Source organism: Carettochelys insculpta, chromosome 19, assembly GCF_033958435.1.
Source record: "Carettochelys insculpta isolate YL-2023 chromosome 19, ASM3395843v1, whole genome shotgun sequence".
NCBI lineage: Eukaryota > Metazoa > Chordata > Testudines > Carettochelyidae > Carettochelys > Carettochelys insculpta.
In genome coordinates, this window is record NC_134155.1 from 24,888,668 (window position 1) to 25,007,825 (window position 119,158).

General features: G+C 48.7%; 2 protein-coding genes and 2 long non-coding RNA genes across 6 annotated transcripts; 2 read left to right on the top strand and 2 right to left on the bottom strand.

Moving 5' to 3' along the window:
- Positions 1–1,528: 1,528 nt before the first annotated feature.
- On the bottom strand, positions 1,529–65,187 carry LOC142023011 (uncharacterized). 2 transcript variants are annotated; one of them, XR_012648098.1, is made up of 3 exons: positions 65,035–65,161; positions 59,497–59,602; positions 1,529–2,242 (listed from the first exon to the last, which is right to left on the bottom strand). It is a non-coding gene; the product is annotated as an uncharacterized LOC142023011 (long non-coding RNA). The 2 variants fall into 2 exon arrangements; XR_012648097.1 differs by having other exon boundaries at positions 1,532–2,242; positions 65,123–65,187.
- Positions 33,988–64,184, top strand: LOC142023009 (myeloperoxidase-like). Of its 2 annotated transcripts, none has more exons than XM_075013502.1 (12): positions 33,988–34,078; positions 37,382–37,475; positions 39,114–39,289; positions 40,303–40,426; positions 42,276–42,405; positions 44,774–44,977; positions 45,685–46,000; positions 47,392–47,552; positions 53,941–54,193; positions 56,826–56,996; positions 58,300–58,537; positions 63,889–64,184. In XM_075013502.1, the coding sequence occupies exons 1-12, from the start codon at positions 34,003–34,005 to the stop codon at positions 63,983–63,985; spliced, it is 2,040 nt and encodes a 679-aa protein (XP_074869603.1). In that variant the 5' UTR covers positions 33,988–34,002; the 3' UTR covers positions 63,986–64,184. The 2 variants fall into 2 exon arrangements, with proteins under 2 accessions (XP_074869603.1, XP_074869602.1); XM_075013501.1 differs by lacking the exon at positions 63,889–64,184 and adding an exon at positions 59,702–61,211.
- A 117-nt stretch (positions 65,188–65,304) lies between the features above and the next one.
- Positions 65,305–68,386, top strand: LOC142023236 (uncharacterized). Its single transcript, XR_012648174.1, has 2 exons — positions 65,305–65,602; positions 68,155–68,386. It is a non-coding gene; the product is annotated as an uncharacterized LOC142023236 (long non-coding RNA).
- A 56-nt stretch (positions 68,387–68,442) lies between these two features.
- On the bottom strand, positions 68,443–107,447 carry LOC142023322 (myeloperoxidase-like). Its single transcript, XM_075014136.1, has 14 exons — positions 107,372–107,447; positions 103,752–103,829; positions 102,306–102,399; positions 99,916–100,091; positions 99,125–99,248; positions 96,909–97,038; positions 94,779–94,985; positions 91,431–91,746; positions 90,521–90,681; positions 78,346–78,592; positions 77,384–77,554; positions 73,424–73,661; positions 69,370–69,581; positions 68,443–68,447 (listed from the first exon to the last, which is right to left on the bottom strand). The coding sequence occupies exons 1-14, from the start codon at positions 107,376–107,378 to the stop codon at positions 68,443–68,445; spliced, it is 2,166 nt and encodes a 721-aa protein (XP_074870237.1). The 5' UTR covers positions 107,379–107,447.
- Positions 107,448–119,158: the final 11,711 nt, after the last annotated feature.

Sequence of the window (119,158 nt, forward strand, 5' to 3'; positions counted from 1 at the left end):
AATGCTATGCAGGAGGCAGCTGACCACCTTTTATTCACAGAAGAGGAGCTGCCCCCAGGGGAGCAGGAAGCAGCCCCAGACCTTGCTGCCCTCCACCCCACCCTCTGCCCTGGCCGCACATGCTGCCAGCTGTGGAGCTACCCCACGAGCACCGACTGGTGGGAGCGGCTGGTGCTCGGAGTAGGACGACGACTGCTGGCTCCAGAACTTTCGGATGAGCCGGCAGACATTCCTGGAGCTCTGCCAGTGGCTCATCCCCGCACTAAGGCACCAGGACACCGCCATGCGGCGCGCCCTCAGCGTGGAGAAACGGGTCGGCATCGCTGTCTGGAAGCTGGCCACTCCAGACAGCTACCAATCCGCGGGGCAGCAGTTTGGCGTCGGCAAGGCCACCGTCGGGGCTGTCCTCATGGAGGTAAGAGGACCCGGGGAGGGGGGAGCCCTGGGGGGGAGGGGAGCCCTGGGGGGGGAGGGAGCCCTAGGGTGGAGTGGGGCCCTGGGGGCGGGAGGGAGCCCTGGGGATGGAGGGCAGCCCCGGGGGTGGAGGGCCAGGCACACCCCTCACTGGTGCTCTCCCATGTCCTTCCCCTGCAGGTCGTCCGTGCCATCAACGCCCTGCTCCTCCACAGGCTCATGCGGCTTGGGGACCCGGATGCTGCCATCGCGGGGTTTGCCAGCCTGGGCTTCCCAAATTGCTTTGGGGCTCTGGATGGGACCCATATCCCCATCCGTGCCCTGGAGCACAGCGGAGGACGCTTCCTGAACAGGAAGTGCTACCATTCGGTGGTCCTCCAGGCCTTGGTGGACAGCCGGGGCCGCTTCCTGGACATTTATGTTGGGTGGCCTGGCAGCACCCACGATACGCAGGTGTTCAGGAATTCGGGCCTGTGCCGCTGGCTGGAGGCGGGGACCTACATCCCCCAGCAGGAGATCCCTGTGGGGGACACCACCATGCCCCTCTGCGTCGTCTCAGATGCGGCGTACCCCCTCTGGCCCTGGCTCATGCACCCTTACACGGGCCATCTCTCAGCGAGCCAGGAGAGCTTCAACACACGCTTGAACCATGCACGCCAGGTGGTTGAGTGCACTTTTGGGCGCCTCAAAGGGCGCTGGAGGTGTCTCCTCACCCGCCTTGATGCAGGCCCCACCAACATCCCCCAGGATGTGGGCATGTGCAGCGCATTCCACAACCTGGTCGAGAGCAAGGGGGGGGCCTTCTTCCAGGGCTGGGCTGTGGAGGCTGGCAGGGCTGACGTGCAGCCACCCGCTGCCCCCAATCGTCAGGTGGACCCCAAGGGGATCCGGGTCCTGGAGGCCCTGCGGGCCCATTTCGACCAGGCTGTGGGGTGAACGCTCGCAGTCCCCCCCCACTGCACCACCCCATCCTCCACAACACTTCCTGCCCCCACGCCCACACCACAGAGCACCCAAGAGCACACCCCTGCCACTTTTCTGGCAAATAAAAATGGACCTGTTGTTTTTTGAAACCAAAAACCAGTGATTTCTCTTATTATTCATACTACAAATATATATATAGAGAGAGGAGCAGAACAAAAGGGGGGAACTATTTACATGGGGGAGCAGGTACCATATAACAGAACAGGGGTGTAACACAAACTATATACAAATACATATGATGGGGGATATGTACAAAGGGAGGGGAGGGCCACGTCCTGGGCCCCGCACCCCTCTACTGTCTGGCGCCCGGGGTTGGTGGGCGCGACCCTCGCCTCGGCCTGAGCCCTGGCCAAGACTGGCTGGGGGCCAGGCGAACCGGTAGATATGGCCAGCAGGTGTCAGCAGGCCCCAGGTCCCCATCGGTGGAAGGCCCCAGGGTGGCGGACGGTGGTGGGACGGCGGTCGGAGCAGCGGGTGGAGCGGCGGGCAGGGCATGCAGAGCGGCAAGCGGCGTGGCATGGGGGACCAGGTATTCTGCTATGAGCTTGACTGTGCACATGAAGGCCCCCCATGCCTCCTGGCACCAGGCCAGTGCTCACTCCTGGAGCTCCAGCCGCCACTCCTCCACCCGCAGGCGCTGCTCCGACACCTCCAGCTGACGCCGGAGGGTCACGAGCAGCTGGGGGTCCGTGGCCGTCCTCTGTTGGTGGTGGCTCCGCCGTCGGCCCTGTCCTGGGGGCTAGCCGGTGCTCCGCCGAGGGGCTGGCCTGCAGCGATGGCCCCGGTGGGCTCTCCGGGACCACGGAGACCTCGCTGGCGCTCTCCGGGCTCTCCGATGGTACAGCTGCGGAACACGGGGGGGGGGAAGAAGAGTGGAGACAGCCGTTAGCGTGGGCCCCGAGCCGTGGCCCTTGTCCCCCGACCCCTCTGCTGCTGGTTCCCCATCCCCGGGAGATGCTGCTGCTTCTGATGGGTGTCCCACCCCCTTCCCCCCCCGCGGGGGACCCTAGGTTCTGCTCCCCCCATCCCCAGGGATGGGGCATGGTGCTGTCCTGCTGGGGGGGCAGGGGCTGATGCACTCTTCTGAGGGACATGCCACTGCTGTCCTTGGGGCCATGGTCATCTGGGCATGTGGAGGGCCCTGGTCATGTTTGTTGTCCCCGCCCCTTAACCCCAGGGGTGTGCACCGGGGGGGTACATAACTGATGGTCCGCTCCCATGGTCAGGGGACACCCTCTGGGAGGATGCCCTGCTGGAGTTCCGGGATGGTATAGCGATGTGGAGCCCCCCCATCACTGGAGGAGGATCCCCCCTCCTCCTCCTCCGGCATCCCAGAGGTGGGCTCCTGGGGGGGCCCCTGCGGTGTGGGGCTTTCCTCTGGGGCAGACTCCGCCTCCGGGGCCTGCTGGGGCTCATCAGTCGAGGTGTCAAGAGTGGCTGGTGGGGAGGAGGTGTACTGGGGGCCCAGGATGGACCTGAGCTCCCTGTAAAAGGGGCAAGTGGTGGGGGCGGCCCCAGATAGGCTGGCCGCATCCCGGCCCCAGGCATAACCCTGCCGCAGCTCCTTGACCTTACTCCTGACGTGGTCAGGAGTGCGGGCAGGGTGACCCCGGGCAGCCAGGCCCTCGGCCAGCCGAGCGAACGCATCCGCGTTCCGCCTCTTGCTCCCCATTACCTGGAGCACCTCCTCCTCGCTCCAGAGCCCCAGCAGGTCCCAGATCTTGGCCTCCGTCCAGGAGGGGCCCCGCTGCCTTTTCCCAGGCTGGCTGCCAGGCTGGGAGCCCTGGCTCCCCTTGGCGGGGGGTGCCCTGGGGGCGCTTGGGGGGCTGGCGGGTGGCCATCGCAGCAGGGGTGGTGGATTGGGGCTGCAGGGAGGCGTGCAGGCAGGCTGCGTGTCAGTGCTGCCGCCTGCACGCGCTCTCAGCTTCCTGCACAGGAACGCAGGGGGCGGGGAGCTTTAAGGGGCCGCTGCACGCGGCGACGATAGAGCTCAGGGGCTGGAGAGAGTGTCTCTCAACCCTTCAGCTGATGGCCGCCATGGAGGACCCTGCTCTTTTGATGTTGCGGGATGCAGATTGGCTACACGTGCCCTACTTCGACGTTCAACGTCGAAGTAGGGCGCTATTCCCATCCCCTGATGGGGATAGTGACTTCGACGTCTCGCTGCCTTACGTCAATTTCAACTTCGAAATAGTGCTCGCCATGTGTAGACACGGCTCTAGACTCATAAATCAGAGGGTTGGAAAAGACCTGAGGAGGTCACCAAATCCAAACCTCGTGCTGAAAGCAGGGACTAATCCCAACTAAATCATCCCAGCCAGGGCTTTGTCAAGCCAGGGCATAAAAACCTCTAGGGATGGAGATTTCACCACCTCTCTGGGTAACACATTCCAGTGATTCACGACCCTCCTGGGGAAATAGTTTTCCCTAATATCCAACCTAGACTGCCCCCACTGCAACTTGAGACCATTGCTCCTCATTCTGCCACCCCTACTACTGAGAACAGCCTCTCTCCATCTTCTTTGGAATCCCCTTCTGGTAAATGAAGGCTGCTGTCAAAACCCCCCTGACTCTTCTCTAAATAAGCCCAAATCCCGCAGTCTCTTCTCATAAGTCAGGTGCTCCAGCCCCGAATCATTTTTGTTGCCCTCTGCTGGACTCTCTGGAATGTGTCCACATCCTTTCTGTCATGGGGGCCCAGAAGTGGACACAATAGTCCAGGTGTGGCCTCAATAGCGCTGCGTAAAGGGGAATAATCACTTCCTTAGACCTGCTGGCAATGCTCCTACTAATGCACCCCAATATGTCACTAGCCTTCTTGGCTACAAGAGCACAGTGTTGACTCATGTTCAGCTTCTCATCCACTATAATCCTCAGGTCCTTTTCTGTGGAAATGTTGCTTAGCCAGTCAGTTCCCAGCCTGTAACAATGCTTGGGAGTCTTCCATTCCATGTGCAGGACTCTGCATTTGCCCTTGTTGAACCTCATCAGATTTCTTTTGGCCCAGTCTTTCAATTTGTCTAGGTCTCCTGGAAACCTATCCCGGCACTCCAACATATCTACCTACCCCACTAGCTTAGTGGCAACTGTTAAGTTGCTGAGGGTGCAATTCGTCTCCTCATCCACATCGTTAATAAATACGAAGAACAAAACCTGACTCTGATTGACACCTGCTACAAATTAGACATAGAGATGTTGGTCACTATCCTTGAGCCTGACAATCTATGTATGTTTCCATCCATTTATCGAATCCATACTTCCTTAACTTGCTGTCAAGGTCACTGTGGGAGACTAACGCTTTACTGAAGTCAACGTATATCACATCCAGCGCCTTCCCCATATCCACAGAGCCAGTTACCTCATCAGAGAAAGCAATCAGGTTGGTCAGGCCTGCCTTGCCCTTGGTGAATCAATGCTGACAATTCCTGATCACTTTCCTTTCTTCCAAGTACTTCAGATGGATTTCTTGAGGTTCTCCTCCATGATTTTTCAGGGGACTGAGATACAGCTGACAGGACTGTAGTCCCCTGGATTCACCTTCCTGCCTTTCAAAGGATGGGCCCTGCATTTGCCTTTTTCCACTTGTCTGGGGCCTTCCACAATTGCCACACACTTTCAAAGATAATGGCCAATGGCTCTGCAATCTCATCAGCCAACACCCTCATCACCCTTCCATGCATTTGATCTGGCCCCATGGATTTGTGTACTTCTAGCTTTTCTAAAGAGTCCTTAACCTGTTCTTTCCCCACTGAGTACTGCCCACTTCCTCTCCAAACTGTGCAGCCCAGTGCAACGGCCTGGGAGCTGATCTTGTCTGTGAATACAGAGGCAAAAACATTTTGATTATTTCAGGTTTTCCCACCTCCTCTGTCACTAGGTTACCCCCCTCCTGAAGTAAGGGCTGTTGAAACACAAGACTTCTCTGTGTTTAGGCGGCTAACATTCAGCTTTATTGAATTCAATAAGGCAACAGATGAGCCAAACTGGACACTAGTAAAACCAGGTCCAGCAAGGCTGCTTGATGCAGCTAACTCTAGTATTGTATACCCTTCCACAAACAAAGCCCAGTGTCAGAGGCAATTAGTTAGAGAATCGTAAATCACTTCTCCAAGAGAAACCGTTATCAGCAAAGAGAAACAGGTACCGGGGAGCTGGAGCCTTAACTCCAAACAGCCCATTAACGCATTCCATAGAGCTCATCCTCCCTGCCATTCCCAAACAGGTCAAGGAAAGTACAGGCTCCTGTGTGCGTGCAGAAGTAAGGGATGTGAAATGGCGTCTTATACAAGATGGTTTCCACAGGGTCCCACACTTTCGTACTGCTAACATGCTTGTAGAAGCCTGTCTCGTTTTCTTTTGCCTCCCTTGGTGGCTGGGTCTACACGTGCCCCTTCCTTTCGAAAGGGGCATGTTAATGAGCAGGTTTGAAAGATGCTAATGAGGTGCTGCAATGAATATGCAGCACCTCATTAGCATAATGGCAGCCGCAGCGATTCGAAAGTGCAGCTTTTCAAATCACGCGCCGCCCATGGAGACAGGACCTTCCGAAAGGACCTCCCCAGTTTTCGAAAGCCCTTCTTCCTAGCTGTGATCGGAAGAAGGGCTTTCGAAAACTGGGGGGGTGGGGTCTTTTTGGAAGGTCTCGTCCCCACGGGCGGTGCGTGATTCAAAAAGCCGCACTTTCGAATCGCCGCGGCCGCCATTATGCTAATGAGGCACTGCATATTCATCGCAGCGCCTCATTAGCATCTTTCGAACCTGCTCATTAACATGCCCCTTTTGAAAGGAAGGGGCACGTGTAGACCCAGCCGGTATCTTTAATACCAAGTTCACTTTGTCTTTCCTGATTACACGCCTGCATTCTTGAGCAATGTATTTACACACTTCCCTAGTCACCTGTCCAAGTTTCCACTTCTTGTAAACTCCTTATCTGTGTTTAAGCTCAACAAAGATTTCACTGTGAGCCAAGCTCGTGCCTGCCATATTTGCTTTCCATACTGCACTGCAGGATGATGTGTTCCTGCGGTCTGCAGCAAGGTCATGTACTGAAAACATAACCTGCACTTTGATCGATCCTAATATTTGTCCTGCTTTACCAGCTGGGCCTAACCTATTGTCCTCACTCATTGTGTTACTTTTGGGTATTTCCTTCATTCCATCAAATCAATAGGGATATTTGATTAGTAGGTGGGGAGCGAAGGCCTAGCGTATCAGTTGAGATTAGCCTGACTCAGTTACACTCTGAGTGACAGTTTCTCCCTTTTCTGTTTACACAAACTTGCATAAAATAACAGTAGGAGGCCTGTTACAAACAGTGCTGACTATAAAGGTGACCTGTGAACCTGTATTCTTACTAGGTACTTGGTGGACAAAAGTAAAACCCTTCCCTGGTGTTTATACTTCATTTACTTTCTTGTGACTCAAAATTAAAATCTTACTGTCCTGATTCACAGAACAAAATGAGGTTTGCCAGACTGGGTCAGACCCATGGTTCATCTTGTCAAGTGTTGTGTCTCCGACACTGGCTGGCAGCAGTGGCTTTAAAGGAAAGAACAAGAAATCCAAAAGAGACTAGCCTGGTTGCAGGGGTGTTAGGGATCAGCCTATGTCCTGGAGCATAAAGGTTTAACCTGAGCTCCATTCCCTTTAATCACCATCCCATCACCAGCCTCCTCCAGGAGACGACTGGAGGATAGCAGAGAGAGCAATGAACAGCAGCACTGAAGCAAAGTAGCAGACATTCTATGTTTTTAAAGCCATCAGATCCCTGCTCTCAGAAGCCCTGTTGGGGAAGTGCCCTATTCCCCCCACCTTCGTATTACGGGTTCATAAATTCTATAGCCAGGATGGAGCTGGTGGACATCTAGGCTGTGTCTACACTTACTCAAACTTTCAAAATGGCCATGCTAATGGCCGAATTGAAGAATACTAATGAGGTGTTGAAATGCATATTCAGCACCTTATTAGCATGCCGCCAGCCACAGCACTTCCAAAGTGCTGCAGTTCGCTCACCCTCAGCTTGTCTACACAAGGGTACTTTTCAAAAGGACCCTGCCAATATCGAAATCCCCTTATTCCTATCCGCTGATTTTTGATGTCTGTTCTATGTCCATTCATTCTTTGTCGAAGAGTGTTTGCAGTCTGTCCTATATACATGGTGTGTGGGCATTGTTGGCACATGATGGCATATATGATGTTAGTTGAGGAACAGGAGAATGTGCCCATGACTCTGTAATTAACCTGGTTAGGTTCAGTGGTGGTATCTCTAGAATAGAGATGTGGACAAAGTTGGTGTAACCAACCAGGCTCGGGTTCCCCAGAAACGAGGCTGCACCCAGAAGGTGAGTGCTGTATTTGGTTTATTGAAAGCGCGTGACACCCGCAACAGGAGCCCTGGAGACGCCGCAGTCACCAGTGGGGGAAAACCTGACGCATCAGAGCTTCGCTCGGGGAGAGGCTCTGTAACAGGCCTCCTAACACTAGCTGATAAAGCTCAACTCATTAACATAAGATTGTCTATGCATTCCTTATCACTATCTCTTGTGGCCTACTGCCAGCGTAGCCTTGAAGTGTTGGCAACCGTGCTTTGTTTTGCAGGTGTTGTCAAAGGATTCCTCTGAGGGTTCACAGAGGGGTCGGACTGCTCTCATGAGACCGTTACAAAATCTTCTCGCACCCTACAGTTGGCAATGGGGCTTGTTGCAAGGAAAAGTTCCAGGATTAGTATGATTGTGGTATAGCCTGTGGTTGCTTGTGAGAATCCTCATAAGGTTGGGAGATTGTCTATAGGAAAGAACAGGCCTGTCACCTAGGGCCTTCTGGAGTGTGGCATCCTGATTTAGGATAGGCTGTAGGTCTTTAATGATGAGTTGCAGTGGTTTGAGCTGAGGGCTGTGGGTAACGACAACTAGTGTTCTGTTACTGGCTTTTTTGGGCCTATCTTGAAGTAGTTGGTTTCTGGGTATTCGTCTGGCTCTGTCCATTTGTTTGGTTTTTTTTTTTTTTTTTTTTTTACTTCTCCTGATGAGTAATTCTTTGACTGTTTGGCAGAGATATTGTAGTTTTAATCCCATGTGAAGCAGAGCAGATCAATTAGAAAAACATCCAATCTCATTTAAAATAATGATAGAGAATCAATCACAAACCTCCTTGAGTTTTCTAAGGGTTAATGACCCTCACCATTCAAACATGTGCACATTCATTCCTGTCCAAATTTGTTTGGCTTCAGTTTCTAGCCATTGGACCTGTGACAGGTGTGTTCACAGATGTCCCCTGGGGATGTTCCCCAGTGTACTGATCAGGCCACTGACACCCACCTTCTTGCTCTTTGGGGCTCCCCATCACCCTGTTCTGGTGGGCCAGAGTCTTTGGTCTCCCCCAGCCAAGGCACAGAGTGGGGTTACTGTCCCCCCTGCAGAGCAATGCAGATGCTGAACTATCTCAGCTCTGGGAGGACACAGATCTGGAGTTCAACATCCAGCAAACCAACCCCCCAAATGAGACCCAACACACAGGGAAGACTTATCAGGTCATCTCCCTATATCAATGAAAGACAGATCTGCACAGTGGTTGCCCCCACAATACCAATTATTTACACTGGGCCTGATAGCAAACAAAGTATTTTTATTAAGTACAAACAGTAGGATTTAAATGGTTGCAAGTGAAAATAGAAAATCCAGGTAAAAATGAGTCGGGTAGCACTAGAATGAACTAATAAATTTACTAGGGCATTAGGGTATAACCTTTTGTGCAACAAGCTTCATGAAACACCCTAATCAATTTTGTCTGTTTGTCTGGCCAGCCAAAGACAAAGAGCTGACAGCTTCCCATTGCTTAAATAGACTTTCCCCCTGGGCAGGAATCTGTCGTTTTACATTCCCCTCTCCCATGCAAAAACAAACTATTCAAAATGGCTTTACGTTCCAGGTGATATAGTCACATGTCTTTCTAACACCCACCACCTTCTAGACAAGGCTGTTCACAAGTCATTGCATTGATCATCCAGTCAATAGGGTTTGGGGCTCTCATCAGCACATTCAAAACTATAAACAGATTTACACTTCGTATTTCTAACTGCACATAGAAGAGTGATACATGCGCCAAGATAGGATATACAGATCTAGCAGATTGTAACATTGAAATTCATAGATCACATGAGGTATTTTGTCTAAAGCATATTCAGGTTATGCCTATTTGTATTAATAAGCCAATTTTCATCACAGGATTTAGTTAGAGCTTTTTGTATTACACTGATAACCCTGTCACCAAAATTCTGTTCCTCATTAGTACTTATAGATTGGGATCACATTATTTCTTAGCCTTGTCTTTATTAAACTGAACAGATTGTACTCCTGGGACCTATCATTCAAAGACTTGCTTTCCAGTCCCTTAATCATTCTCATGGTTCTTCTTTCAATCCTTTCCCATCTACCAACATCCAAACTTGTGTTTGGCTAGAGGTCATCAGCCAGAATGGCTTCTAGGCTTGATCTGACGCCATGAAGAATTTGCGGAATCCATAACAAAGTCCTAGCTGGGATGATTTAGTTGGGGTTGGTCCTGCTTTGGGCAGGCGTCTGGACTTGATGTCCTCCTGCGGTCACAGCTGTCATCGCAGCTGACACCTAGGATTCTGTGACTTCTCTTGGTAGTTTGTGAACCATAGTTCAAAATACTGCTATATGGGTATAAAAGCTCACCTTCCTAGATATGGTTTATTGGTATAAAAGTGCACCTTCCCATTCGTAAAGTGAAATAAGCTATAGTGGTAAAAGATACCTATAAAACTTTATAGCGATGTTTACTCAAAGGCTTTTATAGGAAGAGTTATGTTGCCAAAGGATCTCAGCCATGACTGATAATACTCTAAGTGCAGACCCGCCCTAAATCTCAAACCAGGCAGCATTATTTCAGACCTCAAACTATTTCTGTGGCTCTTTTCTGAACCCTTTTTCTTGATTGTTGTAAAAATGTGGACCCTCTAAGCGTACACAGTATTCCAGGATGTAGGTCAGTTGCCAGAGCAGGGTGTACAGAGTTACCCTAACTGTAAGTTCACCTGTAAAAAGGGAGTGAAAGTTCATTAATGGCCACAGTGATCCATCATCTAAAATTATTTAAGAAAAGCTGAAGAAAGGAGATAGTACGGCTGATTTAGTTTAAATAGAAAGGCCTTCCTGGTACCTACTGGGCTTGTTTACACTTGCCCCTAACTTAGAAGGGGGCATGGTCATCAGGACCACGGGAGATCACTAATGAAGTGCTTCAAAGTGCCCGTGGCTACACACATGCCAGCACTTGGAAGTTTGAAGCTTCGAAGTTGCTGCGGGGGGAAAATTAGCCTAATGAAGTGCTGAATATTCATTGCAGCACTTCATTAGTAATCTCCCATGGCCCTGCTTACCATGCCACCTTCGAAGCCGGGGGCAAGGGTAAACCCAGCCCTTAAGAATATTTAAGATTCTGAGGGTGAATTTTTGAGTTGCAGTGCATTTGCAAAATTTGACTCCATCAACCAAGGATTGAAAAGAGCCTGGGAATGGTTGGCCCATTACAAAAGCAGTGTCTCTGCTCTTGATGTTCACACCTCCACATTAGCATCTGACAATGGGCCCCATCCCCCCGATGAACTGATATGTCTTCTCCTCTCTTGATGTTCACAACTCCACATTAACTGCCGGTACCAGGCCGTTTCCACCCTGACTGAATAGACCTTGTCAGCTCTGGCCCTCCCCTGTACTGAGATCCCCTCTTTAAACCCTCCTCTGACCCCCTACCCCATGCATCTGATGAAGCAGGTCTTTGCCCATGAAAGTTTATGCTCCAAAATATCTGTTAGTCTATAAGGTGCCACAGAACTTCTTGTTGTTTTTGATGGGTAAACAGGAGGACCAGAAATCAATGTTCCAAAATAAGAAAGGTCTAGGGGAAAACAAAATACCAAAGAGATGGACAATTCCATCCAAAGTTCCTTTCTGGGGTCCTTGAAAAGAAAAAGCTTTTGGGAAAAATTAGCAGAATAAGGAGCTCTCAACATGCACTGCAGCGAGCCTTATCATCACAGCTGTCACCCCCACTGTCTCCTGGGATCCTAGACCTCTCTCATCCTACTCCCGAGAGAAATGTGTCCAGACTGGGCCAGAGAGAAGGACAGAAAAGACGTCACCACCTCCACCAGCTCTGGCTAAATCCCAAATGCCATTTGAGATATGAGACTTTGCCTCTACCCCTCTATGATCTATCACCACTATATCCTTTTCCTTCCTGTTTCCTTTTCCCTTCTGCTTAATAAGGTGTAATATTGCAAGGTTTCTGAGGTACCACTGAGAGGGTCAACTCAGGGTGAATTACTTAGAGACCAGGCTACTTATGGCCCAAGACTGGGGAATCTCCATTATAAAGCTCACCAAATACTAGCTAACAAGAAGGCATGGAAGTCATCCCCCCAGACACTCCAGCATTCTTGTGCCGCAACCAGTCCCCTCCTTACAGGGCTGAGAGGTTATGGAAACCAGTCTCACCAAATCCAAGCAGGTTCTTCCTATCCCAAAGGACCAGCCACATTCCCAGGTCAATGTGTACCTCAGATCTTATTCAAAACAGCACACTGATGCCAATCCTTTAGAATCTAAAACCTATGGCTGCATATGACTTATGAAGAAAGGTTGAGGGAATTGGGACTGTTCAGTCTGCAGAAGAGAAGACTGAGGGGGGACTTGATAACAGCCTTTAACTTACTGAAGGGAGGTTGCAAAGAGGCTGGAGAGAGGCTGTTCACAGTGGTCACGGATGGCAGAACACGGAACAATGGTCTTAAGTTGTGGTTGGAAAGGTCCAGGTTGAACATTAGGAAAAACTTTTTCACCAGGAGTGGGGTGAAGCATTGGAATGGTCTGTCCAGGGGAGTAGTGGATGCTCCACCCCTGGAGGTGTTTAAGTCTCGCCTTGACAAAGCCCTGGCGGGGCTGATCTCATCGGTTTGGTCCCGCTTAGAGCAGGGGGCTGGACTCGATGGCTTTTTTAGGTCTCTTCCAGCTCTATTGTTCTATGATTCTATGATTCTATGATATACACGAGCAAGTTCTTTCGAAAAAACTGAGCCTTGGCTGAAAGAACATGGGGTGCATTTACACACAAAATTCGCTCTTTTCATCTGAAATCAAAAGCACTTTTTCCAGCGGCCCTCTTCCTCTTCCAGATGAGGAAGAGCGCCTTTTTCTGAAAGATTCTTCAGAAATAAACATGCATAGATGCTCCACAGATCCTTCTTTCAAAAGAGGATTCCTCATACCACTGGATTTTCAATCCCTGGCTCATTCATAGTTTTACCTGATCATAGAATCACAGAATCATAGGGCTGGAAGGGACCTCAGGGGGTCATCAAGTCCAGCCCCCTGTTTCAAGCAGGATCAACCCCCACTAAATCATCCCAGCCGGGACCTTGTCAAGCCAGGACTTAAAAACCTTGAAGGATGGAGAATCCACCACCTCTCTAGGCAACACATTCCAGTGCTTCACCACCCGCCTGGTGAAGTAGTTTTTCCTAATATCTAACCTACACCTCTCCCTCTTCAACTTCTGACCATTACTCCTTGTTCTGCCATCTGACACCACTGAGAACAGTTTCTCACCCTCCTTTTTAGAGCTCCCTTTCAGGAAGTTGAAGGCTGCTATTAAATCACCTCTAAGTCTTCTCTTCTGTAAACTAAACAAGCCCAAATCCCTCAGCCTATCCTCAAAGGTCTTGTGCTCCAGACCCTTAATCATTTTTGTTGCCCTCCACTGAACCTGATCCAGCAAATCCTCATCCTTTTACACTGGGGGGCCCAAAACTGGACACAATATTCCAGATGTGGCCTCACCAGTGCCGAATAAAGAGGAATAACTACTTCTCTAGATCTGCTCGAAATGCTCCTCCTAATGCACACCAGTATGCCGTTAGCCTTCTTGGCTACAAGGGCACACTGTTAAATCATATCCAGCCTTTCTTCCACCATAACCCCTAGGTCCCTTTCTGTCATACTGCTGCTGAGCCAGTCAGTCCCCAGCCTATAACAATGCTTGGGATTCTTCCGCCCCAGGTGCAGGACTCTATACTTCTCCTTGTTGAACTGCATCAGATTTCTTTTGGCCCAGTCATCCAATTTATCCAGGTCACTCTGGATTCTCCCTCTACCCTCCAACGTATCTATCTCTTCCCCTTACCTTATCACAATGAAGTGTTTCAGCATTATCAGATTGAGACACAAACACAAAGAAGATTAGTTTCAATTTTTTTTCTGGAAATAGTATAGTAAAAAATCAACACATTTCCCTGAAGCATTTTAGTTCTGATGAAATTACATTTCAAGTGGAAAATAGTTTTGATCACATCTAATTATGTGATAATCATCCCCCCGAAGTCCTCATCCACATCCATAGCAGTTAGAGACTGATTTAAACCACGAAGCAAGAGATTTTAGTTCACAGCCAGCAGCGTTCCTAGCAGTAATTATTATCACTCATAATAATATTGATTAAAATCAGAAAAATGTTATAACTGGGAATGTTTTAAGAACACCTTACTCAATGCCCCAAAAGCCACAAACCTACAACCAAGATCAAAGACTGTACAGGTTTCATAGTAGAGATGGAGAGCTTCAGAACTGCAAGAATTTATTTCAGAATTTACTCCCTAGGGTATAGTCTCGGGCCCAATATCACAGTGCTCCAGACTAGAGCTGGAGACCTTCACCTTGTCTCTCTAGCTTCACCTGAACATGCTTAAGCAGATCTGAGGTACAGGAGCACAGACCAAGATTTCTTTTTATAGTTTCCTGGTGGGCTCGTGATAGCATCTTGACAGCATGTGTTCACTGTGGTTGTGAAGTAAAACTATCTATGTCCAAAACCCCACAGATGATGCACTGCATAGATTAGCATTAAGTTAGAGTTCATCTGAACAGTCACATCTCCTTTTGATCTCTGACTTAACAGAATACAGCAACAAACAGGGACCATTTAGGTACATTGTCAAACTCTAACATATAAATGCAAGCCCCCACCCCCCAGAACCCTTACGTACTGGTATGTCTCCCAAGTTGAATTTGGGTCAATTAGCTTGCTAGTTGTTTCACCCTTTTTGCCTTAATGTCACCCCAGCAGTCACATATCACAAGATTGCAACTGCAACCTTTTAAAACCCCAGCCCAGGGCAGACTTGTGATTAGAAGGTCCTCAGAGCTTCATATCAGCACGAGTAGCTTGTTTTATGAGGTGTAAAAGTCAGAATTGGTTACAAGATAAATAAAGCTCAAACATGCACTGGTATTACTTAAGCAACCATCTTAGCCACAAAGCAAACTGTCTGACCACATACTTTAGCAGAATCCTGATCAAACTTTTCAGTTCAGGACTCCTCTTTCAGGCTCCAGTGGTTGTTTCCTTTTGTCTTCTCAGAGACTAACAGAGTGGAAGCCCAAAGGGAGGTGTGTGTGTGTGGGGTGAGGTGGGGGGTTCCTGTGTGTTTGTCTCTCCTTTTTACAGTTTCAGTCACCTACTCAAAAAAAAAATCCAACTGAGATCTGGGAGACAGGGTTGTTCCCTGATCATTTTTTCACGTTTGGACATTCTTTCTTTCCTCCCACTACTGGATGATTCTGCTGACTGCTTACAAGCAAAGTGAGGCAAGACATTGTTTGTAACAGACCTGATTACCCACTTCTGCTGGGGTGAAGCTATCAGGTTTGGAACACACATTAATACCATCTCATGGGAGACTTCTATAACTTCACACTTAATGTTGTCCCATATTTTTATCAGGTCAGTACTGGCCAGATAATTATGAATTTTCAAATTATGTCTTACTAGGCAGATGTTGAACAGAGATTACTACAGCAGTGTGAAGGGTGTGATCGCTTGGTTGTATTCTGTCACGTATAGTAAAAGATGCATTAAGGTTCTCATACCATAGAAGCTCTAGGGCCATAGCTTGTGAAATGTATAAATGAATATCTCAAGATGACAAGTAATTATGTCTTGTGCGATTCAACAACAACCGCTATCACCTGCTGAAGTGCAATACAGACCAATGATGAGTTGTGTCACTTCCTTACTCTGCGCCAGTGCTTTGCTGATGGACTGCCCAACCTGGACATCTCACCAACAGCCAACCAGCATGCAGCTCACATTGTGAGTGCCTGTGTGTAGCTGCAGTCCTGGCCCAGCAGCTACATACCAGCCCCACTCTGCCTTCCTCCAGCCTCGGTTACTGCCTTCAGGGAGACCCCAACAGGGTCCCCATACCAGATTTTCCCCATAAATGTGTTCTGCACTCAGTCCTCACCTGAACATTCCAGATATCAGTGGTCCATTGGTCCTTCAAGGGGTCAGTGCAGAGGTGATATGGACTGGGAGATGCAGGGTCACCTCCCCTACAACCAAATTTCTCCAGGGAGGGTTCACACTTTCCAGCACTGTGAACACAGGAAGGAATGGAAGCTGCTTCCAAGCCACAGGAGGGAACGGGGAGAAGAGATACTGTGTCTATGCAAAGCTCATCCTGGCCTTCCCCATCCACCTGTGGCTGGAAGCAGCTACCATCCCTTCCTGACTGCACAGTGCTGAACGCCAGCTAACATCTGCAGGCTGCTGCTGGTCCCCCTGCTGCAGTGTGGGCAAGAAGGGGTTAGGCCTAAAAAAGCATTGTGCACCAGATCCTCAGGGTATCTGGTTGAAGGGACTTCAGGGATGTTGGTTCAGGGATGAGGTGGTTCAGCAGGGGAAGGCACCTTGGATATGGACCAGCCCTATGCTCTCTGGGACCAGGACGGAGCCCATGCTGAGAAGCCTGCTGGTTGAGCTGGAAATTGCTTCCCCTTCCTATTCCAGTGCTTATGGGAGAGACAGAGGGGCTCCCCTGTGCTAGGGTAGAGTCCATCTTTCTTTGCAGGACTCTGGGTGGCTTTGCTCAGCTTCTCCTGGTCAGAGCCCTGTGTGGGAGCCTCCATTATCTTTGATGACGCCTGCTTACAAACATTAGCTGGTCTCTTGTCTTTGAGAAACAAATTTACCCCTCTTCCATCTTGACTGTACACACATTTCAGTCCTAATTCCAGCTTATGTTCATAACTTTACATGTAACATGCTACACTCATTTTAAAACATAGGGAAAACATTTCAACCATGATATTATTGACCAGCAAGTTATTACTTTACAAATGGCCGCTCACGAGGTATATTTGTGCAAAGCTTATTTCACAAGTGCGCAAGGTACAAAAACAAAGTGCATTGGGTCACAATTTCAAGAACTCACCAACATAAATGCTAATAAAAGTAAGAGGAACAAACAAGAGCCAGCCACCCTGAAATCAGCAGGGTGGGGAGTACAGGTAAGGAGTAGGGTCTGAAAATCATTAGGTATAAGGTACAGGGAATGTCAGGGTAACCCACAATAAAGGCAGTATCTCACCCTGTGTGTCTCAGGAGGAGAAACCAAGAACAAAACCACGGCGATGAGGATGACACCTTGAGGTCCCAACTCAGAAACATAAGGGATGCCAGTGTTAGGACTAGATGTGCTGTGTCATCCCTTTCCCCCCCTATTTATCTTGCAATGGCTTTGATCTTGTTTAGCTCCAGTGTAAGATTCTTCAGGACGAAGGACTGAGCACCTGAGCTAACTCAGTTTGGGCACTGTTCCTCAAGTGCCCCTTGAGTCTCCAAAGTGAATGATATTCCTTCAGAGTGTTCTCACCCCACCAAACCTGAGACCGTCATCAGGCAAGAGGCCAGACTCCTAATCCTATCATCTCATCTGCAGCCCAAGGCCCCCATTTGGATTTACAATGTTCTTCAGACACCTGGGGAGGCCAATGGACTTGCTGAGCTGGGAGAAGGCTGGATCCATGCTCCTGGAAGGGGCAAGGCTGAGGGCAGATGGGGCAGGGCTGTGTCTCCATACGGGGAGCCAGGTGCTTCCAAGCCAGCTGGGATGTTGTGCTGAACCTGGCTGTGTCCTCCTGGAAGAGGCTTTGGCCCCACCATTTCCCAGCTCTGGCCCCAGCCCTGCCTCCACCTCCCCACGACCCCAGTTGGCTATTGGTGGGCCACATGGGAGCATTTGCCCCTTTTCTGCCCCTCCCACAAGGTCCCCAGGGAGCGGCTGATCAGCAGGGTCTGTGGGCTGCAGTCTGAGAGATGCTGATCTAGAGTGAAACCAAAGTTCTGTTAATCCAGCCACTGGTCTGCGATGGCCCAGATCACTTCCAGATTGTTTTTAAAATACAGGGAAAACACTAGCTACCTTTCAGCACCCTTGTGTAGTACATGTTTTTAATGTGAGATTAAATAATATGTCAGCAGCTCAACCACATCCCTCTTACACCTCCTGGGGATTTATTTCTTTTCAATTATTAATCGATTTAACCTTCTTTTCTGAAACCTGGGTTTCTTGTGGCTGCTCATTTTTAGTGGTATAATATAAGGAAGAGAGTAGGTCAGCAATAGATATTTCCCTAGTGTCCTCTCAGGTGAAAATTGAAGCGGAGAAAGCATTTAATCCCATTCCTAAAAAGTATTAAGGGGCTGGTCCTCCTCCCTTTGACTTCAATGGAAACTAGGTGCTGCACTGAACTACATTTGATTTATCTTTGTAGAATGGCTTCATTGTTCTTATTGCTCCTTTTACCGTTGGCTATCTACAGATTAAGCCGTAGTCCTCCCGTTTCTGAGATACTTAAAGAATTTCCTTTGGGTTGTTTTTAGCTTTCTGCTAATTGCTCTACAGAAGCCAGCTCACATTACCCAGTTTCCCTCTTACTCACTAACTGCCGTTTATTGACTCTATTGTATCTAGAGTCCAAGCAGTTTTTGTTTGGCTTAGGTAACCTCTTAAAACAAGCTTTCCATCAACTGCTCATTTTTTGCCTTCCTCATTTCTGTTTCACGTGTGTGTTTTATTGTTTCTTTAAAATGTCAGGCTGTTACTTCCTTCAATTTTTGACTTTACCTTTTGAGTCATTGCCTTATTTCAGTCAAATATCCCCTTGTAAAGTTAGGGAAACTATTTATGACAGGTCTTTTCATGTCACTAAGAGAAAAAAAGTTTGTTTACATTGACGAGCGCTAACACTGTATTTATATCATCACCTGACAGTGAGAACAGGCAGTCGCATGGCACTTCTGGAGTTGGCACTGCAAATTTTTTTGTGCCAGATATGCTTTCATGTGTCCCTTCATCCTTTGGCCATCATGTCAGATGACAGGCTCCTAAGCTGATGGCACTTGTTAAAAAATTAATTCATTATGTCTGTGTCTACACAGCGTGGTTTTCCCAGTAAGGCCAAGCTAATAAGCGGCCTCATAATTACAAATGGGTGCTCATTAGCATGGTCCCACGATTCATTAGCATAGCCACATGACAGCTTGGTCTTGGCAGAGTGGGGTGCTGGCAGGGAGGAGGCTGTGTGGACGTGCCCCATCCGGCAAAAAGCCCCTCTGTCACCAGCCCTTTATGCAATTTTGAGGCTGCTCATTAGCACGGGCCTGCTGGGAAAGCTGCACCATGTAGACCCAGCCCAAATGTGTAATCGAACTTCTTGGGAGAAAACGGTATATTTCCGGGTGCTTTACCCACATTCTGCCACCTATTTCATGTTAGACCATTCTCACACGATGGCCCCGCACATGGTGTCCACTTTAAGAACATTTTCACTGCAGATTTGACAAAACGCAAAGTAGGGACCAATGTTTGATTTCTAAAGCTAGCTACAGCACTTCACCCAGGGCTTAAGAATCTGAAGAGCCTTCCAACACCTGAGAGGAAGGAGAAGCGGGGCATGCTTTGAGGAGCCTTAAAAGAGCAGTGCTCCAATTTGGAAACTGCAGACCATCCTAAAAGAAAATCAGCCTTTTGCTGGTGGCATTGGGCTCAGATGATAAAACAGAATATGTGTCGGTCCACCCTGCTTTGGACCCCTATTGAGCATAACACGCTATTGGCATGGATGCAGGTCCTCTGGAATGGGACATGAAGCATGAGGGCACACGTGAATCTTCACTGCATCTGGCACATAAATATTTTCCAGTGCTGGCCACGAGAATGCCTGTTCTCACTTTCAGGCGGCAGTGTAAAGGAGAAGCGGAGGCCCTGGAGTAACACTTTGGAGGGAAAACAAAGCAGCAGAGATGTATTGCTTTACAAACTCACAAAATGATTTATTTGGTGATGAGCTTTTGTGGGAAAGACCCACTTCTTCAGACCAATTTCATTTCCAATACAGGCTGACATTTTTAAGTACAGAGGACCAAACAGAAGAAAGAAATTGCAATAAAAACTGACAGATCAAATAGGATAGAAGAAAGGGGAGACAGGTTGGGGGATGTTAATTGTCCTGTCTCAGATAATTAGGAGTATCAAAGGAAGGGAAGCAGGCCTTGCAATGCCATGAGGTAGTTGACGTCTCTGTTCATACCACACATTAATGTGTCGAATATGAATATGTACTCTAACTCAGAAATCTCTCGCTCTAGTCTGTTGTTAAATTCTTGATGTTGCAGGACACTAATTCTCAGGTTTTTAACAGAATGGCCCACTTCATTAAAGTGTTCACTGACCTGCTTATGTGTATTGAGTTTCTTGATGTCTGCTCTGTGTCCATTTATTCTTTGGCAAAGGTTTTGCCCAGTCTGTCCAATGTATGTAGTGTCAGGGCATTGTTGGCACATAATAGCATATATAATGTTGTTGGAGGTGCATGAGAATGTGCCTTTGATGTTGTACTTAACATGGCTAGGTCCAGTGATGGCATCCCCAGAATAAATATATGGATGAAGTTGGCAGCGGGGTTTGTTGCAAGGAAAAGTTCCGGGATTCGTATTACTGTGGTATAGCCTGATTGCTGGTGAGAATCTTTCTCAGGTTAGGAGGTTGTCTATAGGAAAGGACAGGCCTTTCACCTAGAGCCTTCTGGAGTGTAGCGTCCTGATCCAGAATAGGTTGTAGGTTTTTAATGATGCATTGCAGGGGTTTGAGTTGGGGGCTATAGCTGACGACAAATGGTGTTCTGTTGTTGATCTGCTGGGGCCTCTCTTGGAGTATCTGGTTTCTGGGTATTCATCTGGCCCTGTCAATTTGTTTTTTTCCTTTCCCGGTGGGTAAATTCAGTTTTATAAATGCTTGGTAGAGGTCTTGTAGTTCTCGGTCTCTGTCAGTAGGATCAGAGCAGATACAATTGCTTCTAAGAGCTTGGCTGTAACTGATGGATCGTGTGGTGTGAGCTGGATGGAAGCTGGAGGCACGTAGGTAAGTGTAGCAGTCAGTGGGTTTCTGGTAGAGGGTGGTGTCAATGTGGCCATCAGTGATTTGTACTGTGGTATCCAGGAAATGTATTTCTCATGTGGAATAGTTAAGGCAGAGACTGATGGTAGGATGCAGGTTATTAAAACCACTGCAGAATTCTTCCAGAGTCTCTTTACCATGGGTCCAAATGATAAAGATGTCACCGATGTAGCGTAAGTAGAGGAGGGGCAACAGGGGATGAAAGCTAACAAATCATTGTTCGAAGCTGGCCATAAAAACATTAGCATACTGTGGGGCCATGCGGGTGCCCGTAGCAGACCCACTAACCTGGAGGTGTAAATTGTCCCCAAATTGGAAATAATTGTGGCTGAGAACAAAGTTACATAGGTCAGCCACCAGATTTGCTGTGGAAACATCAGGGATGGTATTCCTGATAGCTTGTAGTCCATCCTCATTTGGAATATTGGTGTAGAATGCCTCTACATCCATGGTGGCAATGATGGAATTGTCAGGAATGTTTCCAACGTTTTGTAATTTCCTCAGGAAGTCAGTGGTATCTCGGAGATAGTGGGAGTGTTGATGGCGTAGGGTTTGAGGAAGGCGTCTACATAGCTGAACACTTCAGTAGTAAGGGTGCCAATACCTGAAATGACAGGGCACCCTGGGTTTCCAGGTTAGTGAATTTTAGACAGTAAATAGAATAATCCAGGTCGGGTCTCATATGGTGTGTCTGAGTGAATTTGGCCTCAAGTAAAGGCAGGGAGTTCTTTAAGTAGATGGTGTAGTTTCTTTTGGAATTCCAAAGTGGGATCTGAAGAAAGAGGTCTGTGAAATGTAGTGTTGGATAGTTGTCTAGCTGCCTCCTGTTCATAGTCTTGACTTATTCATGATGACTACAGCACCCCCTTTGTCAGCCGGCTTGATTATAATGTCCGAGTTATTTTTGAGACTCTGGACAGCACAGCGTTCAGCACAGTTGAGACTGTATTTCATTTGATGTTTGTGTATAATTTCAGTCTGTGCATGGTTCTGGAAGCATTGTATATAGAAATCTAGACTCACTACATCTGTCAGGGAGTCCACATAGAATTCTTCTTCTTTTGGTGTTGCTGGGGGGATCTAGAGAGTCAGACTGATGCTCACTGGTGTGTTGGAAGTATTCTCTTAGACAGAGAGTGAATCAATACAAGGCAAACTGCTTGGGGATAGGACTATTTACAGTCCAAGACTGGAGGTCTCCCACTACAGGACACCAAACCAGTAAGAAAGAGCACTTTTGTTCACCACACTGGCTAACAAGAAGTCATATAAGCAGTTCCCCTCAACACATTCTCTTGTGTCATCACCCATAACTGTCTTTGTACAGATGAGAGGTTATGGAAACCAATCTCATCAAATAAAAAGGTTCTTCTGATCCCAAAGGACCGGTCACATTCCCAGGTCAATATATAACCAAGATCTAAACAAAATCATGCTGACGGCCTTTCCTTTAGAAGCTAAAATCTAAAGGTTTATTCATAAAAAGACAGAAAGGGCGAGCTTTAAGATTGTTAAAGGAATCAGATACACACACCAAGTGTAGAGTTCTTGGTGCAGGCTTGTAGCAGCAATGGGATAAACTGCTGGCTTAACTCAAGTCTCTGAAGTACGCCCACTGTTAAGATGGGTCGTTCAGTCCTTTGTTTAGAGCTTCAGGTTGTAGCAAAGATCCTCCAAAGGGAAGAAGCAGAGTTGAAGACAATATGGAGGCACTCCCAGGGCCTTATATGTCCTCAGTCGTGTAGAAGAACTCCCATTGTTGTTGCTGTGGAAAACTACAGCTACGAGATGAAGTTTGGAGTCACATGACCTATGTCCATGCATGACTCAGTTCTTTGCAGGGGGATGCATTGCCCACATTCCAGATTGAAGGTTTGAAGGAAAGTCCATTTAGTGCAGCTGGTGCCTCCCATGCTTTACTGTCCATCAAATGGGTTTGAATGAACCTGACATGCTGGCTGGCTATTTTGCAGTTGTTACTTCAGGAGCTGACATGTGAGACACTGGTACACAGCTAATGTTCATAGCTTCAAGTACAAAGACAATACAGGCATGCAAATGGGATAGTCATAAGCCACGGATAAGAACTTTTCAAACAACATCTCACTTGGCACAATTTGCACTGTAGTTGGAAACATAGAACAGTGGCTGCGGCCATGAGCTGAATGGCCACTTTTAAATCAGATGGTGTCACAACAGCATTGAGACCTGTCCTCAGGATGGTAGATTGAGGAAGCCATCTGTGGAGTGATCTCGGGGGGTTATGCCGAATAATACAAAATAAGGCGCCATGGGCCAACAGTACCTAGCAGAAGGGAAACTGATTCTTAACCGAAGCAGACTGATCTCACTAAGCCTCTTTAGGCACAGCTGTCTCGGAGAAGGTAACTCTGATCTCAAACCTGCGCTCTTTCCCTCCAGGGTACATGTTGTAGTTCTTGTGCCTATGCACGATGGTCGGTGCGAGAAGACAGAGTGGGGCTAGAACTCACAAGCCAGCCTCACTTAAGTCCATTCATATGTGAAGGTCTCTCTCTTACTGCTGAAGATTTACCTCCTGGTGAAAGTCGTACAGCGATCGGCAAGTGATGTCGGATGCAGATGGAGGATACGACTGGAAGCATTTAGTCACAAACTTCCACAGAGGCAGCCCAGGTGTGATGGTTGTCTGTCTGACCTGGAACAACAGCAGCTCCCATATCCTGCCTAGTGACAAGCAGCCCTATTTAGGGACAGCGCTGCTTTCTTCAAAACATACAACACCCACAGTTGGCAGGTATTGTGTGACATCTGTAAGTGGCTCTGTCGATCAAGAATTGATTTAGTTGCTTACCAACGATGTCATAGAAGATGAGATTTGTCGACCGAAGGCTCAGTCCAAGAAGAAGAAGATATAAAGATTGGGTAAATTGAAAAAAAACGTTTACAGTGTAAATATTTGTAATAAAATAAATATAAAGTGAGTACTGTATACTTTGTATTCTTCATTGTAAGTTAAATGACTATATTGCAAAATGTAGAATTAATTCTATTATTGTCTATGGTGTGATTAGTTGTGCAATTAATCACAATTAATTTTTTATGACTTGATAGCCCTACTTATAACTATGGACAATCACACTGTCTATTGTCTCTGAGGAGGGAAGAGAGGCAGGCCTGTTTAGGCGGTCTGTCTTTTGGGGAATAACACAGCTGTTACTGGGAACTGTTCCGCCTGGAAATACCCCAGTCAGAAAGGAGAGAGATGTGGATATTGGCCTACCAGACGTCACAGTTGAGGAGCCTGGAGCATACACTGGACTGTAGAAGGGGAGATGCAGGTGTAGGTTCCCTGAACAATGGCACTCATCACAACTTCGGAGATAGGAGAGTCCAACACAGGGGATAATGTTATCATTGAGGCTGTTAAAAGGAATGGCCAGATGACACACAACATCCAACCCTCCATAATTTGCCAATGGCTTTTCCCCAGGTCCTGCAGGAGTAAGAAGACGCTGTTTATGGCTCAAGGCCACAAGGTCTGCGGACCTCAGAATGGTTCGGTTAGAGAATTGTGGGTCTCAATTTATAAAGGGGACATGATATCCTTGAAATGTCGGGTTCTCATATACTGCTCTTCCATTGGCTCACCAGACGCTTTTGAACCATTTTGGATGTCTGACTAAAAATGGCGCAGTAGACGTTTGGGTGGGTGGGAGGGAGGGAAGGGGGCTGACTAACTACCCACTGCATGTAGTTTTATTTCAAGTTACCCAAGCACATCTACTGCACAGAATCCAAAGGCCCCAGCTCACTTCTGCCTTCAGTGAACCAGCAGTAGAAAATGAGCACAACGTAACTGTGCCCAAAAGCCAAAGGGAAATAAGGTACAAAAAAAAAATCATTGTCATATGTAAATATAGAAAAGGGGATTTCAGTGCAATAGGGAAGCTCTACAGAAAAACCCTAATGGCAAAAGTAAAGGAAGAAACACCCCTTGATAATCTCTTGAACCTTGCTACTTCCTCATCTCGTCCTGCTTTCCTTTTGGCTCAGTGGGTTGCATGAGGCAGCTCCCTTTTTCTTACGCAGCCAAATCTAAGACAGAGAGAAATTCTTTGGGGGCTGCAAATCCGGCCCCAGCCCAGCCAGTTAACAAGAACACACACCACAGCAGTCAATACGTAAGACAGAAATGCAAAGGGCTAAGATGGGGTTTGTACAGTAAGTTGAAGGTAGAAATGCAACAGAAAAAGCCTGTCGCAAAAGCAGGCAGGCCATGAACGAGTCAGTGGACCTGCTGGCTCACGAGGGCATTAAAGAGAGCAGTTAACATAAAAAAAGACCTGGCTGGAAAACTGTGTTAATTCTGTCATCAACCCCAAATAATTCCTCGAGTGTATTTTTAGAAAACCATCCAGTCGTGCTTTAAAAAGTGTCAGTGATGGAGAATCCACAGTGACCCTTGTTAAGCTGTTAACCTGGCAGCTAATTAATCTCATCTTTACGAATCGGTGCCTTACATTCAGTCTGAATTTCTGTAGTGTCAGCTCCAAGCAAGTCCATTATGATGTGTCATTCTCTGACGATCAAAAAGGCCACGAGCAATGATTTGCTCCCTGGTTGCACACAGCCATGCCGCAACTGCCCTATTCCCGCTGCCACCCAGGTCCCACTCTGCCCACCAGAAACAGCAGCAGCTCCTCTCAGCACCAGGACCCACAGTGACAGCAGGGAGGACAATGGCTGGCAGAGAAAGCTCCTGCAGGAAGGTAGCACTGTCCACACCTAAGCCTGGGTCTGCCAGTCAAACCCATCCCTAGCGTCACTTGGTGCTGGGGACCTGCAGAGAGGGGTAAGGAGTTCAGCAGTACAGACGCAGGGCATGACGCGCCCATCTTTGTCCAGGCTGGCAGGGGGTTGTGACACAGCAGGGCTGAGGGAAGAGGAGTCTATACCACTGGTGCAGGGGTTCCCATCCGTAGGCTCCTGCTCAGTCGGGGCTGTGATGGCAACTCTCTCTTGTCCAAAGGACCCAGCGGGTGGGTAGCAGGTCTGGGCCAGGGGCAGAGAGGGAGGGCAGCAGGGCAGCATATGTTCCAGCACACCCATTGACTTGGGAGCCTGCATCTGTCCCAGGGTCCACATGAGCTCTTAATATCTAGCTCCAACCTTGCCAGGGTCCTGGGGCTAAAGCCAGAGGACCTGAGACAAGATGGCAGCCGTTTGCTCACACAGACTCTGCCTGTGGAAGAGTGACTGGAAGAGCAATGATGGCCAGCAGTTCCCTGTTTTCAGTGGGTCTGCCGCCAGGCTGTCACTGGCAAGGTTGCTTCATCTCTGGGCAGGGACCTGTGAGGAGGGGGGGAACAAGGTGCACAGGAGGGAGGTTGAAAGAGAAGGTTGCTGGACATGGGGAGAGAGGGAGGGACAGCAGATGGTGACAGGAGAGGGCCTGTCTTGTGGTCAGTACAGGCAGCACCTCAGCCCACAGTGCCGCTGAGGTGCTGCTGAGGTGTGCTGCGGTCTGACGTTGTGCTGCTCCGTCTGGCTGGCGGTGGGCAAGCGGCTGGTAGAAGTGAAGTCCTACGTGGTGGACCTGGTACGTGCAGCGTTCCAATACGTGCCCATGAGAGAGGCTTGGAACTGGTGGCTGCAGCTTTCAGAAGGGAGAGGCACATTTGCTGCTGGAGAACTGGGCTGGTCCCAGAGGGGAGGCTGGAACCCGCCTGCCTGACAGGGCTGCTGGGTGGCGACACTAAAGCATTTTGCCAGCTGCTTCCAGTGCAGACTGCTGGGCAAACACAGGACTGCCAGTAAGCATGGCAAGCCCAGAGAGTGAGGGGGAGCTCTGGCACAGTTATTGGTGGGTACTGAGAAAGTTGTTTGTAGGGGCTTTCCCTGTGTCCCCATCTGTGGGGTAGAGCTTGAATGACGCAAAACCATGAGAGCAGCCAGTTTTAAGTTGGGGCTTGTGAGTCAGAATTCTACAGTGGTCATCACATTCAGTCACCAATGTCATAAGTAGTTAAACCAACATGATATGAAGCTTCCCCTGCACACAGTGCTGGTGTGTCTACGAATGACCCAATAAGTAATGCCATAGCTGGGAGCTGGTCTAGCCCTGAACCAGAAAAGGGTAAAAAAGTGTCTGGAATCCCTGTTACAAGAGGAGTCGAAACCTTTCACAAAGCGTATCAGGACACAGGGCAGACTGAGCATTGAAAAATGCACATAAAGCTGCCTGACTCTCAGCAGTAGAGAAAGTAAAAGGTGGTTTACAAGACCACCTAAATGAAAGTGGGTCATTAGGTCCAGTTCTTCCTACTCTTCACCAGTTGTCTGTGTGTGCCAGAAGAATGGCAGTTTATGGCTCTGTATTGACTACCAAATGAAGAATAAACCAAAGACAGGGCCAAATTGCCAATCCCATCCTCCTAGACACCTTGAGTGGGAATTCCTGGTTCTTAGTTCTAGACCTGGGAAAGCCTTCCATAAAGGGTTCATAAGCAAAGATTTGAGGAGCACGTCGAGCTGTAGCAGGAAGGACCTATCTCATAGCTAGGACGTTCCTTCCAGCTAACATCATGTTATCCTCTCTCCATGAGATTTCCTGTTCACAGCTGGGGACCCCAGGCAATAGGGAGAGACAGGTAGTAGTAGTGGGGGATATTGTGTTTAGAAATATAGATAGTTGGGAACGACTCGGAGAACCCCATGGTGAATTGTCATTGGGTGCAAAGGTTGTGGACCTCTTCAGACAGACTTATGAGCCATGCTGGGGAGGACTAAGTAGAAGTGACAGCTGTAAGCACAATGACATAGGAAGTATTTCTATTCTTTATATGAGCCGGAAGAAACACAAAATCACCACTAATAAAGCCTGCAAATGACACCGCATTTGGGAGACTGGCAAATAATGGCAATGCTGGGGAAAGATAATGGATACAGTGATCTGGATCATCCAGGAGAGGGTGTAGATCCTTCTGAGGTGCTGGAGAGGCTTTAGCTGAGGAGCTGTAGGTGATGGCCAGTGGTATTTTGTTATATTCCTTGTCGGGCCTGTCCTGTAGTAGGCAACTTCTGGGTACTCATCTGGCTCTGTCAATCTGTTTCTTCACTTCCCTCGGTGGGAATGCTTGAGAGAGATCCTGTAGGTTTTTGTCCCTGTCTGAGGCATTGGAGCAAATACGGCTGGCACGCAGTAACAGACTTGAAAGTTGCCATGCTTCAGAGAAAAAAAAATCCATCAAAACCAAATTTCAGCATGGAACTGCCGAGCTAGAATTCACATGCAACTCGACTCTGCTAACCTGGGCCTGAACAGAGACCGGGAGTGGGTAGCTCACTGCAAAAAGTAATCTCTCTTTTGATACTCGCTTCTTGTCAGCTGTTGGGAGGAGGCAATGTCTACCCCGACTGAACTGACCTCCTTAGCACTGGCCCTATGCATAGCAGTGTAACACACCCACCTTTGCATGTGTATATATGCCTGCCAAACTGAAGTTTCCATTTCCTGCCTCTGTCAAAGTGAGTTCCAGCCCAGGAGAGCTTATGCCCAAATAAATGTGCTAGTCTTTAAGGCACCACAGGCCTCCTCGTTCAATATGATGTGATTGCCAAAGGAGCTAAAGTGATTCTGTAATGCAGGAGTGGAGCCATCTTGAGGAGAAGCAGAAGAGGGGTCTTTTCTAACAACTGTATTTGACACTGGTGGAATCCTGCATCCAGTCCTGGTGCCCATAAAATGGTGTCGATAAAATGGAGAGCGAGCAGAGGAGACCCATAAGAATGGAGAAAATATTAGAAAATGTGTATGAAGGTGAAAGACTCAGATTTCAGTCTGTGTAGCTTGGCACTGAGAAGGTTAATAGAATCATAAGGTTGGAAGATACCTCAGGAGGTCATCGAGTCAAACCCCGTGCTGAAAGCAGGATCAATCCCAACTAAATATTCCCAGCCATGACTTTGTTAAACTGGGTAATAAAGACCTCTAGGGAAGGAAATTCTACCACTTCCCTAGGTAACCCATTCCACAGCTTCACCACTCTCTTAATGAGATCGTTTTTCCTAATATCCAACTTAGATCTTCCCTACTACAACTTGAGACCCTTGCTTCTTGTTCTGTCATCTGTCACCACTGAGAACAGCTTCTCTCCACCCTCTTTGGAACCCCACTTCAGGTAGTTAAAGGCTGGTACCAAATCCCACCTCACTCTCCCCTTCTGTAGGCTAAATAAGCCCAAGTCCCTCAGCCTCTTCTGATAGGTCATGTGTTCCAGCCCCCTGATCATTTTTGTCACCATCCGCTGGACTCTCACCAATGCATCCACATCCTTTCTGTAATGGGGCCCCCAGACCTGGACACAGTACTCCACATGTGGCCTCACCAGTGCCACACAGAGGGGACTAATCACTTTCCTAGATCTGCTGGCAGTGCTCCTACTAATGAACCCCAATATGCTGTTGGCCTTGGCTACAAGGGCACACTGTTGGCTCATATGCAGCTTCTCATCCACTGTAATCCCCAGGTCCTTTTCTGCTGAACTGTTGCTTAGCCAATTGTTGCCCAGCCTGTAGCAGTGCTGGGGATCCCTCCATCTAAGTGCAGGACTCTGCACTTGTCCCTGTTGAATATCATGAGGTTTCTTTTGGCCCAATCCTCCAATTTGTCTAGCTCACTCTGAACCCTTTCCCTACATTCTGACATATCTACCTTAGTGGTGCTGTTTCAACCTGCTCCAGGATCTGCTTCTCTCCCCACTTCAATCTTTATTGAAAGAACAGAGTTAAAAACAGTAGAGGAGTTCAAGTACCTTGGCACTGTGAGAGCCAATGATGGCTCCCTTGACAAAGACATCAATGCCAGCATCTGCCAGGCCAGCCGGGCACTAGGATGTCTGAGAGCGCAAGTGTTGAATCAGCACAATATCCAACAGTCCACTAAACTGAAAGTGTACAAGGCTGTAGCCCTGACCAGTCTCCTGTATGGCTGTGAAACCTGGACCTTGTACAGAAAACATATAAAACTGCTGGAGTGCTTCCACACACGCAGCCTGAGGTCAATACTGCACATTCGATGGCAGGACAGAGTTATGAACCTGGAAGTCCTGGACAGAGCAGGAACCACAAGCATCGAAGCCATGATCCGGAAAGCCCAGCTTCGCCGGACAGGGCACATCATACGAATGGAGGAGTCGAGAATCCCTAAGCAACTCCTCTATGGTGAACTCTCCCAGGGCAAAAGGAATCAAGGTGGGCCTCGCAAGAGATATAAAGACTGCATGAAGGCCAACATTGCTCATGCTGGTTTAAAACCAGATCAGCTAGAGTAGCATGCTAAAGACTGAACAGGCTGGCGTGCTCTCATATGACATGTGTATGACTACATTGAAGAGCAGCGATGCGTATGCCTCATTGATGCTCGTGAAAGGAAGAAAGCAACAGCAGCAGCCGCACCAACAGAGCCAGGACAATTCCCGTGCCCCCACTGTGAATGCCCATGCCCTTCAAAGCTTGGGCTCCTCAGCCACATGCGAGTCCACAGCCAATGAGCCTGTGCAAGCTCAAGACGTCATCGTCGGACACACCAGACTACCTACATTCCCCTTCACAGTTATTCACAGGTGTAGGAGATGCTAGGTAGCCACATAAACGCCCAGTTAAAGCCAAAGTGGAATTGTGGCCCAGAAATTCTCAGTTTTTAGTTCTAGTTTCCCCACACATATTGAGAGTGCATTGATTGAGAGAGTGAAAAACACATTAACTGATCATTAGACTCTATCACCTATCAGTTCTCTGGAAGTTAAAGAACTGCACAGTGAAATGTGGCCCTCTTCCATTGCTTTATTGATACAGAATAAGGAAAACAAACTGTTGAGCACTCTGAAGAAATGTGTATTTCTCAACTCATTCTAGGAAAGGAGTAAATATTTCCTCTTGGCCCCACCTGTCCCTTGAGGTGTTTCCTCTTCACAAAGCCCAAATCAAACTTGGAGAGTGCCCGCCCTGACATCAATGTAGCTGCTATAAAAGACCAAGGGCTGACCCACCCTCACCAGCAGAGCAGAGATGGCAGGTGAGCCGCATTCCTTTCTACTCTCATGTTTATTGATTTGGCAATAAAATAGTTTGAATGTTTCTGAGGGAGGGCATGAAATGTGGCCTGTGGTAAGGAAAAGTCAGAAGGGACAGGCATGGACCTATAGGATCTCTGGCCTTGCTTCTTTCCTTTTGGGTGAGAAAAAAGGATAAGAAATGGGGGGTGGCCGGGTGAGGGAGAGTTTCTTTCCCCATCCCTTTCAGGAGGAAATTCTGGAGTTAAGGCCAAGGAGGAAAGTTATTTGAGAAGAAAGTGCAAGACTTTTTCCATTATACAAACTTTCCTCTGCTGTTTCCCAACCCCTCAGCATTATGGGGCCTCATAAATTTTTTTACTTAGAGATAGATTTCAGCCCTGAAACAGGAGGTTCAATAACTCTTCTAAAATGCACGTTAGTATTAACTATTCTAACTGTGCATGTTCTTCTAGCCATTCAAACCTCCAGTCCCTTTCTGAATCTCACTAAATTATTGCCATCAGTGACATACTGCAGCAGTGAGTTCCCCAGTCAAATTACACCCTACGGCTGCGTCTACACGCGCCACTTCTTCTGGAAGCAGCCTGGTAATGAGCTGTCTGGAAGATGCTAATGAGGCGCAGGTGTAAATTTCCTGCACCTCATTAGCATATGGGCACATGATTCCAAAATACACATGAAGATGTGCAGCCTGGGGGGGTGTCCCAGAAGGAGGGTTTTGGAGAAGAAGCGGCTTCCGGAAGGAGGGATTCCTTCCGGAAGTTCCCCGGGGCCACACATCTGCACATGTATTTTGAAGTCTGGAAGAGCTTCTTTCGGACTCCAAATCATGTGCCCATTGCTAAAGAGATGCGGGAATTTACATCCGCACCTCATTAGCATCTTCTGGATGGCTCATTACCACAGCCTATGTGAAAAAGCATTTCTTCTTACACCAGTTTGCAATTTTCCACTTTTTAATTTCCTCACGTGGCCTTTTTTTCTTGTATTGTTGAATCAGGCAGAATAGAGGCGCCTGATGGGCCTTCTCTAGGGAACTCTTCATTATACACTAACAGATTTACCTGGCGTTGCTTGAGTTCTTAACTTAATTAAGGGTTTTTTTAAATAAAAGGGAAATGTACATGGTTTATTTAAATGGTTGCATTTTTCAAAAACACAGTGTTATTTTTATGAAGTTATTCTTATCTGGATTTCTTTAAAAAAAGAATTGTTAAAATTTGGCCATTTAATTATTTTTAGTATTTTTGAAAGGGGAATTCTCGTAAGTGTTTGTTGCTTCACTGCTATAAACTCTTATCATTTGCTTTGCTTAACAAAAAAGGGCTATATTCAATTTGCTTTCCAATAGCACTTTCTTCTCATTTTCAAACCTTGTGTTGATTTAACTGTGTCAAAACAGAACACTACTCCAAATTTCTCTGTTTTATCTCTTTTCTGTAAGGTTTATTGGGAAGCAATCTGCATTCAGGTTCATCCTATTTTTCTGGCTAATCTTCGTTCAGTCTCTTTCAACATTCACCAGTTACGTCAGTTTTGACGCCTGTACAGCTATGTCTACACTTATGGAAAGGAGACAGAATCACCAAATCATATAGGCCGTGTCTACACTTACAAAAAACTTTAAAATGGCCGTGCTAATGGTCAAATAGAAGAATGCTAATGAGGCGCTGAATATTCATTTCATATTCATTTCAGTGCCTCATTAGCATGCTGCTGGCCACGGTTCGCTTGCCCACAGCTCATCTACACAGAGGTCCTTTTCGAAAGGACCCTGCCAACATCAAAATGCCAACAGCTGATAGGAACAAGGGGATTTCGATGTTGATAGGGTCCTTTCGAGAAGGATCCCCATGTAGACGAGCCACGGGCGAGCAAACCACGGCACTTTTGAAGTGCCGAGGCTGGCAGCATGCTAATGAGGCGCTGAATATTCATTTCAGCACCTTATTAGTATTCTTCTACTTGGCCATTAGCACGGCCATGTTGAAGCTTTTTGTAAGTGTAGACACGGCCTATATGATTTGGTGATTCTGTCTCTTTTCTGTTTTGTTTTATGAGAAGCAATCTCATTTCTAGCACATCTCATTTTTCTTGCTCAAACATACAAATATATTGTAGACGATGGAATTAGTAGTGTCGACTATATTTGCATTTGCCCAACATGTTCCATTGCAAGAATCAGTTTTAGTTACTTGCTAAACTTTCACTTTTTGGCTGAAATATTCCTTCAAGAGTGTTTGTCAATTTCAGAAAAAGGATGGTGTATCCATTTCTCATTATGAAATTAGAGAAAAATAAATTCAGACACATTTAAAAAATTCTTCTCCTTATTGAACCGCATCAGATTTCTTTTGGCCCAGTCCTCCAATTTATCCAGGTCCCTCTGGATTCTCTCTCTACCCTCCAATGAACCTACCTCTCCCCCTAGTTTTGTGTCATCCGCAAACTTGCTGAAGGTGCAATCCAGTCCCTCATCCAGGTCATTACCAAAGCATCCTGGACAGCTCTCCTTGACCCACTCCAGCCCAGCTCTCCTTACTCAGCAGCCTGGACAGCTCTCCTTGACCCACTCCAGACCAGTGCCTTCTGTTGAAAAACCCCCTCCAGGCTCAACCCCCAGGTGGAGAACTTCTCCCACCTCACCTCCTCCAGGTTCAGACCCCTCCCTCCTGTCCTGTCCTGACCCCCCCGAGCAGACATGCCCTTTTCCCACCTGCCCTCCTCAGATGCACACTCTCCGTGACCACTTCAGGCTCAGAACCCCTCCCTGCTCAGACCTCCCCCACCTGATGCCCAGCTCTAAAAACTTCCTTCCTCCCGATCTTCCCAGGCCCCAGAGCACTGACCTCTTGTCCCTCCAAGTGACCCCAGGCTCCCAAGTCAGAAATCCCCTGCCCAGGTCAGAAACCCAGGATTGCCAGCCTCAAGCAAGCAAAACCCTGGTGACACCTCCCCAGAGGACCTTAGCAAGCTTCCCTGTGCAAACGAAGAGAAAGAACAACATAAACAGTTACTGCCAACGGGATCGGCAAGCAAACCCCCTCGCCCCATCAATCTTTGTCAGACCCGCAAACGTTACCAGCAGCAAATCCATGCGGCCTTCCCGCACAAAGACACAAGCATGCAGCACACAGAGCTGTGGAAGCTGATCTCTTTCAGTGGGTGGGTGATATCTGTGGGCCCATAAGTCTAATACCCCAGATGTCTTTGTGTTTCTCTCCAGGGATGAAGCCAGTGATCCCCCTCTTTGGATTCGTGGTGACCCTGAGTCTATGCCAGGCCTCTGGATCTTCCGTAAATGGTACGGTCTCCTTTCTTATCCGGCTGATATTCTGCGTTGAGGGTGTAATGCTTTGGGGTTGTCTCCAAACTCCAGCACCCAGCCATCTATACAGGTGCCTCTCTGCCCCACCCAGTATAAGACACATGCCTTGGAAGTGTATAATTGCTATGAATAGCTGAAGACTCCAGAGTTGCTACTGCAGCAGAGGCAGTACTGCTCCTCTGGCCCAGTCCTGCGGTTTGGGACGTGCTTGCCCTTGCTGGGGTTCAGGCTTTGTTCCCTTGGCTCAAAGGGCAGCGAGTAGGAGGCCCCTGGTCTGATTGGGCTGAGTAACCAGCTGTTCCCAGTCTCCAGCTAAGCCCTGAGTTTACTGGGGCAGGGAGCCCCAAACGTACCATGTGGGAGCCCCTCACCTCCCCTGCTGTCTCTGATACCATTGGTACTCACCTTTGCTACTTTCTCCTCCTCTGCTCTAATCTCCTCACTTCCCTGGTTTGAGCACTGGCCTGCTAACCCCAGGGTTGTGAGTTCAGTCCCTGAGGAGGCCAGTTAGGATTCACAGATGGAATCATGGGGCTTGAAGGGACCTCAGGAGGTCATCTGGTCCAGCCCCCTGCTTCAAGCAGGATCAACCCCCACTAAGTCATCCCAGTCAGGACCCTGTCTGGGGCAAACAGATTTAAAAAAAAAATCTGTCAGGGACGGTGCTTGGTGCTGCCAAGAGGGCAGGGGACCAGACTCAATGACTTCCTGAGGTCCCTTCCAGCTCTATGAGAGCTTACACCACCCCACCCTAACACTGGAGGAAGCCTTTTTAAAGGCCTATGGGAGCCTCAGGTGGGCTCAGCTAGCCCTAACTGATTTATAGCAGCTCCTTGCTCACTGCTCCCGCTCTGCCTGTGATACCACCTGATTAGCCAGGGCCATTGCTGCTTTATAGAGATACTTCTTTCCCCTTGTAAGATATCCCTCTGACCTGACCCTGCCAGCTCCTCATTATCCCCTTTTACAGATCAGAACACTGAGGCACACAGAGGCTAGATGCCTGGCTCCGGGATACAAAGCAAGTCACATACAGCAGAGCCAACAACAGATCCCAGGTCGCCTAATGCGGCCTGCTAATGTCTGAACTCTGGGCCATGCTGACTCAGTCGCACCCCTTGTAGTAAAGCAAAATTGACTGGCAGTATAATCAAAAAAGGCTCCTCTTCTTACATGGGTTGTGTTGCATCTACGTGATATCTCTCTCTCTCTCTCTCACACACACACACACGCACACACACCCCTCTCCAAGCAAAAAAAGTTGGCATTTGGTTGGGCACATTTTGGCATAAATGGTGCAGCTTGTTTTCTGACAATAAATAAATTCCTCATTCCTGACTTATTCTCTTGCAAAACTTCAGTTCTTCATTTAGGGAGGCACTAGAGCTCTTTAAGGATACGGATGCCAAAAAAAAAAAAAAAGTTGGCAAAACTATCTCTTGCTCCCCTAAGCATCATACAAACAGCTGAACTATTTCGCTTACCCTGGCCAGAAATATTCAGCCTGAAGCAGAAGGAGTTCCTGGAGGGTGTCAGCCCTGAAAGATTAAAGACTGGCCAAATTACAACAATGAAAGAAAAGGAAGTTATAAGGAGACGTCCTGGGCAGCTTCAGTAATGTTACCCACAAATGCCCCCTATGATTAGATCTCAGATCTAAAGATTTATGTGCATTTGTGTTTATTCAATGAAAAAATAATTCCCAGGCTTTTCTGCTAGTATGGAAAGCTCTTTAGAAATGGCTGTGACTAAATATCATGCAGTTTTGATTTAAATTACTTTGACATATGAAATGTAATGAATTCAAGTCACAAGTTACATCTTCCTCCAATAAGCCAGCAAGTAATAAGAATCACAGTATAACCAAGGGCAAATAAGGTGCAAAAACCGTCAGACTAAGTAGAGAAAAGGAGATTTCAGTACAATAAGGAAGCTCTTCAGAAAAGCCCTAACCCCTAGTGTAAAGGAAGTACCACACTTAGATTTGGCTACCCAGAAAACAGGTGGCTATCTCATGCAAACTGCTGAGCAAAAAGGGAACCAGGAAGAGAAAAGCAAATGGCAAAGTTCAGGAGATCATCTGCGCCAGAGAGAAATTCTTTGGGATTTGGAAACCCAACCCCAGCCCAGGTGACTAACAAGATCATACACAACAGCAGTCAATACGTAAGAGAGAAACGAGGAGGGCCGTTATAGGGTCAGTTTAGTATAACTAGAAGAAATTTTCTAGCAGAAACAGGGAGCCCACTAAAGATGACCAACTTGTCCCCCAACAAATTGAGTAAACTCATATTATAGAAAGGCTAGAGACTTAAAATATAGAAACTGTACTGAGTAAACACACCCACAGCTGAGTTCCCTTGAATTTTTTTGCAGCCAAGGCAGAATAAATTTTGTTCTGTGCACCAAGGCATCTGCAGATGTGCAGCACCCACAGAAACACAGGCTGCTGGCTGTGGGCACTAGGATATAGTGATCATACTATAATTAAATTAACACCATGAGATCTAATTCCAGAAAGGGGGACTTCACACAAATTAGGAGGTCTGTTAAGCAGAAATTAAAAGGTCAAGTGCTAAGACTGAAACCCCCTGTAAGCTGCATGGAAACATTTTAAAGACGCCATGCAAAAGGCTCAACTTGAATGTATACCTCAAATTTAAAAAAAAAATAGCAAGAGAAGCAAAAAAATTCAATCTTAGCTTAACAACGGAGTTAAAGGAAGCAGTGAGATCTAATAAAGTGTTATTTAAAAAATGGAAGTCAAATCTTAATGAGGAAAATGGGAAGCTAAACTCTGGCAAATGAAGAGTAAAAATATAAATAAGAAGGCCAAAAAGAATTGGAAGAACAGTGAGCTAAAAACTCACAAATTAATCATTCTGGCCGTTTCTACACAGGATGCTAAAACAGGGAGCAAAAGTTGCTAATGAGGTGCAGATGCAAACTCCCCATGCCTCATTAGCATAACATCACGTGATTTGGAGTCTGGAAGACCTTTCTTCCGGACTCCAAAACACTTAGTGGCCCCTGAGTTTAACTTGGCTTTGCATCTCCCTTTCTTTAGTGCTTTGAACCTTTTTCATACTAAGGACTTGTGAGACTCAACTTTCATATTCTCAGTCAAAACTCAGTCTTGGCTTTAAGCACATAAAGGTTAATCCAGCAAGTTCACAGCATGAAGGAAGAACAGATGTGCTCCCTTCCCTTTGGGACTGTGAAGGGAGCTGATGGGAAGGCATTGTCTTCATGTCCTGCTCTTTCCTCTCTTTGGACTAGGCATCGTGAAGACACTACCAGAGCCATTCTTTCTGAGCAGCATTAATGAAGCCAAGCGGCTGGTGGATGCTGCATACAAGCATGAACGGGAGAGGTGAGTTCACCCTGTGTTATTCGTTCCTAGGGCGATGAGAGCTCCCTGCATGTGGGGGGAGGGTCAGTTCCTGCAAGCCCCGGGGAGCTGGGAAGGAAGCAGCAGCCCCCAGCGCTCCCTGGGAAAGCAGCAGCCTCTGGCGATCCCTGGGAGCCCCGGGGAAGATGCAGATGCCCACGTTGCCCGCCCCCCACACCCCGCTTTCCCAAGGCCGGAGGTGGGTGGGTGCAAATACAGGACAATGAGTCCCTGTTAAAAAAAAGAAAAAGTTGGGATGCCCTTTTGGCATCCAAATACGGGACCATCCTGCCCAGTACGGGACGGACGGTCACCCCAGCCGTTTCAGGGGTACAGTTTTACCCAAACACATGGGAAAATGATCCTATTGTTTGGGGAGTTTTTCTTCTGTACAAATATGTATTAATTTTTGTCCCTAGTATGGCTCTGTAGTGTAGGGGGATTTTCTACTGGTGCTGCTGAGCAGATCAATCCAGGGCAAACTGTTTAGAGACAGGGCTGCTTACAGCCCAAGCCTGTGGATCCTCCACTGTGAGGTGCACGAAACCCGTCACACGCTGCATTTGGTTTCACAATGCTGCCTAGCAAGAAGCCATATATTCAATTCCCTTCAGATGCTCCAGTTCTCCTGTGCCACCACCATTACCACTCCATGTACAGCCGAGAGGTTATGAAAACTAAGTCACAGAACTGAAACAGTTTTTCTGATCCCAAAGTACCAGCCGTATTTCCAGGTTCATTTATAACTCAGACCTTACCCAAAGGAGCACACTGTGAGCCAACCTTTTAGCATCTAACTTTTAAAGGTAGAAAGAAAGAAAGTTAAGGAATCAAATCCACTCACTGATTGCAGAGCTCCTGGTGCAGGCTTGTAGCAGAGATGGAATAATCTGCTGGCTTAAATCAAGTCTCTGGTATGTGTCCGCTCTTGGGAGGGGTCATCAGTCCCTTTTTCAAACTCACCCTCCAGAGGTGAAAATCTGGGTTGAAGACAAACTGGAGGACCCTCCAGGGCCCTTCTTGTGTATCCAGCCACGTGAAGGGAATCTCATTGTTTTCACTGCGTAAAAGTACGTTCCAAGATGGAGATTCTCACATGAGCAAGTCCTTATAGGCAGCAGCCAAGGATCCCATGCTGGTCTAACGTGCTCTGCTTTAGTTTCTTCCCTAGCTGCCTAAATTTGGCTGCCAGGACCTCTGTCCTACCCTTCCCAATGCCCTTGGTACCAAAATGTGCCACAACCCGCAGCTCCACATTCAAGGCTAACTAGAGGTCTCATAGAACCACCACCTTCACACCCAGCAGACAATCCACTGGACTATCACAAACCCAACCCTGTAACTCCATAAAAGTTATCAGGACTGTGTATAAGAAGAGGCATAACACAAAGGTGAATTGTTTACAGCAAATGGCTAATATTTGCCAAGAAGGGCTCTGGGCTGGGACAGTGTGTCCCTGGCAGCAATGGCCTGGGAATCCTGAATGTGGGAAAGGCCAAAGTCAAGCTCTGCTCCTTGATTTGAGGCCTGGACTTCCTCCCCTCACACCAATGGGGGTCTCATTTAGAGGGCTGGGCTGTGAACACTAGGGCACTGCTTCAGGATTTCCTTTGTTTCCAGAGCAAAGGAAACATTGCCAAAAAAGAACGCCAGCCCCTCTGATTTCCTGAAACATTTAAAGGAGCCAGTGGCAGGAACCAGGTCTGCAATCCGAGCTGCTGACTACATGGAAACCACCCTGCGTCTCCTGAATAAGAAGTTGCTTCGGTTGGTGAAAGGGCAGTTCAATCTCACAGGTACCGGAAATGGCAAATCAGCAGGAAACCTGTCAAGGGCAGCAGAGCCTATTAGTGGTTCTGCTCCATGTCATTATCCCCAGGGTCCAAACTACTGAGGAGCCAGGGTTGGCATGAAACCCCCTATGGATGACACGTGGTCAGTGCTGGCACCATCACAGCTCCTGGGAATGGAACCCAGCTTTTAGCTCATCTAGTCACCTTCCCATCAGGCTAGTCCCAGCTGGACATGTGCTAACTCATTGTCCAGTCCAATAGTAAGTGTCCCAGATGTTCCAGCCCGGACCATTTCCACTGGCACCTTAGGCAGGATGTTCGTCCTGACCCAGGGATGAATTTGCTGCTCCTCTCTAAAGTTTTTTCTGTCTCATTGCAGTTTGGGGATGATACTTGCCAGGGTGGTCTGGGACACTGAAATCTGTAGGGAGTTTTACTCAGGGACTAACAGCCTGGGTTGGCCTCTTGCTTCTCAACTCTCCTTAGAGTTTCTTTCTTCTTGCTAAGTTAGCGATACCTCCCTGCCTCCCCTTCCCCTCTAGACCCACCACTCCTTTGATTCTCCTTTTGCTTCACCCCCCACCTTAGACCCCTCAACCTATCCTCAAATTATGTCACCATAGTCATGGAAAACACCATACCTTTTACACCCCCCCCACCCCGCAAAGGAACTTCATCTCATCAGTATTTGAATCCAGTAGGTATACTAAAGGCAGTGATTTTGCCATGAGCACTTTTGAATCACTCCCAATACCTGCCCACTTCAGATGTGCCAAAGCTGTTGGGAGACAAAGGCTGCAAACAAAATGTTTAATAGCAATGCTGAGTGTGTTCCTGCACAAGGAGCTGGCTTTTATTGTGCAGGAAGCTTGTGCATTCTATCGGTGTGAACCAGAGAGTTTTTCAGTGAGAGGCTGTAGATCTTTTCTGCTGTGGGAGTCATGAAATGGAACTATTGGGGTCTGCTCCAGAAATTGTGACAAAAATGGCTTTGTTTGGGTTGGCTTCTCTTGCAGACATTCTAACCAAGAAGCAGAAGGAAATTATTTCCAAGGCGACTGGTTGCGAGTATCAGGTTCGTTCCATTAGGTGCCCAAAGAATAGCATTTACCGGACCATTACAGGAGTATGCAACAACAGGTAAAGCACTGATTTTTTCATGTGTAATCCAGTCTCTCCAGCTTACGTAATGTCCAGTATGGAGACCTTAAAGTTATCAGTCTAATACCATTCCACCAAGCTGAAGAAAATGTCTGATGCGTTATTTGTACTGTGGTAGGACTGAGAGCCCAGGTGTGATGCTGTACAGACATGAAACAAAGAGATGTTAATCTGGGGAGTGTAGCAGGCGTTCCTTGGGTGCCTATTATTCACACTGTGGACAAGTTGTCTCTCTGAGCCGTGAGGCTGGGCTTCCAGGCAAGCCTCCATTCATCACCCCCTGGAGTCTTCCAGCATCTCTCAGGAGGCCGGATGATGAGGGGAGGATAGGGGGACTTGGGCCCTTCCTCTCCACCAAATCCTAGTGGAATACTCAGGGGAGAGAGGTGATGGGTGGCTCAGTCCCTTCTGATGGCCATTCCAGCTCAGCCTCCCCTGGGCCTCTTCTGACCTTCATTGTTTCCCTTCTGTTTGGAGCATGGCCCCAGCCTCCTGGGTATCATGTTGGTGATTCAGGGCTCCAGCTGAGGGTGGGCAGGGATGCATACTAGCTCCCCTTGGAATGCCATTGTCCCCTCTGAGTCAGGGGAAAGGTGACCCCAGCCAGTCTCAGTCCTTCCTCTGCAGATTGCTCTGTCTCAGTGGCCAAAGCTCGTCTGTCCTCTTACAATCTGGGCCTCCTCCGCACACTGCTCTGCCAGACTGCCAGAGCTTCCTTGTAGGCATAGGGAGCATCCTGCCCCGATGCTGCTCCCCAGTTCCCTTCCTGTGGCACGAGGTCTCTGAGCCCCATTGCGAGGAGGCTGGGGACTTCTTTATGTCAAATACCTGTGATGGAGTGGGTGGAGTGCATGTGAGACTCAGGCTGGGTGTGTGTGACAAGCAGAGCAGCTCCCAGCGGCTAAGGATGACCCCCTGGGGCTGTAACCTAAGCTGGCAGGTAACACCTCTGCCCTGAACACAGAGCAGAGAGGAGCCAAGCTGGGTTTGAATCAGAGGTGGCAGTTAGAAGCTGGGGGGAGAGGGAGCTGGAAGGCAGCCAGCCTGGCAAGGGAGGAAGCTACATCACAGAGGGGCACCCCTCAGGCTCCTCTCCCCAGGATGGGTTGGAATGACTGTCTCTGCCGGCTGTACTGACACCTCTGTGCTGAGCTGGGCCTCTTGTTGCCTAATAAACTCCCTGTTCTACCTGCTGAGTGAGTCACTCCTGCCTGTGGACAGGGCGCAGTGCTTGGGGACCTCTGAACCCCATCAAAATATGTAAATAGCTTAGATTAAAATTCTGAATTAAAAATGTGAGTACAAGAATAACATAATGGGTCCATCTTTTTACTCCAGTATTAACCACAGCCAAGTCAAGCTTAACAGTACATCTACACTACCCGGTAGATCGACCTAGTCAGGGTCAATCTTCTGGGGTTTGATTTTCCTGGCCTAGTAGGGACACATGGAGTTCAACTACCTGAGGTTGACCGTCGAGCCCGTACTCCTCAATATCATGAGGAGTAAGGGAGGTCAATGGGAGAGTTTCTCCCATCGACCGCCCTCAGTGAGGACAGGCAGGTGAGTCAATTGTAGATAAGTCGATTCCAGCAACACAGTTGCCGTAGCTGGAATTACGTTATCACCGATCAACTTTAAGGCATAGCGAAGACCTGCCCTGAGAGACTTTGCGTCTCTGCCTCGGAGGGTTGCCTGCTCAGAATGGAGCTGTTGCCTCTGAGCCTGGAAACTTCCTTTTTAGTGTTCTAGCAATTTGCCTTGGGTTCCAGGGTGAAAGAGAAACTCTGCAATAGTTCGGTTTCTTGTTTTCTTCCCAATGTTCCAGGAAGCATTCTTATTTTGGAACCTCCAATCGGGGATATGCCAGATGGCTCCCAGCAGAGTACGAGGATGGAGTGTCTCTTCCCAAAGGATTAACTGAAGGCAAACTTTACAATGGATTTCCACTCCCGCTGGTACGAGACTCTGAGACCATTTGATTCCTTGTCCAATTGACAGCTCCCATATTTCAAACTCTCCGTTACTGCAGGGAGATAAAGCAGGTGATTGTTCCCTGAGCAGAGGGCCAGGCCAGGCTGCAGCACCATTTAAGTCTGTTTTGAGGGCGCATATGTCTTGCACTGACCCAAGCGTTGCTCTGAGCATTCCACTCACCTTCCTGCACCAGGAAGTGCTATAGGAGCAGGGAATACACTCTCCCCCCATGGCATTTCTCCTGCCCTCCTGCAGAGAGAAAAAAGCTCACTGGAGCAACACTCTGAAATTTGCACTTTCCCATCAGCCTCCCTTACTCCTTGCGACAATGAGTACCAGGGCTGACTGTAAAGCCCTCATGGGTTGACCTAGCATGTCCCCATTAGGTGCACTAAGTCGAACCCTGGGAGATTGACCCTGAAGGAGTCGATCTTCTGGAAAGTATAGATGTACCCTGGGAGATCCTGGGTTCTGACCTTTCAGACCACCTGGCTGGGGTGACATCACACAGGATTTTGAAGCTGTCCATCAAATCACTCACCGGTGAGATGGATTTCACACCCAGTCTAGAAGTGAGTCCATATAGAGCTTGTCTTGCTCCCCAGGAGATGTTGGTCCAATAAAACTTACTTCTTTGCCCCCCAGTCCCTTGCATAGCCTGGTCCTGGCATGGCTACAACAACACTGCACACACATGGAGGGTAACAGCTTACTACTGCTCTTAGCTACTGGAGTGACCCCTTTAGCTGAAGAATAAGAGGTCTGTGTCCAACCCCCACTGCTAACCTAAGCTCCTGGGTTACTGCAGTTGCATATGATGAGACTGGACTGTTTCTTTAGGTTCTTTAAATTCCGGGAAATTCTACATTGAAAACATTGTTAAAAGAAGTTTGCAAAGTTGAGCCCTCCAAAGTGATGGATTGCCAGGATCACGGGGGCACCGGGTTCCTCTAGGGCTTGGGGTGACTAAACCCATGTTCTACCCTAGGCCTTGCCTTAGGCCCTGCCCCCATGTGACCCCTCTCCCCAAGCCCCCCCCTTGCTTCACCTCTGCTTGCCACCATTCCACCCCATCCCACCTCTGCCCACCCATTCCCCCTCCATTCTCCCAGCGTGCCTCATTCCCACTCCCCTCCCTCCTGCTGCGCTTCCTGCATGCCATAAAACAGCTGATCACAGCAGGCAGGAGATGCTGGTAGGAAGGGGGAGGAGTTGATTGAGGCCCTGGTGGGCGGTGGGTGTTTAGAACATAGGAACAGCCACACTGAGTCAGACCAAAGGTCTGTCTAGCCCAGTGTCCTGTCTTCTGACAATGGGCCCATACCCTAGAGGCGAATGAACAGAACGGGTAGTCTTTGAGTGATCCTTCCCCGTCAGCCATTCCCAGCGTCTGACAAGCAGCGGTAGGGACCCCAGCCCTGTCCAGCCTGGTTAATAGTCAATGAAGGGCCCATCCATCGTGAGTTTATCCAGTCGTTTTTTGAAACCCCTGTTACATTCTTGACCTTCACAGCATCCACTGGTAGAGTTCCACAGGCCGACTCTGCGCTGTGTGGACGTCTTCCTTTCGTTTGTTTTATGCGCCTGCTAATTTTTTTCCTGTGGGCTCTCTGGACCTGAAGCACCCATGGAGTCGGTGCCAATGGCAAGAGCGAGCCCATAGCTCCCAGTCCGTGTGGGCAGTCAGGTTATACTCCCTCTCAGAGCTCTGCCCCTCAGTGCGGTGGAGAAGTCGAGAGGAAAGGCCCCCAGGACCACAGTGGTGGAACAGCTTCCCTTCCTGACAGAGGGGAGAGATTTGGTCACAGAGGGTGTCCTTCATGTGCAGATGTGGGGGCTGATGACCTCAATCTCCCATCAACACACTTGACTGAACACACACGGGGAGCAGATGGGTTGAGTTCCATTTTAAGTCATTGTTTTGAGTAAAACCACACTAGCACTTTCCCCACCCCCCCATCATTACTATCAGGTGTTGTGCTGAGGCCCGGTAAAGCCAGGACCCTGCTGTGCTAAGCACGGTGCAGACAGAACAGATGGCCCCTGCCTCAAAAATCTGCCAATCTAAACATAAGACAAAACAAGTGGACACAAACCGACAGACAGGACAGCACAGAGCAACAACATGGGGCAGTGTGACAGACAGGGTCTCAGCTCACCTGTACCTACACAGTACCTAGTTTTTGTAGGCATGATGGGACAGAAGGGCATTAAGAAGGGTTTGGAGAGTGCTGTGTCTGACACTTCCCCAAGTGCGTAGCAGGCTAACCCTAAAGTTACAACCCAAGCCCAGAGCTGAACTTGTCCATGGCGTCTCGTTCATAAATGCTTTCGTCTGATTCTGTGCAGGTGCGAGAAGTGTCTAATGAAATAATTCACACAGCCAATGAGAACATCACCCAAGACGAGGCACGCTCGCTCTTCTTCATGCACTGGGGCCAGTGGGTCGACCACGATTTGGACTTGGCTCCAATCACGACTACAACAGTCAGCAACACAGAGGTTCATTGTGAGACCAGTTGCACCTTTGAGCTGCCTTGCTTCCCAATTAAGGTACCGCTACAACCCAGACTCTCCTCCTCCATTGCAGGAGCAGCCCCTGGGCTCTACACCTGCAACTAGTGTTGAAGGTTAGACCAAGGAAGACTTTATAGTGAAAGAACAGGGAGCCCAAGGTTGTGAAGTCGTTAAAGAGCCATGGGGACAGGGGTACAAAACAGTAGGACTAGATGATGAATTTAGCAAGATCCAAAGAGCAACGGGATAGTCATATGCATAACAAAGCCATCCAGACTGAGAATGGCTAAGACTAAAACTCTTTTTGTTACCATTACAAAAATCCTACTTCCGGTTTTAACCCAATCTCTTAGTATTAGGAATTAGGATGAGACCTTCATGGCCACAAGCTTCTCTCATGACTGTCTACTACGGAGTTTATGGCACATTCCTTTGAATTGTTTGGTACTAGACACTGTTGGAAACTGGCAGATTGGCCCAGACCCCAGGTCTAGTCCAAGGCCCTGTCTCTGAACACCTCTGTGGCTCTTTTAACACATAAGACTAGATAATGCATCTGGACCATTCAGTCTAAGGCCAGGGAGCGTTGTGATCATCTCGTCTGGCCTCCCGTAAAAAGCAGGCCAGAGATCTTCCCTAGAATAATTCCCTTTGAACTGGGGAATATCTTTTTTTTAACAAATCCAATCTTTATCCAAACACAACAGCGTAAATTGGGAGTAATTCTCTCTTGTTTTCTACAGATTCCTCCCAATGACCCGCGAATTAAGGACCCCAATATTTGCATGCCGTTCGTCCGTACAGCTCCAGTGTGCAATACCCAAACATCCACACGAGAGCAGATCAATGCAATCACCTCTTTCCTGGATGCCAGCATGGTGTATGGCAGTGAAGAACCTCTAGCAAGGAGTCTTAGGAATCAGACCAACCAGCTGGGCTTGATGGCACTGAACCAGAATTTTACTGATGCTGGCTTGGGATTACTGCCCTTTGAGAACAAGTCCCAAAGCCTGTGTTTATTCACAAACAAGGCCATGAACATCCCCTGCTTTAAAGGAGGTAAGTTGTGTGTCTGGAGCTGCATTCCCTCCCTTGAGCAGAATGAATTTTCCTCTGTGCACCAATGCGGAGGTGATGTGCAGCACGGAGGTGATGTGAGACACATCGCCTTCCTATTGGTGCATGTTACAAAATCCACGTGGCGGGAGTGGGGCCAAGAGATTCTGAGTGTGGGAGGGGCTCGGTTGGAGTGCAGGAGCATGAGGGCTCTGGCAGGGGTGTGGACGCCAGGGTGGAGCTGGTGTTAAAGGGCTCAGGGGCAAGGATGTCAGGAGACCTGCTTGGCTTAGCAAAGAAATCTTGGGTGAGCTTCAACATCAAAAGGAAACTTAGAAGAAGTGGAAACTTGGACAGATGACTCGGGAGAATGAAAATATTGCTCACGCACACAGGGGTGTAGTCAGGAAGGCTGAAGCACAACTGGATTTGCAGCTAGCAAAGGATGTGAAGGAGACGAAGAAGGGATTGAGGTGTGGCTGTGGCTGGGATGCAGGCTCTGAGATGGGGATGAGAGCTTTGGGATGCAGGAGGGGCTCTGGACTGGGAGATGGGGTTCAGGAGGGGGTTGAGCTTTGGGGTGGGGCCCCAGATGAGGGCTTTAGGGTATAAGGAGGTGCATGTGGCTTAGAGTGCTCAAGATGAGGCAGGGGTTGGGGCTCATGCTTACCTGGGCAGCTCCCTGCTGGGGATGGTGAGAAGGATCTCCCTTCCCACAGGCACAACAGCTCTATTGTGGAGTCAGCAGGAAGGGGTCACCCTCCCCCACCATTCCCAGCAACTCCTGCCCTCTCCCATTCTGCTCCTGTGCTCTCTTCCAGTCCCCATTCCTGTCCGCTTCAGCGCCTCGCACCCCAGCATACCTCTGCTCTTCCCTTTGCTTTAGAGTGGCCTGGCTCCTCCCCTCCCCATGCTCCAGGTGCCACTGGGGTGGCACCAAGAGTATAAGAAAAGCAGACTCTTTGATCTCAGCTCTGGTGCACAGCAGCCCAAAGAATTAATTACAGGACAAACCTTGCTTGGCACCAGAAGCCCTGGGCAGAAGTGCGCTGCCTGGCTCTGGGAACGTTCAGGTGCGGTTCACTCACCATGAGCTGGGATTTTTTGGGCTGGCCAAATTTGGCTGTTTTAATGGAAATGGCAAAACAACATCCACTGCACCACGGCCAGTCCTCTGCCAAATATCCAGTACCTGCTCCACAGCACGGCGGTGTTAGGGATCCCCACCAAGACGGCTGTAAGGCTATTTTAACACAGACAAAATAATATAATTCCCCAGCCCTGCTTCTGGAGTTGCTAGCAGCCCACAATACAAAGACGGAGTCTAATATGACAAATTTAACACAGTTCCTCTGGCGAATAATATATATTTATGCTGTGTTTTTCTTTACAAGGTGATGCACGCGTGACGGAAAATCTGGGCCTCACAGCTCTACACACGCTCTTTCTGCGGGAGCACAACCGCTTGGCTACAGAGCTGAAGAAATTAAACCCACAATGGGACGGAGAGAAGCTCTACCAGGAAGCCCGGAAAATCATTGGCGCTTTGACTCAGGTACTAGCTGCAAGGTTATTACTCCGTCCTTCACTTGTTGATTAAAATATCTCTTGCTGACATTTCGAAATTATTTTTTTCCCTCCAGAATTGCCTGGGCAGGTTCCTAAACACCAAACCCACCCAGTCGTAGAACCTCCAGCTGGGACTGATTCAGGCACCCTCTCCACTGCAAGTCCGCTCTGCTCTGTCATTCACAACTCAATTTTAGTGACTTACTGTTGGGGTGTGTCTACACTTGCATTCCTCTTTCGAAAGAGATATGCAAATGAGGTAAACTGAAAATGCAAATAAGATGTACATTTACATATTTGGTGCCTCATTTGCATATTTTAATTTCAAAAGAGCTTCTTTCGAAAGAAGAAAGCCAGTGTAGACGCTGTTCTTTCGAAAGTAAACCCATCTTCGAAAGAATCCTTCTTCCCTTTATTTAATGGGAAGAAGGATTCTTTCGAAGATGGGGTTTACTTTTGAAAGAGCAGCATCTACACTGGCTTTCTTCTTTCGAAAGAAGCTCTTTCGAAATTAGAATATGCAAATTAGGTGATTCATATGCAAATGGTGCCTTATTTGCATTTTCACTTTGCCTCATTTGCATTCCTCTTTCAAAAGATGTATGTAAATGAGGTATAAATTTGCATATTTGACACCTATTTGCAATTTCAAAAGAGCTTCTTTTGAAAGAAGAAAGCCGTTGTAGATGCTGCTCTGTCGAAAATAAACCCATCTTTGAAAGAATCCTTCTTCCCTTTATTTAGTGGGAAGAAGGATTCTTTCGAAGATGGGGTTTACTTTCAAAAGAGCAGCATCTACACTGGCTGTCTTCTTTTGAAAGAAGCTCTTTTGAAACTCGAATATTCAAATAAGGCGTTGAATATGCAAATTTATACCCAATTTGCATTTTCTATTCACCTAATTTGCATACCTTTTTTGAAAGAGGAATGCAAGTGTAGACACACCCTTAGGCTACGTCTACACTAGCCAAAAACTTCGAAATGGCCATGGAAATGGCCATTTCAAAGTTTACCAATGAAGTGCTGAAATACATATTCAGCGCCTCATTAGCATGCGGGCAGCTGCAGCACTTCAAAATTGATGCGGCTCGCCACCGCGCGGCTCATCCAGATGGGACTCCTTTTCAAAAGGACCCCGCCTACTTCAAAGTCCCCTTATTCCCATCTCCTCATGGGAATAAGGGGAGTTCGAAGTAGCCGGGGTCCTTTAGAAAAGGAGCCCCATCTGGACGAGCCGCGCGGTGGTGAGCCGCATTAATTTCGAAGTGCCGCAGCCGCCCGCATGCTCATGAGGCACTGAATATGTATTTCATTGCTTCCTTAGTAAACTTCGAAATGGCCATTTGCACGGCCATTTTGAAGTTTTTGGCTAGTGTAGACACAGCCTTAGTGTTGTGCAAATAGAAATATCTCCCGTGGCAAACCCTGTAAGCCAGGCAGTCTCTTTGGGGACCAATGCATTCAGTCTAGAAATAGTTTCTGCATGACTGTGATTCGGCTCCCTGGGGGTAGTTACCACAGTTCTTCATGAATTAAAAACAGCAAGGGATGATTAATGTCACTTAGAATCACAGAATGCTAGGGCTGGAGAAGACCTCAGGAGGTCATCTAGTCCAGACCCCTGCCCAAAGGCAGACCAACACCAACCAAATCATCCCAGCTAGGGCTCTGTCAAGCTGAGACTTAAAAACCTCTAGAGACAGAGATTCTACCATCTCTCTAGGTAACACATTCCAGTGCTTCACCTCCCTCCTAGTGAAATAGATTTTCATAATATCCAACGTGGACCTTCCCCACTGTAACTTGAGATCAGATACAATAACTTGCTCAGACAATTTGCACTTATGGTTGAAAATGAGTTTCCAGAGACAGGCTGTAGAAAGGTTAGGTTTAAACAAACTCAAGTTCCTCATTTTGATCCGACAACCAGACAGGACTTTTGGTTTTGAGGGGACCCAAATGCTGGCAGAAGGACGGGAAGACAAGTTTCCAGATCACAGGCTCTGGTTCTCCTGAGGGATTTCAATCACCCAGCCAGCTCCTGGGAGAGCAATACGGCAGCACACAGACAATCCAGGAAGTTGTTGGAGAGTGATGGGGACAAAGTCCTGGTGCAAGTGCTGGAGGAATCAACAGGGGTCATGCTCCTCTTGGCCTGCTGCTCACAAACCGAGAAGAAATAGAAGTAGGTGGCAACCTGGGCAACAGTGCCCATGAGATGGACAAATTCATGAGAGAGCAGGGAACACAGCAGAGTACAGACCCCAGACTTCAGAGAAGCAGACTTTGATTGCTCATTGGACTGATGGTCAGGATGCCCTGCGAGGCTTTTACGAATGGGAAAGAAATTCAAGAGATCTGGCTGTATTTACAGAAGCTTTACTGGGGAACCAGGAACAACCCATTCCACTGTACAGAAGGAAGAGCAAATATGTCAGGAGACCTGCTTGGTTTAGCAGAGAAACCTTGGGTGAGCTTCAACATAAAAAAGAAACTTAGAAGAAGTAGAAACTTGGACAGATGACTTGGGAGAATGAAAATATTGTTCAAGCACACAAGGGTGTAATCAGGAAGTCTAAAGCAGAACTGGACTTGCAGCTAGCAAAGGATGGGCAAGAGAACAAGAAGGGTTTATGCAGGTATGTTAGCAGTGACAAGGTCAGGGAAAGTGTGGGACACTTGCTAACTGGGGAAGACAACCTAGTGACAGATGATATGGAAAAAGAAGCAGTACGTGATGCTTTTTAGCTTCGGTCTTTGTAGACAAGTCCCGGCCTTTGCAGACAAGTTTTACGTCCCGGCTTGACAAGGTCCTGGCTGGGATGACTTACTTGGGGTTGATCCTGCTTGAAGCAGGGCGGTGGACTAGATGACCTCCTGAGGTCCCTTCCAGCCCTATGATTCTGTGATTCTACGAGACAAGGCCACTTCTCAGACTGCTGCCCTGGGCAGCACAGAACGGGTCGTAGCTAGGCAGCCCTCCGTGAGGAAAGAAAAGGTTCAGGATCATTTGGAAAACCTGGAAATGGACAAGTTGGTAGGGCCTCCAGGGGATGCAGAGAGTTGGCTGATACGCTTGCAGAGCCAACCTGGAACCTGAAATTTTGTGGCAATCGGGGAGGTCCCAGCTGATTGAGAAAAAGGCAACTGCAATGCCCATCTTTAGAAAGAAAGAGAAAAAAGTGAATCCAGGGATCTACAGACTTGTCATCCTCACCTTAGTCCCTGGAAAAATCATGGAGCAGGTCCTCAGAGAATCCATTTTGAAACACTTGAAGAAGAGTAAGATGACCAAGAAGAGTCAACATGAATTACCAAGGGCAAGTCATGTCTGACCATCCTAATTGCCCTTTATGATGAGATAATTGTTTCTGTGGCTATAGGGAATGTGGTGGACATGATATACATTGACTTTAGCAAAGTTTTGGATATGGTCACCCACAACATTCTTACCAACAAGTTAAAAGAAGTCTGGCTTGGATGAATGGACTATAAAGTGGAAAGAAAGCTGCCTACATCCTCAGGTTCAGCAGGTAGTGAGCAATGACTCAATGTCCATTCAGCAGTCGTTATCAAGTGGAGTACCCAGGGATCGGTCCTGAGGCTGGCTTTGTTCAACATCTTCATTGATAATCTGGATGCGGGGATGGATTGCACCCTCAGCAACTTCACCAATGACACTAAGCTGGGGGAGAGGTAGATATGCTGGCAGGCAGGGACGCAGGCCAGAATGACCTAGACAAATGGGAAGATTGGGCCAAACGTAATCTGAAGGAGGTTTAGCAGACAAGTACAGTGTCCTAAACCTGGGATAGCAGACTCCTATGCACTGCTATAGGCTGAGGACCTATTGGTCAAGGGGCAATTCCGCAGAAAAGGAGAAGATGAATATGAGTCAACATTGTGCCCTTATAGCTAAGAACTGTATTGGGGTGAATTAGTAGGAGCATTGCTGGCAGATCGAGGGAAGTGATTATTCTCCCCTTTTCAGCTGAGGTGTGACCACATCTGCAGTATAGTAAAACCTCGAGTTACATGGGAGTTGCATTCCAGCAACCCCCGCCCATAACTCATATTTTTGTGCAAGTTGAAGAGAGACGGGAACCAGGCTGCAGCCTGATGCCTGACTCCCCTGGGCTTGCAAGAACCAGGAAACAGCCTGGTTCCACTCTCCCTGAGGCTTGCAGGACGAGGAAACTGACCAGCTCATGACTGCCAGCACAAGGGAGATAGGAATCAGGCTGCCACTTGGTTTCCCATTTCCCCTGGGTTTGTGGGACTGGCAAAACTGACCAGGTCATGGCTGGTCAGCCTGCCAGTCCCACAAGTGGTGGGGAGATGGGAACCAAGCAGCAGCCTAGTTCCTGGCTCCCCTGCACTGGCAGGACCCAGGAAGCTGACCAGCCATGAGCTGGTCAATTTCCTGGGTCCCACAAGCAGTGAGGAGATGGAACCAAGTGGCAGCCTCATCTGGGACTGCTGCTGGGGGCTGGACTGGGAGTCCAGCCACTTCCCAGTCGCGGGTTGGTGGCGTCTCCCTGCCCCCTGGCCAGAAACCCTGTTCCTGGCCCTGCTGGCTTGCAGCTGCAGGACTGCAGGTCTCCCCACCCCTCAGCCAGGGACCCCACAGCTGGGTCTGCCAGCTTCCAGCCATGGGTCTGCGGGTCTTCCCGACCCCCGCAGACAGGGACCTCATGGCTGGCTCCCCTGAAAATGTGATAGTCAGAAAAGGAGATTTAAAGAGCTCATTTTTAGCCCAGGATTCTGACATGGCCATTGTATGGAGGCATCATAACTGCCAGCACAGCACCAACAAAATGCTGGCAATGCATCAGCATATACCTGCTGAAAAGACCCGTGAAATGCCTTCTCCAGAAGTCTGAGTTATGGCGTGACTTGATCACAGTCTATCTACAAGGGAATTACATGTGTAATAGTGTAGCAGCAATAGATCCAGACTAACACGGCTACCCCTCTGATGTGTAATAGTGGGCTCTTCATCGTAGCAGAGAAAGATGTGATGGACCAATGGCTGGAAGTTGGAGCTGGACAAATTGAGACTGGAGATAAGGCATTAAATGTTAATGGTGAGAGGAATCTGTCACTGGAACACCTCACCAATGGTCCTGGAGTCTTCAACACTGGCAATTTTAAAATCCAGATGTTTTCCTCAAATATCTGCTCCAGGAATTACTTTTGGAGAAATTCTATGGCCTGTGGTACAGAGAAGGTCAAACTAAATTATCACAATGCTCCCTTCTGCCCTGAGAATCTATGAACTTCCCCTCAAACCCAGCTCCTCTTGCCCTGTGCAGAACCCAGCAAGGTGATGATTTACGATCATTGTGGCACTGGAGAAGTTGTTCTCTGCACAGCCATTGGTGCCCAGGAGCTGGAAGATGTCCAATCCACCTTCAGAGAAGCCATGAAAATTCTGAAATCCACCACATTGTGCTTGTGCTAACTACTGTGAATTAACAACAGAGTTATCTGCATATCTCAGAAAGCATTGTCTGCCCCTGAAGGACTCTGACACTGCGCATCTGAGCAGCATGCCTCATCTAGAGGCACCCTCACATCTGTCTTCTAAGGCTCCTGCATCAAACTCTCAGATCGAAGAAGCTGCGAGATCTGCAGGAAATGTGCCTGGAACCACTATATCTGAGGCTTTCCCCTCAGTATCTCAGATCCACAGTCCCCTCCTCTTCACAATCAGCTGTCCACATCACCTAGCTCCTGTGCTTTCCTGGTCTCTCTTTTCATCAGCTCTCATTTCCCTATCACCGAACTGCTCACACACGGCCAAAAGCCATCTTTTGTCCTGTGGCTCTCCTGGCTTCAGGGATGCAGGGTTACCCTCCCTGGCCACTTATGGCCCTTTTGAGCCGTGAAGCACTTGGCCACTGTGGATTCAAAACACGTTCCATTTTCTTCAGAAATAAATTGCAGAATGCAGTGCAACACCATTTGCTTCTTTTAGGTTCAAGGATTTGGCTGGAAAAGGGTGACCTGGGAGCCAGGAGAAGAGAAGAGGGAGACAGTGGGGATGGGGCAGGACCTGGACAGAGTAGGGTGAAGTCTGGAGAAGAGCAGGGATGAAGTATGGGCAGGGCCAAAGGCAGAAGAGTCGGGCTAGGGAGCTAGCTTTGTTTAGCAGCAGCTTCACCCACCACACATGCCATTGCTAACATGGATTTTGTGCCTCGTATATTTAAAATTTCCTTCCTGCTGCCTTTAACCTTCCTGGTGGTTCCATTGACGTCTCGCATTTCAACACAGAATTTTTGACCAATCCTGTTAGACGGGGACCCTTGTTTTTTTTCCTTTGGAAAGAGCGTACATGAGCTACAGACTTGGTCTGTCTTCCCTTCCAGGTGTACATATACAGAGACTACTTGCCACTTCTGCTTGGAGATGAAACCAAGAAGCAAATCCCATGCTACACGGGTTATGATGAATCTGTGGACCCCACTGTAGCAAATGTGTTCTCCTTGGCCTTTCGGTTTGGTCATGGCTCAATCCAGCCTTTTGTGACGCGGCTGGATGAATGTTTCCAACCTTTGGGTCCACATTCCAAGGTCCCCCTTCACCTCACATTTAGTGCTTCCTGGAGGATTATCATGGAAGGTAAGCAAGCTTTGCAAAGCCTCCCCTGCAGGCCTGCTTTACCAGCAAGGCAGAGATTCAGCAATGTACTTAAGCAGATGAGTTCACTGGGAGGGCTTAAGCACATGCTACCAGTTAAGTGCATGCTTAAGTACATTCCTGAATCAGAACCTAAGGCTCGTTACATCCCATCCTTTGTTTCTGTGCATCAGGATGTTTTCAGCTCATAAATCGTTTCCTCAAGTCCGGCAAATAAGCAGCAATTTTCACAAAACCGTAATTACCTGGGCAAGTTGATAGAACCGTAGGAGCAGAAGAACCAGAAGAGGTCATCTAGTCGAGACCCTTGCGCGTATGGAAGGACTAAACATTATCTATTGCACATCATTAGTGTAGGTTGGTATTAGGGCTCTCCACCGATCACAGTTGACTCAAGAGATTAATACAAAACAAACTAACTAGATTTAAGATTTCACAATTAATTGCAGTTTTAATCACACCATTAACAACAATAGAATGCCTGTTTAAATTTGTAATATGTATTTGTGATGTTTTTCTACATTTCAAAGCCATTGATTTCAGTTAGAAGACCATGTGTACAGTGCTTACCCTCTTTTACTAATTTTAATATTTCCACTGTAAAGAGGATAAAAGAAACAGTAGACCAGAGCAAAGATCCATTGAGCCCAGAATCCTGTCTTCTGACAGCGGCCAGTGCCAGGTGCCCCACAGGGAATGTCCAGAATCACCAAGTGATCCAGGCACTGTCACCTGTTACCAGTTTCTGGCAAACAGGCTAGCGACACCCTCCCTGCCCACTACCCATTGACTGACCGATCCTCCATGAGCTTATTCTAGCTCTTTTTTTTTAACGCTATTAGGCTATGTCTACACGTGCACGCGACATCGAAGTAGCTTATTTCGATATAGCGACATCAAAATAGGCTATTTCGATGAATAACGTCTACACGTCCTCCAGGGCTGGCAACGTCGACGTTCAACTTCGACGCTGGGCAGCACCACATCGAAATAGGCGCTGCGAGGGAACGTCTACACGCCAAAGTAGCACACATCAAAATAAGGGTGCCAGGAACAGCTGCAGACAGGGTCACAGGGTGGACTCAACAGCAAGCCGCTCCCTTAAAGGGCCCCTCCCAGACACAGTTGCACTAAACAACACAAGATCCACAGAGCCGACAACTGGTTGCAGACCCTGTGCATGCAGCATGGATCCCCAGCTGCCGCAGCAGCAGCCAGAAGCCCTAGGCTAAGGGCTGCTGCACACGGTGACCATAGAGCCCCGCAGGGGCTGGAGAGAGAGCGTCTCTCAACCCCTCAGCTGATGGCCACCATGGCGGACCCCGCTATTTTGATGTTGCGGGATGCAGATCGTCTACACGTGCCCTACTTCGACGTTGAATGTCGAAGTAGGGCGCTATTCCCATCCCCTCATGGGGTTAGCGGCTTCGACGTCTCGCCGCCTAACGTCGATTTCAACTTCAAAATAGCGCTCGCCACGTGTAGCCGTGACGGGTACTATTTCGAAGTTAGTGCCGCTACTTCGAAGTAGCGTGCACATGTAGACATGGCTTTAAAGTCCTGGCCTTCACAACATACTCTGGCAAGGAGTTCCACAGGTTGACTGTGCATTGTGTGAATAAATACTTAATTTTGTTTGTTTTAATCCTACCTATTAATTTTCTTTGGTAACCCCTAGTTATTGAGTTATGGGAACAAGTAACCAGCACTTCCTTAGCCAGTTTCTCTACACCAGTCATGATTTTACAAAATTCAATCAAATCCCCCACCTCCCCTTAGTCCCCTCTTTTCCCAGCTGAAATGTCCCAGTCTCCTTACGGAACCCATTCCATAATACACCTAATTACTTTTGCTGCCCTTTTCTGAACTTTTTTCTAATTTTTTTTTCTTTTTTGAGATGGGACAATATGATATTTTCCATCTTATTCACTATCCCTTTCTTAATGATTCCCAACATCCTCTTTGCTTTTTTGACCGCCTCTGCACATTGAGTGGACATTTTCAGAGAACTATCCAGAATGTCTGCAATGACTTTTTGCTGATAAGTTGTCAAAACAGGACTTTCCACAGAAAAATCCCCATTTTCAGCTATGTTTTGATTTCTTGTGGAAATCCCGAGCCCCCAAACGTTTCAGGTGCAACCCAGATATTTCTCACTTTTTGCCACTGTAGGCCCCAAAATTTTGATTTTCAAGTTTTTGCTGCACACCTGAAAACTTTTGAAGATAAATGTCATTCACATTTTTCCCAGGAAGAAAACATGCATTGCCTGGCCAGTTCTACCTCCAGGGCCTTATCTTGTTCCTGTGAGGTAAAAATGCAAAGCGCCACTTTGTCTGCAGGAAAAGCCTTCCTGGTTCTTTCTATGAAGTTTGTCTGCTGAAACTTCTTAACTTCCTTTAAGGAGCTCATGCTCTTACTGGACAACAGGCCTCTATATCTGCAGATATCCTTTTCAATGACTCTGGGTCCTCAGAGGGAAAGCGGGGCATACGTCAGCTAGGAAGAAACTTCCCAACCATCAGAGAGTGAAGGATCTCAAGTGAACTTTGAGGAGCAAAGTGAACATTGGGGCCAACCTTCTGTTTCTTTCTGGACTTGCCCTTTATTGCAGGAGGCATTGACCCGCTTCTCCGTGGTATGCTGGTTGATCATGCAAAACTAATGAAACAGAACCAGATGGTGGTTGAGGAGGTCCAGGACCGGCTTTTTGAACAGATAGAAATAATTGGATTGGACCTAGCAGCCTTGAACCTACAACGGGGAAGAGATCATGGCCTTCCAGGTAAATAAGCATTAGAGTGCACCCCAGAGGCAGGAATTGTGTGCTGTGCACTTTGCACTCACTCCCATGATGTGCGAGGCTTTTCCAGACAAGCCAGGAAGGACAGCCCCAGCCCTGAGGAGTGAGGGATGGCCAGACAGATGGCTGTCAGGGAGGAAGAACAACTCTGTACTGATTATCAGCATTCCCCAAAAGGCTTTTAAAGGGGACTTACATAAGACTAGTTTGCGACCTTTCGTACAAGTCTGGGGAGTCGATACATGGGAAGGAGGGAAGTTGGGGAGGAGGTTGGAAGTGGTTGGTTGTTAGAGAGTGTGACAAACTGGCAGATGGGTGAAGGAGCCAAGCACAGTAGAAGTGATGGGGAATGAAGCAACACTTGTAAAGGAAAGAACCAGGGAGAGGCAGAACTAGAGAGAGACCCGCAGGAGGTGGTCAGAGGTTTAAATCTGATCAGAGCTGCTCAGAGCCAGGAGAGAGACATGAGGAGATGGAAGGAAAAGGAAGTCTGGAGTTTGGAAATGGCTGGATGGGCAGCCAGGGAGGGGGTGGAGTGAGAACAGTTTCCTTGGCTCAGGCCTGAGGGGGGGGCTAAGGCTGTCAAGTGTGGCAGAAAAGGGGAAAGTTTGGGTGGGAAGAGGAGGAGAGGTGTCTGGGTTCGGCTGTATTCAGGGTAAGATGGCGACAGGGCACCTGAAGGGATAAGTCAGAAAGCCTGGCCAAGAGATGGGATTGGATGGTAGGAGATACGTGAGGCATGGCAAGAGCTGAGTGAGCCATCAGCAGAGAGATGAGCTGTGTCCTGTGATATGGTCTGGAGAATGAAGGGAAGGAAGCAAACAGCCAAGGGCAGAATCCTGGGACCTCTCAAGTGGGGCAAGAGCAGCCCCATCAAACAGGGCACTGAACTTGAAGTCAGAGGGACAGGAGAGGACAGCATCCCAGCTCCCAACAAGGGGCAGATGTCCAGAAGAATTTCTGCTGTAATGGCCGCAAAACGCTGACGGAGATTTGTCATGGTCAATAAATGGTTGAACACAAGACCCCCATACCTGCTGCAGACAGGGGAGCTAACGTGACCCTGAGGGGCACAGACAGGGGAATCTGGAGAAGGGTTATTTTATGTCTGTATCTGGCACAGATGTGGCTGGGACGTGACACATCAATAGTTGCTAAAATGTTTTTTAAATCCTGGACAGGACAAACATTACCAGCCGGCCGTAGCTGCACATGGAGAATGGAGACACGCTAGCCCACATGGGAGGGAGATGGTGGTATTGACTGCTCTGCTCTGGTTCTGCAGGTTACAATGCCTGGAGGCGGTTCTGTGGGCTCTCGCAGCCTCGCAACTTAGCCGAACTCTCCACAGTGCTGAGAAATCCTAAGCTGGCCAAGAAGTTCATAGACCTGTACGGGACACCAGACAACATCGACATCTGGATCGGGGCACTTGCCGAACCTTTTGTGCCCAATGGCAGAGTGGGGCCTCTCTTGGCATGCATCATTGGGACTCAGTTCAGAAAACTGCGAGACGGGGACAGGTAGGTTGATTGGGAAGTGAAGTTTATTCACTAGTGGCCAGGTGGTGCCATGTGCTGTTCCATTCGCTCTCCAGTCAGTTTGTTGGGTGTGCCAAACTCCACAGCTCTGTCCTTATGAAAGAGGCAACCCTTTGGGAAGGGCAGTTAATTAACCCCTATTTGGCCAGGCAGCACCACTCAGTGTTGCATGGATGGTCTTTAGGGGGCTTGAAGAAAGGTGAAACACCCTTTTACATCTCTTTTAAAGGTGGTAATTCCTGATGTCATTACGGTGAGTGTACGCATCCAGCCAGCTTCAAACCAATACGACAAATGCAAATGTTCTGTCAATTTTAATGTTTCATCTATTGCTACTTTTAAACATTCCTTAGAAATGTGGGTTTAATGTGTCTGGGGAACCAGGTGTGCATCAGCCTACCTTGGGCAGCTCCGGGTCAGCAGTGCAGCGTGGCTCAGGCAGGCTACCTGCCTGCACAGGGCCCGAGAAGCTACCAGCAGGTCTGGGGCTTAGCCAGGGGGTGGGCGTGAGGAGGATCAGAGCACAGCTCACACCCACAGGCACCATGCCCCAGCTCCCATTGGCCAGTTCTCGGCCAATGGAAGGGCAGAACTCATGCTCATGATGGGAAGGAGCGTATGGAGCCCTGTGGCCTCCCCTACATTCAAGAACTGGATCTATTGGCTGTTTCCTGGCTGCAGCGCAATGCCAGAACAGGTGGGGACAACCTGCCTTAGCCCTGCAGCCCCGTCAGTGGTGCTGACATCACATTCAATGAGACATTCCTGTTGAAAACTAGACACCCAAGTCACCTGCACTGCGCTCGGGCTGTTCCACGGACCAGGTAGGGTTGTCCAATGAGTGGAAAAGACAAAAAATGTGGGGAAGCAGAAAAACCACCCACCAACGCGAAAGGGGTTAAAGAGAGCCGTTGGGCCCAGGTAGCCTCGCCCTATTATACCTGCAGAGAATCTTGATAGTTTTTCTCTTTGCTGCTGGCTACGAGTCCCACATTTCACACACCATCACTGTTCTTTCCTTTTCACAGGCAGGGTCACTTTTCCCACCTATGGAGAGAAAGCGAAATCAGCAGCCCTGGGACTAAATTCATGCCCACGACAGATCAGCATGGGCTGTAACACTGTTGCTTTTCTGTTTCTTTGTAGGTTCTGGTGGGAGGCCCCCGGGGTGTTCACCCCACAACAGCGCCATGCCCTGAGCATGAGCTCGCTTTCACGGCTGCTCTGCGATAACACGCGCATTCAAAAGGTTCCCAGGGACTTGTTCAAGGTCAACCGTTACCCCGAAGACTTTGTGAGCTGCACATTAATTGACAGTCTTGACTTGTCACCTTGGAGACAACAGTGACTAGAGGGTGGGAAGTACTGAACGGACCCCTGTGCCCAAAGGAACACAATGGGCCCACATTGAGACTTCTCTCCAGCAACCCCTGATCTGTCCTCCCCAGACCAACCCCAAACCATCTCACTCTTCCAGCCACCCTGCCTTGACCAGAGCCTTCTCCCCAGTGCCCTGCCTTCATCTTCCCACCTCTCCCGGAGATTCCAGCTTGCTCACTGGGCAAGTCTACAGATAACACGAGGGCATCTGAGCTCTGCTTAGTGGAGCTGTGTTAACCAACACGCTGTCAGTTACTGCAAAATTGGTTTTACCACCATGTTAACATGACTATTCCAGGGCCATGTTCTGCCATGCTCTGATTTTCTGGTGCCTCTCTTGTCCTTCAGACTCTGTCACTGCCTGGCCCTAGTACCACTGACCCTGCCTTTGCCCACCCTGCTCTCAGATGATTGGAGTGATCCAGCTGCTCTGAAGTGTGGGGATATCCATTTGCTCCACTGGGAGTTGGACTGGGAACCCTAGATCCTTAGCTTTGGGTGGCTGTGGATCATATTCTTACAGCTTTGTATAGATCTCTGCTCTCAGTTGTCTTCTGGTAAAGCTCTGTCAGTTCCCATGCTGGCCCTGGCCCTGGGGCCACTGCTGGATTGCTCCCTGCAGTATTTGTCTAGTGTCATATCTAGTCGCCCAAGAGGCAGGGTGCCCACAGCGTCCCTGAGTACACACTTCCACTGCCTCCCAGATCTCCCGGCTTGAATATGTCTGATATCCCGTCCAGCATTCCAGCCAGATGTTAGAAGTGCTGGTGCCCATGTAGGGTTCAGGCCTGTATTTTTCCATTTTGGTTGCCCACCGGATTGTTTTGATACACAGATAGTCTTACTAAAATGTGTAAACAAAGAACACGTCTATTGCTTCCGCCAAGCCAGATGGGCTTGCTAGCACAATGGGAACAGAGAAGAGCAGTTGAAGTCTTAAGTGTAGCGCATGCTTTAGGAGTGCCTCAACCCCTACGTCAAAGCAAGGACAAGCAACAATTGAGAGGGACAAGGGAGGATAGCAGGGAAGGCATAAAGCACGACACACCCAAAGAAGAGCCTGTCCCTGACTGTAAAACCACCTCACTCCTTACCCTCCCCTACGTACAAAAAAAGTGGGGCAAAACTCCCTAAATTCTAAGGGGTGGGACTGTGGATGTGCATTGCAGGTGTAATTATGACTGCTGTGGACGGGACACAAGGAAGGAAGGTGCAGCAGAGATATGGCACACGTGCTTGCTAGAAACGAATGCCAATAAACCTCGCATCGCCTGTACTTCAGACTCCTGATCTTCTCTTTTCTGTCACATGACATGAACCGGGGGTGGGGCGGGGGGGAAGGAATGAAGGGAAAGTCCGCTCACGCCACCCACTGACAGGCATTCAACCCTACAGGATCTGACCAAGCTCCCATGAATCACAGAGGAAACCATGGCACTATTTCCTACCATGTGTCTCCAGAGATGCTGGCCTGTAAAGCCCCCAGAGGTTCCCATGTCTCCTGGCTGTCCACAAGCAGCCACGTCTGTCCAGACCCTGGTGGGCTTAGTTTCAGTGGTCTTGCACCCTAGCTGGTCCCAGGTTGGACCTGTGGCATGCATCCTCCCTCCTCAGCACTCAAACCAGGCTGCTCCTTTTCATAACAGTACTCCAGTGGGAGCATGCCCAGCAGGGGCGAGGGCCATGGCATCCTCTGCCTGCAGTGTGGGGTTAATCCCTCATGGTCATGTGGGAGAAGTGCCCCAGTCACAGAAACTGGGAAGAAGGTGTGTTTCTGGGTGATATACAGGAGAGCACAGCTGGGTATCAGACTCTTCAGCCCTCACAGTCTCACTTGGTGTCCCAGGTGCCTCATGTGGCATTGAAAGGGCTGCAGAAACGAACTGAGCCTCGCTGGATTGCCTGTGGCAGAAGAGCTATTAATGCTGGTCTTCAGCTTAACCTCGTCCTTAATTTCAACCCACTGCTCCTAACTACCCCATTCGTAGATTTCGAAGGACAGATGCGACCACTCTCACCCTCCCTCCGACCTCCTGCATAGCGCAAACCAGCCTCAGCCCTGCCCTGAGACCAATCAACTGACTGAGCTAGTGCATAACTTCCAGAATGAGACACCCAAATTTGGTGTAATGACTCCACCTTTCCTAGGGCTCAAGGGCAGAAGTGATCCTTGGTCAGCTTGTCTGATCCTCCTCTAGCGCAGGACACTAAATCACACTCAGTAACGCCTATGCTGAGCCTAATCACTTGGGCTGAACTAAAACATTTCAGTCCGCAAGAGCTGTGAGATGTAGCCGGCACCCAGGAGAAAGCCAGGGGCCTGTGACATGGAGCCTCCATCCCAACCTTTCGTAATCTGCCCCAGTAGGTGAGCACTGTTACCATTACAGCTTATCGCCAGTTTGAATTGTTCTAGCTTCTGCCACCCACGGGGCAGTGCCGTCCTTTGTCTAGCACAGATTTCAATGTATTTGTCACTGTAGTGGGGCAGTGGCAGCCCCACTCCCCAATGTGTGGCTGGCTGGCAGATCTGAAATCCCTACCCTATGGGGCTGGTAGCAGCCCTCAGAGTCTGGAACTTGCGGGATGGGGTGGAAGCCCCAGAATCCTAATCCTGTGGGGCTAGACAACAGCCTCAGAACCCCAAATGGCCTGGACCTTCATTCTGTGGGGCTAGGCAGCAGCCTCAGAGTTCACAGGGACAGGCAACAGCCCCAGACACTCCACCCTGCAGAATGGTAGAAGCCCTAAATCCCTGCCACATGGCTGCCCCACCAACCCACAATCACACTGAGCTGGGCAGTTGCATCACTGATGCTGGACCACAGCTACACTGGGCTGGCTGTGTGCTCCAGAGCTAGCGGAACTGGTTAGCTGCCTTAGATCCGGCAGACCCCTAACCATTGCAGAGTCTCTGCCATGCAGGGTCAGGTGTCAACCCTGGAACTTGTCCAGAAAGGTGGCAGGTCTGGACCAACCCACCCTGCCAGGAGTTGCAGGACCCCTGACTCCAGCTGTGTGGCTGTCCCAGATCCCTGGAGCTCACAGAACAGACCTCAGGCTGGTCAGTAGGGACGGACCCTGAAGCCTGTGGCCTGACAGCCTTCAGCACATAGCTTGGCCACATATTGAGAACAGCTGGTCTCATAGATTAAGGGGGCCCATAATATCAGATCAAAAAGAAGCTGGATGACACATTTCTGTCATATAGTGTCAGTGACATACCTAATTCCAACAGTAACTAGGCAGACATGAAACTACACCTGCTAAAGATACGTGTCTAAATCTGCAGGACCAGATAATTGGCACCCAAGAGTTCCAAAAGAATTGGCCATGATCTGCCTCAGACACTGATCTTAATTTTTAACAAATATTAAAAAAATGAGAAAGTCCAGAGGGTTGGAAAAAAGCCAATATTCTAAAATGGTGAATGGGATGACCCGGATAATTACAGCTGCTGGGTCAACACCAAAACTGCTTAAACTCAGCAGCAAAACACTCAGGTTACGTCTACACTAGAAGCAACTGACAGAAGTTATTGTCGATAGGCAGATCTTGACAGAACCTCTTTCAACAGACTGCATGTACATACAACTTCTCTTTCAACATAGAGCTGCCAGACTGCACTGTCCTCTGGTGCCAGAAAACAGAATGGCAGCTCTGCAAAAAGGGCTGTGGAGCAACCAGAAGCCTATACAGCACGTCTGTTGACAGCACTCTGTCGAGGGGCTGTTATGCCTCAAATTTTTGAGGGATAATACCGTCGAGGTAAATGCTGAGTTCTGTTGACAGAATGCTTTAAGTGTGTAGATGTTCCCTGAGTTATCTTGAGACAAAACTCTCTAGTGTAGACCTGGCCTCAACGTTTCAAGAAATATTTCATATCCAGGACAATAACAGCCACCCAGGACCCTCTCTGCTTAATTAACACCTTGTCCGTTTCACAACCACAGATTACACAAGTGTCTCCTACTGATGGAAGTGGGGGTTTCCCTGGAGGGCTGTGCTCAGGATACTGCTGACAAGGATTCTTCACCACTTTCAATCTAATCCACTACTGACATATTCTCAAGTTGGAATCGGTGGCCTCACTCCTGTCATTTTGCCTCTATTTCTGTAGATTTTCTTCCATTTGCAAAAACGCCCAACCCTGTAACTAGCTTGGCCAGTGGCCATTGTTTAGAGAATTAGAATTTGCTTACAAAAGCCAGATTAAATTGAAGTACAAATTACTCATTGTAAAATGCCTACTGGCACCTATAATACAGATAGCTGATTCTCGTTTGGATTTCCCTGAATGGTGACTGGGCAAGTTGTACACATTTAAGATATTAGCTCAGTAAATCCTGATTTATGCAAAACTGAATTCAGGTACCATTACCTCCCATTTCTAATTATTGCCAGGATATTGGAGCAATGCACTGTTAGAACCTTATTAATCAAATGTCACTCTGGCAGCCTAGATACACCTCTAGCATGCTCACTGGGAAAGGGATGGCCACTATTCCTGTCTGAGTCCAGGACATCCCCCTCCAGCCGCTCTGCTCAAAGCGCCAGCCCTCCATTTGTCTCAACCAAAACTCGGTATGCTTCATCAGGCTGCAAAAAGCTCAGTCCCAGGCGTCTGGGAAGCCAAAGGCAACAGAAAAGACCTGGCAGATCCCCTGTCTGAGGGGGCCTAGGGAATCTAGCTCCCCGGCTAGGGAAAGGGGGCTGTGGTTAGAGCACCGGTTAGGCAGGCTGGGGGTGTCCTTCCCCTGGGACAAGCGGCGTGCCGCAGCCGCAGCCTGGAGCCTCTCGTCCTACAGGCTGGATTCAGCCACTGTTTCCGCGGGCAGCCCCAGCGTAACGCCCCTGGAAGAAGTCCTGGAAGGAGAACACGCCTCCTCCGCAGGGCAGGCAGCGCAGCGGCGGGGGGCATGAGCGCGGCCCACGCTCCCCGGCCGCGGCCTCTCGCGTCCTCAGAGCCCCGAGGGCTTTGCAGGCGGCCCGGGGAGAGAGCCAGCGGCTGCGCCTGGCCCGGTGCGCGGCGCCCGCGGCAGGAGCCCCCTGGCGGCGGCGAAGGCCAGCAGGGAGCTGCGGGAGGACGTTTCACGTGCCTCGCAGCCCCGCACCCATCGCAGCCCAAGGCCGAGTCGCGGGGCGGGGCGGGCGCCGCGGGACTCCTCTCGGCCCAGCCAACGGTACCATTGTTATCCTGCGCTCCCTCTACCGCCGCTGGCCGACATCATCACCAGGCGCCTCCTCCCCCTGCCTCGGCATTGCCCTGTGATGTCATCAGCAGGCGCCTCTGCCCCTCCGCCTGTCCCGACATTGCCCTGTGATGTCATCAGCGGGCGCCTCTGCCCCTCCGCCTGTACCGGCATTGCCCTGTGATGTCATCAGCGGGCGCCTCTGCCCCTCCGCCTGTCCCGTCATTGCCCTATGATATCATCAGCGGGCGCCTCCTTCCCCTCCACCTTCCTCAGGTCTCCGAGCTGCTGCGACTCGTCACAGCGCACTAGAGCTGGAAGGGACCCCGAGAGGCCGTGGAGCGCAGCCCCTCGCCCTCCCGCCAGGACCCAGCCCCTGACAGGAGTCTCTCTCACCTGCTTTTAAATAGCGCCAGCCATGGAGATTCCACAACCTCCCCAGGCAATTTACTCCAGTGCTTGGCCGCCCTGACAGGTAGGAAAACCCGCTGTCATGTCCCCTCGGTGCCTTCTCCTTTCTAAGCTAGACAAGCCCAGTTGCTGCAGGCGTCCCTCACAGCGCGTGTTCCGAGACCTTTAATCATCCTTGTTGCTCTTCTCTGCACAGTTTCCAGTTTCTTCACATCTCTCTTGATAGGTGGTGCCCGGCACTGGACGCAGTACTCCCGAGGAAGCCTAGTGAGCACAGAGGAAAGCAGGAGAGTGGCGTCTCGTGTCGTGCTCACAACACTCTTGTTAATACGCCATGCCCCGGTGTGAGCTGTTCCCAGAGTTAATTCCTCTCTGTAACAGGGTCAGCCTGCTCTCGGGTGTCCCTCTGCAGCTGAGGGCACCCCGTGCAGTTCTGACCACTGTCTTCTCAGTCCCACGGGTGGGATCTGACGCACCCTGCCCAGGTTTCCATCAGCTTTATCAAGTTTGTGGCCGGTGTCCAGCCACTGGGCCTGGGCTTTGCCCAGGTCAAAGCACAGCACTTGCTCAGGCTGTCCAAATATTGCTGGGCTCCCAGGCAGCATAGACATTTGGGTCAAGCTCCTATAGGGAACTGCCTGGTTCTAGCCCAGCAGCTTCTTTTATATTGGTCTGCCTGGCCCTGATTGAATGCTACTGACATAGCTGCTCCTCCAACCTTGTATTTGCTCCCCCTCTAAGGCCCCAGCTTGCACATCAAACCTCAGCACTCCTATTTCATTATCTTACAGGAAACCAGCACACCTAAAGCAGATCACAGCAGCTTGTCATCCAGATCTGTTCCTGTCCTGTGCCAGTCCCCTTCACCCATAATCTCTGGGGCCACATCCCTCAAAGAAGGGAGTGTGAGGGAAGGGGTGCAGTCAGGGAGAGGGCAATGTGTGGGTGGGAAGGGGTGGGGTGAGAGTGGAGAAGGAGACAGGAGCACATGGCTGACCCAAGATGCCATTTTTTACATACAATCTGTAAAAACCCAGTTCCATATAGAGGCCATTTACAAAGTGGAACTGGATGGAGGTGTGACATTTCATGGCCTGTTGCACAGGACAGTGCTTTGGGTAGATGCCTGGCATGTCCCAGCTCCCTCAAAACAGTAACAGTCACAGATGTGTCACTTAGGATGCACAGAGACAAGTTTTGTCACATATGCTACGTTATTCAAGCACCATTTACACAGTGGAAGTGGGGTGGAGGTGTGACATATATCAGCAAGGTGCCTCAGAAGGAAGCTTCAGGTCAGCAAGTAGTACATTCCAGTTACTTCTGCACAGTCAAATGGTCACAGAGACATGGCACTTGGGGTGACCCAAGTCTTATTTTGCCATGTAGAACCAGTCAAAACCCCGTTCCCTCTTCAGACTCCCTGTGCAAAATGGAAGCTGGGGCGTTGCATGTGATGGGGTTCAGGGGTCCCTCTGCACTTCACCCCGTCCGCTGGCAGGAGTGACTCTCACTCAGCAGGTACAACAGAAGGTTTATTAGGCAACAGGTGCCCAGTTTCTCACAGAAGCGACAGTACAGCAGTCAGAGACAGTCCTTTCAACCCATCCTGGGGAGAGGACCCCGAGGGGTGCCCCTCTGGGGTGTAGCTTTCCCCCTTCTCAGGCTGGCTGCCTTCCAGCTCCTCTTTCCCTAGCCTCTAACTGCCGCCCCCCCCAATTCAAAAACCCAGCTGGGCTCCTCCCTCCTCTTTGTTCAGGGCAGAGGTGTTACCTGCCAGTTGTAGCCCCAGGGTCATCCTTGCCTCTCACATCCAGCCTGACTCACACATGCACTCCCCGCACTCCATCACATTGCATCTCACAAGATAGCTCTCAAGACCATAACATCAGGTCAAGAGTGGCATTTCCCAGCTGGGACTTGTCGTGGTGTGTGACAGAAGCTGCATTTTCTCTAACCCCAGGTCCACTCAAGCACCATTTAAATTTGGCTGGGGATTGGTGGGGGTGGGAGGAGGGAAGGGACAGCTGGTGCTAACACCAATAGCATGGACTTGTTCTTTGGTAACTACTATTGCATTTTCTGGTCTCCACAAAGATTGGGAGTTAATGAGTCCTGATTCACCATTCCAGGAAAAACAAAAAGAGAAGCATTTAATTATAAAGAAACTAAACAATAATAATTAAGTGTCATATTGCTGACAATCGTTAGTCTCATTCAAACTGGACAATTAGCAAACTTGTTCCTCATAAAAGAAGAAAATCTAGTGATTTGTTGTAATGTCAGAAAGCAAAACAGATTCTTAGCAAATAAGAGGGATGTTAAAAGTTCATTTTAGAGAAATTCTAGTGCATCAGTCAGGCTGTCTTTGTCCTACAACATCGTCTCCTAAGAGGGCCACCTATAATTATGTAAAATCATACAGGAAGAATTGGCTCTGCAGATGAAGTTGATAGAAGACCAATCTGTGTGATTCTCATAAGAGGGCAGCTTCTGGATTCATAGTGAATTGTTCCAGTGTCATTTTGCAAACACATTTTTTGTGCCATTCTCTGATTTGTAAAGTCAAATTTAGAACATTTCGTATCTTGCACTGGAATGTCTTTTTTCTTTCAGTTGCAGGTTGCATCTCACTAAAAAGGACTTGTGCAGAGCACAGCCAAGCTAGCCAATAGCAGTTATGCTGTATATTCCTGGCAGCAAAAGCATAAGACTGAATGAAGAATCCTTGCATGCAGCATCCTGAATCCAGCCCTCCTGGGGACCTTCAGCTTCCATCATGGGGAGTCACCTGATGCTTCTTCTGTGGCATGAAATGGGAAAGGTGTTAATAAAGCATTGAAGCCCCTGAGAGACTGAGATTGGTCCACATGCAGGAGATATTGTGTGTTTTATCACTATGGGTTAATCTGGAACAGGGCAAATGGAGGTGTATGGGACAAATGGGAGAGAAGCAATACATCTGCCAGTCAATGCCTTCAGGCTCCGAGGGTGGTGCTCACTTTGCCCAATTGCCTCCAGTTACCCTCCTTAGCAAAACAGGATGTCCTTCTGCATAGGCCCAGGAGCCAATGGATACACAAACAAATATCTAGAAGAGTGACTTTTTATTCCCAGACATCTACCAATGAGGGCTCTTGATACGTTGTATACATTGTTGGCATTTTAACCAATAGAACCAGAGCATGCAAATTTATTGGCCAGAAAGGGTGGGTGACAACTGTATGTAACAGTAGTTCCACTTGAACTGAAGACCCGGCTTAGGCTGTAATCGTAAGAATCTGATAAGCCATCAGTAATTAGTTGATTTCTAATTTTTTCCAATGTAGCTGGAATATGAAATGCCAGAGCTGTGGCTGTGTTGAACATTAGTTGGCTAGTAAGGTGGCTTTGCCCTTGGCCACCGATGCAGATGAACTGCATGCCCAAGAGCTTACTCGACACACAATAGACCCAGGTTTCAAACCTGGATGCCTAAATGTAGGCATCTAAACCTGTTGGAGGTAGCCACATACCAGTTTTTGGACCACAGCCAGATTGGCACTGCTATTTAGGCACCTAAGTATGGAGCAGGGCACTCAGTAGGATTTTCAAAAGCACATCAGCGAGAGGCCTGACTTGCATTGATTTTCCAGGGAGCTAAAGTATCTCAATCTGATTAGGGACTTTTGAAAATCCTACTAGGCCCCTGTTTGTATCTTTAGGCACCTAAAGACCTTTGAAAATCTGCCCTGGAAGTATGTATGTAAGCCCCTAAACATGCACCTTTAAAAATGGCATTCCCCATGTTAGAGAAGACACAAAGTGAAAGCCAGCCAATTCCCTCTGTACCTTGCTCATCAGATGGTGATCTCCAAGCCCAGAGGTCCAGCTTCTGTATCTGATTGCAGTTCACAAAGTCTCGGGGGTATCTATTGGCATGGAAAATGGTCCTAGGAACCTTAGTGATGTGGGTGTTATCACAGATGATACGTTGCAAGGTGATCCGTCTCAGGGCACGTCGCTGCTGTGGGGTGAAAACCCCATCGCTCTCCCACCAGAACCTGCCCAAAACAGGAAAACAGCAGCAACAAGCTTAATCTTCAGGGGTTCCATAGACTCAGTACCATTGGCATGTCATTGCCAACAAAACACATCTTTCTCTTAGCGAGCTTTGTCATGAATGGGGCTTGAATTCTAGTGGCTAGTTCTGAATGAGGATCCCCGTTTTCTACCAGCAAGATGATTGCAATAGCTTGGCCATTCACTGAGAAAACAGCCACAACAGGACTCACCAGGCACTGGGTCAACTCTGGAGCTCGTGCTCTCTTCTCTGTAGCAGAAGAGCAGCATGAGTTCAACCACTAGAACAGGATTCAGTATTGTCTCCATAGTGCAGTAATAGGGGGCTTGCAAGAGCAGAGGGTGGTCCTGAGCCAGGCAGAAGGTAAGGATGCCATTTCACTTTCCAAAAGGAGACATGGTCCATAATTTCTCTTGCAGTAGAACAGGTTCTCTGGTCCTACACTCATCACAGCTTTTGTTAAGTGCACAATGCGGTCTGGGCCTTCCTGCAAGCTAACTAGCCAGATTCATGGCCCATCTTACCTCCCCTTTGGGCCATGTCTACACTAGCCCAAAACCTCGAAATGGCTATGCAAATGGCCATTTCAAAGTTTACTAATGAAGCGCTGAAATACATATTCAGCGCCTCATTAGCATGCGGGCGGCCGCAGCACTTCGAAATTGGCGCGGCTTGTCCCAACGGGGCTCCTTTTCGAAAGGACCCTGCCTACTTCAAAGTTCCCTTATTCCCATCTGCTCATAGGAATAAGGGGACTTCGAAGTAGGTGGGGTCCTTTCGAAAAGGAGCCCCGTCTGGACGAGCCGCACGGTTGCAAGGCGCATCAATTTCGAAGTGCCGCGGCCGCCCGCATGCTAATGAGGTGCTGAATATGTATTTCAGTGCTTCATTAGTAAACTTCGAAATGGCCATTTGCATGGCCATTTTAAAGTTTGGGGCTAGTGTAGACACGGCCTTGGGGTGCTAGAGGCACCAAGAGGACAAAACCTAGAGAGGTAGTTACCTAGAGGTGGTGGAATCCCCATCCCTAGAGGTTTTTAAGTCCCGGCTTGACACAGTCTTGGCAGGGATGATTTAGTTAGGGTTGGACCTGCTTTAGGCAGGGGGCTGGACTCGATGACATCCTGAGGTCCCTTCCAGCCCTTTGATTCTATGATTCTATGAAAACACAATCTTAAAGCAGAAATGGAGGAGTTCCATGGCCTCCTTTTCCTTCCCATATTGTTAAACAGGTAAGGGGACCCTGTAGGAAAACACAAGTGGTTGAGAATCCTAGTTCTAGTAAAAGGGAAACCTCAGTGTCATAGGCTGCCTTGTACCACCGCTCCCTGCATGGGCAGTGGGTATTCTGGGGAAGTGGGGTGCATGTTTAGGATAGAACCAGAGCACAACGTGTGCTGTGATGATTTTAGCTGGCAGAGCAGCTCTTTGAGGTAAATTATCTATCGGTGCAAGCTGAAGAGGCCCAGAGTCTGCTGTAACGTGTGCAGGGGTGCAGTTGGTCCTCAATGGCTGCAAGGGTTAGAGTGAAAGGGAAAGTTGGTGAAAAGCCACTTCTAGCGTCCCCCACGGGTTCTGCGCATGTTTCTGTGTGAGCCAGGGGGCCTGGAGCCAGTACCTAACCCACTTCTGGGAAAACAAACCAGCAGCCATGTAGCACTTTAAAGACTAACAAAATAACTTATTAGGTGATGAGTTTTTGTGGAACAGACCCACTTCTTCAGACCTGTCCCACGAAAGGTCATCACCTAATAGAGCATTTTGTTAGTCTTTGAAGTGCTACATGACTGCTGGTTTGTTTTGTTAGAATACAGACTAACACAGCTCCCACTCCGCTACTATTCTACTTCCGGGGTGCAAGCTGGACAGTTTGGAGCATGAACACATCTAATGCTCCCTTTGTGGTTTATCTGTCTGAACTAGCGCACAAGTCTAGGAATGTGAAAATGAAGGTGCTCGTGTGGTCCTACATGGGAAAGGGAGCTGCCAAAGTGCTCCTGTTAAAGGAACTTTGTTTTCCCCTCAAAGTGCTGAGACTCATTGCATTGTTCTCAGGTGATCAGCTAGTTGTCCAAACTGCAGAGGCATATAAGAGCCTGTATTTTCTCCTCCCCTACTAAGTAGCTTTCTTTCTTCCCTCCCCTTCTTTCTTCCAAGACTCTCTCTCATTCTCTTGGCTTCGCATTCATTCCTGAAAATAACCATATAGCATTCATCCACATCTGCCTTGTGTGAGGAGAAAGAATCCAACCAGCTGATGAGAACATGAACCAGGGTACAAGCAGCAGGTGTCATGATTGATTTGCCATCCAGAGCATCCAATCATAACTAAACAGCAGCCCACTGTCCCACAGACATGAACAAAAGCCATATTTCACTCATCTTTTCTACCCTGTCCCTCATCTATCTTGTGTCCATCTGTCAGATAGCACAAGGCTAACTGTGTCCTTCCCACATCAGCACGGACAGTAAAGTTCATCCTTACCTTTTCAGCAAAGGAAGATGATTAATGAAAAAGGAGACTGATACTTTGACTCTAAGACAATGTCTACACAGGAGCGTGATTTTGAAATAAGCTATTCCAGAAGAGATTTTCTGGCTTTCGAAATAGCGCATCTATATAAAAAATGCGTAACAAAATAGCACTAGCTATTTTGAAAGACAGCATCCAGACACAATTGAGCGAGCCTATTTTGGATTAGAACCATTGGATGCACTATAGTTTATTTCAAAATAGTCCCTATTCCTTGGCTACACAGCCCCATTCTGAAATATCTGTTTCAGAATAGGCGTTATTCCTCATACAATGAGGTTTACCAAACTTGAAATAAGCTGTCTGCAATTGCATTGTGTAGACATTCAAAAAGTTATTTCAGAATAGCAGCCTCAAAAGAGATAGACTTTTATATTGTCTGCGTTTGTTTTGCATAATCACTCAACCACAGAAACAACAAGAAGTCCTGTGGCATCTTACAGACTAACAGATGTATTGGAGCATAAGCTTTCATGGGCGAAGACCCATTTTGTCAGATGCATTTGATGAACTGGGTCTTTGCCCACGAGAGCTTATGAGTCACTATAGGGGCTCGTTTGCATACTTGGCTTAATCTAATTCTTGACCTTCCCCCCACCTCCTACCCCTCTACTCTCTGACTTGCTCACCTTGATCATTTTTTTTCTGATTTGTCCTCCTTGATTACTGTTTTTGGTTCTCTGTGCCTTAAATATTGAGTCTGTTCTCATATGGCTATAGTCTGAAGAAGCGGGTCTGTCCCACGAAAGCTCATCACCTAATAAATTATTTTGTTAGTCTTTAAAGTGCTATTTGACTGCTTTTTTGTGCCAATACATCTGTTAGCCTATTAGGTGCCCATCATCATTTTTGCAGGTACAGACTAACCCAGCTACCCCTCTGAGGCTTGTCAGTCAGCCACAGTTTCAATAAAAAGCTTGTTTTAATTCCTTGTTCTTTTTCTTGAGGGTGTGTGTGTGTGTGTGTGCATCAGAGAGAGAGATCAATCAGAAAACTTTCAACATGAAAGAACCACCTTGGGTGCTTGCCAAGTAACCAAGGCTTCTGTAACAAATAATCCTGGACCTGTGAATCACTGCTGAATGTTGGCCATTGACTGAAGTTATAAACACTTTTAAGTCTTTACTGTTTGAGATCAGCTGCCATACAAAAGATCCCAAAAGTGCAGGTACCCAGAATGCTTTTTACATGCTGGCCCAATCGCATGTGTACTTTACCAGGAATGAAAGAAAACTATGGTGATGGACAAACCATATTCACTGGGATTCTTGTCTTTGATGATCTCTTACCTGTCCCCATCTCGTAATTTCCTGAACTGAGATCCAAGGATACAGGCCATGGTGGGCCCAACTCTGCCACTGGGTACAAATGGCTCTGCGAGTGCCCCAATCCAGATGTCGATATTGTCTGCTGTCCCATACAGATCTAAGAACTGCTTGGCCAAGTCAGCATTTTTCAGCACATTAGTGAGTTCAGATAAGGTGCGAGGCTGCGAGAACCCACAGAACCGCCTCCAGGAGTTATACCCTGCAGAACCAGAGCAGAGCAGTCAATACTATTGTTTTCCTTCCATCTGTGCAGCAAGTTGTTCCTCTTTCCTTGGGTGACCCAGTCACGTTTGTTTCTTGTTTCTAGTGTATTTGAAGACTTTTCTAAATCTCTCCCCTTATTGTCTCTAGTTTTCAGTCTTTTATATCAACTGTTTGCCACTTTAGTTCCCATTTTACCTTGCCTAGCAATGTCTGTATGGTTCAGGAAGGATGTCTCTTCTTTAGATAATGCTGTTTTAGCCCTAACACTTTCTTATCCAGACACTTTTACTCTTTGTTTTATGTCTGAGGCACATGAATAATTGTCTCTCTTTACGGAAATTTCTTTTACCTGCAGGATCTCTTTACAGTTTAAGATTCTACTATATTTTTCTACCTGTCCTTAACCAAAACAATCTTTGGATGTATAACCAAGGAATGTTGAATAATTGGGTAGGGTTCAGAGAAGAACTACAGGAATCATTTGAAGTCTGGAAAGTACAATTTACATGAAGAGCTTTCATGAGATTCTTTGATCCTGGTCTATATTTGCCTATTTAGAGAAGGCACCTGGCTTTTGTGTAAACATTTCTTCTAGCTGATAAAAGCAGGACACGATCCAGTGGTTGGAAGCTGAGTTTAGATAAATGCAAATCAGAAATAAGTGGCAGCCTTTTACCAGTGATCTTAGTGAACCATTGTAGCAGATTAGCAAGGGAATGAATTAGCCAATGATAATTGAGATTGGGTGTGTTTCTCCATGAGCTGTTCTAGTTCAGACACCCAGTACTGGACCCAATAGTGTTACCTTATACAGTGTGGAAGACTTATTCTCTCTGCTGCAGGAACAACAGGCTGATGTTATATGGTCTGTGATGTGCTGGTCAGATTAGCTCCTGGAGATTCATTCTGGCCTGAAAACTGAATTTATCAGGATTCCTCACAGTTCTGAAGTCTGCCTATTAAAGTTTCCCACCACAATGCTACGCTAGTTACAGTATTGGCCTAGTTGGGCAGTGATCTCTGGTAGCCAAGGAAGTTCCTTTCCGTTCCATTTTAATTTGGTTACATTTGATCCTGTCTATTACTCCAGACTGAGGGTTTGTCTACAGTGAAAATGCTGCAGCTGCCTCGCTGCAGTGCTTCAGTGCAGATGCTACCTACAACAACAGGAGAGCTCTCCCATCAGCATACATACTCCACTTCCTTACAAGATGGTACTACACAGGGGTTAGGTCAATTTTACTGCATCACTCAGGGGTAAGGACTATTCATTCTGCTGAGTGGCATAGTAAGACTGACCTAATTTCCTCATGTGGGCCAGGCTTTAATTGAGAATTTCTTCTTCTGCAAGAACTAAACAGGCTGATATAAAAAGGTATCATTTTGATACCAAATTGCTTCTCCAGACAACTCCCAGATTCAGCGTGTAAGGCCAGAAGGGACTATTAGATCACCTACTCTAATCTCCTGTGTAACAAAGGCCAGGAGTTTGAGCTTGCCCAGGGTTGTGTCTGAATAAAGCATCTCTTCTTGAAAGGCTCCAGTCATGCTCTGAAGACTTCAAGAGGTGAAAATCAACCACTTTCCTTGGCAGCTTGTTCCAAAAGCTAACATAAGAACGGCCATGCTGGGTCAGACCAAAGGTCCATCTAGCCCAGTGTCCTGTCTTCCCACAGGAGCTAATGCCAGGTGCACCAGAGGGCATGAACAGAGCAAGTAATTGAGTGATCCGCCTCCTGTCATCCCTTTCCAGCCTCTGACAAACAAGGGCGAGCGACACCATTCCTGCCCATCCTGGCTAATAGCCGCTGATGGACCTAACCTCCAGGAATGAATCTAGTCCTTTTTTGAAATCTGTTGCAGTCCTGGTCTTCACAACATCCTCTGACAAGGAGTTCCACAGGCCAACCATGCACTGCATGAAGAAAAACTTCCTTTTGTTTGTTATAAATCTGCTACCCATTAATTTCATTTGGTGACACCTTGTTCTTATGTTATCGGAACAAATAAATAACTTTTCCTTACTTTTCCCTCGCCAGTCGTGATTTCATAACCTCTGTTATATCCCCCCTTAGTCTCCTCTTTTCTATGCTGAAAAGTCCCAGTCTCTTCATATGACAACTATTCCAAACCCCTAATCAATGTTGTTGCCTTTTTCTGAACCTTTTCCAATGCCAAGGTAGCTTTTTTGAGCTAGATCACCACATATTATAAACCTGTGACTTATGTCCGATTTGATCTTGTCTGGCCATTTGCTCTTGTTCTGCCTTTTTCCAGTACATTAGAGCCTGTTAGCACTCAGTATTGTCTCCCCCTGAAGGTACATACATAGTGCAACATGGTCAGCTCTATCTCATCTTTCCAATCTGCTCATCGGGTTGAGCTTTTTAAGTCTCACGAGCTGTGTCTACACTAGCCCAACTCTTCGAAATGGCCACGCAAATGGCCATTTTGAAGATTACTAATGAGGCGCTGAAATGCATATTCAGCACCTTAATAGCATGCCACTGGCCACGGCTCTTCGAAATTGCCGCATTTCACAGCTGTGCGGCTCATCCAAATGGGGCTATTCCTATTGGCAGATAGGAATAAGGGGATTTTGAAGTTGGTGGGGTCCTTTCAAAAAGGAGCCCCATCTGGACGAGCCGGGCGCCAGTGAAAAGTGGTGATTTCGAAGAGTCGCAGCTGGCGGCATGCTAATGAGGCACTGAATATTCATTTGAACACCTCATTAGAAATCTTCAAAATGGCCATTTGCATGGCTATTTCGAAGACTTGGGCTAGTGTAGACATAACCATGGTGAGGCATTTTCTCCAGCCCTCAAATCATTTTTGTGGCACTTCTCTCTTACCATCTAGTATTCCAGTATTAGTCCCACCAATGCTTATACTACCCAGAGGTAAAAATCATCCCCTCACTCCCACTCCTCATAGCCTAGTGAATGGGAGGGGAGTTAAAGGCTTCCACTATCACCCTTTTTTATCTTCTATTTCCTTCTGGGCTCCTCCACTTCTGGACCCTTAGCTGTGAGATGTTATGATTGGTCCTGAGGACACTGACCTGCTCACATCAGGGGCACATCTACCCCACTGTAAGGAGGCACACACAGGACATTTGAGAAGATAAATTTTACTGCCAAGAGTGACCTGTGAATCAAAAAGGCAGCCTGGTTCAGGAGCTGGGCACAGGGATGGAATGGAGCACCTCTTGAATTCCAGTTCTGGCTTCGTAATGACTCTTGCAGACAAGTCATTAGCTTCCATGCCAGTTTTGTTGTTTACTAATTGAAGATAGTATGATAGTTATGCCACACAGAGAAGAGGTCATCAGTGACTTTTTGCAGCAATCTGTGCAACTTGGCCTCTAATTCCAGTCAGCTCCTAGCTCACCCTGGCCTTTAGCTCAGTTGCCAACTTTCCTACCTACTGGTATGGTGGAACAGTAAAGCAGACAGGACTCAGATAAGATCCCTGAGGGATCCCAGCCTGAACTGGGCAAACCTTCATCTCAGGTTTCTTTTTCTTTTTTTGTCTGAGGGTGTGGGGTGCGGTAAAGTTGGCTACATTTCTCTATGTTCTATTACGGGACGGTCTGGTGTTTTGCTAGAATTTCTAGACTATACTGTGGTTTGCAATCATTCCTGCGGAATTTGGCAGTTTGGTTTTTCCATTTCTTCTGGAGTTTGTTTCTGAGCTGGAGCCAGCCGGGACCCTCACCTGGGAGACCTTTATCTCTGCCACGCTGCATGTTAAGTGCCGGTAAGTCCAGCCCAATCCTCATGACCTGCTCAAACAGCCGCTCCCGGAGCTCATCCACAACCATTTGCTTCTGTGTCATCAATTTGGCCTCATTAGCCATCAAGCCACGGAGAACAGGGTCGATGCCACCTGCAGTAATTAAACAGCTACTGGTAAACAGCCTTCCACAGACAACCCCATTAGGGATGGACACTGCATTTGAAGCAATGGGGCTGAACTGGACTGTCCATACAACTAATGGTACAGTAAAAGAATTGGGAACCAAAGATTTGAATTTCCTAATATATGGGGAAAGATGCCTTCAGAAAAGCAGGCTGGTTCAGCAGTTAAAGTGCTGACCTGGGACCCAGGAGACCTGGGTTGAATTTATTGACTTCCTAGGAGGCCTTGGGCAAGTCACTCAGCCCCAGTCCAAAAGAAGATGCGCAGCCAATGTAAAGATTCACTTCTCAGTGCCTGGAAAATCAGGGGACCCACAAAGCCTGAGGCAGACACCAGCCTGAGGCAGACACCAGCCTGAAGGGACAGGGAGACACACCTGCGGAGAGGCTTCAGTGAACCTATGGGCCGCACATGGACTCAGGTGCCCTTCATTCCAGTCTTTTTCTTTTTTTTCCCTCCTTTCAGTTCTAGGAAAGTTTTCTCTTCAGTGATTTTATTAGCACTTACGAGCACTGAACCAGCTGCCACGAGCTCCCCAAGAGGCCAGTTTTCACAATGACCACACACTGGAACTATGCTGGGATGGCAAGATGCTCTGGCCACTTGTGCCTGGCAAGATTCACTGGCTGGTTGTGAGACAATGACCCTTATTCTGAGGTAGCCTGTTGTCAAGTCTGGCCATAACAGAGACCCGAAGGGGCTGACCAGAACAGGTGGGGCAGGGGGTGGTGCGGGTAGGACTGCAGAAAGGGTTTTACCTTGTGTCACAATTTTCCACATAGCGAAGAACTCTTTGCTGAGGGGGCTTGGAGGCCCTACAGGCTGGTAGCGATCATCCAAGCGGAACACAAAGGGCTGAATCGACGCGTGAGCAAAGCGGAAAGAGATGGTGAAGATGTTGGATATTCGGGGATCCACAGAGTCATTGTACTTCAAGTAGCGAGGAAGCGCTGTGTACGTATTGCTTCCAAGCAGGAGGGGCAAATAGTCTCTGAAGGTTATTATCTGGTGGGGGAAGCGAGGAGACAGTGAGCCACATCCAGGTCCTGGGAGTGAGGGGAGGGCTATGCTCCTCTCCCAAGAGTCATTGGATGCAGCTGTTTCAAAACTGCCTATCTGGGAACCTATGATAAAAGGGCAAATGCTTGCACAGCATGGGAGGGGAAAGTGTGCACAAGACATGGGCTCCTTGACAATCGTCTCTCTGCTGAGGTGGCCAGACACTCCTTTCACCCAAACACGCTTTAGTCCCAAGTACCAGATTGTAACTTTCTTCTTAGCTATGTGGCACTGGCTCATGATCCATCTACACCGGCTCAGGGATAAGCCAAACTTGGGTGTCAGCACAGAAGTCTCCTGCCTATGGCTGCAGCTTTCCCAGCCATGTAATGATTTCAGAGTCTCAACTTTCCCTACGCATAACCAATTTTATACCCCTCATGTTAGCTGAGAAAAGAATTAAATCCTGCTTCTGGCATAACTGCTGCGCCAGCATGTGCCTGAGTTTGCAGACAGCCTTCAGAAGGCTGAGGACATCAGACCTCATCTCTGCTCTCCGTACTGGCTTACCGTAGAATTTCAGTCAGTTCGAGGCTCGGTCCTAAAGTACCTAAAAGAATATTGGAAGCTCACAGATGAAGCTTGTGTTCAACAACTCTGCTGCCCTGGCCTGACGGGACTCTCAGCTATCAGAGTCAAAAGTCTCCATGGGTTAGCTGTATTAGTCTGTAACTTCACAAATAGAAAGCAGTCCTGTGGCACTTTAGAGACGAACAAAATTATTAGGTCATGAGCTCCCATGAATAAAGCCCACCTCATGAAGCTGTACCCACAGAAGCACACAGAAGCTCACAACCTAATAAATGTGTTCATCTCTAAAGTGCCACAGGACTGGTTGAATCTGAGTAAAGAGCATCTGTGTAGGAGACACATTTTTTCTGGGCTTTAGCCTGGGACAGTGCAATGAAATCTCCCAAGACCTAAGGACCATCCCCAGTCTCCTCGCCTTCCACTCCACATACAAGGCACATTGTGTTGACCTTGCCGGTCCAAGGAGGCTGGTCGTTCATAAAGACGTAGTACCAGATGCTGAATATCAAGCGAGTCCATTTTGTAGAAAGATAAGAAGACACGCAGGAGGCCAACGTGGCTTCACAAGGAGCTTTGTAGCTATCAAAAAACACACAGGCAATGAAAAGAGCAGCATGGCACCAAAAATGTACACAAGGGAATAGCACAAGTGTGTTGGGAGAGAATCACAGAATCACAGGGCTGGAAGGGACCTCAGGAGGTCACCTCGTCCAGCCCCCTGCTTCAAGCAGGATCAACCCCAACTAAGTCATCCCAGCCAGGACCTTGTCACGCCAGGACTTAAACACCTCTAGCAATGGAGAATCCACCACCTCTTTAGGCAATGCATTCCAGTGCTTCACCACCCTCCTGGTGAAGTATTTTTTCCTAATATCCAACCTACACCTCTCCCTCTTTAACTTCAGACCATTGCTCTTTGTTCTGCCATCTGTCACCACTGAGAAGAGTTTCTCACAATCCTCTTTAGTGCTCCCCTTCAGGAAGTTGAAGGCTGCTATTAAATCACCCTTAAATCTTCTCTTCTGAAAACTAAACAAGTCCAAATCCCTCAGACTCTTCTCATAGGTCATGTGCTCCAGCCCCTTAATCTGGAAAGCCAAGGCAAGGAATGAGTTACAGTTCATGACAGTGGTCTTTAAAGACTCAAAAGTCTGCCAGAAGGAAGAGGGTCACAAAAGGCAGGACAAGGGGCAATGGGACAAACCACAGCACAGCAGATTAATATTAAATCTCAGGAACAACTTCCTAACTGTAAGAGCAATAGGGCAGTGAGACAGATGCTGAGGGAGGCTATATAGCCATCAGCCTCAAATTGTTTAGACACAACCTCTCCTGCTTCTTGGCAGTTGGTGAAATTAGGTAACCCTTGCCAGCCCTTCTTATTCTGTGGTTCTATTACTCTGTGATTTACTCACATCAATGCATAGCAACAAATATATTTATGAAAAGAATAAACTGCCTACAAACCAATAAACTCCACTGCACCTACGTCTCTCTCTAGGAGGAGGCTGAGAGAACAACATGTAACAGAAGCGTAGTTGGGAGTTTGACAGAGGGAGGCCTACGATGGTTAGGAAGACCCGCAACACCTGTGTCACCACTACTGCCGTCTCCTCCATCTGTGCCTGTAGCCAGACAGACTGCCTGACCATGGATGCCTCTACCCAGATCCTGGTGTGGCTTTGCAGGGACTGTAGCGTGCAATTCCCACTCACTGATATCCAGGCTGGGGAGACCATCGAATGTGAAAGGTGCCTGCTGGTGGAATCTCTCAGGCAGCAGGTGGGAGAGCTACAGGAGGAGGTGGCCAGGCTGAGGAGTATCTGACTCCATGAGCAGTTCCTGGATAGCATTCATGTGGAGACAGCTGAGGTAACTGTCCCAGTACACAGGACAGCTGATAAACCACTGGTGGAGGAGGAGATAGATCAGGGTGGACACTGGCAGCTTGTTACTTCTGGCAGCCAGCAGTGTTCCACCCCTGCTCAGAACCCTCCCACTGTGGTACTGGGAAACAGTTATGCTGTACTTGATACAGGAGACAAAGAATCAGCCCATACAGCAGAGGAGAAGCCTCGTACTCCACAAGGCTGGGAAGTCTGCTGCCACCACTGCAAGGAGGAAACGTAGAGTAGTGGTGGTCGGGGACTCTCTTCTGATGGGGACGGATGCGCCCATCTGTCGCCCTGACATTTCATCTCGGGAGGTATGCTGCCTGCCTGGGGCTCGTATCCGAGACGTTACGGGGGCGTTGTCGAGGGTTATCGGGCCTTCTGACTACTATCCCATGCTTCTCATCCATGTGGGCACTAATGATACTGTGAGGTATGATGCTGAGCAGGTCAAGAGTGACTTCAGGGCTCTGGGGGCATGGGTGAAGGAGTTTGGGGTGCAGGTGGTATTCTCCTCAATCCTGCCTGTCAGTGGTAGGGGCCCAGGCAGAGACAGGTGCATCCTAGAGGTGAATGCTTGGCTTCAAAGATGGTGTCGCCAGGAAGACTTTGGCTTCATTGACCACGGGATGCTATTCCAGGAAGGACAGCTGGGCAGAGATGATGTTCACCTTTCGAGGAGGGGAAAGACCGTATTTGGACACAGACTGGCTAACCTAGTGAGGAGGGCTTTAAACTAGGTTCGACAGGGACAGGGGAGCAAAGCCCACAGGTAAGTGGAGAACATGGAAACCTGGGTGATGGGTCAGAAATGGGAGGCAGCCTGGGCAACAATGTCAGAGTAAAAAGAGGGTCAGGGCAAAACAGGGAGGCAAGATCAAATCAATATCTTAGATGCCTGTATACAAATGCAGGAAGTCTGGGTAATAAGCAGGAAGAACTGGAAGTGCTAATAAATAAATATGACTATGACATCGTTGGCATCACAGAAACTTGGTGGGATAATACACATGATTGGAATGTTGGTATTGAAGGGTGCAGCCTGCTTAGGAAGGACAGACAGGGAAAAAAGGGGGGAGGTGTTGCCTTATATATTAAAAATGTACACACTTGGACTGAGGTGGAGATGGACGTAGGAGATGGACGTGTTGAGAGTCTCTGGGTTAGACTAAGAGGGGTAAAAAACAAGGGTGATGTCCTGATAGGTGTCTACTACAGGCCGCCTAGCCAGGTGGAAGAGGTGGATGAGGCTTTTTTTAAACAACTAGCAAAGTCAAGCAGGGCTCCAGATTTGGTGGTGATGGGGGACTTCAGCTATCCAGATATATGTTGGGAAACTAATACAGCGGGGCACAGACTATCCAGCAAGTTCTTGGATTGTATTGGAGACAATTTTTTATGCCAAAAGGTTGAAAAACCTACCGGGGGGAAGCTGTTTTAGATTTGATTTTAACAAATAGGGAGGAATTGGTAGAGAACTTGAAGGTGGAAGGCAGCTTGGGTGCAAGTGATCATGAAATCATAGAGTTCACAATCCTAAGGAAGGGTAGAACAGAAAACAGCAAAATAGAGATAATGGATTTCAGGAGGGCAGATTTTGGTAAACTCAGAGAGCTGGTAGGTAAGGTCCCATGGGAAGAAAAACTGAGGGGAAAAACGGCTGAGGAGAGTTGGCAGTTTTTCAAAGGGACATTATTAAGGGCCCAAAAGCAAGCTATCCCGCTGTGTAGGAAAGATAGAAAATATGGAAAAAGACCGCCTTGGCTTAACCAGGAGATCTTGCATGATCTCAAAAAAAAAAAATGAATTGTATAAAAAATGGAAACAAGGAAAAATTACAAAGGATGAATACAGGCAAACAACACAAGAATTCAGGAGAAAGATTAGAAAGGCTAAGGCAAAAACTAGCTACAGTCATAAAGGGAAACAAGAAGGCTTTTTACAAATATATTAGAAACAAGAGGAAGACCACGGACAGGGTAGGGCCGTTGCTCGGTGAGGAGGGAGAAACAGTAATTGGGAACTTGGAAATGGCAGAGATGCTTAATGACTTCTTTGTTTTGGTCTTCACTGAGAAGTCTGATGAAGGAATGTCCAACATAGTGAATGCTAGTGGGAAAGGGGTAGGGGTAGGGTTAGAAATTGAAATAAAAAAAGAACAAGTTAAAAATCACTTAGGAAAATTAGATGTCTGCAAGTCACTAGGGCCTGATGAAATGCACCCTAGCATACTCAAGGAGCTGATAGAGGAGGTATCTGAGCCTTTATCTACCATCTTTGGAAAATCATGGGAGACCAGAGAGATCCCAGAAGACTGGAAAAGGGCAAATATAGTGCCCATCTATAAAAAGGGGAATAAGAATAACCCAGGAAACTACAGGCCAGTCAGCTTAACTTCAGTGCCAGGAAAGATAATGGAACAGGTAATTAAAGAAATCATCTGCAAGCACTTGGAAGGTGGTAAGGTAATAGGAAACAGCCAGCATGGGTTTGTAAAGAATAAATCTTGTCAAACTAATCTGATAGCTTTCTTTGATAGGATAACGAGACTTGTGGATAGGGGAGAAGCGGTAGATGTGGTCTACCTAGACTTTAGTAGAGCATTTGATACGGTCTCTCATGATATTCTTATCAAAAAACTAGGCAAATACAATTTAGATGAGGCTACTATAAGGTGGGTGCATAACTGGCTGGATAACCGTACCCAGAGAGTAGTCCTTAATGGTTCTCAATCCTGCTGAAAAAATATAAAAAGTGGGGTTCCGCAGGGGTCTGTGTTAGGACCGGTTCTGTTCAATGGCTTCATCAATGATTTAGATATTGGCATAGAAAGTACGCTTATCAAGTTTGCAGATGATACCAAGTTGGGAGGGGTTGCAACTGCTTTGGAGGATAGGGTCATAATTCAAAATGATCTGGATAAATTGGAGAAATGGTCTGAGGTAAACAGGATGAAGTTTAATAAGGACAAATGCAAAGTGCTCCACTTGGGAAGGAACAATCAGTTTCACACATACAGAATGGGGAGAGACTGTCTAGGAACGACTACAGCAGAAAGGGATCTAGGGATTATAGTGGACCACAAGCTAAATATGAGTCAACAGTGTGATGCTGTTGCAAAAAAAGCAAACATGATTCTAGGATGCATTAACAGGTGTGTTGTGAACAAGACACGAGAAGTCATTCTTTCGCTCTACTCTGTGCTGGTTAGGCCTCAGCTGGAGTATTGTGTCCAGTTCTGGGCACTGCAGTTCAAAAAAGATGTGGAGAAACTAGAGAGGGTCCAGAAAAGAGCAACAAGAATGATTAAAGGTCTAGAGAATGTGACCTATTAAAAAAGGTTGAAAGAACGGGGCTTTTTTAGTTTGGAAAAGAGAAGATTGAGGGGAGACATGATAGCGGTTTTCAGGTGTCTAAAAGGGAGTCATAAGGAGGAAGGAGAAAACCTGTTCTTCTTGGCCTCTGAGGATAGAACAAGAGGCAACGGGCTTAAACTGCAGCAAGGGAGGTTTAGGTTGGACATTAGGAAAAAGTTCCTAACTGTCAGGGCGGTCAAACAGTGGAATAAATTGCCAAGGGAGGTTGTGGAATCTCCATTGCTGGAGATATTTAAGAACAGGTTAGATAGATGTCTATCAGGGATGGTTTAGATAGTACTTGGTCCTGTCATTGGGGCAGGAGGGAGTTGAGATGTTCTGATGATTAAGCACAAGGGTAAGAGCTATCTGTGATGGGGTTCTGGGGTCCCCCAAGCTCTGCACCCTGTCCGCAGGCAGGAGAGTCTCTCACTCAGCAGGAAAACAGCAGGTTTATTAGCCGACAGGACACAGCATTGTACAGAGGAGTCAGTACAGCAGGCAGAGACAGCCAGTCCAATCCATGTTGGGGAGAGGAGGTCCTGAGGGGCCCCCAGAGCTGGGGCCTTGCCCCCTCCTTTGTCTCTCTCTCTCTCCCAGCCCAGACTAACTGCTTCCAACTCCCAGTTCCAATTCAAACCCCTCAGGCTCCACCTCCTCCTCTGTCTGCAGTACAAAGGTGTTACCTGGTCGTCAGGGTTACCCTCAGCAGGAGCCCCACACCCTCTGTGAGCCACACACACACACACACAGGTATCCCCCAATCCATCACACTATCCATACTAGAACAAACAGCAGGAAGAAGCAGCCTGGCCCCCAACTCACCACTGGACTAGATCTGCTCTGCTCTTGGATGGGGAATGACTGATGAAAGGCTCTGATGTCCCACTGACCTCCCTCTTGCTGGGGCTCAGATGCCTCTGAGCTCTGCCCCTCCCCTCTAGCCTTTGGGCTCCACACGCCCGGCGTTGGTGTCTCCCAAACACCATCAACTTGTGGCTCCAAAGGGAAATGCTGCTCCCAGCAGCCTGTGAAGGTCTGTGACATCCCTTCCCCCTTTTAGAACATAAGAACGGACACACTGGGGGAAACCAAAGGTCCATCGAGCCCAGTGTCCTGTCTTCTGACAGTGGCCAGTGCCAGGTGCCCCAGAGGCAGTGAACAGAACAGGGAATCATGGGCTGATCCCTCTCCTGTCATCCACTTCCAGCCTCTGCGCAAAGAAAAACTTCCTTTTGTTAGCTTTAAACCTGCTGCCCATTAATTTCATTTGGTGACCCCTAGTTCTTTCTTACCTACTATAACCAGTGCAAAAGAGCTAATAATGCTGACACTTAAATGATCACCATTATTAACCATTGGCACTCATGACTCCAAAGAATGGGGCAGGCTGCACATCTCAGAGCTATTCTTTCAGGCTGTCTGGAGATTCAGGCAGGTGTCACACTCATTTCACATTTTCAACATTTTCTCTACAACTCTAAAGGATGCAGAAAGAGTTGACCAAAAGTTGGAATTTCCACCTTGTGGGAAATTCCAATAGCCCAACATTTACGTCTGACCCCAATCAGAATGAAAAGTTGAAATTTCAATAATGTTTGCAAAGCCCAATATTCTTAATCATTTTGTTTAGAAATGCCAAAATCATAAACTCATAGAAATGCCAAGTTGGAAGTGACCTGGAATGTTCATCTGGTCCAATGCCTATGCTGGGGCAGGACCAAATAAGTCGTGACCATTCCTGACAGCTGTTTGAGCTGTTCTTAAAAACCTCAAGTGATGGAATCCTCTCCCCTGGAAGCCCAGTTGAGAGCCTAATTACTCTGAGAGTTACAAAGTTTTTCTTAAATCCTAAAGTTCCCTTGCTGCAAAGTAAGCCCATTACTTCTTGACCTACTTTCAGTTGGACAATTGGCCATTGTCCTTATAATTGCCCTTATCATATTTGAAAACTCCTGTCAAGTCCCCACCCCACTTGGTCTTTTTTGACTCCAAATTAACATGCTCCATTTATGTTTTCATAGGTCAGGTTTTTCGAAGCAGTTGGTAATTTTTGTAATTCTCTGGAACAGTTCTCACTTATTCCCACCTTTCCTAGAATGTGGCACACAGAACTGGACACAGTGTGGCTAGTGAGGCCTCAAAAGCTCTGAGTAAAGCAGAACAAATGCCTCAGATGTCTTACACTGACACTCCTATCAATGCTCTCCAGAACAATATTAGCCTCTTTCACAGCTGCATCACATTGTTGACTCACATTCAATTTGTGATCAACTGCAGTCCCAAAATCCTGTTCAGCACTGCTACCACTAGCCAGTTATTTCCCATTTTCTCATAGAAGCATAGGGTTGGAAGAGACCTTAAGAGGTCACTGAGTCCAACCCTTATGCTGAAAGCAGGGACCAATCCCAACTAAAGCATCCCAGCCAGGACTTTGGCAAGCCAGGACATAAAAACCTTCGGGGATGGAGATTTCACCGCTTCTCTGGGTAACGCATTCCAGCACTTCACTACCCTCCTGGTGAAAACAGTTCTTCCTAATAGGCAACCTAGACCTCCCTCTCTAACTTGAGACCATTGCTCTTTGTTCTGCCATCCACCACTACTGAGAACAGCCTCTCTCCATCCTCTTCAGAACCCCCAGTTCAGGAAGTTGAAGGCTGTTATCAAATCGCCCCTCACTCTTCTCTTCTGCAAAATAAATAAGGCCAAATCCCTCAGCCTCTCCTCACAGGCCATGTGCTCCAGACCCCTAATCATTTTGGTTGCCCTCCACTGAACCCAACACTGCTCCAATGCATCGACATCCTATTTATACTGGGAGGCCCAGAACTGGATGCAATAGTCCAGATATGGCCTCCCCAGTGCCAGACAAGATGTGCATTTGGTTTGCTTCTTCCTAAGCGTAATAATTTGCACTTGTCTTTTCTGAAATTTCATCTTGTTAAATTCAGACCAATTCTCTAATTTGTCAAGATTATTCTAATTTTGGATGCTGTTCTCCTGGGTGCTTGATGTCCCTCCCAGCTTCTGGTCATTGTCAAATTTTAAAAGCATACTTTCCACTGTATTATTTAAATCATTAAAGGAAAATAACAAATAGTATCAGACACAGGACAGACCTCTGTGAGGCACCACTCCAGTGTATGGTCCCAGTTTGAACAACACACTACAGTAGTTACTCCTTGAGTACTGGCTTTCATCAAGTTCTGCACCCACCTTATACGAACTGAATCTAGGCTCTGTTCCTCTAGCGTACTTACAAGAATGGTGTGTGCCAAAAAAATTAGTAAACTCAAATGCTAAAGCTGCAATTTCCATTGGAAAATCATTGCAGCTGAAAAGTCCCAACTAGCTATTGTTGAGGCCCCTTTGTTAATATTAAAGAATCTGTACAAGTGGAGCATGTGAAAAGTTCTGGTTCCCCAACCCAGTATTCCCTGGCCTGGTACAGCTTGGCAGACAGTGGAGCAGGCTTGATGTGTTGCTGGTGCTCTTGCTGCTTTTATAGTTACCTCCATCCTCACAGTCAAAGTCAGGTCCCAAACAGCTGCATTGGGCAGCACAGTACAAGGAGGAGATGAGCAAACCTCAGTGGTGAAAGAACAGGTTAAGGACTATTTAGAAAAGCTGGACATGCACAAGACCATGGGTCTCAGTCGAATGAGAGTTGGCTGATGCGATTACAGACCCGCTGCCCATTATCTTTGAAAACTCACAGCAACCAGGTAAGGTCCTGGGTGACTGGAGAAAGACAAATGTAGTGCATGTGTTTTAAAAAGGAAAGGAGGACCCAGAGAACTACCGATCAGTCAGCCTCACCTCAGTCCCTGGAGAAATCATGGGGGAGGTCCTCATGGAATCGATTGGGAAAGAGTCGGAAGAGAAGAAGGTGATCCGGAACAATCATCATGGATTCACCACGGGCAAGTCATGCCCAACCAACCTAACTGCGCACTACAATGTGATAATTGGTTCTACGAAAGTGTTGGATGTGATATACCTTGACTTCAGCAAAGCTATTTTATACTGTCTCCTGCAGTATTCTTGCCAGCAACATAAACAAGTAAGGTCTGGATGAATGGACCATAAGGTGGATAGAAAGCTGGCTAGATTGCTGGGTGAACAAGTCCAATGTCTAGCTGGCAGCCAGTATCAAGTGCAGGGCTAAGGCATTGGTCCTGGTGCCAGTTTTGTTGAATATCTTCATTAATTATCGGGATGATGGTATGGACTGCACCTCCAGCAAATCTGTGGATGACACTAAGCTAGGGGAACAGGTAGATACTTTGCCTGGTAGGGATAGGATCCATCATGACCTAGACAAATTGGAAGAGTGGGCCAAAATAAACTGATGAGGTTCAACGAGGACAATTACACTAAGGACAGAAGAATCCCACATGCTTCTATAGGCAGGGCACCAATTGACTAAGCAGCAGTTCTGCAGAAAAGAACCTGTGGATTTCAGTAGATGAGAAGCTGGAGGTCCGTCAACAGTATGCCCTCATCACCAAGAAGGCTAATGGCATGCTGAGTGCATTAGCAGGAGCATGGCCAGCAGATTGAGGGAAGTGATTATTTCCCTTCTCTTCAGCACTGGTGAGGCCACAGCTGGATTACTGCATCCCGTTTTGGGTTCCCACTACAGAAAGGCCAAGGACAAATTGGGGAAAGTCCAGCAGAGGGCAATGAAAATGATTCAGGGGCTGGAGAACATGACCTGTGAGGAGAGGCTGAGGGATTTGGGCTTATTTAGTTTGCAAAAGAGAAGAGTGAGGGGCGATTTGATAGCAGCCTTCAGCTTCCTGAAGTGGAGCTCTGAAGAGGATGGAGAGAAACTGTTCTCAGTGGTGTCAGATGGCAGAACAAGGGGTAATGGTCTGAAGCTGAAAAGGGAGAGGTGTAGGTTAGATATTAGGAAAAACTACTTCACCAGGAGGGTGGTGAAGCACTGGAATGCATTGACTAGAGAGGTGGTGGGATCTCCATCCCTCAAGGTTTTTAAGTCCTGGCTTGACAAGGTCCTGGCTGGATGATTCAGTTGGGGTTGGTCCTCCTTTGAGCAGGGGGTTGGAAGAGAAGACTCTTGAAGTCTCTTCCAGCCCTGTGACTCAATGCAGAGGAGAGGAATGTGCTGTGCCCTGCTAAGGGCTGTTGCAGCCTTTTCTTCCCCATTACAACACGGACCCTGGGAGTAACTGTGATCCCTTATGTGCACCCCAGGGTGAACGACAACTGAGCAGCCCCTGCCTCTGGGCACAGTTTCACAGCAATGTCCAATACCTGTCCAGGCTTTGGCAATTTAGCCCTATAGCATTCACACAGTGTTGCTCAGGGATATTTTAATTCCTTGATTTCTTTGTCTCCACATTCCTCAGTCTGGTCTCAGCAGGATGTCTGACAAGACAGACAAGACTCCCCTTCTCCTCACAGTGAAAAGAGATTTTCCCCAGCCACATATCTCAGCAGTGGCCTTTGCACTCTTACTTACAGACAGGGAGTCGTGGTGAAGCTGGCACCAGGCAGCCGATTGCTCAGCCACAAAGGAACATTTTTCAAAAGTTCTAAGGAGCTGGTGAGAAGGTGCTAAGGGGAACACCCCTCTCAGCATCCCTCCGCTACCACCTGCATGTGACATCTGCCAACCCCAAGACTTTGAACCAGCTGCACAGGGCCATTTCACCCACCACAGAAATGCAGACAGCACTGGCATGAAACATGCAGCTACTTCATAGCTATTACATTCAGGAGCTGGGATGACAGGTGTAATTACCCAGTTGGAGTTTAGCTGAGCCCAGCACCTACTCCCCTCTCAACTGTGTCATGGGCAAACCATGGGTCGGAGGAGGCCCCAGCTTGGTTTCAGACGGCACCTCCAGTAGCACCCATCCGCAGTCTCAGGCTGCATGTTGGTGCAGAACTGACTCAGAAGGAAAAGCCCCAACCTCCTGACCCCTTTCGCCTCCTCCCGTAAGAACACAGATTTCCCTCAGTGGTGCCATTTTCCAGTATGGCTGAGACCTCACCCCGCTTCACTTGTGAGATCACAGCCCCAGGCTGCATGGCAGCAGGCAGTCCACCATGATGGCTTGTACCTGGACCATAGCACCTATGATCTTCCGGGCCTCCTGGTAGAGCCTCTCTCCATTCCAACGGGGGTTTAATCGCCTCAGCTGTGTGGCCAAGCGATTGTGCTCCCGCAGAAAGAGCGTGTGCAAAGCTGTTAGCTCTGGCATCTCGTTGGCTCGACTGTCACCTGTGGGAATCAAAATCCTTCGTGTCATTCTCCCAGCCTGGTTCCTCTGTAACCACTTGTCCTTCCCTTCATTCCCCTACTGCTCCCTGCTAGGAATTCATCAGCAAATCTTTCACCCAGGCCACCACTAACCACAAAAGGTAGCAAACCACAGACATTCATTCAGAATACATCATAAATCTCTAGGCCAAGTTCAGTAAGCACAGAATAGGCTGAACTCTGGAGAGCTAGTGAAACCCACTGGCTTAGCAGGAGGAAGCGGCCTAGTGCTGCTCACAGTTTTTTGCTAACTGACACCCACTGGGGCTCTCTGCTCTCTTAACCCCGTCTTCAGGAGCCACTACTGGCACAACCCACTCCAAGCCCCTGCTCCCGAAGGGTTGTAGAGCATCTGCTCGCCTTTCTTGAGCACTTGTGAGAACCGCTTTGCAGTCCTCATCCTAGTGCTAGTTTGGGCTTATCATTTGGGAGGTTCAATATCAAAGAACTAGGCAGAAAAAGAGAGAGATTACTCCTTCTCACTTCTGGAGAGTACCTCACCTCTAGAGAGGTTGCTCCTTCTCACCTCTAGAGCCTTATCTATTGCAGTCTGATCTGCTCATTGTAGATTTCTGCTCTGCCCCATTTCCCATTGATTTAATTGTCTGGACATTTTTTTTTTCAAAACTCAATAAACAAAATAGAACAGAGACTCATCACTCTGGGACTCATGATCAGAGCCTTTGAGGTGCTGCAGACACATGACTTACCTGCAATAAAACATCGGATTTGAGCTGTTTTGTTGGTGAGAAGACAGGGATCTTTTTCCATGTTACCAAATGGCAGGAGTGCCAATCCCCCATCAGTACATTGCTGGTTAACAGCCATCAAGCCCAGCTGGCTGCTCTGATTCCTTAGCCTTCTAGCCAAAGGCTCTTCGCTGCCATACACCATGCTGCCATCGAGGAAGGCTGTGAGGGCGTTGATCTGGTTTCGAATAGCTCTGCCTTGGGTGCACGCAGGGGCGGAGCGGGTGAATGGGATGCAGTCAGTTTGGTTTTTAATTCGGGGGTCATTGGGTGGAATCTGCAGCAAGAGATGAGTAGGATTAATTACCAGATGTCACTAGCTACTTACTGCTGGTGTCTCCTCAGCACAGTCTTTCCTGGCAATAGTGCCCCACACAGGTGTGCGGAAGCCAGCTGCCTTCCAAGTGCAGCATTTTCTGCATTGCCACATACTGGTACAACCACAGTTCCTGGTTAGATTGAAGCTGTGGCTGCACAGAGAAAGCTTTGCTAGCCCAGTCTCATCGTGGCAAAGGCCTGGGTGACTGTGGCAGAGAGAGAAATGGTCACAATCGTACGGACAGGTAGAAAACATCTTTCTGGTCACTGCTCCTGTGTGATCATCCAACAGCCAAAGAGGGAGTGCAGTGACGGCCTCCATCAAGGATCATTCCCACCCTCCATCAAGGGCCTGGGGCTGATCTGTCCTTTTCCTAACAGTTCCAAACGTTATAGGTGTGTCTACATTTGCATTCCTCTTTCGAAAGAGGTAAGCAAATCGAAAATGCAAATGAGGTGTAAATTTGCATATTCAACACCTCATTTGCATGTTCTAATTTCAAGAGAGCTTCTTTCGAAAGAAGAAAGCTCATGTAGATGCTGGTCTTTCGAAAGTAAACCCATCTTTGAAAGAATCCTTCTTCCCTTTATTTAATGGGAAGCAGGATTCTTTTGAAGATGGGGTTCAATTTCAAAAGAGCAGCGCTTACACTGGCTTTCTTCTTTTCAAAGAAGCTCCTTCGAAATTAGAATATGCAAATGTGGCGTTGAATATGCAAATTTATACCTCATTTGCATTTTAATTTGCATACATCTTTCAAAAGAGGAGTGCAAGAGTAGACACACCCTGGGGGCATCTACACTAGCCAGTTACTTCGAAGTAGCTGGCACAACGTCGAAATAGTACGCGTCGCATCTACACGCGCCGTGAGCTATTTCGATGTTGAAATTGATGTTAGGCAGTGAGATGTCGAAATCGCTATTCGTGTCTGAAGATGGGAATAGCGCCCTACTTCGATGTTCAACGTCAAAGTAGGGCGTGTGTAGACGATCCACGTCCCGCTATGTCGAAATAGCGGGGTCCTCCATGGCGGCCATCAGCTGAGGGGTTGAGCGACGCTCTGTCCAGCCCCTGCGGGGCTCTATGGTTGCCGCGTGCAGCAGCCCTTAGCCCAGGGCTTCTGGCTGCTGCCACTGCTGCTGCAGGTGGGGGGTCCATGCTGCGTGCAGGGGGTCTGCAACTGGTTGTCGGCTCTGTGGATCTCGTGCTGTGCAGGGCAAGTGTGTCTAGGAGGGGCCCTTTAGGGGAGTGGCTTGGAGCTTTGCTGGCCCCTTATTTAGACGGGGAGTGCTTGTGTGTGTGGATGCTCCGTATTTCCTTCCAGGGCAGCTCCTTTCAATGTTCCCCGTTGCTACTTCGATGTTGAACGTCAAAGGCACCAGCCCTGGAGGACGTGTAGATGATACATGTCGAAGTAGCCTATTTTGATGTCCTTACTTCGAAATAGGCTACTTTGATGTAGTGTGCTAGTGTAGATGTAGCCCCTATGTTAGATTTTTTGCCTGCTGCTGCATATTGAATGGATGTTCTCAGAGAACCATCCACAACAACTCCAAGATCTCTTTCTTGACTGATAACAGAAAATGTGGATCCCATCATTTTGTATGGCATTGTGTTTTTCCAGTGTGCATTATTTTGCATTTATCAACATGGAATTTCATCTGTTATTTTGTGAGACCCCTTGTCACTCTTTAGAGTCTATTTTGGACTTAACTATCTTGAGTAATCTTGTGTAGTCTGCAAATTTTGCAACCTCTCTTTTCACCCCTTTTTCCAGATCACGTATGGAATGTGTTGAACAGCACCGGTCCCCCTACAAACCCCTGGAGACCACCTCAATTCACTTCTTTCCATTCTGAAAATGGGCCATTTATTCCTTCTTCTTCTTAGCCTACTGCCAGCTCATACATCTAGGACCAAAGCGTGTACTGCATAATTACTGAGTTCTGGAAATAAATGACTGTGGAAAGTTATGAGGGCTCATCATGGAAACCAGCAGCACATGAGCTCCGGGTCCAATGTTGTGGCTGTGAAGGCTAATGTGACATATCTGAACAAGACATGATCATTTGGAGAGGTGATGTTACGGATTCGCACAGCATTACTGAACACAGCCTCCAGTGCTGGCACCCTCGCCTGACAATAAGAAATCGACAGATTGGACTGATGTGGCTTCTAGGAAGCCTGCCTCACAGAAAGGCTACCTCTATGCATGCCTCCTCCCGTCGGAGGTGCCATGGTAATGAGGCAATTCGAAGCAGGCTAATGAGGTGCTAATGTGCATATTCAGGCCCTCATTAGCATAATGGCAGCCACATGAATTTCGAAGTGCAGAGTTCAAATTGCAGCTTGACAGTGTAGATGGGGGGCACCTTCAAAATAAGTGCCCCACTTCGACATTCCCTTATTCTGAGCTAGTTTTATGGGAATAAAGGAATGTCAATCTGCAATTCAAAGTTTGCACTTTGAAATTTGTGCAGCTGCCATTATGCTAATGAGGCACTGAATATGCACAGTAGCTCTTCATTAGCCTGCTTCAAATTGCCTCATTACCATGGCATCTCTGATGGGAGGTGGCATGTGCAGACATTAGACAGGAGAAGTGAAGGTTAAGAGGTGACCTGCTCAGAGTCTATAAGAAGCCACATGAGAAGATTTCTGAGAGCAGGGGCCCTTTAATCTAGCAGACGAAGCAGAATGAGATCCAGTAGCTGGAAGGTGAAGTTCTCTCACCTGTGTTACATGAGAGGTCAGACTAGAGGATCATAATGATCCCGTATGGCCTTAAAACCTCAAGATCAAAAGCCCCATCCTCCTCTTGGTCATACCCCAACATGGCCTTTGGGAGGAAGACTCAAGTGGAGATAACTGCCCATGGAAAAAGACCAGAAGAGGCTCTGACAAACCCAGTCCCTGGGGATAATCGATCAAGGGGAAGGTAAGTTGCCCCCTCACTCTTCAGTTTCCTCCAGGAGAAACTCTGACGGTACCTTGATGGGGAAGCAAGGCTCCTCTTTGGCACAGCTGGTCAGACAGTCCACTCCGCTCCTGAAGGTCACCATTGCTGGAGTCTCAGGGCCAAAGTCCATGTCATGATCAATAAACTGCCCCCACTGCATGAACATGAGTGACCTCTGCTGATCTAAGACCAACTGCTCAGTGGGAAAGCGAACAATTTTGTTTGATACTGCTCGGACCTGGAGGGATTAAAGCAGAATGTGTGATTGATGTGATGGGCCAGGAGCAGTTGCGCTGTATACAAGACTGGAGAGCAGAGGCTCTCGTCTCAGTGCCACTACTAGAAATCTAAGTGAGACAGCAGCTGCTCTAAGTTCCTTTTTAAAAATACAAACGTTAAAATGGTGAATTCTTTGCTTACTTTTCATGCAGGCACCATTCTGCACCACCTTAGCAGAGGGCTCTAACTTTTCATTTGCTATCTCTATTCAAGTGCATTCAGCTCTGAAATTACATTCCAATACCCCACATACAGTCTTCTTTCACTCCTGCAGCTCAAAGAGTTTCCCTAGGGTTTAATTTCTTATGAAAAAGGTGCCAGGCTTCAAGCAATTGTTTTACTTTCATATCTGAAATGGCAAGCCCAGAACTTCCTGAAGGGGGAGTCTCTAAAGAGGATGGAGAGGGGCTGTTCTCACTAGTGACGGATGGCAGAACAAGGAGCGAGAGGTGTAGATTGGGTATTAGGAAAAACTATTTTCCCGGGAGGGAGGTGAAGCACTGGAATGTGTTACCTAGAGATGTGGTGGATTCTCCATCCCTAGAGGTTTTTAAGTGCCAGCTTGACATAGTCCTGGCTGGGATGATTTAATTGGGGTTGATCCTGCTTGAAGCAGGGGGCTGGACTCGATGACCTCCTGAGATCCCTTCCAGCCATAGGAGTCTATGATTCTAAAACATGAAACTGGCAGTAAAATCAATAGAGTTTTTAAAATAGTAAATCTGAGGTCTTTTTCTTTGCCATCCAGCATTTGGGCTCTTAGGGTTCAGGTTTCTTAGTTCTTCCTGCCATCACACAAGCTAGAAAGCCTTTTTTTAAAAGATGAAAGTAGAGATGCTCATGTAATTACATGGCTTCCAGAGCTGGGAATACAGGGAAAAGGACCAGGATGATGACTCACCTGGTAAAATTGCGTGAGCTGGCAATAATGAGTTAAGTGAATCTAGGGCAAGCAACGGAGGCATCACTGAGTGCTGGCAGTTACTTCTCCAGCTAGAAGTACAGACCTACTGACCTACTGTGTCTTTCAGTTTTCACTTTAGTTGTTATGTGCCCTGGCTAGAGGTGACACAGGGGCTACTGATAATGGAGAACATGTGTCATGGGGCCTCTGAGCTACACGGCCTCTAGGAAATGTGGTAGAACCCTGGTCACCCACTCTGGGTCCTATACTCCCGGGTGGCCTTTTAGCATTCCTGAGAGGCTCACAGTAACCCTCACACTGACTCTTGTCTTTGAGAGGTGAAGGACTCTGCTTACCAGCCACTCTTATCACAAGCAAGACTCTTGCCTGAGACAAAACCCCTCCAGCACTTCTTCCTCCCTTCCTTAGTCCTGCCAGCTCATTTTAGACAGCTCCCTTAGGGCATGGGAAGGGCGAGCCCAGGCCCACGCTTACCCACTACTCTGGGCTCTGGCCCAGGCACCCAGAATAGAGGCAGCTGATGGAGCTTCTCCTTTGCCCCAGGTGCCATAGCCTTTCCCCTGGTTCACTTTCCCACCTGCTCCCTCCATCACCTTCACTCAGGTACTCAGCTGGGCTTTCCCCTTTCTCAAAACCTCTGGGCTCTCAGCACTTCCTCCACTCCTGGTCCCCTCCTCTTCTCCTTCCCTACTTCCATTACATGGGGGAACCCTTTTAAGATGAGTTTCCTGGCCTTAACTGGCTGCAGGTGTCTAATTAGCCTGCTGCTGCAAACCAGCTCTTAATGAGTCTCATGGGCCTTACATGCGGGAAACAGGAACCCATTCACCCAGCTTCCTGTGTATCGGCCAACATTAGGCTCCTGTAACCCACCACCTTGGATCTGCCACACAAAACTTTGAGTTCCCTTCCCATTAATTGAAATAAAGTGTTCTAAATTATTTGAAAAATCCTTACCAATGGATAAGAAAATCCAGAGTGAAGGAATCCGTCTGTCCAGCCATGAGGGAGTGAGACACCATCCTCATACTCTGCAGGCAGCCATCGGACGTAGGGTCTGTTTGCAGACCCTAACGAAGGGTTTCCCCTGAGAGATGGAATGAAAGAATCTGTATTTACTCTCTTGCAAATTATACCATCATCGTCATCATCATCATTATAGAATCTAGGAGCCCTGGTCCTGGGCCAGAACGTTGTGCTAGGCCTTGTACAGACAGAACAAAAAAGTCCCTGCCCTACAAAGATAAGAACCTACCTAAGAATGGCCATGCTGGGTAAGAAGAAAGATCCACCTAGCCCAGCGTCCTGTCTGCCAACAGAGGCCAATTCCAGATGCTCCAGAGGGAGCAAACGGAGCAGGCAACCATCAAGTGATCCCTCTCCCGTCACCCATTTCCAGTCTACGCAAACAGAGGTGAGGGACACTCTTCCTACCCATCCTGGCTAACAGGCATTGCGGATTTATCTAGTTGGTTTTTGAACCCTGATAAAGTCTTGGCTTTGCACAACATCCTCTGGAAAGGAGTTCCACAGGCCAATCATGTGCTGTGTGAAGAAAAACTTATTTCTGTTAGCTTTGAACCTCCAACCTATTAATTTCATTTGGTGACCCCAAGTTCTTATGTTATGGGAACAAGTAAATAACTTTTCTTTAGAACCCAAGATTAAGACAAGAGGCAGCCAGTGGACACCAACGGGCACAAGGAAACAGTGCTGATCAGCATGAGAAGCAGTGGCCTCTGCATGCTGGCTGCCTAATCACCACTGACATTTTTGTAGGAACCATTGCCGAGGGGAATATTTTGGAAACATTGAAAGGAGGAAATTAAAGGGTGTTGTCAATACTTTTGGGGTGCTCCTGCCTTGGGTGAGGGCTAGCGTGGGACACAGCACAACGAGGCTTGTTTGAGAAGATAGTGAGCGGCCAACAAAGGGCACGGTTGATGGCCGATGTTGTGTAAACCATTGGGAACAACCATTGCACGTTTCAGTAACATCCTGACACACAGCATGCACGAGGACAGACTAGAACAAGAGTTGAAATCTAACTTCTGCTTCAGCCTGGGTGTGACTTTCACCCTGGAGGTTTCCTAGAATCCAGCTTGATTGTCAGGACTGAGCCAGCCAGCCAGGAACAAGTGAGGAGGAAATACATGCTACTGAGCCAGCAGTCTAAAATGAGCTGAATTAAGAAGAATATGCAGACTCCAAATGCATGATGAGGCTCACCACTCCTGGTCAAGATCTCCACCTGTTTACCCTGTGGGATTTCAAACTAACAGGCCTGACTAGTGATTTAGGAACAGAAGAGCGCACAGATGGCTCTACTGGATCAGAGCAAAGATCCATCCAGTCCAGTATTCCTCTTCAGACAGCAGCTAGTTCAAGGAGCTTCAGAGGGAATGAACAGAACAGCAAAGCATCCATCCTCTGTCACCCATACTCAGCTTCTGGCAAACAGGCTAAGAACACCACCCCTACCCATCCTGTCCTCCATGACCTTATCTAGTTCTTTTTATAGCTTGGCTATCACAAAGTCCTCTGGCAAATGGTTCCATGTGGCAGCAGGGTGAGGAAAGACTTCCTTTTGTTTGTTTTAAACCTGCTGCCTATTAATCTCTAGATCTTGTATTGTGAGAAGGAGTAAATAACACTTCATTATCTACTTTCTCCACACCCTCAGCCATGATTTTATAGACCTCTGTCATATCCCCCCTTATTTATCTCTTTTACATGCTGAAAAGTCTCAGTCTTGTAAATCTCTTCACATATGGAATCTGTTCCATGGCTCTAATAATTGTATTGCCCTTTTCTGAACCTTCTCCAATGCTAATATACCTTTTTCTGAGATGTGGGGACCAGATCTGTATGCACAACAAGATTCGAGTGCACTGTAGATTTGTATGAAGGGAAGATGATGCTTCCAGTCTTACTTTCTATCCATTTCTTAAAGCTTTCCAATGTTCTGTTAACATTTTTGCTGTTGCTGCACAGCGAGTGGATGTTTTCAGAGGACTATCACAATGGCCTTAAGGTCTCCTTCTTGAGTAGTAACAGCCAGTTTAGATGTCATTGTTTTATATGTGTAGATGGGGTTAAATAGGAGCATCTAGATTGGAAAATATTACTGTATAGGGAGGACCTGCCATCCTCTCCTTGAGGGCTAACATCACCTGTTGTTGCATTCACCCGTAATCATTCGGTAAGGGTATTTGTCGTCACATCGTATATTCGTATTTTGTTGGGCACATCCAGTAGCCTGGGAAATCAGTTCCAGCTGAGCCGGGGTCAGCACGTCTGCAAGGCAAAGGAAAGGAAGTACAGAGGATTGGTGTGCTGGGTACTGGTGCCCCACAAATGAGGTGAAGCAAAGAGTGTTTGGAGGCCTGTCAAATCACTTCCTCCACTCACTGCTGCCCTCCCCGGGAAATGCACAAAGGGGCCGGGATGCAGCCTCCTCTGCTTATGGATGGTCTGTCTGGACTCACAGTAAAACAGAGCATGAAGGAGCTGGCCATGTTCCCACACACAGCCCTTTGGGCTTTCAAGCCTAACCTCTCTAGAATGGGAGGAGATGCCAGTGAAGGGGAGGAAGGTGAGAGTCCCCTTCCCATCACATCTCACAGCTGGGCAGTGCTTACCCTTCATCCAGATTCCACAGGAAAGTGTAGGGAGCTCATCTTGCCCTTCCATACCGAGGAGCCGAAGCAGCTGAGTCCTCAGCCAAACTCTTGAATGACAACCCCTCCCACGGCTTCTAGTCTCACCAGGAGTATTCATCAGGCTGCCATGTTCCATGGCCTGCCACTGCCTGCCATAGGGCATTGCATGTACTGTGAAGCTCCCTCATGAGGCGTACCTAATGAAGAGCCCAACCCTTCAGGACTGAAGACAGCTGAGGCCCAAGTCACGGGGCAGGGAAGGGGCTTGAGGAGAGGAAGCAGAACTGGCTTCTGCCTTGTACCTGTGACATTAAACTTCCTCTTCATAGCTGGCAGCAGCTTCTCCTTCAGCAGGTTCAGAGTGGTCTCCATGTAATCAGCAGCTCGGACTGCAGCCCTGGTTCCTGCCACTGGCTGCTTGATATATCCCAGGATATCTGCAGGGGTGAAGGCTTCGTTCCTGAGTTTCTCCTTAAAACTGAAAGAAAAGAGGTCCTATTGTAGCTCTGCAGCAGTGTGGCAGGGTCAGGCTGGAGGGCTCACTTGGAAGGGGAGAGAGACAACACCCAACAAGCTAATCAGCAGACGGCTACTTCAGGGCAGCGAGGAGCAGCAGAGCTGTGGAAGCAGCCAAGGAGGGGCTGCTAGGAATCAGTCAGGGCCAGCTGAGCTGGGGAAGAGGACGTTGGAGCGAGTTGAGGAGACAACAACAGATAAGGTGAGTGAGAGAGTTGGAGAGGTGAGGAGAAGAGTTCCAGCATTGCCAGGGACACCAGGGAAGGTGTAGAGTTCCCACAGGGAGTGTTTGGATGCCCCTCCCTGCAGGTGACCACCAGGGTCAGCTGGAGGCTGAGGCCGATGATTTACCCAAGCTAGGCAGACCAGGGAGCCCTCACCCCTGCCCTCTTCAGCCAAGGGACAGAACTGCAGCTAGGGCGCATGGGGCCCAAACCTCAGTACTCAGCTTACCTGAGGGACTGTGAGCAGAACAGGGGGCTTGGGCCAAGGGCCTGACCCTGCCACAAGCAGAAACAACCCAACAAGTTGCATGGGGACCCTGTCGCCTTCCGCCCCTGGCAGCTTATTCCAGTCAGTCTCTGTTATCCTGTGTGTGGCGTAGGGCTAAGAAACACATGCAAAAAGGCCAGAGCACAGCAGCAGGATGTAACGTGGCCTGCGTCATACAGCTGGGTTCTCCGGAATCTCAGCTGTCATTTACAAAACCCATTAAGCACCTATCAGTCAGGGCTGCCGGGCAGCACCTTCCCAAGGCAACTCAAGTGCAGCCAGGTCCCTGATGCCTGCCTAAGCGTGCACTGAACCTGTGACCATGGTTCCAAGAGGCCATCGCCTCTGTTCCTCTCTCTTGAGAGATCCAACGCCAGCGATAACTGGTGAATTTTCTATTTCTTCCTCAGGCTTACACTATGCCCGTCCTGTCTGAGTTCAGAACAGCTTTCTGGAGAACTTAGCAGGAAACTGGAGAATTACGAGTTACCATTGACGAAAAATTGGATCTTTTAAGAAATTTACCATCTAAGACCATTACGTCTTTGTCCCAAAACAGCTTAATAATGGAACAACACAGAATTCCCAAATAGCCACATAGTTTGTATCTTGTCCATAGTGTATACGTGAAGAAGTGTGACTAATTAAACTAAACAATTCGTGATTGGTGAATGCAATCGTTCTGGGTACTGATGGTCCAGATAAGGCCAGTGCAATGTCTCAGGTAAGTCTAAAAGCTGCCAGTGTGACATCAGAACTCCTCAGCCTTCTTGTGTAGCTCATTTGTGTGCAACAAATCTATTGGTTGTAATGAGACAGAGGTGTGAAGATTGACTATGTCTCCAGAGTTCTCAGTGGTAGACGACAGGAGGTCTACCACTCCTCTTAAAGGTTCTGTAGCCCCACACCAGCTTAGCCATCAGCGTTTGAAAGTCCCTTGACTACACTGCACACCGAGGTAGTATTGCCAGGAGACCTGAGGCAGGAGCACAGGGGGGCCCTTAAAGTGTAGAGCTGTTGGGACCCAGGAACAGCAGCATGTCTCTTCAATGGCTTAATCGTAACCCAGAGTCCATAACAATTTTGTCAGAGCACTGGTAGTAGGGTAACCAGATGAAAAAGAGGACACCCCTGAGAGGGCGTGTATCTGTATCAGTACCTACCAGCTCATGTAGTATTAATGTGATCTAGTACATTAACACACCGTGAGTTGGTACATACTGATACACATACACCCCCTCTTAGGAGTGTCCTGCTTTTTGAACGTTCAGCTGTGGTAACTCTATCTGGTTGCCATGAGGCTCACAGGCAGGACTTGCATACACAACAGGCCCATGGGGATGGATGGTCTCTACCTCTCCATCTCTTTTACTTGTCATTTTCCAGTAGCGGCCTGTTAAATGCCATGCCACTTCTTCTGTAGCCCTGCTAGAGAACATCGACAAGCACAGGTTAGGGCTCAGGCATTGCCCTACCCGCAGTCTGGAATCAAAGAGAACCTTGGACAGGCAATGGATATTGGATTGCAGCATATTACACATGGAGAATTCCCCTGGCCAAATTTTAATATCTGTGCTGCAAATAGTGACACTGAAGTCAGTGGCGCTCCCTACGCATGGAGCAGAATGCTATTCGCCATTTATAAGGGTATGAGAGGCTGACCCACTGTAAAAAGGCAACTCACCGGTCCCGGGTATACTTGTATGCTGCATCCACAAGTCGCTTGGCTTCATCAACACTGCTCAGAATGGATGGAGCTGACAGCATCCCTGAGACGTCTAGTCCAAGGAGAAGAAGGGGCGGGTCATAAGGACAACTCCTTTCTACAAGTTCACTGCGCAGATCAGGATTTACTTTATCTATTGGTACAAGCCTCTGCCAATCACATATTGAATCTGTCCTGAGGCTCAGGAGTCATCTAGTCCAACCTACTGCTCAAAACAGGACCGTCTTCAACTAGGTCATCTCAGCCAGGGCTTTGTCAAGCCTGGAGTAAAAACCATGAAGGATGGAGATTCCACTACCTTCCCCGGCAACCCACCCTAACAGGAGCCATTTACAATTCATTTTCACTTATAAACTAATTAGTAGCTTTGTATGTAAAGTCTCAGAAAGGGGGCCGGCAGAGAGTCTTTCTTGTATCCAACACATGCCAAAAGTAGCTTCCTGCTAAAGGCAGGACCAGCCCATTTGCACCTCTGCTGAGATTGGGCCCTTGTAAGTACCTTGCCTGCCACAAGGGAGTGCTGAGGGATACAGAGAACGTGTCTGCATCACAAATCTGTAGTTAAGGTTGAGCTTTTCACTGAAAGCAGGGATTCAGCCTCTGTTAGGTATGCAGAATGCAGCACGTCCTCCCTAAAATCACAGCCTTTACTCTCTGAGTCCTGAACAAATACTAGAGAGGTTGAACCTCACTAGTCCAGCACGCTCGGGACCTGACTGGTGCTGGATGAGAGAATTTGCTAACAACAGGAGGGCAAGATTGTCTAGCAGCATTACCAACACTCCCACTGCCTGCTGGGCTCTTTGAAGACCTTGAGGGGTAAATTACAGCTAAATAACAGCACAGAACACTGAGCGTCAGGACTGGTGGCTGGAAACAAACTTTATGGAACCACAGGAAACTCAGCCACATCCATGATAAGTGGCTGTCTGGCTGACTAAAATCATGCTGGATTACGGCTGTTGCTGAACACGAGAGTTCTGGACTAGAGAGGTTCACCCTGCATAACTAAAACCATTCACATCTCCTTCTGAGATGGGCCTGAACAGCAGCAGGCCAGTAACTGCCAGAAACTTGCCATCCTCTGGAAAGGCCAGTGCAGCAGAGGGAAAGGCCCTCTCAATCTAAGAGGCTCGGAAACAACAACTGATCCGTTCTAGACAGGCTGTCTGGTTATTTCCTGAGCAAGCTGTTCATTTCTTTAGTGGTTCGGTGGCTCTCTAGGGAAGGTTTCTGCGCTGGTTGTACATTTAATTCCTGATGCTATACTAACTTTGCACTTTTTCCTTCCTTTTAATATTTTTTAAAATGTTTTAAATTTGTAATTTCATTTAAGAAATTTAAGAAAAAGTCTCTTTCAAACTGATTAAAGAGAGCAGAAGGGGCAGGAGAAGGGAACCATACCATCCAAGGACGGTCCAGAGGCCTGGCACAGGCTCAGGGTTAGCAGGAATCCAAAGAAGGTGATTTCTGGCTTCATCCCTGGAGAGAAACACAGATACATCTGGGTCATTAGCAATCAAGGGTGTAGAGGGTTCACAGACTTCACCCACCCATCATAAGAGATCAACGGCCCCTTTCCTCAGGAAGGCTTAACTCCAGGCTAACCCTTTGGATAGAGCTGGACTCAGCTCCCAAGTGAGGGTTATCATCAACTTAGAGGAGAGTGATTGCAGTGGTAGACTGCAGCCTAACCCTCTACTCATGCATCCCAGTGCCAGTCAAGAGAGTGACGCCGGCATAAAACCACAGGGAAAGGAGCTTGAAGCATAGGGACCGAGTGCCTTCACTTCCACTCAGGTGCGTAGTCCACCTGCTATTACCTGGAAACAACAGCAGAAAATCTCATTGCTTCACACTCTTTTAATGAGGTAGGGCATTTGCACTGTGTTCAGTGGTGTGTTGCACAGCAGCGTCCTTCCATGAGGTGCTGCAAGGGCCGTGGTCCCTCCCCTGTGCCCCATACCCTGAGGCACTGTGAAGGCCCTTGCTGTAGAGCAGGGCCAAGAGAGACACAGGTAAGTCTGGTGGGATGGGGAGAGCATGGTGGCCCCAGCCATGCATAGGGCACAGGGTGTCTGGGGAAGGCTCTGGGAGCAGCCTCCCTCTGCACAGCCAGAAGTAATGGAATTGCTCGGGCCTCTTTCTTTGCTGAGGTGTCCCCGAGAACACAGGGTCCCTGTGGATACTGTACTAAGAGGCAGCAGCAGCTGGCCAAGCCCCACTCCTTGGGCACCAGCCCCCCAGGAGCCAGCGGAATTGACTCCTCTTGCCCAGGACATGGGGCTGGAAGTTGACCCAAAGGCCTGCCAGTACCAGCAGGCATGAGCTGTCTAAGCCTAAGACCCTTAAAAGAGCTCAAGGGTCTGATGAGGTCCACAGGTAACATCTACATCCATAATCCTTCCCAGGAACACTGTGGGTATGGGGACACCCGCCTGCTCGGACAGTCAGGAGCAGGTCAAGGGCACCACGTACGAACGGCCACAATGGGGGAAACCAAAGGTTCGCCTAGCCCAGCGTCCTGTCTTCCAACAATGGTCAATGCCTCAGAGGGAGTGAACAGAACAGGTAGTCATAGAGTGATTCCCCTCCTCTCATCCATTTCCAGCCTCTCACAAGCAAAGGCTTGGGGCACCATTCCCACCCAGCCTGGCTAACCGTCACTGATAGACCAAATCTCCATGAATTTATTGAGTTATTTTTTGAACTCAGTTAAAGTGCTGGTCTTCACAACGCCCTCTGGCAAGGAGCTCCGCAGGCCGACCATGCGCTGCATGAAGAAAAACTTCCTCTAATTACAGAGGTGTGGCTGTGTTAATTTGTAGCTTCTCAAAAAGCCAAGCAGTCCTGTAGCACCTGAAAGACTAGCAATCTTATTTATCAGGTAATTAGCCAAGAGAGGTATTGCCACAGGCTGTCTCTCCTGCCCCAAGCTGTACGCTGACTTTACACTGCTTTGCCTTGCAGAGCTGGTGTATGGGGCTCTGTGCGAAGGCCAGGGTCAGTGATGCAATGTACACAGCTGTGGCTGAAACCTGCGTGTGACACAGGGTTACCAGCTTTCATATTTCCTGCCTTGCCTAGTCCCCAGCTCCTGAGTCTGAGTATCTGAGAATCTCAGCAGTCGTACGAGTAGGGCCCTACCAAACTCACAGCCTTGAAAAATGCATCCCAGACTAGAAAGTCTGATCTCCCTCGGTGAAATTTGGTCTGCGGTGAGTGTCACCCTGCACCACAGATTTCATGGGGGAGGGCCAGTGGTTCTTAAATTTGGGAGTCCTGTCCCAAAAGGGAATTGCAGGGAGTGTTATAAGGTCATTTTAAGGGGCTCACAATATGGCCAGCCTTCCGTCTGCACAGCCATGAGAGCTGGGCAGAGGGGCTGGAGTAATTTGTATGGTGGAGATGCTGAGAGCCATGGAACCAAACTGAAAACCCTTTTTATAATGGAAACTATGTCAAGCCAGGGGGTGACACAGCACCTCCTGCACCCATAGACCCAGCATCTGTGGAGCTGGGCAGTGAAGAGCAGCGGCTGCTAGCCAGGCAACCAGCTCTGAAGGCAGCATCCCACCAGCAGCAGTGCAGCATAGAAGGAGGTAACACCATCTCACGCAAATCTTTTCCCTTCAAATCTGGGTAGTCAGAGAATGGCAGCTGCTGACCAATGGCCCAGCTCTGCAAGCAGCAGCTCCCAAGTACAGGTGGCCATCCCATGCCAGCCTTGCTTCGACACTGCTGCTGCCATTGGCGCTGCCTTGAGAGCTGGGCTCCTGGAGAGCCGACACCGCTCTCCAGCTTCTCATCTCTCAACACAGTGCTACCACCCACAACCTAGCCCCTTAAATAACCTTGTGATACCCCTCAAACCCTTTTCGGGTCAGGACCCCTACAATTACAGCCCTGTGAAATTTCAAATTCAAATAGCTAAAATCATGATTTTTTGATTTTCAAGCTCCTGTGACTATGAAATTGATAAAAATTGGCCATGAATTTGGTAGGGCCCTGCATACGAGAGAGAAAGGGTGTAAATCTCTACTTTAGTTGTTGCAGAGGAAAGCCTGAAAACATGACTGGAGTTCAGCCGTAAGCTCTGGAACCAGAAGCCAAAAGCAAAGAATCCAAGGCATAGTATTATTTTAAGCTAACCTCGTGATTCCTGAAGCCTGGTGCATGAATCCTGAATGTTCTGTATTGGCAGAAGTGGTGAGCTGAAGCTGATCAGGAATTTTTTGACAAAACTATTTTTTCACCCAGAAATACTGATTTGTTAAAGCTGTTTGCAAAGCAGCTTTTTCACACCTCCCTCAAAATAAAATAAAATAAAATAAAAAGTCTTCAAGTTGTCCGTTTTTTGAGTCAAAATGACTTTTTATTTTAAAATTTACACTAAAAAAGATTTTTTTAAAAACAGGAATGAGTCCAAATCAAGAAAAATGTTTCAAAATTGTACAAATAAAATGTCTCTGACATGACCCCAATTTTTTTCTAATTTTGGGTTTTTCAAAACATTTGGGCTTCTGATTTTTGTCACTGATCAGGCCAGGAAAAATTATCCCAAATGCTGAAAATGTCCTTTCCCACCCAGCCCTTGCCATGGGGTTTAACCCTTCCCAACAGCTGCTCCAGACTGGGACAGGGGACAATTCTAGCATCCCAGGAGGTCAGGCTTGGGCTGGGGGACAGGGCTTGGCCACATGGAGGAAAGAAATTCAGCTCTCTGGCTGCTTCTCTTTGCCCCAGCACCAGCAATGAACTAGCAGATCCCTGGTATGGTGCCTGGCTCAGCAACCACTCTCCTGCCCAGGCAGACAAGCATTAGTACCAGACAGAGCCTTCCAGGCACACAGCAGAGCTGGTGCCCAGCAGACCTCCAGCAGAGGCAGACACAAAGTCAATGCAAAGCAGCAGCAGCGGCTTCCCACAAGCAGCCCCCTGCATGTGCACACTCTGAAGAAGCAGGCGATTTTCACAGCAGCTCTGGTCAAGTACAAACAATCAAGAAGCCTGAAGCATCTCACCTGCCATCTTCTGTTCCTCTTCCTGTGGCCATCTGGACACCTGCAGTTTTATCTCCAAGCAGGAGCAGCTTCAGCTGGGTGGAGCCAGGCCAGGCAGCGGGGAACACCCTGCGGGCATGAATTGGGCAGGGCTGAGGAAAGGTTTCGCCCACTTCTCATCAGCTACCAACTCCCCCTCCTGCCAGCACGAAGGCTAAGGGGCCCCTGTCTGGTTGCTGGGTGTCACCAGAGAAGGCAAAAAAGCCTCTGTTTGTCCAGGCGGGGAATGGGCAACAGGGGATGGATTGCTTGATGGTCTGCTCTGGTCACCCCCTCTGGGGCACCTGGCACTGGCCACTGTTGGAAGACCCTGCCAGATGGGCCTTGTGTCTGAGCCAATCCGGCTATTCTTAGGCTCTTAGCCAGAGCAGTCCAGTGCAATGGCCAAGCAAGTTGGGTGCACTGCGTGAAGAGGCTTCCCCACCCTGGGGTGCTGCGGCTGGCACACTCCTTTGGCCAAATTCAGATCCTGTTACTGGGCACAAGAGCCCGACCACCCTCTGTGACATACCAGGGAGCAATCCAAACCAATGAGCAGCTCTATCACCCCGGCCCCGGAGCCTGGGGTGCCCTTGACGTGGCCTTGCTGCAGTAGCCCCCAACCAGGACTTGCTCACAAGCAGCCTCCAGCACGTAAGTCACTCCCTGCAGCATCTGTGTGTGGCAGCCAGCCAGCCCTCCTGCCTTAGCAGCCTTGGTTATGCCACAGGGCCAGCCCAATATGTCTCCAGAAATGTACATCCGGTACTGGCACAAATATGGTTATTCCTTTAATTAGGGACATCCTTTCAGATGTTGGCAGGTGGGGGCAACTTTAACCAGGAGTAGAGGGGCTACTTAGGCAGGTGAAAACTTTAGGATAATTTAGCATTTAGCTGCCAGGAGCACTGTATTTCATTCCTATATAAAAAAATTAAATAAATATTAGCTACCTTCTGCTCTAATGCTAATACAGTCTGACATCTTCTGGAAAGTCACTGAAGGGACACTGGTTAGATTTAAAATTTTAATGTATCTTTTTATTTTGTTATTAGCTCTACAGAGAGCGAGAGAGAGAGACCCCCAGGAGGACTCCTGCATTCTGTCTCAGCTCTGGGAGGGCAGTGAAGGTCTAGTGGATTATGGGGCTGGGAGGGAAGTTGCATCTGGGTTCTATATAAGAAAGTCCAAATGGCCAGACTGGATAACTCCATCTATCCCAGTGTCCTGTCCCCCAAAAGTGGCAAATACCAAGTGTCCCAGAGGGAAGGTGATTAAGCACTGGAATAAACTGCCCGGGGAGGCTGTGGAATCTCTGTCACTGGAGATATTTAAGAGCAGGTTAAACAGACATTGAGTGAGGATTGTCTGGGTAGCATGTGGTCCGGCCAGGAGTGCGGGGGATTGGAATTGATGACCCCTCTACATTTCTTCCAGTTCTGGAATTCTATGGATGAACGGAACAGGTAATCGTGAACTCATCCCTCCTCTGTCTCCCGTTCCCAGCTTCTGGCAAACAGAGGCTAGGGTCACCGTCCCTGCCCACCCTGGCTAGTTGCTTTTGATTATCCTATCCAGTGTTCCCGGTAAGCTGAGTGCTCAGCAGTCACCCAGGATGGATTCAAATGCTGCCCAGCTGATGAGCAGAGTCCCCACCACGCCCAGAGCCAGCAGCTTTTTCCATTGGTGGTGCACACCTGCACATGCCTCAGTGCACATAACAAAACTTATTCCACAGATGAATGGAAAAAGTCAGCGAGAACATTGGATCTGTCCTCCATGAATTTATCTAGTGCTTTTTAGAACTCTGTCACACTCTTGGCCTTCACCACATCCCCTGACAAAGAGTTCCACAGGTTGAGTGTTTGCTGCATGAAGAAATACGTCCATTCGTTTGTTTTAAACCTGCTGCCTATTCGTTTCACTGGGTGAGCACACAGATGTAGGGAGCCAGAAGTCCCAGTCATAGAATCATAGAATCAATAGAGCTGGAAGAGACCTAAAAAAGCCATCGAGTCCAGCCCCCTGCTCTAAGCAGGACCAAACCCATCAGATCAGCCACACCAGGGCTTTGTCGAGCCAAGACTTGAACGCCTCCAGGGATGGAGACTCCACTACTTCCCTGGACAGACCATTCCACTGCTTCACCACCCTCCTAGTGAAAAAGTTTTTCCTAATGTTCAACCTGGAGCTTTCCAACCGCAACTTGAGACCATTGTTCCGTGTTCTGCCATCTGTGACCACTGTGAACAGCCTCTCTCCAGCCTCTTTGCAACCTCCCTTCAGTAAGTTGAAGGCTGTTATCAAGTCCCCCCTCAGTCTTCTCTTCTGCAGACTAAACAGACCCAATTCCCTCAACCTTTCTTCATGTGTCATACGCTCCAGCCCCCTAATTATTTTGGTTGCCCTCCGCTGGACCCTCTCCAGTGTATCCACATCCTTCCTATAATCGGGGGCCCAGAACTGGACACAGTACTCCAGATGCGGCCTCACCAAAGCCGAATAAAGAGGAATAATCACTTCTCTGGATCTATTGGCAGTGCTCCTCTTGATGCAACCTCATGTGCCATTAGCCTTCTTGGCTACAACGGCACCCTGTTGATTCATGTCCATCTTCTCATCCACCACAACTCCCAGGTCCTTTTCTGCAAAACTACTACCGAGCCAGTTGGACCCCAGCCTGTAACAATGCTTGGGATTCTTCCAGCTCAAGTGCAGGACTCTGCCCTTGTCCTTATTGAACCTCATCAGATTTCTTGCAGCCCAGTCTTCCAATTTGTCTCAGTCAGTCTGGACTCTGTCCCTACCCTCCAGCACATCTACCGCTCCCCCTAGCTCAGTGTCATCCGCAAACTTGCTGAGGGTGCAATCTAACCCCTCACCCAGGTCATTGATAAATATGTTGAACAGAACAGGACCCAGAACCGAACCTTGGGGCACTCCACTAGAAACCGACCGCCATCCTGACATCGACCCGTTGATCACTACCCGCTGGGCCCGACCTTCTAGCCAGCTTTCTATCCATTTATCCAATTCACATTCCTTTAACTTAAGATTATTATGAGAGACCGTATCAAAAGCTTTGCTAAAGTCAAGATAAATCACATCCATTGATTTTCCCCTGTCCACAGAGCCAGTTCTCTCATCATACAAACTAATCAGATGGGTCAGGCATGACTCGCCCTTCATGAATCCAGGCTGACTATTCCTGATCACTCTCCCCTCCTCCAAGTGCCTCAAATTGACTTCCTTGAGGAGCCCCTTCATGATTTTTCCAGGGACTGAGGTAAGACTGACCGGCCTATAGTTCGCTGGATCATCCTTCTTCCCTTTTTAAAGATGGGCACCACATTTGCCTTATTAACCTCTTCTCATACAGTTGCTGTTCCATCACTTTTTTTCCATCATATCCCTGAATCATTTTTGTTGCCCTTTTCTGAATCTTTCTTCAGATGAGTCAACTACATCTGCACACGGTATTCATGATGTGGTGTACCATGGAGACAGTAAACTCTTCCATGTCCGACAGCCCCGGGACCCGGAGGTTGCCAGATAGTCAAATATTCTGGAGAATGGAGAGTGATACCTAGCAATACAGAACACTAAAGAAACACAAGATTGGATCTTAAGAAACAAACACAAACACAGACACAGCTTTAGCAGCTCTCAAGCAGAGGTCTGAGGCCCACTGGGGGGTTGCAAGCTGGTTTCAGGGCTGGTTGAGCAAGGCTGGCATTAGGCTTGCTGAGCTGGAGGGTAGACAGAGGAAACTCCCCAGATCCAGGACCATGCTGAAGCCTGAGCAACTTAGCTTTGGGCATCTGCTGTGGGGTGGGCGGGGGAGTGGCCTCAGGTGATTGCCCTGATTGCTTCCCTCCTAGTGGCTTTTAAATGCAGAAGAGCAGTTGTTGTGGCATAGGTGGGCCATGGAATTTCTATCGCATCTTGGCGGGGTCAGAAAGAAAAAGGTTGACGGTCCCTTTAACTGGAGAGTCTGGGAATGGTTTCAGGCCGCTCTAATTACCCTTAATTTAATGACGAGCCTTTTGTTCGCTTGCATCTGTCATAAGCAAACTCCCTATCCCCAGGGCCGAAGCTCCGAACAGCACAAAACTCATCACACATCACACTCCAGCTGTGCTGCAGTTAAGGGCTAGGAGGTGTGCTGTGAGCAGATCTCAGGCATGAAACTGGGGGCAGAGAGGGCAACAGCCCCCCCACCCTCCAAACCCGTGTTTCTGCCTTTAATATGCAAATGAGGTGTTACCCAGAGTGGAGCTGTTCTGACACCTCAAGGTGAACACGCAGGATGAGAGAACACAATAAAACAGGTTTGTCAGTGACAGGGAGAGATTACGAGTGCAAAAAATGAGGCGCAGAAGTAAAAAGTGGTCACAAGAAAAGTAAAGATAAAATGCAACAGGTACCAAACTTAACAACCTGCATTAGATTCAAAGTGACGTTTCTCACCTCATCTTTTGAGTAGTCTTACTGCACAAAGGGTTTAGGTCAGGACCTCTCCACCACAGACCAACGGCTGCATCCTTTGTCTCTTTAGGTGCAGGGAACACAATGGTCCAGGATGTCTGGGTGTGTTTGTCCCATCTTTTATAGTTTCCATCCTCCTCTTGAAAAGCATCTGTGGAGAGACGGGAGACCAACCATCTGTGTGGAAGGATGCTCCCTGCTGCCTTTCTTTCCTGCCCTGTCTGCTGATTCTGTTTACTGCTTTCATGCAAACGATGATGAGCACATGTTCTTTCCTTCCTTTGGAACAGACCTGACTTCTACCTGAGCAGGACTGTGGGGTTTGCAACATGAGCTAATATCATACGGAGGAATCATGTAATTCATGTGCAATGTAGCCACACATATTTGATCACAGCAATACTGACCTGGTGCCATTCCCCTTCCAAGTCCCATATGACAACTGCATAGCCTGCCTTTCTGCCCAGACTCCCAGCATGCTATGGCAATCTAGTGAGCCCACTCCCTCCACATCACCTTGTGTCAAACCAACAGCACATTTAGCTCCCACCTGGCAATCAGCCTCTTTCCCATGAGAAGTTTACAACATCACTGCCCTCCCAGCAGCCAATTGTACCCTGAACTCCACTCCACAGAGCCATCTACTGGGAGTCGGTATTCAGGAGATATCCAAGTTAGCTACACTGTGATGCCTTTTTTTACCTTCTACCTGCCTGCCTTACACCTCCGGCACGTCACAAACGCACTAATGGGGCAGAAAGTAAAATACCATTTGCTGTTAGAGTGAGAAGCCCAGGGCCTGGCTGTTTTTATGAGCTTAAAACAAGCTTCCCCAACAAGAGCTGTTAGATGATTTCACCCCTCAACGGTTCGTTGTAGTCCACTTAGCCACATCATCTTGCTAAATGCACCTTTTACCTTTTTAACATCCTCGCTACGTCTACACGTGAAGGCTACATCGAAATAGCTTATTTCGATGTAGCGACATTGAAATAAGCTATTTCGATGAATAGCGTCTGCACGTCCTCCAGGGCTGGTGCCGTCGACGTTCAACGTGGACGTTGGGCAGCACCACATCGAAGTAGGCGCTGCAGGGGAGCATCTACACGCCAAAGCAGCCCACATGGAAATAAGGGTGCCAGGAACAGCTGCAGACAGGGTCACAGGGCGGACTAGCACTTCCGGGGCAACAGCTAGCCGCTCCCTTAAAGGGCCCCTCCCAGACACACTCAGCCTGCACAGCACGTGGTCTGCAGAGCCACAGGCACACACACCTTGGGCGATGCAGTCATGGACCCCCAGCAGCAGCAGCAGCAGCCAGAGGACCTGCAGGACCAGTGCTTGCCCTGCTCAATGCTATGCAGGAGGCATCTGACCACTTTTTATTCGTGGAAGAGGAGCTGCCCTCAGGGGAGGAGGAAGCAGCCCCAGACCTTGCTGCCCTCCGCCCCCCCTCCCCCCCTGCCGCCAGCCGTGGAGCTACCCCACGAGCACCGACTGGTGGGAGCGGCTGGTGCTCGGCAAGTGGGACAATGACCGCTGGCTCCAGAGTTTCCGTATGAGCTGGCAGACATGCCTGGAGCTCTGCCAGTGGCTCACCCCTGCCTTACGGCACCAGGACACCTCCTTGCGATGCGCCCTCACCGTCGAGAACTGGGTCGGCATCGCCGTCTGGAAGCTGGCCACTCCAGACAGCTACCAATCCGTGGGGCAGCAGTTTCACGTGGGCAAGGCCACCATTGGGGCTGTCCTCATGGAGGTAAGAGGACCCGGGGTGGGGTGGAGCCCTGGGGGGGTCCCTGGGACGGGGGAGCCCTGGGGTGGAGGGCCAGACACACCCTGCATACCCCTCACTGGTGCTCTCTCATGTCCTTCCCCTGCAGGTCGTCCGTGCCATCAACGCCCTGCTCCTCCACAGGCTCGTGCGGCTTGGGGACCCAGTTGCTGCCATCGCGGGGTTTGCCAGCCTGGGCTTCGCAAATTGCTTTGGGGCTCTGGATGGGACCCATATCCCCATCCGTGCCCCGAAGCACAGCGGAGGATGCTTCCTGAACAGGAAGGGATACCATTCGGTGGTCCTCCAGGCCTTGGTGGACAGCCGGGGCCGCTTCCTGGACATTTATGTTGGCTGGCCTGGCAGCACCCACAATACCTGGGTGTTCAGAAGTACGGGCCTGTGCCGCCGGCTGGAGGCAGGGACCTACATCCCCCAGCAGGAGATCCCTGTGGGGGACAGCACCATGCCCCTCTGCATCATCGCAGACGCAGCGTATCCTCTCTGGCCCTGGCTCATACACCCTTACACGGGCCATCTCACAGCCAGCCAGGAGCGGTTCAACACGCGGTTGAACCATGCATGCCAGGTGGTCAAGCGCACTTTTGGCCGCCTCAAAGGGCGCTGAAGGTGTCTCCTCACCTGCCTGGATGCAGGCCCCACCAACATCCCCCAGGTTGTGGGCACGTGCAGCGCACTCCACAACCTGGTCGAGAGCAAGGGGGAGGCCTTCTTCCAGGGCTGGGCTGTGGAGGCTGGCAGGGCCGACGTGCAGCCACCCGCTGCCCCCAGTCGCCAGGTGGACCCCAAGGGGATCCGGATCCGGGAGGCCCTGCGGGCCCATTTCGACCAGGCTGTGGGGCGAACGCTGGCAGGCCACCCACTGCACGCCCCCCGCATCCTCCACAACACTCCCTGCCCCCACGCCCACACCACAGAGCACCCAAAAGCACACCCCCCCGCACTTTTCTTGCAAATAAATGGACCTGTTTTTTTAAACGAAAACAGTGAAATGTCTTATTATTAATACAATATATATATATAATAGAACAAAAGGGGGGAACTATTTATATGGGGGGGCAGGTACCATAACACAACAGGGGTCCAACACAAACTGTATACAAATATAATGGGGGATATGTACAAAGAGGGACAGGGGGGCCAATTCCTCGGCCCCGCACCCCTCTACTGTCCGGCGCCCAGGGTTGGAGGGCGCGACCCTCGCCTCGGCCGGAGCCCTGGCCGAGGCTGGCTGGGGGCCGGGCGAACTGGCAGGTACGGCCAGCGGGTGTCTGCAGGCCCCAGGGTAGTGGACGGCAGTGGGATGGCAGTCAGAGCGGCAGTCAGAGTGGTGGTCAGAGCAGCGGGTGGAGCGGCAGGGCAGGACGGGTAGAGTGGCGGGTGGCGCGGCATGGGGAGCCAGGTATGCCGCTATGCACTCGAATGTGCGCATGAAGGCCCCCCATGCCTCCTGGCACCAGGCCAGCGCTCACTTCTGGAGCTCCAGCTGCCACTCTTCCACCCGCAGGCGCCGCTCCGACACCTCCAGCTGATGCCAGAGGGTCGCGAGCAGCTGGTGGTCCGTGGCCGTCCTTTGTTGGTGGTGGCTCCGCCGTCGGCCCCGTCCTGGGTCTGGTGGGTGCTCCGCCGAGGGGCTGGCCTGCTGCTATGGCCCCGGTGGGCTCTCCGGGATCACGGACACCTCGCCGGCGCTCTCCAAGACCTCCGATGGTGCAGCTGCGGAACATGGGGGGAAGAAGAGTGGAGACAGCCGTTAGTGTGGGCCCCGTCCTGTGGCCCTTGTCCCCCCACCCCTCTGCTGCTGGTTCCCCATCCCCGTTCCCAGGAGATGCTGCTGCTGCTGCTGCTGCTGCTGCTGCTGGGTGTCCCACCCCACCACCCCGGGGGACCCTAGGTTCTGCTCCCCCCATCCCCAGGGATGGGGCATGGCGCTGTCCTGCTGGGGGGCTGGGGCTGATGCACTCTTCTGAGGGACATGCCACTGCTGTCCTTGGGGCCATGGTCATCTGGGCATGTGGAGGGCCCTGGTCATGTCTGTTGTCCCCGCCCCTTAACTCCGGGGGATGTGCACCGGGGGGGTACATACCTGACGGTCCGCTCCCACGGTCGGGGGACACCCTCTGGGCGGACGCCCTGCTGGAGCTCCGGGATGCGATAGCGATCCGCAGCCCCCCATTGCTGGAGGAGGATTCCCCCTCCTCCTCCTCCGGCATCCCAGGGGTGGGCTCCTGGGGGGGCCCCGGGGTGCGGGGCTTGCCTCCGGGTGGGACTCCATCTCTGGGACCTGCTGGGACTCGTTGCCCGAGGTGCCAAGAGTGGCCGGCGGGGAGGAGGTGTACCGGGGGCCCAGGATGAACCTGAGCTCCCTGTAAAAGGGGCAGATGGCGGGGGCGGCCCCAGATCGGCTGGCCGCATCCCGGACCCGGGCATAACCCTGCCGCAGCTCCTAAACCTTACTCCTGACGTGGTCAGGAGTGCGGGCAGGGTGACCCCGGGCAGCCAGGCCCTCGGCCAGCCAAGCAAACGCATCCGCGTTCCTCCACTTGCTCTCCATTACCTGGAGCACCTCCTCCTCGCCCCAGAGCCCCAGCAGGTCCCGGATCTCGGCCTCCATCCAGGAGGGGCCCCGCTGCTTCTTCCCAGGCTGGCTGGCTGGCTGGGAGCCCTGGCTGCCCTTGGGTGGGGTGCCCTGGGGGCGCTTGGGGGGCTGGCGAGCGGCCATCGCTGCGGGGGTGGTGAGTTGGGGCTGCAGAGGTGTATGCAGGCTGCGTGGCAGTGCTGCCGCCTGCACGCGCTCTCAGCTTCCTGCACAGGAACGCAGGGGGCGGGGAGCTTTAAGGGGTCGCTGCACGCGGCAACCATAGAGCTCAGGGGCTGGAGAGAGCGTCTCTCAACCCCTCAGCTGATGGCCGCCATGGCAGCCCCTGCTATTTTGATGTTGCGGGACGTGGATCGTCTACACGTGCCCTACTTCGACGTTCAACGTCAAAGTAGGGTGCTATTCCCATCTCCTGATGGGGATAGCGACTTCGACGTCTTGCCGCCTTACATCGATTTCAACTTCGAAATAGCGCCCAACACATGTAGACGTGACGGGCGCTATTTCGAAGTTGGCGCCGCTACTTCGAAGTAGCCGGCACGTGTAGACGCGGCTCCTATGAGTCAAAATGTCCAACCTCACTGTGAGAGTCACTCTCCTTATTCATTCCAAAGCCTGAGAGGACCATTATGATCAGCTGCTCTGACCTCCTGCATAACACAGGCCAGAGACCTCACCTCAAGATTTCCTACAGCAGTTATTGTGAGGAAAGCATCCAACCTCAATTTAAAAATTTCCTGGGATGGGGGATCCATCGTGGCCCTTGATAAACTATTCCAGAGGCTAATAATTACCTAGCAAAGCTTTTCACCTTATGTCTAGTTGTTGGCTCTCCTTTGGTTGTGAGTTTTCAGCAGTAATTTAGATGGAGCTGCATGTTTTTTAACAATCTTCTCTGCCTTTGGACTCTGAGGTACCATGCGTGTTGTCCAGCATGTAAAGTAACGGCTCCCAACAAGCTGTTCCTCTAATGCTGGACAACTTGCGCAAAGTTCCTTCTTTCTAATAAAATGTAAAATTCCTGCACTAGCCTAAAATAAACTTCATTGTCTCACAGGTTAGACCAGGCACTGTAGCAAGCTCTACTGTACAATCAGCTCATGGCAGAGGGAGATTGTATTTTCCTGTGTGTTACCACAGCCGCCTTGCACAACTATGACCGTTCTTGTGCAAACCGGCAGGGCTGGCAGATGGTTCAAGCAGCCCTGTGCTGTTATGTAAGATGCAGTGAAGAACTTCTTTTTTTGTATGTCATTCAGAAAGCAACAGGCTGGAATTGTAACTGTATCTTGAGATTCAAAAGCCATTCTAAGGCTTCTGGAGCAGCCAGTTGGATCCCCCTTGTGCCATCTCTGTGAGCATGAATGTGACCATTGAAGAACTTAAACTCCACTGAAAAATAGTGCCTGGTCTCATAATAACTGGATCTGGCTGGGGAGATCTTGGCTCTTGGAAGTTCATGTCCTTGCACATTGAGGTCTTCTCCCAGGAGCTGCCCGAGAACAGTGCAGCAGACACAGGCCTCTGAGATTCCCTTGGTGTTCTGAGGTAGCTGTCTGCCAAACGTCTGTGAGCCCTCACTGGCGCCATTCCCACGAGACTGGAACCAGTACTGATCCAGGCTAAGATGGCACCAGGAAATGTGGCCATGAAGAAGCAACTCTCCCAGAGCAGTGACTTCTTGCCTAGCCCCCAAGGGACTCCCTGGTCTCAAGAGCTGAAGAGGTGCTCCTAAGAATGACAGGCTTTAAACGCACCAGACGCCCTGGCAGTAGCGACAGACCCTCGGTGCAGCTGGAATAAAAGCAGAATGGTGTTTCCATTTTGGGTCTGTGTCCATCTTAGGAAGGAGGTTACCCAAGCTGAGAGAGTCCCTAGGCTGCGAGGACGAAAGCACTGCTACACCGGCCTGTGTCTCTTCCCCACCATGGTTTTGGTCCCAGTCCATGGAGATGAACAATACTTTGAATATGGCACTAAAATACAGAACGTGTTCAGCATGGCAAGGAGCTTGCAACAAACAACACAGCAACCATCTGTAACCCACCGGTCACTGTGGGCTGGTCCATAGGCAGCTAACAGTCAGCCTGATGGCTTTCTCCTATGTATCATCGCTTCTTCAGCACCCACCATGGGCAATGGCCAGGTCAGACATGCTCCCCGCCGCACAGAGCTTACAGTCCACACAAACTCCCGGCCAGACACACGGCCACCCAGTTGTGTGCAATCCCAGGCCACACATCTGATGCAAATTTTTTTCCCAATCTAGCTTATATATTTCCCCAAATTATTTACAGCAAAGTTGAAAAGTTCAGTTGAAAATGAGATAGGGATTCAGTGCGGTGAACAGCTCTGGCTTAACAGTCCCGGCAAACGATGTCTACTGTTGACCTGCAGGGCAGCAGCAGAATAAATTTACCACACGCTGAGATGTCAGCCCTGCTTTCCCTAGTTATTCTAGGGCATGTCATGAGTCTTTTGGTTTCTCAGCTGAGTCTGCTACACAGTCCAGCCAGCTGTGAGTGTATGTGTTTTGCACAGCAAGGAATAAGCCTTGAGGCTGAGCCCAGCTGTTTTTCTTTGCTGTGTAGCTATACCTTGAGTGGCCTAATAGCCCTGCCTGTATGGCTTGCAACTGAGAGTGCCCAACACAGGGCAACCTGCAGCAGGGTACTGGGGGGGGAGGTGCTCCAGAGTTTGATTTCGCCAAGCCAGTTGCACAGGCAAATGGCCACATCACTACACCAGTCTTGCAACAGTCACCGACTGTCCCTCTGGACATGGTTTGAGGTTTGCTGCTCAGAGAATTGAGCCTGCTCGGCCCCACTGCAAACACACATTTAATTAAAAATACAGAACACAACCAAAATATTAGGTAAGGTTTTGG

Bases quoted from the DNA above. Each gene is read 5' to 3' on its own strand.
- LOC142023009 (XM_075013501.1), top strand. From the start codon at position 34,003: ATGAAGCCAGTGATCCCCCTCTTTGGATTCGTGGTGACCCTGAGTCTA. The intron at 42,406-44,773 runs GTACGAGACTCT...GATTCTGTGCAG, and splicing joins ATGGATTTCCACTCCCGCTG to GTGCGAGAAGTGTCTAATGA. The intron at 54,194-56,825 runs GTAAGCAAGCTT...CCTTTATTGCAG, and splicing joins CTGGAGGATTATCATGGAAG to GAGGCATTGACCCGCTTCTC.
- LOC142023322 (XM_075014136.1), bottom strand. The intron at 102,400-103,751 runs GTATGGTTCCCT...TCCTTGGACTAG, and splicing joins CTCTGGACCGTCCTTGGATG to ACGTCTCAGGGATGCTGTCA. The intron at 69,582-73,423 runs GTAAGAGATCAT...TGTTTTGGGCAG, and splicing joins AAATTACGAGATGGGGACAG to GTTCTGGTGGGAGAGCGATG.